This window comes from Sylvia atricapilla, chromosome 7 (genome assembly GCF_009819655.1).
Source record: "Sylvia atricapilla isolate bSylAtr1 chromosome 7, bSylAtr1.pri, whole genome shotgun sequence".
NCBI classification, from domain to species: domain Eukaryota; kingdom Metazoa; phylum Chordata; class Aves; order Passeriformes; family Sylviidae; genus Sylvia; species Sylvia atricapilla.
The window spans coordinates 8,668,868-8,813,046 of NC_089146.1; the positions used below are offsets into that span (position 1 = coordinate 8,668,868).

Consider the following 144,179-nt stretch of genomic DNA (forward strand, 5'->3'; position numbering starts at 1 on the left):
GAAATAAGAGTTGACAAGGGAGAAAAGGGAGGAAAAAAAAAAAAAGAGGCTCAAACACCCAGATATAAATACCTGTGGAGTACCTTTTAAATAGGCTCCAAATGGTTCCTCAGGCCAAGCAGGGAGTATTTAAGCCTTAACATACAAACTTCAAAGCTAGTTGCACTGTATTGTTCACTAGTGTTATAATCTCTAGGAAAAAACTACGTCCAATAAAAACTGAAATCTAATGTACTTTCGTCTATTTCTTCACCACTCTAACAAGCATTTACCAAATTTGCCATTGATATATTTAGACAACAAATGAGGGCTGGGTGCTTGCAAGTGCTTTTTTTGTTTGCATGGGGAAGTGATCAGCAGTTCTAGAATCTCACTTGGAGACCTGCTCGTTTTAACTTCCCCATGAAACGGAGGCATTGTTGTTCAAAAAACACGTCACAGGGGTTCCTCATAAGCAATTTTAAAAATGTCATTTTCTTATCCGTACAAATGTAAGTCAAATAAAATTACTCCGCAGCTGCTGGGTTTCTAGCTTTTCTAATTGTATTTATTCACAGATTCCTTGGCATTTCAAAGTGGAACTAGAAACAAAAGCAAACATTAAAAAAAAAAATAAAAAAACCAACCCAGCAAACACAATGCATACATTGATGAAACCTCCTGAGTGCTTTAACATAATCCAAGGCAATTTTCTCCAAGAAACAAAATGAATGAAATTTGCTTATGGACCCCTAAGCTTTGCAAACCCTTCAACTAGAACAAGAGAAATATGTGGCTGGAAGCCAATCGGCAGCCAAATGTGTTAGATGTGTTCCATTTATTATTAATGTGACAACATTCTATATAGCAGCAACAGGGCAGGCAAGTAAAGCGTTGCCATGGAGATAAGTTACTCAAGATGCAGCTAAAAATACTCCCTTCTTCCCTTACTGTAATAAATATTGCATTATGTGAAGGCTAACAATGATGATATCAAATGCCATCTCACAAAGGCTTCCAGCTGTGAGCGTTCTGGCTAGCTAATGGATTGCCCGGCAGACAGACACGCAGCAATTCTTGCCCGTGGGTGTCAAAGAGCCCATTTCTGCCCTTATTACATGGCTAAATGTTAGATGGCAGCTGTTGACATCATTAGGACAAAATATTGCTCCCCACTCAGGGTAGGTTTCTTACGCCGTTGTGACTTTGGGGGATTACAGGCATGTTCTGGGAGGAGACGCAACTAAAACGGGAAAACAAACACATGGAAATGTCCTCTGAGCAAGATCACAGGAGGTTATTAGGCCTGGTCTCTGAGGACTGTGAAAACATCTCATCTTTTTGCTGCTCATCAAGGTGCCTTAGATTACCAAAGATTCTAATAGCACCTATTAATCAGAGACTAAAAAAAAAAAACCCAAAACACAAAAACAAAAAATACCCAAAAAACACCCCAAAAAACACAAAAAAAAACAACAACAAAAAACCCCTAACCTCAACCCCAAAAAAACAACATCCTCCCCCCAAAAAACCCAAACAAACAAACACAACCCCCCCAAAAAAAACCCCCACCCAACCCAAAAAATTGTTCAGGCTTTTTGGAAGGACTCTTCCCCACCTTCAGATTTCTTGTAGTTTAGGATGTCAAGCAGCAGAGTTTTTGTAGAGCTGGAAAAAGCTATGTTGCAACATTCTTTGCCCTCCATAGGAATCTTTAAAAGCACAAAGCTTCCATTTTTTTAGTTTTATTTTTTCTTCCTCGGGAAAACTTTCCAATGATTCTGATATGAAGTGAGTCTTAAACAATTTAGCTGAGAAATTTATATTTTTAATACCAGAGCAAAATACAATTCAGGTCTTTGGTAATGTCATAATCATTCCTACTTTTTCTCTGTTTATGGTCTTTAAAAGATGAAATTCACATTATTTATTAGTTTATCATCTAATTGAACAAAGGAATTATTTTATAGAATCCCAGATTATGCAGGTGGGAAAAGATCTCATCAATCATCCAAGCTGTGTCCTTGTTAAAGCCTGCTACAGAGTAGTAGATCATGTCTGGCCTTTTTTTCCGTCAGAAACTCACCTTCAGCACTCTAACAGCAGAGCTTCTTGCCAATACACATAATCATATAAAAAAAAAAATCTCGTATTTCCAACTCAGTTTAAATCTTTTTGATTTGCTTAGTGTGATAGTATGCTTATTTTTCAGTAGAACAAGCTGTATCTTAAAAAATAGGATGATAATTACACTTGAAAAGCTCAGGAATTGTTCATAGAGAAGCAGCAGGGTGGAAGTTTTAATTTTGCCTTTGCTCAAAGCACAAGATTGTATCTGCTGCTAACAGGCAGCAAAAAAGCTCACATGGGAAACACGACCAGGGAGTTGAAGAAAATGGGGTAACACTACACAAAACTTCTGCCAGTGTGTCCCAGGAGCACAGAGCTCTCGATCAGAACCATTTCCCCTGCAGTGGCACACTTCATCACTTTGCTGAGAGCAGGAACCTCCCCCTGACAACACACACAGCCACTTCCTTCAGGAACACTGTTTTTAACTATCATTTTTCCTCTTTTTCTGTGTGTACTCTGTTCTTAGCGATGATGGCACAAAAATGAGCTCTCTCACACTATGCCCCCAAGCACACTCAGCTGCTGGCTGAGCCAACACAGGAGCAAGTCTGTCCTGAACAGCAGGTGAGCCCACAGACACAGAACGTCTGGGAACCTCCTCAAAAGAACAAGCACTCTTCAAAATAGGCCTCCCTACCATGAGTAATTCCTGCTTCTCTCCCTTCACCTAAAGAGGTTGCTTCATTTAAATGCTCACCTGGGCTCAACCCACAGAGCCTTTAAGCATGGGCTTTGTGGTTTATTTGTTGGCTCTAAAGGACTTAACACACTTTTGGCACAGTATTAAGTGATATCCCTACTGCCATTTCAGGGATAATAATTGGACTCAGATGTGCCTGTGGCTCTGTAAGCTCACTCTACTAGACTCTGCATCACCTTCCACTACACCAGGTTGCTCAAAGCCCATCCAACCCGTCCTCAAGTACCAACAAGGATGGGGCATCTGCAGATTCTCCAGACAGCCTGCTCCAAAAGGAATTTATCTCCTTAAACAGCCTGTTTCATGATTCTCCCTGAAACAGCACAGAGCAATTTCTCTCTGTTTCAAGAAGCAGGTTGATAATTCTTTGGGAAGGAACTTTTAATTTTTCCACTGCTGTTATGCACATTTACCCTGTGTGCTAGTCTTTTTTTTTCCTGCCCTTCCAAGCGAGATGCTATTGTGCTTTTTACAAGCACCACAGCTCTCCTGTGAGCCTCCAGCCTCCCTCCAAAGGCTCAGCACCAGGCAGCTCCTGTGAGCTTTGCCATGCAGGTGGAATCACAGTGACCTTGGACGATACATTTGCTGGACAAGCCTCCAGAGGACTGCATTACTTCTGAAGCGAGGCTCCCTGTCAGATGTTGTAATACATGGCACAGATGCCTGTTCCTAGCAGACACTTCACTTGGAAAAAGCATTCTCTTGTTTTTCAAATCCATTACATCGAGGAAAATTAAGAAAAACCTGCTTTTAAGCAGAACCTGATTTTATTTGCTCCCACCAAATCTTCCCCTTAAAAAAAAAAAAAAAAAAAAAAAAGTTTGGCAAATCTTATGGTTTATTTATGCCAATTATGATAGCATAGTTATTATAAACAACAAAAAAACCCCAACCCAAATATCAGATATATGGGAACCCTGGGAAATGGTGTTTTTAGGAGAAGACTGATTTGCATGGGACTGTGATTACACTGCATAAATACACTTGGTGTAAGAACACCTCAGAGGCTGAAGATGTCAAACTACAGCAGAAGGGGCTCTCAGAAGAAAAATGTTTATCTTCTGTCTACTTTAGAACTCTTGCTAGCTGAGCAGAGGGACACCAGGACAACACTGACTACATTTTTAAAACATTGAAACCATATCACTGCTTCAATAAAAGCCAAATAATGAAAAGCAAAGTTGCTGAGGGGTTCTGGGTGATTTTTTTGAGGATGTCTTTTTTGGGTTTTTTTGTTGTTTTTGGTATTTCTATCTGTAGGTTGGGATTTTTTTGTTGTTGTTTTAGCTTGGGAGAGGATGTGCACTTAAAAAAAAAAAAAAAAAAAAAAGATTAGTAGGGTTTAGAAGCCAAAACCTCAAGCTGTAAAAAGTCCAGGTAAATAAGATGACAATTTCCTACCAATGAGAGCAATAAATCATCACAACACACTCTTAAGCAAAATGGTTGATAATATACCTCAAAGACTGGATGCCTTTCAGGTAGGAATGCTCTAGCTAACCACAAGACACAAGCTCTGCCTTAAAGAGAAGTTACATAGATATAAAAAGACTTAATCTCATCATACAGGTAGGTACTGGTTTAAAATTAATGATCCCTTCCAAGTTAAATGCAAACTGTAAAATACCTTTCATACAGTTTATATAAATTATGGTAAGGAGCCATTTTCACCTGAAATATTTCTAACTCTAAAGAAAAAACAAAACAAACCATTGTTATACACAGGGCAATATTGCATAGATCAAATTTTAAGGATGACTTCAGAAGTGACATGAAGTAAACCAAAGACAGCACAGAGTCCATACTACAGATTAAGCATATATTTAAGAAGAATTTGAACAGAGAGCCTGAAGGCCCTTTCCACAGTGCCCCGAGGAGTCCCCTGAGAACAGTCTCCTCCAAGAGCAGGAGCACTGAGCTTAGAGGCTTTTGTCAGTTCCAGGTCACTGCTCTCCTGTTCTTGCTCTGCATATGAAATTCTGCATTAGCCCTCCATCATCACACCTCTGATGCCTCTGCAGGAATTTCCACTCAGAAAACATCATGGGCTCCCGTGTCTTAGAGCTGAGGTGTTCTAACTGGTTGCTGCCTCACATGATCCTGCTTTCAAAGGTCACACAGACCCAGGCCAAATACACAGAAATAATTCATTAAAAAATAAGCTGGAGTCAGTCTAGTTATAACTAGCAAGTTATGTCATTTATGTTGAAAGCACATATAAGCAATGACAAATTCCACCTTCGATATCCACTGATATATTTTGGTCTTAGTTTCTCTCTTCCATATTTGAATATTTTCTAAAAACATCCATTACAACTTCAGTAATTAATCAACAAATGTCATTTTCCATTAAAGCCTATTTAATCGTCACAAAAATTAGGAACAACTAACAACCAAAACCAGTATAATTACTTCTAATGCAAATGTGCTAATTTAAATTGTGGAATACTTCTTTAAGAGAAGTCTGTGTTAATTGGGGTCTGCTCATGAAAGCAAGCTGCTAATTGAGCTGGCATGTGCCAGATAGACTAGTCCAACTGAAAGAAAGACAATATTTGCAATGTAACACTGATTTTAAAAAGTTAACATTTTAATGAAAAAAGCTGCTATCAGGCTCATGCCAGTTCAATTAGTCACTCCTTCCCATGAGCAGACCCCAATTAACACACTTTTTCGAAAGAAATATCCCACTGTTCAATTAAAACATGGAAGCATAGATGATTACACAAGTCTATTTTGATAATTAGTCTTACTTGATCTGTCTCAACTCTGTTGTTTTTGAACTGCTGCATCATCAAAACTTATGGATTATTTTCGAGCAAATGCTTTTTATCGGTGTTAAGCAGGCACTGTCTGCACAAGAGAACCAAAACAGCCCAACCATCCAGCAGTGGCAAGGTAACACCACCCAAGGTGTTGGTAACAGCAGAGCTCATGGCACGATCATGATGATCAGATGGAGAAATCAGGTGAACAGGATTTCTGTTGTGAGCGAGCTCTTGTACCATCCTATGACAAACAGGAGTAAATAAAAGCAGGCACAGGTTGATCCAAAGCCTGAGGTCAATGAGAATCTGTCTTGACTTCAGTGAGTGCTGGATTAGGTCCCCACGTTCCATGGGAGAAAAAGAATTATTGCATCAGGCAGTGGGAGCTGGCAACTCAGCAAATATTGATTTGGCATGGTAACTGCTATAATATTGATTTTAAACACAACTTGAATATAGATTTATCAACCATTCTGCAGCACTGTGTCAATGTGCAATAACAACTGCCTTTGATGGCTCAGTAAAGTAACAACAGCAAGGAGGAACGAAGGAAGAGTCATCATCACTGCAAATGTTCCCTCAGAAGTATTATGATACACATCCCTGGGGAGCTTGTCACCTACCTGAGCTATTGAAAGGATTGGGAAGTTGTATCTAATTAGCCAAGAGTGATGTTAATCAATAGTCACACAGATTTTGGGAATTTCCCCTGTATTTGGGACTGCAGCATAAAACACAGTGGTTTCCTGTGGAAGGAATTGATCTTGCCTACTAGTAAGTTAAAACAATGCTTCTTACCATTGATCCCTTCAAATCAATATTAGGCTTTTTGCTTGATATGATGGAACAGGCAATTTTGAATTCACAAGTACAGATGGAGTGAAGGCAGACATGCCATCACTAAAGCAAGCAATGTGTGAACACAGTGCCCCTGCAGCCCACTAGCAGTAATCCCAGCTTCACTGCATGGTGGGGCCAAACTTCTGCTATTACTACTTGTCAAAAGTAGTTATCACTGTGATTCCCCGAGGAGACGTCCTTACTGATCTAAAGTGTCTCTAGAGAGTGCAGCACAAACATCCAGTCTAGAGGAGAACACACAAATCTATCCGCCTTAGGATATTACATGCTTGCTAACTTGTCACTGCTGCATCTAATGCCATTACCTAATGTGGTAAACAGGTATTCCTGTAACCCAGAATTTATACTTAAGGAAAAACCCAAAAAGACTCCCATAACCATGCTTTGGAAAATTATTCTGATCAAACCAGCACAGTTTGTTAGGTATCTACCTCCAAAATACTGGGGGGGGGGGGGGGGGGGGGGGGAGAATTAGGGCAGAAAAAAAAATCAATGGCATATGGTCTTTAATTTACATATTTACTTTCCTTGAGATAGTTGCTGTAAAATACCACCCACATTCCTACTATTCAGAAATAATATGAAATGTGAAATGCAAAACAGGTTTGTTCACTAAAATATTTTCATTTTGAAGGAGAGGCTGCACCTCATGTTGGAACTCCATTTATTTCTGTAACCCCAGTGCACCAGAATAATCCCGAAGGCTTGACTCAAACTAAGTCACTGCAGTGAGACTGGTGGATTTGCTAAAGCAGCCCAGGAGCTTTGCTGCACGAGGACCTCCCCTATGCAAAGGGCTTGAGTAAAGGCTGCAGGAAGGTGGTGCAGGACAAAAGCTGCAGCTGGGAGACTGCAGCCACCCCCTGGTCTGGTAGGTCAGAACCAGCTTCAGATAGGTCAGTGCAAAGGAGACCACACGTGTCTCTTCAATTAATATTTTCTTTTACTTTCCCTGTGGCTAAAGCCTGCCTTCTCCCTTTGGCAGCAATTGCAGCAATTCCTTAAGTCACAAATATGTTTCCTCAGTTTATGGGGTTTTTGATTGTTTGGGGTTTCTTTAAAAAAGCTTGGAGCAGGAGAGACACAAGGTATGGCATCACTTTGATGTCAGTGGAGGTGCATGTCAGTGCAGAATATGGATCATTTTTTTTGTAATCTTTTCAAGTATGCACAGCCACTCTGAAACCTCCCTGCAGAAACTTGGCAAGGAAAAAAATAGTAGGGGTAAGTGCGAAGAAATGAGGAAAACTTGCCTTTCAGGAGATGCTTTGCACTTCTGATGCCTCTCAGAATCCATCACTCTGCTCCCATATACAACAGACTCCTCTATTCCTACTCCCTGTATTGCTACAGTACAAGCTGTGCCCTCTTTTTTCAAGCTATTTTTTTTTCTTGTTGCTTATGTCACATTCACTATCACATAAATTCTCATGCTACCTCAAAGTTTAAGTATTTGGCCTCTAGCAGCACAAAACATTTTTTATTTTATTCAGAATGCCCCTGCTCTCAGTTTGGTCACAAACCATCAGCAACCTCACATTTCAATTCAGGAATTCAAACCCTTGCAATAAACTTCACATTGAACAAGTTAACACAGATGTACAATTTTTTTTTTTTTTCTCAGGCTGGAGATAAAGACCATGTAAAATCAAAACAAAGTATTTCTGTTTCAATCAAGCATTCAAATTTCAAAAATAAATATCCTCAGTTTTAAGTACTAGGAAATCTTTTGAGTGGACTTAAAGTTCCAATTTTTTCAAATCTGGGAAAGGGGGGGGGGGAATGCCCACATTAAAGTACCAATACTTCTTACATTTCAAACCTATTTATTCCCTGAGATAGCAGAAAAAGAATTTCATGTACTTCCACAGAAATTCAGGGCCTACTTGAACCAGTAACTCTTGATGCATATCTTGAATTAAGTCCTCATTTAGCTTATAAAACAGAAAATAAGCTGTTTGTGCTTTTCAAGCACTTCAATGTAAACTGCACTTTCAGGTTGAGAAAGAATACAAAGTCAAACACTCTGCATCACATATAGGAGCAAAGGATGCAAAAAAAAGGCAGCTTGGGACCGCCCTAGCCAAAGGAGAACAAAACATTTGTCAGTAATTTGAGGATACTATGAGAGGGGATTTTTAACGAGAAAAAAAAAAAAAAAAACAACAAAAAAAAAAAAACAAAAAAAAAAAAAAAAAAACAAAAAAAAAAAAAAAAAGGAGATCCCTATGACCCAGCTGCAGAAGTAAAAGCAAAGTGCAGGATGCAGCAATAGCAGATCTAAGAAGACATTGTTTCTGAGAAAACTCAAGAAAGGGAGTCAGCAGGGAAAGGGAAACATTCTCCATTTTGATGCTGGCATCTCTGAAGCTCCTGCCAGAGGCTACAGGCATCCCCTGGGCCCACCCAAAGCCACTCAAGAGACTACTACAGAAAGCTTCAGTTAAGCAATGCAAGCCTCTTCCTGTCCCCACACTCTGTATGAAGTCTTACAGCAACCAGTACACAAGTGCCATTTATTACAGTTCTGTTCCCAAGATAACCCAGGCCTGTTCCTATTAAACTAGACTTGTTAGACGTTAACTTGAAGCTCAGGCAAGTCCCTCGGGTACAGGAGCAAACTTAGGGCAATGGGTGGTGCCAAATAAACAGGTTTTACAAGGCACCACTGGCCCTAAATACAGTTATCAACACCCCAGATATGCTTTAAGACACATGATGCACATGTTTCCATGGTCAGGCTTTACAGAGAACTAGACTTTTTCAGGTATAGTCACTGTTCAATCAGAGGCAGAGAAACTGGGGACATGTTAAGAAGATCAACCCTCTCAAAGACTAGTGTACACGCCCATCTTACGTAACCAGCAATTCTACCATCGCAACACCTCATGTTCCAGAAACCCTGAAACAGCCAGAACAACTCGCGTCATCTCCGCATTTTCCAACCTTTCATCTCCTTAAGCCCCTGACTCAGGAGCGTCAGAGCCTCTTGATCTAATATACATTACAGAAAAAGACACGTAATTCCGTAAGCAGTGACTCACCCTCGCAGCCTCCACCTGGGGGACGTAGCTCCACACAGGATGGCTCCAGCCTCGTGTGGGACACCTCCTCTCTGAGGGCAGCCTGAGCTGGGCAACTCCCGAGTGCCCCCAGCCCTCACCAGCACAGCTTGGGAACAGCTGAGACGGCCCCACCGCTATCCACACAGGTGTGGCTCATTCCATTAACCACACACAGGTGTGGCTCATTCCATTAACCACACACAGCTGTGGCTCATTCCATTAACCACACACAGGTGTGGCTCATTCCATTAACCACACACAGGTGTGGCTCATTCCATTAACCACACACAGGTGTGGCTCATTCCCTGAGCCACACACGGGTACAGCTCATTCCCTGAGCCACACACGGGTACAGCTCATGCCATGAACCACACACGGTACAGCTCATTCCCTGAACCACGCACGGGTACAGCTCATGCCATGAACCACGCACGGGTACAGCTCATTCCCTGAGCCACACACGGGTACAGCTCATTCCCTGAGCCACACACGGGTACAGCTCATGCCATGAACCACACACGGGTACAGCTCATTCCCTGAGCCACACACGGGTACAGCTCATGCCATTAACCACACACGGGTACAGCTCATTCCCTGAGCCACACACGGGTACAGCTCATTCCATTAACCACACACGGGTACAGCTCATTCCCTGAGCCACACACGGGTACAGCTCATGCCATTAACCACACACGGGTACAGCTCATGCCATTAACCACACACGGGTACAGCTCATGCCATGAACCACACACGGTACAGCTCATTCCCTGAACCACGCACGGGTACAGCTCATGCCATTAACCACACACGGGTACAGCTCATGCCATTAACCACACACGGGTACAGCTCATTCCCTGAGCCACACACGGGTACAGCTCATTCCCTGAGCCACACACGGGTACAGCTCATGCCATTAACCACACACGGGTACAGCTCATTCCATTAACCACACACGGGTACAGCTCATTCCCTGAGCCACACACGGGTACAGCTCATTCCCTGAGCCACACACGGGTACAGCTCATGCCCTGAACCACACACGGGTACAGCTCATTCCCTGAGCCACACACGGGTACAGCTCATTCCATTAACCACACACGGGTACAGCTCATTCCCTGAACCACACACGGGTACAGCTCATTCCCTGAACCACACACGGGTACAGCTCATTCCCTAAGCCACACACGGGTACAGCTCATTCCATTAACCACACACGGGTACAGCTCATTCCCTGAGCCACACACGGGTACAGCTCATGCCATTAACCACACACGGGTACAGCTCATTCCCTGAGCCACACACGGGTACAGCTCATTCCCTGAACCACACACGGGTACAGCTCATTCCATTAACCACACACGGGTACAGCTCATTCCCTGAGCCACACACGGGTACAGCTCATTCCCTGAGCCACACACGGGTACAGCTCATGCCATTAACCACACACGGGTACAGCTCATTCCCTGAACCACACACGGGTACAGCTCATTCCCTGAACCACACACGGGTACAGCTCATTCCCTGAGCCACACACGGGTACAGCTCATGCCCTGAACCACACACGGGTACAGCTCATTCCCTGAGCCACACACGGGTACAGCTCATGCCCTGAACCACACACGGGTACAGCTCATTCCCTGAGCCACACACGGGTACAGCTCATTCCATTAACCACACACGGGTACAGCTCATGCCATGAACCACACACAGCTGTGGCTCATTCCATTAACCACACACGGGTACAGCTCATGCCATTAACCACACACGGGTACAGCTCATTCCCTGAACCACACACGGGTACAGCTCATTCCCTGAGCCACACACGGGTACAGCTCATTCGATTAACCACACACGGGTACAGCTCATGCCCTGAACCACACACGGGTACAGCTCATGCCATGAACCACACACGGGTACAGCTCATTCCCTGAACCACACACGGGTACAGCTCATTCCCTGAGCCACACACGGGTACAGCTCATTCCATTAACCACACACGGGTACAGCTCATTCCCTGAGCCACACACGGGTACAGCTCATTCCATTAACCACACACGGGTACAGCTCATTCCCTGAACCACACACGGGTACAGCTCATGCCCTGAGCCACACACGGGTACAGCTCATTCCCTGAGCCACACACGGGTACAGCTCATGCCATGAACCACACACGGTACAGCTCATTCCCTGAGCCACACACGGGTACAGCTCATGCCATGAACCACGCACGGGTACAGCTCATTCCCTGAGCCACACACGGGTACAGCTCATTCCCTGAGCCACACACGGGTACAGCTCATGCCATGAACCACACACGGGTACAGCTCATTCCCTGAGCCACACACGGGTACAGCTCATGCCATTAACCACACACGGGTACAGCTCATTCCCTGAGCCACACACGGGTACAGCTCATTCCATTAACCACACACGGGTACAGCTCATTCCCTGAGCCACACACGGGTACAGCTCATGCCATTAACCACACACGGGTACAGCTCATGCCATTAACCACACACGGGTACAGCTCATTCCCTGAGCCACACACGGGTACAGCTCATTCCCTGAGCCACACACGGGTACAGCTCATTCCCTGAGCCACACACGGGTACAGCTCATGCCCTGAACCACACACGGGTACAGCTCATTCCCTGAGCCACACACGGGTACAGCTCATTCCATTAACCACACACGGGTACAGCTCATTCCCTGAACCACACACGGGTACAGCTCATTCCCTGAACCACACACGGGTACAGCTCATTCCCTAAGCCACACACGGGTACAGCTCATTCCATTAACCACACACGGGTACAGCTCATTCCCTGAGCCACACACGGGTACAGCTCATGCCATTAACCACACACGGGTACAGCTCATGCCCTGAGCCACACACGGGTACAGCTCATTCCCTGAACCACACACGGGTACAGCTCATTCCATTAACCACACACGGGTACAGCTCATTCCCTGAGCCACACACGGGTACAGCTCATTCCCTGAGCCACACACGGGTACAGCTCATGCCATTAACCACACACGGGTACAGCTCATTCCCTGAACCACACACGGGTACAGCTCATTCCCTGAACCACACACGGGTACAGCTCATTCCCTGAGCCACACACGGGTACAGCTCATTCCCTGAGCCACACACGGGTACAGCTCATGCCCTGAACCACACACGGGTACAGCTCATTCCCTGAGCCACACACGGGTACAGCTCATTCCATTAACCACACACGGGTACAGCTCATGCCATGAACCACACACAGCTGTGGCTCATTCCATTAACCACACACGGGTACAGCTCATGCCATTAACCACACACGGGTACAGCTCATTCCCTGAACCACACACGGGTACAGCTCATTCCCTGAGCCACACACGGGTACAGCTCATTCGATTAACCACACACGGGTACAGCTCATGCCCTGAACCACACACGGGTACAGCTCATGCCATGAACCACACACGGGTACAGCTCATTCCCTGAACCACACACGGGTACAGCTCATTCCCTGAGCCACACACGGGTACAGCTCATTCCATTAACCACACACGGGTACAGCTCATTCCCTGAGCCACACACGGGTACAGCTCATTCCCTGAGCCACACACGGGTACAGCTCATGCCATGAACCACACACGGGTACAGCTCATTCCCTGAACCACACACGGGTACAGCTCATTCCCTAAGCCACACACGGGTACAGCTCATTCCCTAAGCCACACACGGGTACAGCTCATTCCCTAAGCCACGCACGGGTACAGCTCATTCCCTGAGCCACACACGGGTACAGCTCATTCCCTGAACCACACACGGGTACAGCTCATTCCCTGAGCCACACACGGGTACAGCTCATTCCCTAAGCCACGCACGGGTACAGCTCATTCCATTAACCACACACGGGTACAGCTCATGCCCTGAGCCACACACGGGTACAGCTCATTCCCTGAGCCACACACGGGTACACCTCATTCCCTAAGCCACACACGGGTACAGCTCACCCCCTCTGCTCTCCCAAGGCCCTGCACTCAGATGCAGCAAATCCCAAGGATTTGGCGGGACAGGTGAGGCCACTTTCCCCTGCCATGCCCGCAGGAAGGGCAGTGACACAGCCTTCCTCACCTTCTCCTTTCCACCCGTGGTTGTAATGAGCTACCCCCTGCCTTCACAAATACAAACCGAGGGCTGGTCATTACAGTCAGTACTGTCCTTTTCACGCTAAGGACAAACAAGAACTTTCAGAGCTTTCATGGGAAATCAAGAGAGCTGCCACACCACAAAGGACAGCGGGACACTTGGAACCTCCCCGGAGACAGAAAACCCACAGTGCCCCACCCCTGCCTTTGATGGCTTGCTAAAAAGCCACCTTGTAAGCACAGGCAGGCAGTCACTGTGTGTGCTGAGACTGTGATCTCTGTCAAAAAGAGAGGAGCCTAAGCCCTGACCCCTTTCCCAAGGTGCTTTCAGGCTGTGCCTCCTGCACTGTCACAACAGATTGGGCTGTGACAGGTTGGTCAGGAAAACCAGAGATGTTTTACATTTTCTGCTTGACTTGCAGTCCTTTTACCAGACTAAGGCTTGGGACAGTTTTTCCACTGGTATTTTTATTATGCTTTGGAGAAAAATAGGTCTGAGGTTGACACTCAGCATTACAATTTCAGTACTATGCACATAAATTTAACTACTTAATTCCACTGAGCATTGGGCAACTGGAGCAGCTAAACCCAGTATATTGCATGGAACATTTATCACTAACTACAGTATACAATTCCCTTTGCCATTTAGGCTTACACATTTTACAGCATTTACAATCATGCTGAATTATGCTGGAATTCCCATTTCAAAGGATTTCATGAGTGTATTGCTTTAATGTTGCCAAACTCACTTTTTGTTGTTGTTCATGCAGACTTTTAAGGGGCAGTGAGGTCCTGTGAGGCTGCTTGTGCACTGCTGGATCACAAGTACGGTTGGGATGTCTGGATTTCACTGAGAAGTTGCTGGAATAAAAGTCAAGTGGGATCTGACTGAAAGCTACAAAGAAAAAGTGATGCAATTTTTAATCCAGTGCACCATATCTATTAGTGAATGCTGATTTCTTACTGTATGAGGGAAAAAGGTACTCATTGGCTTGCAACCAACCTCCCAGGGTTTTCACAGTTTAAACCTGGCTTTCTCTGGGCTGGGAAAACAAAAGCAAAGCCAGAACCTCCTACAACTCTCAGAAGACAAAGCTCCCACTTGTGCAGGGGGGCACACCTGGCCTACAACTCCATTACTTCTACTTACCACTTTGGTAGTGCAAATTTTTGGATATACAAAACACTTTCAACTGTAATCCTGGGTTGTGAGAAGTACAGAAATATAATTCTAGGTCTCCTTAAATAGATGACAAAATGAATGCACACTTCCCTGCCTCTCCTATGCAAATCCTGCCTATGATCTTCCCCATTCCCTTTATGTATCTTAAACCCTGAAGGTTTAAGAGTAATATTTCTGTAAGTCAGATACTATTAGATACTTTTAAATCTCTTCCTTCTCTTCTTGGAAAAAAAATATAGAACCAATTAAAAGAAAAGTCTTCTCACTCTGACTTCAGCTGTACTATAAAACCATAATTAAAACTATCATGGATGTGACAGAAACAAAGGAGGTGATGAGGAGATATTTATGATGCACAAAAAATGTCCAGGGAGTACGTCTAATGATGTGATCAGGATTTTTTAGGCCCTTAATACAGTGATTATTAATGCAAGTCTGCTTCCATGCTTATGCAAATAGGCCTGGGACATTACAAATGATTTCCAGTCATGTTGCTTGAGAAGGCCGGGTGGGGATGCAAGGCTGGCTGAAGCCTGGAGAGACTTTCTTAATGGAGTCCAACAAGATTAGTTGCCTTCCCCCACTACATGACTCTGTAAAAAAAGCAAATAAATCACTAACAGTCTCCTAATAGACTTAGCTCTCTCCTGTCCTGAATGAATATTGCTTGGAATAAGCTCTGCAATGGCCAACTCTGATATTGCCACGGTGACTTGTTTGGTTTTTTTTTTCAAGGCTGAGTGAAAGATTTCCAAGTTTTTGACAATGTTGCCCCTTGTCCCCTGTGCAGGAGTGTAAAAGGCATTCTGCTGGTGGGCTGCAGCCCAGTTACTGGAAGGCTTTTCACCTGATCCTGTTCTCCTGCTGGATCTGTGAGGTGAAAGAGGAAACTGAGCTCTGTCCCTTCCTGTGAGTAACCCAATCCATTCCTGCTCCGAGCCCTCGGTGTAAATGGATTTACTATGGACTGTGTGATATATTGGTGCCTCACCCAGGACTCAGCTGTGTCTAGTGGAGCAGCCTGATCCTGAATAGCCTGGCTGCATCAATGCATGGAGTAGGGATTATCACCCCTTTCTGTGTGATTATCTCATTTTCTTTACCTTTCTTACTTTTTTTTAATTTTACATTTACATTATTGTTTACATATTATATTATCCTCCTAGATTTTTTTTCTTTGCGTAGACTGTTTTTGTCTCTTCTGTGCAAGCTCAACTTTAAGTATGTTGCAAGATGCTGCTCCATTTCTTGGTTATTGATCAGTGATCCCAGCAATTCAGTATGCTTTCTGGGATGGAAGAAGTCCAAATAATCCCATGAAGTGGGAGAATAAAATTGATCAGTGTTTGAAATGGCTGTGCTTCAGAAGCTAGGAATGTAGATTGCAAAGGAGTAGGGCTGAAGCTATGGCACAGACATGTCTCATGTGCGGGTAAGGGAACTGGAACACTTGATGAAACAATGAGGAAAAAACCCACAAACCAAAGGAAGCCATGGGAAAAATGATTCCAGATAAGAAGTCAGCTCAGGACAGCAAGCCCAGCTCACTGAGGCTGGACCTGATAAGCTCCTCTTTTGCAGTAACTGTGTCTGATCTGATTCACTCTCAAATTTTTCTGCAAATCTGGGTGCCTCAGGGCATTTCTGCCATGCAGGTACTGGAATTGGGAAGCCAGTCCCTCTTCCTTGTTGAATTCCCACAAGACACCAGAGCCTGTGTCCGGGTCTGTGTCCACCTCTCACTGAAGGTGTGCAGCCCCACAGCCAAGGATCTCTTCCTGTCCTGCAGAGCAGTCTGCCTGCTGGAAGCCACATCCCTTGGTAGCACATCAGGAATTAACGAAAAGCAAGGCTGACTCGTTCAGGAGAGCAATTTCCTTTCAAAGGGCTCGTTCTGCAGTGAGGGTCAGCCCATTAGACATACCCTGTTTGTTCCCGCTTAGTAACCCATCATACCCTCAATCTGCATTTGTAGCAATCACCTAGAATTTCAGAAGTTTTATTAACTAGCACTTTGACAGACCCTTCCTTGGTATTTTGTAGGCAAGCAACACATTTTTGAAATGGTGGGAACCCTTTTGCATAAATATCTTTATTACAGTAGAGTGATAAAATGCTAATGTAATAGAAATCAAACCTTTGAATTATGATATAGATTGGTCCTTTTTTTTTGCAGGAACTATGGACCTTCATTAATGCAAGTATGAAAGACCAAAATTTGCCCTAGTTTTCCTCAAAGAGTTTTGGAGGGAGGGTGCTTTGGGGCTTACCAAGTTGCTGTTTTGTGTGCATATCCAAAGAAACTACTAAATAAAAAAGATTGTTATTTTGATAGAAGTAACACTGCAATTGACAATCAATGACTGACTTGAGAATTTTTATGCACCACTCAGCTGAATCAGTGCAGATGTTTGTGATATTATTATGTCTCTTTTTTAACAGAAAACAAACTCCTTGCAAGGCGAAAAAAATTAATACAACTGTAGCAGAAATTAAAGCTGGAAAAGTACCACGGATTTGCCACTGACTTTTATTTTGATGAGGAGTATTTTATGTTCAGAATTCAGAACTCCTTACTTCTAAAGTGGCCTGAGACATGCTTTATGCTTCAGGGGAAACTGTTTCAATCAATCCCACAGCTAGAAGGGACTCACTCTAAATTCCCCTGTTAAAATAATGTCAAAGTATTATTTAGCTAAAGCCTTTTTACAACTGGATTAAGAGCACCCTGTTCTCAATCCACATTCCCAAGTTTGACTTAGTTTATTTACAGATGCTTATCCAACAATGCTAAAAAAAAACAACAAAAAAACCACAACAACAAATCAAAGGCTCCTCTTTTCCCCATACAATACTTCACTTCTCAAAAAGTGCTGTTTCCTTTTTCATATGGAAATATAAGATTTTGGTCCTAACTTGTTAACAATAAATAATGATATTGGACAAATAGAATACAAAATAAATTTGGATACTATACAAATGTTTGGAAAATGCAAACATACTCCACAGGGAATATGTGACAATTGGAGCTTCAGCTGGAAACAAAATGTTGCAGATTATTAGAAATATCTATCCTCACTGCAACAGAGCACTCACACAAGTCCACTTCAGTCCAATCAGTAGGAAATTTAGATTGATAGCATGAATTGATAGTAGATAGATTGACCAATCTGTACCCTTAATCTGTCCAACAAATTCAACACAACAAAATGGGGTTCTCACAATTCAGAGGGCTGAATTAAGACACCTCCAGAGACCTGCTCCAGTAGATTAGTTTTAATTTTAGGAGAGTTAATAAAATTTTGGAAGGGTTTCTAACACAAGAGCAAGGGACTACTTTTGTGAAACACCCAGCTGCCTCTGCCTCCTCAGTGCTCAGCAATGCCATAAACCAAATGTGATCACCAGGTTTGGGACGCAGACCCTGAGAGAGCAGACCAGGAGAAAGCAGAGACACCTGCTGAGGATCCATCCCTTCTTAATGAGGTGCTGAAACATTTCTGTTTGGATCTCCCCCTGCAGTGTTTAATACCAGCTGTATGGACACTGCAGGGAATTGAGGACACAATCCACTGAGAGAGGCTGGGGGAAGTGACTGCAGTAAGTATTACCTGCTACTGCTCTGTCTGCCCAGGATGGCTCCTCCCATGGCTGCAGTTACCTTCTAGAAGTGTAATTATCAACTCATTAATTTCCTTAACTCTACCATCTAGAGCGGATATACAACAGCACACAAAAAAACTCCTGCCAAACTTGCAAATCAACATCTCAGTCATGGTTACTAACATTTCCCTTGTCTCCTAAGCATTATGTGGATTATGGCACACTGAACAGAAAAACAATATAGAAAATCTGAAATTCCAGAGTTTGGGTTTGGAAATTATAAGTGTAGATTTTGGGGCCAAATCCCAGGTTTTTGTCCTGAATTCTTCTTTAAGGGAAGCAGAAATTCTTAGAAATTTCTTTAATTAGACCAGATTTTCATTTAGTAAAATAAGAATCAAATAAATCAGCAGCTTTATTCCTAAGCCATAACATGTACATAAAAGTGCCTCTAATACCTTCAAGATTATTACAGTCACAAGTGAATTTGTAAAAATCTGACATTATAATGATTACAGTAGTACTATTAATTACCTCTGCTATCATCAGCATTGAACTTCAGACCCTACATGGTGCATTTAAATGACTGAGCTTTCAGTAATTTCGTGCTGAGAGCCTAGATGGACAAAAAGTGATTTCCTCACTAAAGGGAATGTCAGTTTTGGGACTCCCAGTTCTACCTCATCTCCCATATGGATGGAAACATGAATATTTAAGGGAATAAAAACCAAACAGAAACTGATCTATATAAAATGTATCAGCACTACAATAGCCATTTCTTTTATTTTGTACAGAACAATGACATTTTCTTCCTATCTTCTCAGCCATATCTGTACAATGTAATAGGAAAGATAATTTACTTGGGTGATAATGTTTTGATTCTGGTTTATGTAACAACTTTAGATGAAAATTTAAGCACATCCTCACAATTCTGTAAAGTTAACATCAATGTGGAAGAGTTATATGACAATTTTTATCTTACATATTGGTTTTAGGCTTTATAGTACCAGGAAAAAGAAAGGGAAAAATTATTTGTACATGCGTGGAATATTAAAGACATTTAAAAGTCTGAACATTGCTTGCAATACATTCATTCAAATTCAAGTGTTTTACAGTTCTGACTACAGAACAACAAAATTTATATCAGCTTTCCATAAGGATGGTGTTAGGGTTGTACTAAGGAGAAAAGAGATCTTAATATGCTTGGTTTGTAGTATTCTCAGGAAGCAATTAATGCTAATAGTCCAGCAGACTGGAAGCTGGAACTTTATAAATTCCATGGCTCTAGATTGCAGAGACAAATTTTCAATTGACTTATACTTTTTTAAGTGATTGTTCTTAAAACTGAGATATCCAAGGCAGTCAGTTTAAATACCATCAATATGATCAGTACAATCAGGACAAACTCATGCCCTTCACTGGGAAATATCTGTTGATAAACAAGAGAGGCTTCCTGGGAAAGAGCAGAAGGGTTTTTGTCAGGTTTTTCACTGTATCTTTTACCTTTACTTGGAACATGAGTTGTAATGATCACAGTAGTCCATCACATATTTATAAATAGTGTGTATAGGTGAATTACTACATACATTACTCCATTAATACACTTTCCTGCCAAACCTGGATGTATCATTCAGTTAATCATGGCCTTATACCTGCTATCATGGTGAGCTAAGCAGTCTCTGGCACTGCAGTGACGTGGCTTTTATACCCAAAATCAAGATGCCCAAAGATTCTTTTGGAGCAGGAGTGTATAGACAAGTACCAGCCACAGTGCTAAAACTCTGTGATCACAAAATACAATTGTCAGCAGCAGTTGCTAAGTGACAGCGATTCCTTTGTGATACAAATAATGTCCTAAAAAATTTACAGTGCCTCTTCAGCGCTTTATTTTTTACCTTGAAAGAGATGATCTTACTAACAGCGACATGCCAAGGGCTAAGAACTTGCATCTGAATTGTAGACTGCAGTGCCATGTAATGATGCTGCTGAGTTAGGCTTAAACTGGCTGGGAATATGGTAATGGAGCTGGCATTTGGGGGAGCTCCTGGGTTCTCAACTGTGCAGGGAAGCATTAGTCAAACAAGGGAGAGGTCTAGAAGGCATTTTTGTATCCCTTCAACAAATAGTTGGAAGCAAGTCTGCCATATGAAAATCTCTGATGACAATGATATCCTTTAATGAGGATAAAATTATTAGCGAAGGCAAAAATGAGAAGGTACTTTGGAAGATTAACACTAGGAAGGGAAATAAAAAATGTTTTAGAAAGCCTAAGTTTTGCTTATAGGCTTTAGGCAAGGGCATTTGCTGCCCTATAGCCTCAGAGGTCATGTGCTTGGTTTTTTTTCCACAAAATTATCAGTCATTTTATATTCCCTTGTGCCAACTTGTTATTTTCTGTGATAGTCTCCAGCCCATCAAAAAATCTTATTGTTAGAGCTGCATGAGAAGATCAAATTATATTCAAAAGGTGAGGAACAGCAACAGTCTTTGGCGAGATGCAATGATTTTTAAGCCAAAGGTGAGATCATGCCTGCATGAGTTCACAATGGGGAGATTAGCTTTACAACACAAAAAAAGGGATTTCAGAAATTTTTAAGTGCCACAAAATCTGCATTTGAGACTTACTTTACATCTTCATTACATCATTTGGACATTAAAAGAAGCCTAGGCAAAATTCTGAGAAGCCGATCGCACTTCCAGTTAATAACGACAGGAACCAGTCCAAGGACAAACATCTAAATCACGCTGCAGCAAATTACACAGGGAGCTTCTTGGGTGTCTGAGGTATGCACACACACACACAGAGCTATGGCACATTCCCCTCTTCCCTCTCCTCCTTCCTGCCCCTCCATGGATGTTCACACACACACACAGAGCTATGGCACATTCTCCTCTTCCCTCTCCTCCTTCCTGCCCCTCCATGGATGCTCACACACACAGAGCTATGGCACATTCCCCTCTTCCCTCTCCTCCTTTTGCCACTCCATGGATGTTCACACACACACACACACACACACACTGAGCTATGGCACATTCCCCTCTTCCCTCTCCTCCTTCCTGCCCCTCCATGGATGTTCACACACACACACAGAGCTATGGCACATTCTCCTCTTCCCTCTCCTCCTTCCTGCCCCTCCATGGATGCTCACACACACAGAGCTATGGCACATTCCCCTCTTCCCTCTCCTCCTTTTGCCCCTCCATGGATGTTCACACACACACACACACACACACACACTGAGCTATGGCACATTCCCCTCTTCCCTCTCCTCCTTTTGCCCCTCCATGGATGTTCACACACACAGAGCTATAGCACATTCCCCTCTTCCTCTCCTCCTTTTGCCCCTCCATGGATGCTCACACAGAGTCACTGCCATGCCCCTGGTGATCCCACGTGCCCCCACGGCTGCTGCAGCTCTTCCTCCCTCCCTGTTCTTGAGCTTTGGAGGTACAAAAGGAGAGTCAGCACTGAGGAGACTCTTCCTCACGTGTCACTGGGACCACAAATCCCCAAGGACTGATCAGTGAGTGAGGAGGAGAACTCACGACTCTGATGTACAGACCGAGAGTAATCTGACCTACACCTGCTGCCTTTCTCCCCAAGCCCTTACACACCTCATACAGCTGTTCTGAGAACACCCACATAGCCCCAAAACCTACACAAAGCACTACATTTTGTATTTCAGTACTTTCCTCACTATTTTAGAGAGCATAATCGACGTGAGCAACTTGGATCTAAGACTATGAAAAGCCCTCTCTCCAACATGAATAATATTTTCTCTCTCAGTGGCAGTCCTGTGAAGGCAGACCACAGTGAGATCTCTGTGTCAGGTGTCTCCACCACATATCCAATCCTTGTGTCTCATATCATTTTGCACCAAATGAAAAACATGGATTTAAAAACTCATGATGAGCCCATCATGATGACTTCATGTTGATGATCTTTATTAAGTCACTTTCTGACATTGTCCCTTTCTGGAATGACACTGATCTTTTTTGTGAGAATTTGTGAATTAATATTACGAGTCATCAATCTTAGAAGCAACATGAGTGGCTGTAGGCAAGGCAAGAGAGTTATTTTTGCCCAAAAATAAGACAAACAGGAAAAAAAAATATTATGGATGAAGTTCCTGAAGCTTTCTGGAAGACTGAATGCCACAAGTCTCCTGAGGAATGTTTCCATTTTCTTCTTAGTGAATTGCTTTTTTAATTATGAAAACAAAGCTTTAGTCTTATTTTACACCAGAAGTATTTCAAAGAACCAAAAAGAAAAAAAAAAAAAGATGTCCCTGTGGATAGTGGTGAGGCTGCCACAGGCAAGCCAGGCTATGGAGCACCGACCTTGGCTTTCCACCCATGCCTAGAGACAGGATGACCTGCAAGGGTCCCCCCAGACCTGGAGGAAAGACTCCATTTGCTGGCATACACCAGTCTTGACTTGGGTGGAGGTGAGGGAGTACACAGAACAAAACCATTTTACAGAGAGAAACAATTCAAGGTTCAATACTTAGTATTTTTTAAATATTTTTGGAGAAAAAACATTCAGAGTTGTTCATTTTCTCAAACCATTTAATTTGGATTTATTATGGTTATTCACACTTAGAATTAAGAACACATATATACTCTTCAGTAGGTGATAACCTTCAAGTTATGGAAATAAAAAACACGCCTGCAGAGAACATTTTAATAGTCATTATATGGAATTTTACATTTCAGGTTTGGATCTGTCCAGAAATCCCTAAACATTCTCCTTACAACCACATATTTCCTTTTTTCAAATTGTCAAAACCGAAAAGAGCTGAAAAATCTCCTTATCCTCTTCAATGGAAATATTATGAAAATCAAGTTGCTTCTGTCCTGGCATTCTTTCTAATAACAATGTAAGCTGATTCATCTTTAAGGCTAAAGTATTATTCCTGAGAAGTTTCATCTAGTATGTTCAGGAAGAAAAAAGTAAAAACTGAGAGCTAAGATTCAATATTTTTTGCATAAAAAGCAAGAAGTAATAGTGATGAAACCATGGTGGCTGAAAGATATGAAAAGAAATGAGAATAATTTTTTACAATAAAATCTTAATTTCAGCAATGATGAAGCATTTTGAGGAACTGATATCCATAATCAGCGACAAAATAAAAGCATTGAAGCTGCAGCTGACCTGATTCTGGGAACTCAACACACAGCACAGGGAATTGTCCAGACTGCTGCCCATTTTTCTCTTTTGCCCAGATATATGAGGTGGTTTAGCTGAGTAAAAGGCAAGGAAGGATGTCTCCTTCTAAAAATGGAATTTTCAAAATAATTATTTCCCCTTAATAATGTAGGCAGGCAGAGCACTACATAGAGAGCAGAGAGCTGGTGGCTACTTTCAAAAGCTCTGGGTCTGCTGATCACTACTGTTTTCAGAGGACAACATGTCCCTGCACAGTAATACCCAGCAATTACAGCACCTCCAGTGCTTTTCAAAACGTAAGGCAATTATAGTAATGTCCTGAATTGTCCTTATTTTGTAGCTAGATGACATAATAAAGACAAAACTTGTAGGTACAGATAATATGCCATATAGTATTACTTGGTATAACTAAAAAGTACAGGTGAACTTTCAGCCAACACAGAAAAAACATTATTACAGAAGAGCAAATTAGGAGTAATCACCAATTGCCCAGAAATATTTCTCACACATAGCCTTAAAAATAAACAGTAGGAATTAGAGTTTTTCCAGTAACTCTTCAGAAATTGAAGAAATTTCTCATCATTATTTATGACTGATATGCCCCAGAGAATTCCATCTGTCATCTTTTACCAACTACCAAGAATCTGAACATTACTGATATAAGCCTCTGTTCTTCTCAGCCACATCTGTTGCAGTTTGCATATGAAGTAATATTTTTTTTAAGATTAGACTTTAATGGTGATATTCAACATTATTCCATCAGAAATGAAAACAAAGGGATAAAATATATTTTAAATAATGTATTATATTTCACTAGATTAAAAACTGTGTTTTACTTCAAGCAATATGTGTTCTGCTCATAATAAATATCAAAAATTTATTTCATCTCTGTCAGTTATTTGGATGTTCAGAATGTGTAAGAAGCAGGAAAGGGACAGGGTATTTGTTGGGTTTTTTTCATTAAAAAAGAAAATTACCAGACTTATTGCCCAAAAGAAATACTACAGCAAACTAATAAATACAGCTTTGTGTTTCTGCTAAATATTAAAACTTGTATTTTATTTCTTTGGTAATTTAATAGATTAAATGGAAATAATATTGTAATATGCTACCAAGTAGAAAATTTCAGTGAAAAATAGCATTTCCACTGAAAACAAGAAGAGATTTCCCAGTGTAATGAATGAGGCAAAATAACCTGCTCAGCTACAGGGAGACACTGACAGATTTCTCAGAGTCGCTTTTCTTTCTGGACCACAAGTCCAGTGAAACTATTTTCTTATTCAGTACCTGCCTGCATGTGCTTAGTTTATGCTTGCTCCCCAGTCAGATTTCATTTCCAAGAGTTCAATACGTTTTTAAGGTACGTAGTCAAAAGGCAAAGATTGTGTTGTGAAATTAAGGTGCTTGGAGCTGGCTGTGGGCCTGGCCTTTTGAATACATCATGCATGTATTAAGAGCTTTCACTGTGATTCAGAGTAAATAACAGTGTCAGAAAGAATGAGATGGAATCAGCCACAGTGGGCATAAAGTCTAGAAATAGCTTCAGCTTATTCATTACTCTTTCATATCACATCCCAATCCAGATATACTTCCATTTAGCTTTGGTCAGAGCAGCATTTTTTCACATTCTTGATGGAATCTGGTTTATTACAGCACTTGACCTCTCTTCCTTCTCAGGAGATGCTTAATTCTTGATATAAGGATGGAAATGCTTACCCACTTGGGGCACACAAAACTGACTTCTATTACAAAATGTGATTTATAAAATGAGAACCCTGGCTAAATGGGAGATTTTAGGGGCAGGGGAGTAGGCAGGTGAAGTTTGGATGTGGCAAAGCTATTAAAGCAGTGTTAGCAACAGCATGCCCCACAAAAAACCCCCGACAGATTGGAAGACCGTATGCTGATTGGGATCTTTCATGAATGTATTCAGATGTTCTTCTGCTGAAAGTTCACTATAAAATACATTTAAGCAGCATGTTTTATATGCAATTCTGAATGCTTTTCTAAATTAGGGCATTTTCCCCCCAGTTTCCTAAGATGGTATTTAATTATGTGAAATGTTTCCCATTTATTTACTAAAAGCCTCATAGCTGCAGTGGGATGGTGGGATTTGCTGCTGCTCCCAATCCAATTGTTCATTCAACTCACTGAGAGCCAGGTTCTGCCTGCCACGCACACAGGAGTGGGATGGAGGGTGCAGATGTCAGCAGAGGAAGAAGGGCTGCCCAGTCAGACTGGCTTTGTAGGAAACAAGAAACTTTAACACAGGAAGAAAGTATTTAATCCTGCTCCCCAAACTCTCAGGTCAATGAAATGGGTGATAGCTGAGGAAAGGCCAGATCACCATGGCTGAGCAGCAGCAGGCAAATCAAAAACTTTGAGAAGGAAACTGGGCAAGGTGACCACTACAGATCTCTTCCATCATCAATGCTCAACACTCCTTTATCTTTTCCTGGGAGGGCTCAGTTACAAACTGCCTTTTTTCTTTTCTCATGAAAACACACTAAGTGCTGCAATGCACAACAATGTGGGAGCGACACCTGCTCCTCTCCAGCAGATGTGGCTGCAGACAATTTGCACTGTGTGTTTATCTCCCTCTTTCAGTTACAGGATGTCCAAGGGAAGTCAGGTAGGTAAGCAACCTCCAACACCTACTGCTGGCACCCTGTGGTTGCTTGTGTCCTGCCACTGCTTTAGCTTTGTAGCCACTGTAGCCACTCTATTTAAAATATTCCTTTCTCTTGTAAGAAAATAATACTCGGATCTGGAAAAAAACAAAACACCAAAACCTAAAGAAAAGCACGTTCATTTAATTTGTGCTTCCTTGCATTTGGTGTGGAACAAGTACACTGAAAGATCAATTTCACCTTTAATTTTAGTGATCTTCTGACTGGTTCCTGCACATCCTACATGCACAAAACACTTAGAGAGAATGTTTACACCACTGTGGAACCTGTAGCAAGCTGACACTGCACATACCAACTACTGACACTTCAATAAAACCATTAGTTTGTAAAACAGACAGGATAAAAAGAGCTGCCCCTAACAAGAATTTGCCCCAGCAGAAATATGCATGATTGGAATGAATTAAAAATGAATGATCAGGTCATTTTGATGCCTGTGATCCATGACATGACCTCACACTCTTACATGTCCCGTACCCAAAGCCTAAGGTCTTCAGGTTGCTGCTAGCATTTACAAGCAGCAAATATTAGTGTCTGTGCACTAGATCACTGAAAGCATGGTGTGCCTCAGGGCTGGGTGTGTGAAGCACTCAGGCAGGGCAGGCACTGACACCACCTCCCCTGATTAAGAGGCAGAGAAGTCATTTACCACGTAGGCACATTTAAGGCTCGCTTACTGTCAGCCTTAAGCCTCAAATGATTTTATAAAGCTATCCTCTTTGCAAAAAATATTTTTACTTTCAGGATTAAAGGAGCACTATCTCCTTTACATTATATTCTTACAGCTTTAAGTTGCCCTTCATGTGTCTTTCAATGTGTTCAGCCTCTCACAATAGAGATGCTTGTACACTTGTCCACATCCTGATCTATCCAACATCCAAGTACAACCCAAGGCAGCCCAGGACAGGCTCAGCCCTTCTGTCACAGCTGCACTGGGCTCACCTCTGGGTTCTGCTACACAAAACCCACACCCCTGAAAGAGCTGCTCCTACCCAGGGATTCGAAGATGATCTGGAGCCTATGGACACAATTAAATGCATTGAAATTTGGATTTGCAAATTTCTGCAAGGGGAAAACATTGCCTTTAATTGCTCCCAGTGTGTCTGGCTAAAGAATGATTATCTCTTTTTCTTCCTGTTGGGCATGTGTTTTAGCTGAAGATGGTGAAAGTCATTACAGCAGTTAATTGTTAAGCAAAGGCATAGGCCCTGCACTGGGCTGAGCAGTGCACAATGTTCAGCGCTCCCTGCACTACATCAGGAGCACAGCAGAAAGAAACTGGGGAAAAAAAAATTCATCAGTAGTGAAAAAAAGAGATTACAATTCAGTGAAACCAGAAAATCTGGGGTTTGAAAGAAAATACATAAGACAATATGAAGGCACCTCTGTATCCAATGGCCTGTCTCGTAGCCAAGCTCAAAATTGCATGAGGAAAGAAAGGTAGTGATCTTGAGGGTTATTATTTTCAACACAATACAAAAGAAAGTCACAAATTATACTTAGAGCACTTAGAACTATTCTCAACTTTGGAAAGCAGAGTCTGAATCCATAGGATGAACTGTCTGAACTTTAAAAAAAATCAAACATGAAAGACGAACATAATTTCTTCTCTTATAAATGAAAAAAAAAAAAAAAAAAAAAAAGTCATTGGAATGTCCTCAATATGCTCAAAGAAAACTTTTGCCCAAATCTCTTATCCTAAATAAACTGAGTGTTATTGCCATTATTATTGAGGAATTACTAAAAACAAAAATAAAATCAAATCACATGCTTAAATCTGTAAGATGTGTATATTGCACGCTCCTCTTATCTTTATTTTTCATGAACATTATATATGCTGTTTGTTATTTCATTTCTTCATGTTAATTAACTGACTAAATCTCTCTGTGCTTTGGTCAGGACACATAAAATACTAACGAACTCGAGCTTCACCAAGGGAACTGGGGGCAGAATTCACCAACTCAGCCTTACTTACTGCAATACAGATTAATTTTGGCCATACACATAAAATGTGGCTATTTCAGAGAGACAGACAAACCTCAGTGATAGAAGCCTGCTATGAATATAAATACTTTTCCGTTTAACTGTTTCTTGAGTATTCTCTATTAATTTTATTAATGTATATGGAAAAAAACCCCCAGCGACCATTTACCCTTTAGTTTCTCAGTAACTGTAACACAAAGGAAGAGAACACTGTAAACAAATGGCACCTAAAGCCAAGCTTCTGTGCAGTTTGAGGGTGGTGCATAGCAGGAAAGCCTGGACCATAAAGAAGGACTGAAAACACAACACCTATTAGACAATTTGCAATAATTCAGTGAAGAGATTGAATTTCCCGAAGTTTTAGAAGAGCAGGTCACAAGCAAGAACTATTAATAAAAAAGCACAAAACCTTTTACACTTGTTTGCTGTCCCACCTTCCACATCTGAATAATGTCAGAGATTTCAAACCCCAGTGTTGTGGGTTGTTTGAATTGCTGCCTTGTTCCAGTGCAGACATCACGAAGAGAAAATCCCAATATACCTTTCCAGCTAACACTTCAATTTGGGTCACAGTCAGAAACTTCAAGAAGCGTTTGTGTCTTTGCACCATAAAACCCCATTATAAGGGCTCCCAGGTCACCCACATGCTTTTAAAAATCCCTGGGGTGAAATCTTAGTAACTCTGTTATTGACTGCAACGTGAACAGGATTCTACACCTTGTTTCACGTTGTCAGTTTTATCTTTTCTGTTTTCATCCATAGCTTGACTGAAAAACGTCAATATTCCCAAATTCTGACAGCTTCTTACTGACACTTCTATTGATTCTAAAGCTTTTTGAGTCTGGGCACCTGAACTGCCAAATGAAGGGGAAAAAACCCCAAACCCCAAACCCCAGAAAAGCCCAAACTAGAAAAAAGGGGTTTTATTCAATTGGAGAAAATAGTTGGCTTTGTTCAATATCTGAAGACCACCACAGGTCAGAGGACTCTTGTTTCTCCTGCTTTATCTCATTTTACAATAATATGGTTTCAGATAAAAGATATAGATTGTTTTGCCAGATGTGAAGAGAAAGAAAAGATATCTTTGGAAACAACAAGCTCATTGCATTATTTCGACAGCAGTAAAGAAAGCATATTTTACCTACAACAAAGAGCTGGAACCAAAACATTCCAATATATGGAAGATTTCAGGGCACATTAAGTTCTCAGACTTAAAAGACTGATGATACAGCACTGGAGATAAAACTGAATCAGGAGAAATCCAGCATTTCATCTAAGTTCACTCACACCTGTTTGCACTTGTGGGCCTCTTTTGGTCTCTCATAAATCTCTGAGAGACAGGCATTGAGTGTGATGCTTTTAGAACACAAGCATCTGGAACATTAAACTGACATAGCACAGTCATGAGGAAAAATAAATAAATGACTGGTCAAAAGGAATGATTTCACTTGAACAACAGACACCCTCCTTTCCTAGGCAAGCTCTTGGAGTTGTAGGTCAGAGTCTTAGGGGAAGAACTCTATTTCTCTTCAGTGTTAGGAAAGGAGTGGCTTTTCTTTGTTAAAATATTTCTTCTCATTACATTTAAAAAAAAGAGGAGAACATAAAAAAAAAAAGGAAATAAGGTTGTTGACCTTGGACTTTCCAATTATGTTTTAAGAACTCAAGAAATCTCAGAGATTTGAGGATAACACCTTCTTTTATTCTTCCTTCAGCAGAGACAGATAAAAGCATGTGCACATTTATGAATATTTTGAGAAGAGAATTTGATTTGTAACTTGGTTGCAGTTCTCTAACAAGGCAAATCTTGAATCCCTGCCTGTCCAAAACAGCTCAGAAGGGCATATAATTTTCAACAGTGTAATTGCTTGGATAAAGTGGTCTTCCTGTGAAATAAATCAGGGAGAGACAGTTTGGTCCATAAACAAGTCAGCAATGAGAGTGGCTCTTCCAGAGGATGTGGTGTGGAAGAACCCTTTCCTGGAAGGAGCAGGGTTTATCAGCATTAGCAAAGGAGTTTGCAAGCTTCCATACCTCAGGGTGAGATGAAATTAAAAGTTCCACTCACGATTAAGACAGTCTATTTTACAAGCCTAGTAAAATGTGGTTGGGTACTCAAACAGTTCAAATGTCAGCCATTTATTTTATTTTCCAACAGCCAAGAAAGAAAATTCATCTTTCTCAAAGTAAAGTTATAAAAGACACTGGACATAAAACTGATTCAGAACCATTGTTTCAGAACCTGGGTCAGCTTAATGCCACTACTTGCATTTTTAGCCATGAAAATCACTTGGGTTTTTTTAATGCTTCCTAGGAATTAGTGGGCTAACAATAGGCTTCCTCCCACTTTTATACTAACAATTTACAGAGAGCCAGAAATTAAACAGTGTTTCTTCCATGGACTGTAATAAGAGATAAAACATTTCAATGCCATGTTTTCTCGTGTACTGTACCCTCCACCTCTGATATCCTCTAGTTTCTTTAAAACCCTACTTCATGAAATAGCTCTGAGGGAACACCCACCCTTACACAGCTCACATGCTCAGACAACCTCAGAATCAACAGCAGAGCATGCGAGAGGCACAGCTGAGAACAGAGGAGAACAGAGGAGAAATCCATTGTTGGAATCGGAAAAAAAGTATTGAGAGAATGAAGTATTAGGAAAAGAATTACTGAAGGAGCTCCTGACATGGAGGCTCTTTTTTACAAGTCTCCTTCTCTTGCTTGCACATGTGCGTAACTCATACGGCTGTTATCTCTGAATTATCGCTTTCCAATTCATGAAAACTGAAAAAACCTCTTGTTTTTATGTTCACATTCCTGCTTATAGAAGGAGGTAAGTATTCAGCTGGTTCACTCATTTAGAGCCCCAAAGCAGAAATGCTTAAAATTTTGTTGCTTTCTAGCACAGAGGCTTTTCAGTAAAATGTGTGGATTTTTTTTTTCTTTTAATTTGAGGAAATACATAACGGAGGCTGCTGACCCAGCACCTGTTCTATGCTTTGCTGTGTGTCAGGCAGCCACAAGCATGTTTGAGCTCATAAAAGTCCTCTGTCTACAACCCCTAATTCTTGCCCAGGATCTGAAAAGATGGTACAAGGTTGCAACACGTAAGAGTCATTTTAAACCCTGACTGTAAAGCTAAATCCCATTTCCAGGAGCAGTTTGAACTGAAATCCCAATAAGCAGCGACAGATACAGGTGCTGACAATAACCATCGCTGCGGCAAGCTGCTCATTAAAGATCCCGACTCAAATAAACAGACCCCACTGGGCCCCATGGAAATCACTGTCTTCTGCCTCCATGTGCTCATTAGGCTCATCCTCAGCTTGCTCAGGCTCCTTGTCACTTTGCAGAGCAGCTCCTCTCTCCACGATACTGCAAAGGCTGTTGATCCCCCTTCTGCTCCAAGCACTGCTGCCTGTCTTGAAAGCAGATCTTGGAAGCTCACTTTAAGGAAAGGTGTGTCTCTGTAAATTTTTCATATTCCCCCAGCTGCCCCCAGTGATATTGCAGAAGAGGCACTTTGGAGTGCAAGGACGGGGATTTCCATTTACCTCTCCTCTGCTGATTCTTTTGGCAAGGTTCAGCACAGCAGCAAAATGATAAAAATTCTGCTTCAAAGATAACGAACCAGTACATGAAGCAAAATGTGAAGTGAGGCACTTTCCCTGTTTATTACTCAGGATATGAAATAACCAAGAGCAATAACAAGTTCCCTTGATTTGTATGGCAGGATTGCTGCAAAATTCGGACCAAAATTTCCTGTCTGTGTGAGGAAATGTATTTGTGAGTTTGTTGAAATTTGATCTGAGACCAATGCACTGAGCTTGATCCAGAGCACTCTGAAATCAGTAGAAATGGAAACAATCCTGTGGCACTCACTGGACTTTGGACCAAGTTTTTATGATCCATATTCTCTCTCCTCTGCTGTTCTTCCCCCTGCACAGTCAGAATGACCCCTGTTCCAGGACATGCTTTAAACCCCGTTAAAACTGCAGATTTAATTTGACTGAACAATTCTGAGAGCATAAAAGCATCCACCTTTGCCTGAGCCACCTTTCTAATGTAGGTACCACACTTAGGACCTTGCAAAGCACTTCGTGGAGCTACAATAGCAGATGACAATCCCGGGGCCCTGCACATCATCGAGATAGAGCCGGTGAATAATGCATGAGTATTTTGGGTATTCATTTGTGTGCTTGATGGATATCTCAATTTAGCTGTCAGATATGATAATTTAAGCTACAGTTCTAGCCAAAAGACTGTGTCCATTCTTTTTTTTACATTATTAAACCAGAGATATAAACACATATAGGAGTAAATACTGTAGTAGAGAAAACCTACAGATACAGAAGAGTAACACTCTAGAAAATAAATTTTCATATAGCTTGTATGACAAGTATTTGCAACCAACACTCCATCTGAAGTTCCAAATAAGTCATCTGAAGTGACTTCATGCACTCTGTATTTATTGTACTTTAAAAGTACAATTCATATTGTAGTAATGTGTTTGATACACATGCTTATGGATCTGTTACTGAATGGAAAGTAAATAAAATACAAAATCAAAAAGTCAAAAAAATTAAAAAATGGCTTTTCTTCTGTCAGTTTTCTCAGATACATTTCAAAATGCTTTTTTTGGCCTTTATATGCTTAATTGGCTTAATTTATGCAATTTACAACTTCAAAATCAAATTTACCTTACATATTCACACATCTAAAAAGAAATAATGAAATAAAGTGAGAATCACAGGTAACTTGTTCTGTTTTAATCTTTCTACTCCTGCACTGTCGCACATCCCTACCTCAATAAGGGTTCTCATGGTTGTATTTCTGCCTAGACCCATGCAATCACACTCACAGAGATTGGTCGGCAAGCAGACACAAGAATTCTAATCTCCTAGATTAGAAATACAGTTCTTAAAATTAAGCCCTAAACCTACCACCACGCAGATTTCTCTGCAGTCTTTAGATACAGCTACAGCAATCCAAAGTTCCTGTTCTTCCTAATTCATGCTGACACTATTTTTGTCTTTGATTTTAGCACAGATTACTTCTAAGTTAGTCTAACCAGAATTATTTTTAAAATATATATTATTTTCTAATATTTTATATTTACTCCCCCACCTGCATGTTCTGCCTGTGAAGTTTGGGGTTTTTTTACTTGATCTTTTTGCAGATAAATGTTACAAATGCACAGAATACGTTGCATTTCATGGAAAGGAGAGAAAATAAACACCCCCCCCCCCCATTTTGTTGTTGCAAGCCACCTTAATAGATTTACTGAGAAGGACAAGGCAGTCCATCTTGAAGGCTATAATGCTATTTCACTTTGACATCTGTTCTAAGGTAATGGTATCTATCATTAACAATGTCATTAGTGACCACTCTCAGTCCATTGTTCTCAGTGTCTCAGATGGCTATAAAGATCTCATTTTAGACACTTAGCTCTGTGCATATGCCCTTTCATGACATGGTTCTCTGGGAAAAAAATGCTTTATGACCAGTCATACTATAATAATTCATTTCCATTTAAAAATACACCATGTGGGATTTCAAATGAGGGAGAAGGATAAAAAAATTACAAGTTTTCTGACCATTCATCGATATAATACTCAGCATTTTCTAATTAAGCTGTAGGGGCCAAGCATTAGATGTACAAAACAGGAAATCAAAGGGAATAGCTGAAAAAGTGTAAGCTGTTTTAAGTGAAGCTCTATGTTTATCCTTATGCTTTAACTGTTTTTAAACATGCATAAGGTTTATTCACTAAAAATGAAAATCTTGGGTTATGCACACCACATCCCCCAAACATGCATCATCAGCTCTATACCATCACCCAGATTTTGCAGATGTTACCCTATTATGAGTCTTACATTACTCAATTACCAACTTCTGCTGCATTATCTGCGTGAATATATCCAAATAAGCCTTTGCCATCATTAGCAAAGCTTCCCATCCTCGTCAATATTTAAAGTGGAATCATCTGAGACGATGCTGCTCAGTATTTCACCTCCACCTGGAAACTCTGAGAATAACCTAACTGAACATTCTGGAATTAAACCTATGTACCTTGATTCTTAGTGCTGTGGTTTTGATCTGGAAACATGTATGGAGGTCTCAAATCATTCTATCAGCACCCAAAAATCAAGATGCCGGAGGAACTCCCACCTGTCTCCTGGATGCTGCTACTTTTGCGAGCACAGCACCTCACCTTCCCATTCATTTCATTACAATAATGTTGGGAAATGGTTTCAAAACAGCTTGCCAGAAGTTATTTTTTTGTTCTTCCTATCTCCTGACGAAAGGTGGAGAGCCAAAGGTGGTCAGCCAAATTTGAAAGAGAAGATGAACGACACAGATGATGTGAGATCCCCACAAACAAATGAGGCATCAGCTGGAACACCTTCCACTAGGAGCTGCTGATGACATAGAGCCAAAGTGAACATTTTGTATATTTATATTTTGACAGAGAAAATTTAGAAGGGTAGCAAAGGCTAATGAAAAAAATAAGCTGACTTGGCATGCAAGTCAGCTTCTTTTCCACAGATTACTGGAAATTTTAGAGCATACTTAGTCAAAACAGGAATAGGACCATATATCTTAAAACTAATAAAAAATGACAGCGAGTGTGATGATATTTGTATGCCAATATAGAATAATGTCCTTGATATTCTGAGCTCAAGGGATTTCCATAAAACATAAAAGCCATGAGGAGGAACTCCGGGCTACATCAGTATGAATTTCGCTTGTAGGTTCAATGGGAGTAGATTTTAGCCTGACAATATGAATTTAAAATGACGGAACTAGAAAATCACTGACACAAATCCATACACTTATCCTGGTAGTTACTTGGCCTGTTAGACATTGGTAGCCCAGCGAAGCTGTAATTTTGCTACACCTCCATGCCTGTAAGTATGTCCATTCTGCTGTGGGCCTAAACTGGGACTTATTAAAGCTTAATGGGACCTCTGCACTGGCTTCATTGCACTTCAGACAAGGCACATTAAACAGGAAATCTGAGTCAGCAACCAAATTGGAACAAAACCCATAAAACTGGTTGGTGTTTGGAGATAAAAAATTCTGCTATGTACTGCCTGTATGCAGTTGAAACAGTTGGGCTGATCTTCTCAACATCTCTTATCTTAAATTTCTGATACTTCATTCTTGAAGCCAGCTTGTGTGTGTATACACAAAGGAGCACTTTTTTGTTTTCTTGCGTTAATGTTGCTGCCAATATTTTAAACTAATAATTGATGCAAAAGGGAGCATTGCAGAAATTATTCATGAAAAACAATATCAATCATCCAGTATTCTTTTTTGCTGATTTTGTTACTCTTCCTTCCAAACTTTACTTTCTGAAATTTCCTTCTTTCAAAATATCTGAACTGTCAGTTTGTTGATATCAGTTGCTGCTACAGCAGCAGAGCTCAATCCTGCAGATGGGTTATAAAGGAAGCAAAGAGAGGAAATTCATTATCTGCTGTGGTTTGCAGGTGCTCAGTTTAGAACCAGCACTGAGTTAATTTTGATGGATAAATGGGCCAGACAGCATTGACCAGATGGCTACTCAGAGATTTTGGGTGCATCCTGCTGTATTTTTTCTTTACAGTAAGCACAGCAAGAACACAGCAATGCCTTTAAATTCTGAGAGCCTAAATTTTATGAGAGCACAAATTACAACACAGAAACAGAAAAAAAATGGGGTGAGGTAAATGAAAATAAAAATCCATCTTGAAAAAAATTCTTTTCCCTGATGTGGTATACACGGCACGTCCCCGATACCCAGTTTTTGATTCAGCATCTTAGATTAACCTCCTGGATTGCAACAAGTTCTGCAAAATCCCTTCTGGGTCTTTAAGAGGGGTTTTATTTTTTCTGCCACCTCTGAGGCCAGCTAAATGCCTGTGCCTTGTTTTTCTCAGTGGTCTCCTTGCCATTTTTCACTGTCCTTTAGCTGCTCTTTGTTTTCCTGCTTATTCCTGCAAGCTTCCCAGCTACACAAAATTGCACCTGGCACACGAGTAAACAAGAAGTGTACTCAACATCCCAGGTGTTAACATGATTCTTTCAATATGCAACTCTCTGCAAAGCCTGAAATCTAAGAATTTTGAAAATGGAACTTATCACATGCTTCATTCAGCTGCAATGGATTTGGAAAGGGAAGCTGAAAAATTCGACTGAATTGGGCTGGAGCAGTTGTTTGTCAGCTTGAACTCACACTAAAATAAAAAGAATAGCAAATTTGGAAAGACAGAAAGTATAGCTCATGTTTCCAGACCCTCCTTGCAATCTCACTGCTGGAGACAGACAGGAACGGGAGAAGAATCTGCTCTGGGGTTTCAAGATGAGCACAACCCCAGCAGCAGCTGTGGGCACACCCAGCTGGTCCTGGCCTCCTCCAGGCAGGATGCGCTCCTGGAGCAGCCTTCATCAGGGCAATTAACAGAGCAAAATGTATTCCTTTCCACTCACCAAATCTGTAAACCCCTTATTTTTGGGAATTTCAGAAGAGAGGAGCAGGTGGAATACCCTGATCCTGGCTTCTGACAGCTGATGGTTCATTGATTAGAAATTCAGGACCTGCACACCTAAAGCACCACGAAGTAAGGCAGTCGTGCTAATATGTGCATGTGGCTGAGGAGCTCTGCACCATCATATCAACAGACATATCAACACAAACATGTTAGTGTTTTTCTTCCTCTCGTTTTGATCCGTTTGAGAGCAAGAAATTATCCTAAAAGTACAGGAAAGTTGCGTTTCAGCTGAACAGTTTCAAAGTTTGGATAGACTAGATAATATTGTGGACATGTTCAGTTGCTTGTTCAAACTTTTTGTTGGTTATCCAAGTTTTCCCTCTGAACCAGGGCTGATTGCATACTTCAAAATGGTGTTTGCAAACATTCTTCAGCATTCTGAGCAGCTGCTCCATTCATTCATGTTTTCACTGCTTTTTATTTACTATTCATGAACATCTGGACGATTAAGAGTCTGTTTGCATAAATGGCTGAAGAATTGCTGTTCCCTATATTAATACCTGTATAGTCCTCACAAAGAGTTAAGTGTTCACAGAAAAACAAAATTTATAAGAATTTGGTGTAGTGATAGGGTTTTGTTGTTGTTGTTGTTGTTGAATATTTTACTTGTCCAACAAGGAAGCATAAATAAAAGCGCATGGTTTGAGTGGCAAATAGGAAATAATGAATGTTTCACGGATATCACATAGGTTAAAGTTTATTAGCACAAGCTCTCCATCAAATACTAATTAAGAAAAAATTAACCATTCTAAGAAGTAGCAGAGAAAGAGTTAAATCTTGGGACTGTTCATTCTTGGGAAATATATTTCCTATTTCTGTTCCGATAAACTTTTGAGGTCTGCCTACTGCTAGCTAACTGTGAACTTTGGTGTCTTTGAAGTATTGATAACTTCCCTCTGGGATTTATTTGTGTCTGTTCCAGGGTTTATATCCTGATGGGTGCCAGATGACAGACTCCTCCGCATTCAGTAGGTACTTTGAGAATAAGATGTCTTTTACTACTTCCTTTTCTTTTCTCCCCGACTCATCATTTTCCACCCTGCCTCTAAGCAGCTGTCATATGTTCCTCCCAGCTTTGTAGGCAATAAGGAGGAACGTGGGCGAGTTTACAAGATTTGCACACCCATAACTTTCAGGTTCTTCCACCTAATGTCTTCTGTTTTCCTGGGGTTTTAAAATGATTTTTTCTGTACTTTTTCTTCAATTTTCCCCTACTGTAGCATGAAAGCACACAAAACTTAGAGCTTCTGTATTGCTTTTTGAAACTGGGGACATTTAAACTGTTAACACATGGCGGACACTCCGGTATAATTAGTTATGTCTTACCTATGGTTCATGAAAAGAGGTGAATAATGAAACTGCTTAAGAGGAACATGCCCATAAGCCTAAGGATTTAACCTCAGCTTTCTCCAGCTGAAGCAAACATCTCTATCACTGACCTAATGTCAATGTCCTTTTTCTGATACTATTAACATTTTTAATATTATTATTTACAAAAACCCCCAAAATCTTACCCAGAATACACAACTAAGGCAGAAAGAGACAGAGAAAGGAAGCTCAGCCATCTTCCTTCCATCCAAACAATGTCATGCCTGGAATTGCAATTAAGCCCTTCCCCAGAAAGGCAATGGCCAGTCTGAGGTTGGAGCTCCTCAGGTGAATCTGTCAGACTCATCCCAACAGACAGAGACACCTCAGCAAAGCACAGTTCAGTCTCTGGAGAGGCCAGGACATTTCTCTTCTGGGTCCTGTGGCTGAACTGGTCCCACACAAGCCACCAGTGTTTACACACAGCACATGGAAATCCCTGGAAAATGAGGGTTGTGGGGCCTCTATTAAGTTTTTCCGAAGTTAAATATTTAATAAAGTTACCGTGAGAGTCATTTCCAGCACAGTGCTGTGCTGAGAGGTTTGTTGTGCTGCCCAGAGCCATGGTAACCAGGTACTTTCATGTGCAGCGAGAACTTGCATATGAAATTAAACATTCAAGCTCTCCTTGCACTACTGTGTGCAGGTTTTTTGGCGTCAGACATTCCCATTACTCTTGGGAGGGTGATATTTTCAGAAGAGACCCTCAAGCATAGTTCTGATTGGGAATAGGAGTTAGAATAATATAAAATTTGGAATTACTAAATTTATACCTCTATCTAAATGTGCTGTTGATTCAACTCCTGTTCATTCAGCAATATGCAGCTTAATTTGAAATAATTACTTTCTAACTCTTTGAAAAACGTAATTGAGACAGAAGCAGGAAGCATCCAAGTCTTGCAGATAATAATAACAGTAATAACTAAAATACTAAAGAAATGCTTTGTATATGAGTATTTTTATATCTTAATCTCCCTTTGGCAATCTGTAGGTTTTTGTATTTAGCAAACATTCAGATTCTCAAGATCCTTTGAAACATTTCCTCTGATGGCAAATTTTAACACATTTTATGCTAGGTTATAATATATCTAGTTATTGCATTTTAGAACCTATAGAGCCATAATGCATAGAGTTACAGCCTCTGTAGACAAATTGTATTCACAAATTCAGATAGGCTTAGGTTCAAATTGTCTATGCTTATTACTTGGCTTTGGAAGAAAATGCAACTTAAAAGGAGTAAGTTTTTATACCACAAAAAAACCCCCCAAAACCAACCAACCAACCACAAAAAACCCCCAGCCAAAACAACAACAACAACCAAAGAAACACCAAAGCCAAAACAAACCCAGTGGTAGATAAAAGCTTCTAGTGGTGCTTCACCTTGACAATATTAACCAAAGACATCCTAATGTCATGGCAGCTCTGTATATATTTCTTTAAGATTTATCATATTATCTTCAGTATTTAATAGATGCATTCAAATTAATGACCTGATGTGATGAAGACTACAAAAAAAATATGCATTTTTAAATGCCACGGGTAAAACACTCGAGATGACATGCTTCTATGGCTTTCTCATATTTTACTTGCATCTCCTTGAATGTAAGTATAGCAATTTCAAAATCATACTGAATTTTCCAAAAAGTTCCAGGAAGATATTTTATCTTGTTTTACAATAATAATAATTTGTTACTAGGCAGTGTGAAACAGGCCAAAGATATGGAAACAACCACTACTTTTATTTTCTGCCAATAGGCATTAATTTTTTCTAATTAATTTTTAAATGTTATTTTTAATTATCAGACTTTGGGAGACAAATGTTGACAGCTATTCTGCTGTCTACACAAAGCTAGGGAAATTATTAATCAAACCAGCAGCTAAACATTAACATGCACTGTTAAAATTTGTGATGATGATAATTTTAGGAAGGAGCTTCTCTTTGGAGCCATCAGAATACCTCTGAAACACTAACACAGGCCAGATCAATAGACTTAATAGTTCAGTATAATATTTAATATATTATTGTGTGCACTGAGCTTGCTTACTGCGGTGCTACTCCAGTGCAAAGCAATGTGTTCAGCAGCAATGTGCGGGGAAAACAGAGGAATTTGGAGCGGGAGGAGATGCTGGAGCAGCCCCCCAGGAGCAGGCTCTGGGGAGGGAGTCCTGGGGATGAGTGAAGATGCTCTGAGCTCCCTGTCCCTGGAGCCTCACAGCACCGCCCTGCTGTGCCTGAAGCCAAATTCCTGCTGCACTCAACGGGAGCAGGACACCTCCCCTAATCTCTGTGCGGGGTGAGGACAGCCATTATTAAAGGGTTTATTATTCCTGGGTGTGATTCCATTCAGGCTGCACTCCGATAGGTGAGTGCCTATCAGCGCCATTAGGGTCAGATCTCGGCAGGTACCCCCAGATCCCGTTCAGTTTAATTTCTGAAGTAGTGGTGGAAAGGTGCCGCAGTTCTACCAAAGGGACCGACTTGCTCACTTGCACCTTTGCCCCATTTGTAATATGAGGTTTTTTTCTGAGAGAAATTCCCAGGGTTTTCTGTACAAAAGTGGGGTGTTTTTTTTTAGTCTCTAATTATATATGTTGTCTCATCTAATACAAAGAGCTAAACATTGACAATAAAACAATAACCAGCCTTATTTTAAACCTGTTTTCAATATAACTAAATTTTTCTCTTAAGGCCACTTACTTCCTTGATAATCAGCTTCTGACAATTCATTGTTGTTTGCTTTCACACAAAGAAAGCACAAATGTATAGATGGCAGAGATGGTAAGAAATGCTACATTTGTCTAATCCATTTCTTGAATGTAATTTTCAAGATAATATTTTTTATCAGAAATTTACAGATAAGAGATACAAAAGCCCATCTTCCATTACGGCTTTTGCAGTATTTTTCCATGAGCTAATCACTCACTGCCAAAATTTTTTTCCTGGTGTAAGTGTAAATTATTCTTTTCTTGATTTCATTCTATTATCCTCCACTTTTCAGACTGGTATATCCCTAAAAAAATGATTTTTTCTTTCTGATATTTAAATCCACTTTTCAAATATTACAAAAAATTAGCCTCATTGAAAACAAAACACCCTGGAAAACATACTAATTCTACATATATTTTTAAGGGAAAAAACATCAGGATCTGTATCATTCTTTTTCCACCAGGTAATACTGCCTTGCAAAACCAGAAGTGGTTTTGTTGCTCACTGCTACCTACAGGCTTATTAGAGCTGACAACTCACATATGGGTGACCTGGTGATTCACTTCACTTCTTCTATTAGGTGTAGAAAAGGCAGGGAAGCCGTGCTGAATAGAGTACATGGGAATAATGACACTGAGAAAATGTGCTATTTTACTTGAATGTCAAGTGTTGTATCCTCAAGTATGTTCATATTTTTTAAAGAATTAAGAGTGGATCCTTTAGAGGAATGATGAATGTACATCATAAATTGGACAAAGGAAAAAGAATATAACGTTTGCAATTAATTACTCAAAAGTGAAATTAAAAAATTATCTTTTCACTGGGACTTTGTTATATAAATTTCAGCATAAACACAGCATTCCTTTCTACCCTGCAACAAATGCTTTTCCTTAATAAAACTTGACTTTGGCAAGGATCAGTTGACTAATTTGTTCTCCAGCATCCCTGGCTTGAAATCAGAAGAAGACTAATGATGCAGTCAGTAGATACTTCTCAGTTTGTACAGGTTTACCCAAGGCATTGGACATCTGTTTATGAGAGATCACGCTGAGAAAATGCCTACATAGTGTCATCTTTCATCTTAACAAGTGGTGGAAATAACAATTAACGTCCTTGATTTATGGATTTTTTTTCTCAGATTTTTGTGTAGTCTGTCAGCTATTATTTTCTTTATTAGTCAGAAAGGATACTGTTCACTGTTAATTATCTTTGCTCTTGTGCTTTGAATTTGTACCTTATTCTGACTTGCATGACAGTGTTGTAGTATAGCTAACAAGAAGCACTGCTCAATGAAAAAAACTAAAATGTTTTCATACACAGCTGCTAAAAAGGGACTTGGACAAAAATCTGCAAAATTTTATGGTCTAAATTGTTTTCTGAAATTGGTTTACAGTTTCCTTAGGTCGAAGATTTTGTGGCTTTTGGTTTGTATATTTGACATTTCTTTGACAAATGAAGTTGGCAGAGAACTGAGAAAACAAAACACTGGAAAACCATATGGTTGTTGTGAACTTTGTTGATGCAAAAGTAGCTCAATAAGAAATGAGAACTTGCATTTTGCTTTCCTTTCAGCTCCTAAGAGTTTCTAAAGCACTCATTGATTGTCTGTAAAATATAGCAATGGCCATGTCAGTACTCATCATTATTCTGATAATGATGAGGAGTTTTGTGTGTATTTATGAGGTATTTTGGGAAGGCACATGTGTTTCAGCCCATCAATAGCTATTGTGTGCTTTCTTCTTGCAGAAATAAAAAAAGAATATTCCTATGTGTAGCCTGAATGTCTCAATCTTTCCCTCCTGCTTTCATTAGCACAGATATTTGATATTTCCCACAACAAAGTGCAGTTTGGGTGCCTTTGGCAGGTATGGAGCATACCCTGCTCAGGGTTCCATTGTTTCATTCTTTCAAAATGCATGATCTCAAAATATTTAGCTCACAGTCCATCTGAACTTCTCCGTGGTCTTCTGTTGCCAGATACTAAACCAGACATTAATTGCAGTCTGATAGATTAATAAAAAATTAAATTCTGTTACACAATAAGATTATTTCACTGAAAGAAACAGGATCTAACAATTTACTGACGATCATGAGGAGGAATAACAAAATGATGGATTTATATTTGCATAGTTAAATGTTCATTTACGATGAAAAGAAAAAGAGACCACATGAGTACAGGAAATACAGACTAAGTGAAGGCTTTAATTCTGTGAGTGAACATGAGAACATAAAAATAGCTTGCAGCCTGTAACTGCTTTAGTCCCTACTTCTGTATCTTCATGTGAATATTTCAGAAACTATGTCAACATCTTAGTTTTCCTTCTCTCCTGGAAAAACGTTAAGCAAACTGTTCTGAATATGTTAAAACCAAGGATGACGGATTGCAAGTTGTACAAAATATGGCACAGCTCAACTGTGTCATTTTTCATGAGTTTATTTTTTACCCTCATTGCACAATTTACCTGTTTTCCCTACAGAACTGCACTGCACCACTTGGGTCTTAGAGACACACACCGTTAAATAAATTTTATTTTAAAAAATTTACATTCCAAACCAATAGCTTATGGCGTGAGTAACACTGTCTGTGCTTGTTTCTCAACCAAAATATATTTCCTTCTATTTTTTTTTAAGTCTAAGAGACTAGATTCCTAAATACAGGCTTCAATGCCAAAATTACTGCATATGACTCACTTAATGTACACAGATTTTACCAATGATCTTATATTCATACATTTATGTTGCAGAAGCAACAGATGACATATGCCAAAACAGATAAAACAGAGGCAACATTAAATGTTTGGTTAAAAAATAATGCATTACTATTTCAGCACAATAGCATAAAACAATAGGGAAAAATATACTAATTCAATGAAATTTTGTTTTGTTTTGTTTTGTAACTGCATTCCTAGACAGTTATGCTGTGCAGTGACAGGTATGGTGAAAGGATTGTTTGCCAGCTGTAGAGAAAAGGGGACCTTATCTCTGAGAAACCAGACGGCACAAAAACTCACCAGTATCACAAGAAACTTGCAGATTTAAATAGTAGATAATCTAAACCAGAAAACGATTTCCAAAATATTAGCTTAGTGTGCCTTTCAAGGACAAACATTGCACATAAGTCAGTGGAAAAGATCTTGTTACCAGCAACAATGACTTTGAAGGTCACCCAAGGCTACTCAGATAAGGTACCTGTAGCTCAGAACTGTGAAATGCATGGAGGGAATGAATTCTCCCATATTTTAATTTCTTGTTAAATTCTGGGTTTTTTTCCAGGAAGTCTTTTAATTTCTTAGGAAATAGAACAATCTCTGATTGCACATAATTTCTTCTTAAATTCTCTTTTGTTTCACCATCTTTTAATTTCTTAGGGAAAAAATCAAGCTCTGACTGCAAATCATGTTATCAGCTAACATAAATTCTTGAGTTCTTATGACAATATCGATTATGTTAGCCACACAAAAACCACTACACCAGAAAAGAGCAATAATCTCCACATACACAGGTGGAACAGAAGTCAATGCGACAGCTCCCACAAGGAATTGCTCAAACTCCTGTTATTACTAAGGTTTTTAAAGACCAGTTTTCAGTGGCTAAAAAATCTCTCTGTGCCTGTTTCTAAAGAGAAGACCAGTTTTCAAAGGATGAAAATCTCTCTGCGCCCGAGGTGCTCATGTGTGAAGCCAAACACTCAAAGCCTCAGTCCCACATGTAACTGGCAGCAGATATTTTTCCTCCTGTACTGCACACAGGCCTGAGTGATCTGACTCCTCTGCAGCAGAACCACCACAAATCTTTGGGCTTGCAGAGCTAAAAGGCTCTTATGGTGCCAACAAGATCACAGACAGAGACTGAATAACTAAATTTCCTGGTTAATCCATGTTATCCATCTATTGCAAATACAAAGATTTTTCTCTTCTCATTGAAACCCACATTTTTCTTTTTCTTTTATTGTCTTTTCAGATTCACTAATCTTTCCCTCACAGTATAGCTCATATTCAGACAAAGGACTTTTATAGCCAAGTCCCAGTTTTAATTTAAAAATGTTGCTATTTACAGAAGCTGTAAAAATGATTTTTTCAGTGCCCTGTTCAATTTATGAGATCCCTCAAATCCCCCACATTTTGGCTGTAGCGAAATGTCACAACTCAAGGAGTTCATCTTTCCTTTCTTCCCTCATATCTCCTCAGACACAAGGATTGCATTTTCAGACATGACCACCATGTGTGTAATAACTTCTCACTTCCTTTCCTACAACCACAGAGATTTTTATTTTTTTATAGTCTGTTTCACATTTCTTCTCTTTGGCCACTCTCTGGTAATCTCTAAAAGTATCTACTGGTGTTTGGAGTTTAATCTTCGATCTTGCTTACTTCCGCTCTTATTTTTGTGCTCTGTCCCAGTCAGTATGCTGTTGCTACAAGTTAATCTCCCATCACAGCCCTCTCCAGATTGGCATTATGCTCTAAGTCACAGAAGGCTCCCTGGCACTTAAGCTGGGACATGATTGCAATTGAGTTAAACTTGCTGGAGCTCAGTTAATAGCAAACGCAGCGCCAGAGATGCTGCCTCTCCGCCTGACAGGCCACATGCAAGATCTAACAGGGAGAAGTCACACAAATGACTGTATTTACCTTGGCACGAGGCACTCCTGGGAAAGGGCATTTGGGGAGGATCAATGACAAGATCAAGGTTTAGATCTTGCTTGCTGCAGAGCTGGCTTTGACTTCCCTAGACCCCGGTGACCCGTGCAGGAGAGAGATAATTGATGACAGCCTGTTTCCCAGAGAGGCTATAATACTCCTCTTGTCCACACACAAGGCAGCCTAATCTTCTCCTGTGTCTAGCAAACAGCTCACCTCCAACACCCGGGGTCACAGATTAGTGTTGCATGTGGGCTTTTTGGACACAGTTGTTCGATACTCGTAGCATGTCAATATCAAGGATAAAGGGTATTATTGCTATTATTATTATTACAGTATTGACTGTACAGTTTTGGCAGTGCAGGAAGATTATCTCAATAGTCCCCTTTCTTTAGTTTATTTCTAAGCAATTTTCCAATAATGGAAAATTTCTACCTCTCAGCCAGTTATAAGTTTAGAATATGAAAAATAAATTAGCTTTTTTCCTGATATTATGCCTGACTGAGATCCAGTAATGCTTATACGTTAGCCAGATGTGTAATGATTTAGTTGGGCATGTTTTATCTCATTTCTTTTAGGGATGCCAATACATGTAGTCCTTACTACTTTTAAAAAATCTGTTCTCTAATTTTGCCCTTTCTTTTCCATTTTTCTATTATCTAAGCCAAGTACTTCCCTCTTCTAGAAGTTTCTCATCTCAATTATTTTTATTGTTCTCATCACTCTTATAAGGTTGTCACATTTCTAGAACCAACTGAAGTATAAGTTGCAAAGAACTAGTTGGGAAAAAGGAGCTTGCCTTTCTGTGTTTGCTTGTTTGTGGATAATCTGGCAAAAATTCTGGGAATTCATTCATTACTTTGAAATGTTTAGAAAATAGATCAGTTCAATGTATTTTTGATAACAAGCTACCTGTATTTCTTATGAGTTTACCAAAAGAAGAGATTGTTGCCAAGAGAGGATGTTATAGAACACAGAAGGAAAGCCAGGGATGGACCTTGCTGACTTTGGACATTGAGAGACACCAGTTTCAGCTCTCTAAGGTGTCTGTAAGAGCCTGCAAAGCAAATGCATTCCATGTTGTGTCAGCATGGGACACACACAACCGTTTAGCTGTGGCTGCCCTGCACTCATGCTTCTTTAAACTGTGAAGAACATTTTGGACATACATTCTTATGTAAATGTGCACGTGGGCAACAGAAACAGCTTCAAGAACAGCAGACCCCCAAAAGTTAATAGTTAAAGAACTGAAAATGCGCCAGCAGACAAAAGAATTCCATTTACTAATCTATTAGAGTCCCAAAATTGTGCATTTTACCTAATATCAACATACAGATTTATACTAAAATATTTATTTTAAGTTAGCATTTTACTCCATGCATACTGTCCTGTCTATTTGTCTCAGCTTCTCACTGGAATTAGAAAAGTCTCCTGCTATAGAAAACTCTCCAAACTATATCCTTTGGTAATAGTGTTTATATCCCCCAAATAGCAACAGTGAATTTTTTGCTCATATAGAAACAGGCAAGAGAGGTCTAATAGAAAATATATTAAATAATACACTATCTAATAAACAAATACAACAGGATCCCACGACCCTGTGTCTCTGTGCATGCAAACTGAAATGCTGGCAAGTTCAAGAAGCAAACATAAATCTAATCCCGACTGTGCAATAGAGCTCCCGATTACATGCATTTGTAAGACAGACATTTTTCCCCTTAAGGATCATGATCTGTTGGGGCTGTGGGAGGGAAAGAGTCCACAGAGAAAGAGAGGCTTTACATTGAGTAACAGTGTTTTAGAGAACTAAACTTCATAAACTCCAGTTGCATATGTAATCCTGTCTAAAGATTTCCAGATGCTGTCTGGGAATAATTAGGCTGAACGTGGCATTTAGATAAGTAGACTTGGTTTAATTTATCTGTACACATGATCACCCCCTTTGACAATCTGGGCCATCCTTGTGCATTTCAAGCACATATATAACCAAAGGACAAAGAGCAAAAGATCCTTCACTGATGCCCCCACCCAATTTTCCCAAAAGCTGACAGAAATATCGGGCTTAATTCTGATATCATCTGAACCTTGACACAAAATCCAGCAGAGGTTTCTCCCAGGTCGCTGTACTCAGCACCTTCCACTGATGTGCTCCCATGCAGGTGAGAAAGGTCGAGCAGAACCAGCCCATGGAAACACAACCAGGTGCAGGAGCCCTTTCTCTTTCTCCCTGCTCCACAAGAAGCCCTCAGAGAGGGATGAATGACAATTAGAACTAGCTGAATGTGCTGACTAAAAACTTCAGGGACTTATGGGAAACCCTGGCTTTGTTATTAATGGCAGTGTCAGGAAATCAATGAAGATTGCATGTTTCACCCGGTAATATCCTGGACTACATTCCTCATTGGCAGTTTTACATGTTACTCAATACAACTGGCCTCTACTTGGGTACCATGCCAGCAAAACCCTTCAACACTACAAAAGAACCTATTATCAGATGCATCATGCTCTGCCATAGTCTAGAGGATTAAAAAAACAGCATTCATCTTTATGTGACCCCTTGCCAGCTTCCATAGACACACATGCATGCCCCAGAAAGCAATCCAAGATTTTTTTTTCCTTTTTTTTTTTTTTTTTAATGGATGGATTAGTCACCAATAAATTGGACTAAGACAATCTGCCTTTCTCATTTTTTTTTCACACACACTTGTCACGTCAGATTCAAAAAGGAAACAAGCAATAAAAAGATGTTTATCTGCTGGCTTTATATAATTAATACAGGGAAATTCCCTGACAATGTATCAGCTATAATGAGAAATATCAGAACAGGATTACATGTTGACACTGGTTTTTGAATTCACCACTTTGTGATACTCTTTCTCACCAATATACAGAAGGTTTGACAGAAATGGCTGGCCTATTAACTCACCCTTGGAAGGAAGTATCTTACACTTCCCATCCCGGTTGTCAAGAGGCATTTGCAAGTCTTGCAATGCGTTTAATGAATTCTCTAGTGCTTGCACATTCAATTTCCATCCTTTCTTTTTAATCTTTAGTGATTTTAGCAGCAATGTCCAGGGAACCATTTTGGTACAAAAACTCTAATAAGGAAAAAAGCAGGGTGACATTTAATTAACAAAATTAATTAGTGCTAAATAGTGAAAGAGCATTCTCTAGCCATTTACGAGACAACAGCTGAGAATGGAGGAATGCTGGGGATGACAGCTGGAAATTGCACTCAATTAAAAATTAAAGCACATTCTGAGACTATGAGGGGAAAAAATAATTTCCACACTCAAATTTTTCATGATCTAAAACTTCTGTGATTCTGGTATCATAATGGAGATTATCAACTGTTTTTTGAGGTGCCACCCTGACATTTTTTCACTAGGCAGACATGATGGCCTATATAGGGAATTCAAGGTTGCTAATAATAATTCTGCTTTTATTTTGTGGCCCTGTAGAGAGTATCTGCAGGACCTCCCCTCCACCAAGGATTTTTTGGAATGGAGCTTGATATTCTCATCATGCAACCAAATATGAAGTTCAATGAAAGTAAGAGCCAAAAAGAGTCAGTTACATCCTCCATTCCCACTAATTAGATATTGTATAGTTCTTGACCACTTTAGTTTTATGAACCAACCAAAAAGATGTTCTTAAATTGTAAAAATCAGCAAATATGTTTTATGGTAGAGATTTTTTTATTATTATCTTTAACTCACTTCTGTTTATTGCTCTAAACTCTCTGTGACATAAAATCAGGGAATAAATCCTGCTATTTAATCTTAGCTTATTTTTTTTCCTTATTTCTTTTAGCTCTGATGTTTAGTACTAAACAATCTAAAGCCAATGTATTGTAAATTAAGATAAAACTGCAGTCAAACAATATATTGCCTGTAGGAAGTGGTGATAAATGATCCTAACACACACACTGGGTTCTTCAAAGGCAAAGGGCTGCAAAGCTGTAGGTGGAATCTCTGCTCATGCCAAATTGTATTTTCATGTTTCTGGAAACCAGGCAAGGCAGGTTACCCAGCTGCCCTTGAGCATTCATACAGGCTTATCTCTTTCAAGACAGACTCTCATTTTCTCCAAAAGAATTTCTCTTTCACGGGAAGGGATGTCCTGCCTGGCTGCATCTTTATCCCTCTGAAACAGAGGTCTCTGAGCCCTTGTCCTTGGAAGGTAAAGCTGCACACAGCCCAGACAGTCAGTCTGTTCCTAAGGACTGACATATTCTGGGTGTGCCCCACCAATGATTACATAACTTAAACCCCAATTTTTGTCAGTTTGCTTTGCCTGTTTCTGTTCAGGAAAGTCCATAGCAACATGGAGCTCCTTCTCAATATACTTGGATCCAAAATTGCCATGCAAGTTCTTGAGGATGCCTTTTATTTTTTTCTACAAGCAAGATGGAAAATTATTTTTAAACTCATAATCTAATTATTTTGAATTTTTTAAGCTCTGTCCTACAGAAAGTCTTTTTTAAAAACACTGATTTTAGTTGAAGTCTGAAAGAATTATGAAGATACTCTCTAAAGAGGGGGCACACAGTAGAATGTCTAAACAAAACCCCAGCGTGTTAGTAGTTGGCAAAAATATTTACAGAAGGATTACTGAATTTATAAACCAAGGGAAAAAACACAGAGACGGGGAGTTGAGGATTTTAGATAGCCACATGAAATATGCATGCAATACCCAAGTGTGAGCTCTCACACGTTGATGATGTGCTTTCCACAAGACAAATATAGAATCAGGGATGGGGTACACTCCAGTTAATGGAGAGTAACATTCTAAAAGGAAAATAGATGTAGTTTATGATCCAGATGACATAGAAATATCATTGTCCGGACTAAAAGAAATGTAATCTGAAGACTCTGACCCAATAGTTTAAATCACATCACACTTGCTCCTTTAAAATTTATTCATTCCCTTTTTTTTTATTCTTCTCTAAGGCAGGATTTAGAGATATGTTCAGGACTTATGACTAAAATGCTGTACTTGACCTTGCACAAATTTATAAACCTGCAAAATTATATATGTTTAGTATAGTTATTTTACTGTTTGCAGGACAGGCTCGACATGTATATTTAGATACTTAGGTAGAGAGTTCTTGTGACTTTCTTTGTCTTCAGTGGGAAGTATTCCAAACTGAAAATAATGGTCCAGCTTAAAAATTTTTTGAAGTCAATAAAATTATATTGTGCAAGTACATATGTTTTATATCTATACTCTTCTACAACTCTGAGTTGATCACATCCCCTAAGGGCATATAAAGTCAAAATCAAATAAGCACTGAAATCAGTTGGGGGGGTCTTTCCACTGCCCTCAGGATTGGACACAAAATTCAGAACTCCAGAACAGTTCTTTGGATTTGTCTGTAGATCAACAGCCTTTAGGAATGTTAATAGTACACTACTTGGATTTCTTCACAGATACTCTCTCCTTTCAAATGTCTTCTCTTCTGATACTCAGAAATGACGTAAAAGCATTTTTCCAGCACAAAGAAAATAATGTGGGTAGCTGTTAGTTCAGTTATCTACTAGACACTGCATCTCAGTATTGTTACACATTCTCTTGAGAGCATTTCTTCAAAAAACAGAAGGGAACTTTTATTAGTAAATGCCCATTTATTATTAAGTGCACACTGGAAGATTCATTAATTAATATTTGAGAAATGTTAATAATGTATCTTCTATACCTCTTTTATCTGAAAAAGAAATGTTTCCTGATTAGCTACATGAGCCACCATATATTCTCCAAAGCGCTATCAAAATAATTTGGGATTTACTCTATTTTCAAAGACATATCATTACTGTTTATTACCAAAAAAAAACCCAAAACAAAAGCAACAACAAAACCCCAAAACCAAAACAAACTAAAAAACCCTGTGTTAAGGATGTTCTCATGTGTGCCTTGAGCACTGTTCTAAGAGAGGGATTTGTTCACCATCGAGGGGTGGTTTATGAGTGCAACTCAGCCAATTTCTTATGGGCACCTGAAAACTCTCATGGAGTGGAAGAATCCCACTGGGAATGCAGCAGCAGAGTATAAAAGCATCTTCATCCTTTGAACTGTAGACCTTGATTCTACAAGTTTAAGGCTGATAAGGAAGACTGCCATCAAACAGTACATGGACATGTTTAGTTTGTGAACATTCCTAGGAGTGGTATCACACTTGAACAATGGGTACAAAACCACAATTTAAGCACTTGTGTTTGAATTTTACCATACTGTAAACTATCCTCATAAAAATGACAGAAATAATTAAGTCCTGTCTCAGACGTGGATCAAATAGCTAAATTCTTACAAATCGTAATGAACATGTAGTTTGACTGAGAAACGCTGAAATTTAAAGTCACCAAAATAACATATGTAACCATCAGTCTTTGCTTGTGAAATGGTAAAATCCTGTTGTGGCAACTGTTGATTAAAAATTATATATAATTCAGCTTGGCTTCCCCACCAGACATGTGAGATGGAGAAATGTGACATAAAATAAGGTCCTGTACTTCCTTTTTTTCAAACATAAGAAACAAAAATTTTTGTGGGATACCCTCTGAACATCCTGACATGTATTTAGTCTGACGTTTTATGATAAAAATGAATTGGTGTCCATTGCTGAAAAGAAAATTGCAATGGGACTTACACTCCAACATGCCTTTTCTTCCTCTCCACAGTAACCAAAGTGCTCTAAAGTCTGACTCCAGCAGACTGCCTTTTTAATGAATCCTAAGTCAGCCATCTCTAATTCAGAGTTATTAGAGCTGGAAGTATTAACCTGATTCTCCTGAATTACCAATCAGTAAGTGACTGAATACCCATTTAGCAGTTGTGTCTCTTGGCACCCATCAAAGGGTTCAAAGTGGCTTTGATGGTGTCATCTCTGCAGCCTGCACCTTTATCAGACAGGTTTGCAGTGGGCACAGAGTCTGCCACCAAAATGTATTAACCCTACCTTCTTAACCAATCAATTACATTGGCTTAAGCCTACCTCTTGATTCTTTAGTCAAAGCTAAATTTAGCAAGATTTGGGATGTGAACATACTTTACTTTTGTTCTGTTTATCTGAGTAACTCTGACTGCTCCCTCAGAGACTTATCTGAGAAGCTTTCCATCCTTCTCTGCCTTTGATCAAAGGCTGTCAGAATTTGCTTCATTTACATTTCAGACCCCCTGATTAAACCATGTCCTTTGGGTTACAAAGTATTGTTGGATGACAGAACTAAGACAAACTGTTCTAACTTCCTCATTGCATTGTCTTACTTCAAGATTTTTATCACCTTGTTATTATGCCTCTCCTGTATCTGCATGCCTGTCTGGCAAAGGAGTTTTCTTGCTGCAGAAGTACTGATAATCTCTGGGGTTTAGGACAATAAATGACTCTGGATGTCCTATGGATATCATTACTGTTAAGAATATTAGTGTAAAGATAACCTCCTGACTACTGGGAGCATAATTCTTTTCCCAATGTCCTTCTTTGTGCACAGTATCCTATGAACAGCACACACCACCAATGACAGGTTTAATTTAGAAGGGATCAGCTCTTTGCAATTGGTAGCTACAAAGCCATTCAAGCAAAATAAAATCAGTAACAAGAAGGCTTTTCTTTGGTTGGTCCTACAGCATGTTCTTTGTTTCATGCTGTTAACAATGAGCAAGGTTCATGACATGACATTTCATCAACTAAATCTGTGTCCCTTGATAACCTCTTAAAATCCTGGGCTTTCAACAGAATTCCCTTTCCCTGAGAAGGATTCAGTTAAGCTCTTATTAAACTCATACAGTGTCACAGACCACTGACAGAATAAACCTCCAAAGCCTAATTTGGCTTTGTTCTTTCCCTTCCTCTCTCTCCTGGAGCAAGTGTCTTCCACTAAGAGCCTTACAGTTTTGCTGGCTTTGACAACTGATAGCTTGGTACAAGATAAGCACAAAGGTGGGAAAAGACATGTAAGTGCAGTTGCTTCTACAACACTGGGCACACCAATTGGACAGTCGAGTGCTTGGCCAGTGTTCCATGGAATTGCCCAGAAAAAAACCCCAGACATAAGATTTTGCTGCCATTACTTCTGGTGCTATGCACTGTAACTTGGTTTTCAAGACTGACTTTTTTAGAGGTCACTTAGGCACTTGATTCCTTTATTCTTCCTTCTGCCTCTGCAGGAAGTTTAAGGTTATTGTAGCCAAAAAACTGCCCCGCTTCTTTTCTTGCCTATTGTCAAAATCTGCTTGAGGATAAATATTTACTAAATGGAATGAAACTCAGATCTCTCTAATACTACGATGTTCCATATTTTTCTGGCTCTTTTTTCTTTTTTTAAATTTTGTGTGTGTGTGTGTGTGAATTTTTTCCTTTCTAGGTTTTTGTATCTTCCTGCTAGTAGTCATTCTTGATAGTCATGATGAAATTTTAGAATGGTTTACTTTACATATGGAAAGTGAATTCTGAAACTGTCTTTTAAGTTATGAGAAAAGAATCCTTTCAATCACATGTCAAGAGACAGATGATTGATTGTCAGATTTTGGTTGATTTTTCAAGACTTTTTAATGCTTTCAGCTCTTAAATAATGCTTATAAAAGTCATTAGGGGTCTCAATAATGCATGCTGCAGGTGCAGACATAAGCAACTGAATACAACTTTTGAATTTGCTTTTCTTGGTACTTACAAAAAGGAGAAAATGTGAAAATGCTTTTGCTACCTTTTTTGTTTGGTTTGTTGATTTTTGGGAAGAGTTCTGTACTTTGGAGCCATTGAAAGGCCACCTTGTTGCATTCCTTCTTTGCTTATAATTTGTGTTTCTATATTAGATACAGGCAAAAGAAGCACATAAATAAATATATAATTATAATAAATATATAATTATAATAACTATGGATAGATCATTCCAGGCTAATATTTTCATAATGATTTAAGACCTTTGAAGGAGGAAAACTACACAAACTATACTATGAGGTTAAGGCATTGTCTCTAACAAAATATGAACAATTGTATACATAACTAGTTACATCATTAGCATCCTCTGATTCTTACAAGGACAGGGGGTTGTTAACAATGAATGCAAATGAGGAATGCAAATAATTATATAATCATTGCACTGTGGGCTCAGGACAGATTAGTTTGGCTTAAATTTATTGAGCAATAAAGTAGAATGCACTATTAAAGTTGGACTAAAGATGTAATCCAGCCACATCACGTTAACAGTATGCACGTATTTGTCTCAGAACCCTACGGCAGAAATCACTGTTCAGCTTCCAGAAATGAGGAAAGCTTTCCTCTCAAGTTCAGAGGCAAAGACTGTGGTTCTGTTCAGAGATCAATGTGTGTACTCTCTGGGCTCTAGAGAGGTATGGACCCTTTCATTTGAGAGACCAGTTCATAATTCATGCCCCTTCCATTTCCCTTCCATATTCACCTGGAATATTTCACCCTAATATACAGATACATTATCATGGTTCCTAAAAGAAATGATAAAAGAGGGCTCTCCACAAAACCATCAGTACACGTGCATGAACACTAATGATAACACCTCATCCTTCCTTCATAGGCAGGGGAACAATGTGAAAAAAAAATACCCAAGAGTAAGAAATAACAGCAGCTCACAAAATGGATAAAACCTCAGTTAACTGAGAACATTTGAGCGGCAATGGATGCTGTCACAGAACTCTACAAGGTTACTATGCTTAAAAGTGGCACCCAAATTGCAGGCAGGATGCAGAGGATCCTGTCAGAAGTGACCCGGATTTGGTGAGAAAGCCTTTCTGCTTTTCCTCCTGAATGGGTCAGGTGATATGTCAAGTACAAGCAGCAGGGTATGCGGATACCTGACTGCACATTTTGATCATAGACAGTCAACTGTTAATAATTTTTTCATTATTTTCAACTAAATTCATTTGAAAAATGAGCACTGGAGTATGTCCACAGTACAGAACAACACACAGAAATTGACTATAATAAAGCAGAGAAAAGATAGATTCACTCTAATTTATAGATTAGACCACTAAATAAGTGAGATAAATATTTACACAGCATGAACTGGCCTTCTGTCTCAGTGCATGCAAGTATAAAGTAAAAGGATGTCACTACAGGAATACAGCCAGATAATTTCATTTATTGTAGTCTCACAGCTTCACTGACCAATCAAAATTAAAATGATACTTAACAGCCAACAATGCACAGTGACAATGACATGTGAAAATTACGTTTCTCACTTTCACTTCAGATCTTTTTTTTTATTTTTCTTGCTATTATATTGAAAAGGAATTTAGTTAAAATGAAATCTCTGAGAACACAAAGAATGCTCACTGTCTTATCAGTTGGAAAGGGTGAGGGTCTCTTGTGACTGAGTAAAGAAATGGCATTTTTTGCCTACTTCCTCACCCTGAGAATAAATTCTTATTGTTCTTAAATGTTACAGACTTTGTCTACTTTAAAATAGCTGCTTTAGGCAGGTGATGTGTGTCAGTTCAAGAAGGAGCAAGTGAACCAAAAATCCCTGGGCACTGCAGACATTCAAGAACATGAGTAACAAACTCCAGCCACATAAGCTGTGCCAAACAGAAGGAAAGGTTCCTTGAGTTTAAAATTGTTTTCCAAAACTTTTGCTTGCATTTTTCATAAAATGATCCACTTCTCCTTTTTAATATGGTAACTTAAAGCGTAATTTTGTTAATTTTGTCATTTTGTTTAGCTTATTAAAACTGCCCTTGAGTGCCAGTACAGCTCAGGCAGATACCAGAACATTCCAAAGAACTCCAAAAACTCCCAAGAGCCTTGCTCAATTTTCTCCTAGTAAGCCTTAAGGTACAACAAAGAGTAGGGAGAGTTCAAGAACCACATTCCTGCTATCCTGCAGATCTAGGCTCTGTTCCCTCTGTTTGAGGACCAGGTTGAGACTCACATGCACATGTGCATCCTTGAGGAGCAGACAGACTCCTTTTGGGTGAAGACAGTGATACTGGCCATGAGAAGGAGGGAAAATGCCATTTGCCCCTCTGGAACTAAGACGGTCTGCTTTGTGAGTACCAAAGTTGGCACAAATCAAAAGATTTCTCCTGATAGTTTTCCCTGGAGAGAGCTGAACAGTTCCTTTTCTTCATAAAATGGATTGAGTGAAGAAAAGGTGCTCCTACACCTGAAGTTCTGTGATGGTTAAGGATTACTTCTCAGTAGTAATTAACATATTCCTTTAAGTTTTGGAAACAAGGAGAGACACCTGCATCTACCATCCACTTACGGATCTTTGTTCCTGATTAGACTGATGGCTTTTGGCATCCCCAGCTATAAACTGCATGGCAAGAGTTTTGTACCTGTGCATTCAACACGGTGTATGCTCCAGAAACTACTTGGGAAAACAAAGTTCTGGCTTGCAAACCTGTCACTGTTTCACATATTGCTGGAATAAAATAAATGACTTCTCCTGGGGTTTCCCTAATTTGCTTTAAACTCCTTCCTGCAAAGAAGTTTCCAAAACAACTTTTAATGGCAACTTCTGAAAATTATTTTTAATACTAACACTAGAAAAAAAGTAGGCCATCTTTTATTCTGTAAATAAATTAGGAATGTAACTCAAGTGCAAATACACCTGGTTACATGATTTAATTTCTAGCAATATCTCCTTCAGTCTCGCTTGTTCAAGAACAAACACACTATTTATAATTGAGCTGTAATGGTGAAGGGATGTGCCCACTATACCCTCCAATGTACAAACACAAATTATAAAAATCCAATTCTTACCTTAAGCAATTTTCTTTAAAAAGGAGTGAATAAAAACAACGCAGTGAACATAGATAAAAGAATCAGAAATAACTACATTTGCCTCTATTATAGATTACTTTTCTTCATGATGTTTGAAAAGTGCTCTCCATTAAATCCCTCTATTAGAGAATTTATTCACATTTTCATTTTGTTTGCAATGCACCCTGTCAGACTGGACATTTGGCTTTTCTTTTCCAGGGAAAGGCATCTGGAACATTGCCTCAGCTCTTAACAAAGATGCTCCAAGAATCCAGTGAGGCAAAGGAATGTTCTCCTTGTTAGCAGGTCTTTGCTTACAGCACTTTTTGTCTGTGAGGAGAGGTTTGAGTAGAATGAAAGAAAATTTGGAAAATTGGCTTGTTCAGTCTTGAAAAGAAAAACGAACACATGTATATAATCACACCCATAAAAGGTTACTCTGACAAAGCTGGTAATAAATTACCTCCTATATCCACTGGGGAATAAGGTGAAAGTGATGTACATAAAATACAGCAGTGGAGGTGTAACCTAGATGTAATGAGAGACTCAGCACTGAGAGAATAAAAGAGGAATTAATAAAGTGAAGAAATCCAGATTTTTAAGGCTAAGATTTTTAGGTTAATATCAGCCAGAAATTGTTCAGCTGTAAGTGCTCTTGTTGTTGAGGGAAATACATTAAAAACAAGATAGGGTGCTTTTCAGCCTTATTCTCTCTTTTACAGTCTTCCTAAAATCAAAATATTTTTATTTGAACATTTGTTAGGTTCAATGTGTTAGAAAAATATGAAATAAAACTTTATTTTTTTTAGACAGATTTCAAAATAATCAGTCAGATAGCCACATAAAAGAACCCTAACCAAGCTTTCAGCAAAGGGTTTTGGTGTGGGTGAACCTTCATTTTTCACACAAACAATTTTGTTCAGCTAGATCTGAAACCAAGTTAACTGCTCATTAATTCTTTCCCAGACAGTTTCTAAAGTCTGTATGACAAGTTTCCTTGGTAACAGCAGCCAGCATATTCCATGACACCTAGCCATTAAACCAGACAAAAGCACGGATCCTGAACCTCCTGACTCCAGCCTGGAGAAGAAGGAGAGGCTAGAGGCAAACACAATCCCTGGCCCGCACTTGATCCCAGACCAAGCACACAGCCCACGCAGCTGATGTGTCCTACGACACCCTGGACACGTGTACAGCAGCTCTCGGGTCACCTAACATTTGCCACTGCCTTTTCTCCCTGCTGTGAGTTTGTAGGAAACTGTGTTGGAACGCTGGCAAACAGCTGTAACTTCTGAAGTAAAAAGTTTGCCCCAACTGCTTTTCACTCCTGCAAACTCTTAATTGGCTAGCCAATATTTATAAGAGAAAAATGCTTTCTTGTTTTTATTTTTAAACTTGATGATTCCCATTGTTATTTTCGACTAAGGAATAACTCAAATATTTCAGTCATTAGCAACTGCATTGTGCTAAATGCTGTTTAATAGAGACCCAAGAACAGAGACCATCTAGCTGTATTAACTTCAATGCCAGATCTGGTTCTCTATTTGCTTCATCCACTCACAGTGACAACTGACTTATTTCTTACTCAACTAAACCATTGTAACAGGTATTCATGACCTGACAGTAGAGACCACAGCAAGAAGAAGATGGAAATCTGTTTCCTGAAAGGGAAGGAATTCAATACCCACCACGCTGGGAAATTTTCTGAGTGTGCTGAACCAGCAAACTCGTACAGCTGAAGGTGATTCTCAGGTGATGGGTGAGGACAATGCCCTCATCAATTTTAGGTGAGAACATCAGGGTGATGGAGCACAGCCAGAACAAAGGAAGCTGAACTCTGCTCAACAATAAGGGCAGTCTTTATTATTGATAAACAGCTACATCAGCTGAGAGAACCAACTGGCTCTGTAACTGTCCCAGAGTTAATCAAAGGAATGCAAATACTCTCCTGCTGAGGTAGCTGGACCAATACTGGGAAGTATCTCAGCTCAGTGTAAGAGTAAGAAAACTGAAAAAGGAAAGAATTTTGCATTATACATTTAATGGTTCTCATGGAAAATATCTAAAAGAGCATGTTCAGAGGGCATCGGACTCAGGATGAGAGAAGGTAATCTTACCATGAAAGCATGGTGACCTGAAAATTAAAAAAACTTATTCAGTTTGTTCTTCCTGCCCTGCTTATGGAGCTGTGGAAGTATTCAATATCAGATATCAACTCCTCTACTACATGGCTAAACAGTTCCTGTTAAATGTTGTTTAAAACTGAAATCTTGCTGGTTTTTCTACAGAAATGTTAATTCTTAGGCAAATCTGCTCCTTTAAGACTCTTCTTTTTTTTATGAAGCAGAACATCCCGGGATATGAAGAATGGTGTCTCTTTACTCTCATTCTTTCTGCCCTACTGATTTCAACAGCGATATGCATGTCATTTCAACACTATTCTTGGCAAGGAAGTTAAGAAAGATTAGAAGGAATCTTCCTGATCTCCAATTACGTATATTTAAACATATACTTGACACAGTGTATTAATAGGCAAAAACCTGGAATTGTCAACAGCTGAAAAGCCTGATCATCAGAAAAAATGCATTCCAAATTTCTTTTATGCATTTTCTGTGGGCAAAATCAGACTTCAAAGAGCAAATAAGAACTGATGCTGGATTTTATCACTTTTTTTTTCTCAGATTCTTTTCCCAGATATGGTTTCTTTCATATTCAAGTTTGCAAAATGAATAGCAATTTTGACTCATTACTGTCTCAATTGCTAGGGCCCGTATTATTCTTCAACTTCAAAATTATGTTACCTTCTTTTCAATGCCATTCCTAACCATGGAGACTGAATATGTCAAACTGATTAATGCCTGGACACTTACCTCAAGAGTGAGTTATTTTCCCAAGCAAATATGCCAATATAACATGCAATCTTTTAAAATGTGGAAGCAAAAAAAAAATTATTTAACTGAAATTTTTTAGGGTGTAAATAACATAAGTTTCATATCCACCTATATACCCTAACTATGTGATCTTCACCAATACCCACAAAGATGAAAGAGCATTAAAGAAATGCAAAAGTCGGGTGTTATTTTTTTTACTTTTTGAGTATATGCAGATCACATCTCAGTAAATTGCATCAAACTAATAATAGAGACAAACATAACTCAAATTACACCAGTAATCCTGTACAAGAATGGGTTTATTCACTGTGCTTAATTGACAAGAGATCCATGGAGAGGAATTACTGATGAGAAATCAAAACAAAAATCATAGGAGAGAAGAACTAAGGAAGACTGGAGACACAACGTGTTCCCGGAAGAGGTGAATTAGGAGTGGATGCAGTGAAAGAAAGAGACCTTTCCCTTTCTTGTCTTATCTGGTGACATTCTTGTCACATTCTCAGATTGAAGGCAGGGAAGGATCACTGTGCTCATGAGAATACAGGGAAGAAATCCATTCCTCAATTTCCTTGGTCAGCAGAAGGAGGTGGCAGGCTCCAGGAACATGCTAAACTCTTCTCTCTACTTCCCCAGGAGGAAAACAAGCCCCCAGTCACACAGGTCACCCCTCCTGCCCTTGCTTTGCACCTTCACCAGTAGCTATCCAGAAACTAATAAAAATACAGCTGCCGCAGGATACTCCACAGTGTTTTCTGGACCAGTCTTGTCAAGCTTAGGGTTAAGACCTGAGAGGAAGCCTAGCACAAATGCTAGCCCTGGAGCAATCAACACTTTGGGCTAATGCCTACCAGCTTTGTTACTAACGTAGCATTTTGTTTTGTTGCAAAGTGTGTTTAAGGTGCAGTTTTCATAAATAATTCCTATTAACAGGGATTTTAAAATGCTGGTGAGTAGGTGAGACATTCTGGGAGGGTGATGGTGGCTGTCAGATGTGACAGAACAAGGAAGGTCTGGGCTTCTATTTGCAGGTGTGGAAATAGAGGTACTTCTGTTTAAACAATCAATTATGGTGGCCTTTTTTGATGCCTTCAAAATTAATGTACTACAGCTGGCAGGAGACAGCTCCATGCACTCTGAAAATGGCAGATGTGAAGTTTTCAGAAGAAGCAACGTCCTTGACATTGAATTACTCTGAAGTTGTCCAAGCTGTGAAAAGGCCTAGGAGGAATGAACAAAAATCTCAGCTAGCTGACAAAACTGTCTAAAATTCTTTTCTCTTTGTGAAGAACTAGGAGGTGGGAACACAGCAACTGTCTAACCATGTATTTTATTTTTGCTTCAACAGCAAAATGGTACTAACTAGGTTAGACCTTAAGGAAAGCTTAACCTCCTGTAGTGACAGAGAGAGTCTATGCAAGAAGTGGAATTTATTGCCTGCTTCTATTCCATCACGAGGATCCTGAGGAAGTCTATGAGTGCTAGAAAATTGCTGCCTTTGTGGCAGCATTTCATTGTGTATTATGGATATATTAGCTAATGTCTGGAATTGTTTCTGACATTTAAACAGATAGGTAACTAGTTCAACAGGCAGATAATGCACAGACTGTGCTTTATCCTGTAGTTATTATTTTATGTAAGCCCCTCATTATATGATCTTCCATATTTGCTGACAGGAAGTGTGCAATGACTGGAGGAAGATGATGGGCAAAACAAACCCGAGTGTTCTCGTGTGACTGTGAGACGCACAGGATACAGCAGCATCCAGTAGCAGTGATTGAAGGCAGCAATGCTGTGATTTGAAATAATTATGGAAGTAAATGAAAGGGAACTCCTGAACCACCTGGAAAGGAAGGGACTGAGGGGCTTGGGAAGTACAAGGCAGCACTGCTCACAGTGGGGGAAGAGAGTTACTGTCCACCCAGGGCACCCTGTCAGAACTTTCCAGAAGAGATGAAGTGGTGTGTTCAGCGTGGAATGACAGCACTAGTTAAAGAACCATCCATAAAAGATAAATTGGAAAGAAAGCATGCAAGCAACTGATGGGAGTTTGTGGCATTGTAAGCAAGCCAGTTTCAGTCATGTGTCCAACACAGATAAAAGCAGTAAAGAAGAACAAAGTTCTTGGATAAACCACTGGAGTTATGGGGTCTATAGAAGGTAGTAATTGCATTAGGGGAGACTTGTGATTCAATTTACATAACATTTCGCCTATTTAGTATTTATGTGAAACAGGTAAGTATGGAATTCCATTACTCTGCATTCATAGAAGTACTGTTTAGAGCATTTACTACATTTTAGCGTCTCTTAGGCTTATCTCTGTGTCCTGAAAAAGTTACAACAGGAAGACTGGTAACATATGCATGGTTTGTTAATGAAGCTGAAGGTGTTATTATGTTTTATGATCTCCACCCTTTCATCATTAGCAGCTGTGCTTTCTACAGCTAGATTATGTTCCTCGCTACGCTGCAATGCTAATCATACAACACACCTTTTCATACAATTTCTTACCATAAAAGTTTTCATTTTCATTTGTTTCCATCTGCTCATCCACTTTCCCTGAAACTCCCTAGAAACCCAAAGCTCAAAATATCATTCAGGTGAATTCTTCCTGCCCTCCAGCTGGCAGTGCTACTATTACTATTTATATTAAAGTACATTGAGTAGATAGAGGTTCTGCCCAGATATTTTCTGCTTTTGTAACTCACATCTGCTGTCTCGCTTGCTTACTCACGACAATAAAATCGCAATGCAATTCTTCACTGAATTTACACTGTGTTCAAGCCATCTCCTCTTCTCCCAATGAAGAAGTTTCTAAATAAAAATGTCTCCTTTAAATTAAAGCTTATTGATGCTCATCTATCTTTGGGCACAAATATGTAACAATATCTAAACTAAACGCTTTTATTTTGACCGGTTAAAACTTCACAGCAATCTCTTTTGTCTCTGCAGTTTCTCTCCTACAGCAATCTCTCTTTGTCCTATAGTTTGTACAAAGCAAAAGGGCACCTAGACACAGATTTGAACTAAGTGACTACAGGCATAGTAGTTAATGACTAATATTCCTACTTGTTATAGATATACTGGATGACTATTACCCTTCCTTTCACTCCAGTATTAATGGCCTTATTAGGGATGCAAATCAATGTCCACTATGTAAAATGGAAAACACAAAAATCAATTCATGTCCTGTTGAGTATGGTTTAGATGCAGACTTTTTCTTCATAGTGTCACAGGTTCAAACCAAACCTTGAATACTAAATTAACTTTAGATGTTTAGTTTCCTTTCAATATATGTTTCTCCTGTGTATCTTCTATAGTCACTTCTAATATATTTTTATTTTAAAAATACAGACCAGAACAAAAAGAATAGCTCTGTAAAAGGGCTAAATGTTATTTGCAAATACAGAGCAAACCATTCACAAGCAAATCGAGGGTTAGGTTGGAGAAAAAACATGATGATCCTGGTTTTCAATTTATTATTTCAGTCAAAATTATAAAGCCCATATCCAAAATTCTAAAGCTACTTTGTTTGCTCCTATTGCTAAATCAGGATCAAAGTCACTGTTGTGTCCACTGACACTTTTCTGTCACTGGAGAACTGCTTTTATTTCTCACAAACAGTCCTGAGACCTTTGCAGTTCCAAGTGATACAGCACAGGTCCCTTTCATTTTCTTTGATACAATTTTTTAATCACTGGGAACCACCTGAGATTAGAACCCCTTTGTAAATGACCCATAATCAAAGGGAGTGAAAATAGTATTTCAGATCCTCAACTGAATTAATGGTCAAGACAGAGAGCTCATATCTTCCTCCAGAATTCTTTCAGAGAATGATATTTTTCATATTTTACCAGCTTTCCCTTTATTTTTTTTTCCAAATAAAATTCCTTGGATTTTTATATAACCATAAAATCCTTGCTGAAAATTAACTGCTGTATAAATGGCATATAAATCTATAAATACATGTAAATATCTGCAAGTGTGTTTTGCTTCCATTTATTTTGCTCCTTAATAGTATAGAGAACTCTTAAAGCCTAAATAATGCCTTATCCATGAGTAAAATGTGTTGGCAGCTGAAATGTGGAAGTGCAACTATCACAACATTGATCTTTTTATTTCATTTCTTACTGATAGTGTAAAGGAGAAAAAGACAGAAGAGACACAAGGAACAGACAAAGAGAGAAAAAGGGCTGAAACTACAAAGTCTCTGTGAATTACCCTGTTATCCTGTGCAATCATTTATGGCAATAAAATCACAGAGGAAGTCTAAGCCACAGCTATGGAATATATCCTGTCTACCTAATGCATCCATTGTTTATCCAGAGCAGTATCATTTAACAACATATAAAATAAGAGGCTTAAATTATGGATTTCTAGATAAAAGTATTCAATTCCCTTTTGCCCTAGTTTTAATAAAATCGTCAGTATTACCAGTCAAAAGAGCCAAATCACTGGTAGATCACTGTGGATATTTTATGAAGATCTGAATAAAGGATCAATCACCAAATCCAGTAGGAAAGAAATTTCATAACTGCTCTTTACTGAATAGTTAAACAAAGTAAGTGTAATATTTAAACATGGCAAGGATTGAATGATAGCAGTGTTCACATGAACATGGGAGTTGTTTTCTCACACTTGAGGATTGGCAGGAGCTGCTCCTTTGGATCATTTTTTGGAGATGGCAGCTGGATCACGTTTTTCTCTTTTTCTCATTCTTCCCTTCATGTACCATTTTTCATTTCCCTTTTGCTTACTTTTCTGATAGCTGAGTGTGTATTGATACAATCACTACTTCACATATTAGTATTTCAGTTGTGGGAAAAGTGTTGTACATTACTGTTTATTTTGCTTGAATAGCCTGTGCCTGGCAGTCTCACAGTCAACAAAAAAAGATAAACAGAATTCCTTCCTAACTACTTGGAGATCAGGGGAAATTCCACTGGGAGCCATACTGTATTTAGGAACAAACAGAATTTGCAAAGGCTTTTTACTAGCCTAGCTTCCTGGAGGGGCTGGAAGTAGTGTCATTCCTGGCTCCCCACCACAAGAGGCAAATGATGTCACTGGTCTAAGTCCTAAAAATTAGCATTCAGGTTCTCTGTATGAGCTGTTGAATGTGCTGCAACACAACCCCTTTATTTCATGGGCTATAAAACCTAGGAAATACAGACATCCACAAGCTATGAAGCAAAGGCTCATAAAAATGCCATGAAATGTGCAATTATCCACTAGGATGAGTCTTCAAACTGGAATGAACTGAACTGGGGGATTTAGTTGAAAAGCCAAGCTCTTCACAGATCACATTGACAGTAGACAAAAACGAAAAGATACATGAAAATCAGAGTCAGCAGAACTCTCTGAATTTAGTAAAGTAACCATACAAACTCATATAATTCCATGCAACTGCCTATGAAAAAAGTTGTTATCTTGAAACTTCCTGCTAGCTGAGTGCCAATGACTCCATAAGAAATGCATTTAATTAATGAAAATTACCCCTACCAAACATGTGAAAATGGATGCTTGTCATTTCTAGCACTGCCTAATTTCCTCCTTAAAGCTAACCAAGAGTATTGTTTGGAGGATGTGAATGCAGTACACAATGAATTGTAGGATGGTTTTTTGGTGTGTCAGAGTAGGTATATTGTCACTGTATTTTCAAAGAGTAGAAGTTATTCACTAAACTTTAAACTTTTCCCAGCACTAAGACATGTAGTTTTAGTATTTTTTATTACTATTCAATAAGAGATTTGACAAAACTAGTGAAACTTGCTTTTAAGGATTTCAATCCCCAGTAGAATTTCTGTCTCTTCTACTCCACTCACCTAAATATTCTCCCTCTGTACTGTTAACTAAATAAATCCCAAAGACATGATTGTCTAGAAATTTATCCTCTTTTATCTACTCTGGATAGACCTGTCAGGATTGATCTCCACACTATTACCTGTTTCTAAATTTCTCTTGAAAACAGTGACTAGACAGCCTTCTCTGACATCACATTATTCTGTCAATATGTCCCTTTATGTCTCACACCTTCAAAACCTTCTGTTCAACTGGAAGTAGTACATTAATGTCTCACAGAATTTCTGACATAAAGTTTTCATGTCCTCTTCATGTTTTCAAGGCTGTTCCTGAAGGCTCATCTAATTAGAGGCATATAAAGCACAATTGATAAAAGCTCTATCATGCAACTCTGCATCCAACTGATAACAATGAACAGACTTTTCAGCCTTTAACAAGTGATAACATTTTGAGAGCTGAGCAGCAGGTAGTGGGTGCCCTGTTTTCTTTTATTATAGCAATTAGGAACTCCAGAATACGTATCTAAAGCACAAAATTCAGAATTACTTTTGAATGTAACATAGTGAAATGTCCTAGGAAACACCAGCTGGCTAAATGAGGTAAACTTTACTCCCTCTCTGACCTACATGAGTTATCCCATCAGAAAATCTAATACTACAGAAGCTATAGTCCAGAATGTACTTTACAGTACAAAGTGGCAGTTTTTCTATGCACGTATTTGTTTGAGTAGAGCCTTAGAAATAAATATGGAATTCTGTATCCATCCAAGTCTTTGTGCAGTTTGGTCTGCAACACAAGATTCACCATGCATTAGAAATTTATATTAATTAGACTGTTCTGATAAATATTCCCACCTGCATATTGTACCAGAGACTCTCCCAATGACAGAAATTATGTACTGAAGTAACTGATTAATGCAGCCCAGTGCCAACCTCGCTGCCTTACCTCCACGTTCTTACCTTACTAACAGAAAGCACTGCCAGCTGTTAAAGACATGTGAGGTTTATAGTACAGAAGATAATGGTGAGAGAGAACAGGACCAATCTAAACTTCACAGGAATCAGAAAACACAAATGCACAGTTCTAGTTAACCTAAATCACATCGTGTAGGAACTCAGAAGAGCAGCCAGTGCTGCATAAAACTCAGCTACCAGCGTCTGACTGTGGCTTCAGCTCGAGGAGAATGACAAAACCTGAGCAGGTCTTTCTGTGGGAACACACAGGACCACATCCATGCATAGGGACAGCCAGTTCCAGCCTAAGTGCCTTTCCCTCAAAAGAAAGTGGATGCATCTCCTGGATTAAAGGCAATCACAGATGCAAAATAAGATAACCCAGCACATCATGTCACTCCAATTCCTGTCCAATGGAGCATAATCTGATTTGCAGTATTTTAAACTACATCCTGATTGGATTACTAATGAAGGCTGGCAATTCTGAGGAGTTTACCAATTGCTGACAGTTTCTGTGAAGCAGCTGGGCAACTACTTTTAAATTGAGAAAGACTGTAAAATATATTTACAGCTAAATGCCTTTCTACAAAGATGGGCCAGATGGTCCCATAGAAATTGGAAAATGAAGGAAGCATTAATGAATCATCCAAGAAACCAGAAATCTTTTCGTGGGTGGTACAGTCCATTAAAAAGAAAAATCACCCCAAACCCAACACTACCCAACTCTTCATAAAGTGCTATTTTGCTTACCGTAATTTAAATGCACTTATAGGCATATTGCATTTCTAAATAATTGCAGTGAAGCATAATTTTATAACAAATAAAGTTTGCTTTTGTCATGTTAATAACATATTCCATTACCAGATGAGATTTAAAGTTGAATATTTTTCTTAAAGCCAGGGAAGTCTGAAAGGGAGAGAGATTCCCAAATAGAGAAACATTTCTGGAAGAGTTCTAGACTTAGTAGAAACCCTTTCTGATAACAACTAGAACACTTCTTAGTTGCCACTGAGATAAGACCAAACCAAGATTCAAAGTTCTTTTAAACTGAACAGCAGAGAGAAATCTCTTGTGATTTCCTAGTTCATGCAGCTCAATAATGCATATTTGCTTTCTTAAAGGATCTTATTCTCCAGGACATTTTTCAAGAACTGATCCTTGTAGTGCAAAGTGCAATCTATGTAATACTTCACTATTGCACAACTAATTGCAGCTTGTTATTCATTTCTCCATTCTTAATTGTTTTCCGTCCTTTTGTTTTTCCTTTCTCTCCAGGGAAAAGAATGAAATGCCTCTTTTAATTTGTTAAGCTATCAATAAACTAGCTTGACAAAAGCAGTATCCTATTGAATAAGAATTGTACAAATTTGAAAACAAGCTAATGAAATGAGCAGTTACCCTTGATAACACACTTGCCATTACTGAAGCTCTTGATGCCTCCTTAAATTAAGTGCTAATGATCAAGCCCTATGGTGCTGTAAGATTTGGTAAAAATCAAGCACAAACAATTCCTACACTTGCAGATTACAGGAGTGAAGGGATCACTTGTAGAGTCATAACTGGAGGTCACATGTTGTTTGGATGATACAATTTTCCTGCCCTTTTGGGACAGCCTTAGTTTAGCCCTAGTTGTCTTGAACTATTGAAAACAAGTTGAGCTGTTGCTTCATGTCTAAGGGAAAAGATGAAGGGGTTTTATTGTTCAGTTTTTCCATTTGTGGGCTTTGATTATGTGTCAAATTAGTTTTTAGCTGAATCCAGCCCTCAGGTACAGCTCAGCACAACTATTCCTGGACATCTGTACAATACCTTCAGAGGAAACCTCTAAGTAGCCCCAGCTGAGACAAGGAGTGTGTGACCCTTCCTAGCTCTGTGCCATTTTGTGCCACAACTGCCCTTTCCATCCACCCAGAACACTTGTTCTTTGCTCTAACTCTTACGCCCCATGTAAGACCAAAATAGCTCAAGGCTCATTTCAAATAACCACTAAGCCATTGTTGGATGCTCCTTCCACTGGCAGCTGTTTGTAGCCAAATGGAAATAATATTTTTTAAATGTGTGTTAGATCAACAGCTGATTGTAGGAGCAGAATAAGCTCTGAATACCACATTGGTTTCACTGTTTTTATTCCAATTACAGGTATGTGTTTTGGAATGTGTAATGCATAGTCTTAGTAGAAAGATACCCGCTTTGGTGTCCTTAAGAGTTCGCTTGTTGTGATATATAAGATGATACTTTCTTACAGAGTTCATTATGCCCTTTAAATTTTAACATCTGTATAAGATTATTTATGTTTTTAGGGTTTTTTTCCTTCAGTAATGCTTAAGAATCTGATATTAATTTCTAAACCAAGGAATATTGTTTTAGAAGAAGTGGAAAAAAAACATAACGGGTGTTGTTTTTTTTAAGGAACTGAGTTGATGAGAAACCATTTTCAGGCTCTGTTAGTGAAAAAGGCAACCTTTCTAACCATGGAAGGATTATTTTCAGGATTGATAGAAGTGCATGATGGATCCCTCACAAGATGATTGCAAAAGCTGGTCTTTATTGATAAGATGAGCTTAATCTGTAATCAATATTCTGAATGCATTGATTCCATCTGTATTATGGAAAACTAATGCTCACACTCAATATTTTGAACATATTTCTGAGTTGACTTACCCTTGGAATATTTTCAAGAGTAGTTTTATTATATTCATTTTTTTCCTCCTAGTTGTTTATGTTTTTCTTTCTCTCAAGTTGCCAGCCATCATCTCAAGAGTCTGGATTTTCTACTTGAAATATGCAGCGTATGAAATGTGAAAACAGGACATGTCATATTGCATCCTAATTAGAAATGGTGAGTCCTGGAGAAAAACAACCTAAGCACGAGCCTTTATTTGAATTTTGAAATTAATTTAGACTGATTTTACTCCTTGTGCTCCCTTCCTATTAATATTCCAGCAAAGGAATGTAGTGGCAGGTATAAGTGCTTAAACAGCTAAGTTTAAGAGAACATTGAGGTTTACACAAAGAAAATTTGAAACTTATAATGACAGCCTCTGATTTTTATTTTTTTTTTTCCCTGGTGATGGGTGTGGAGCATCATGGTAGAGCCTTGGTGTCTGCAGGTGACACCCACATTATCAAGAAGCGAGATCTCACACCAGGGTCAAAGCAAGGAGCTGCCTTTTACAGTAGTGTGGAGTTTCTAGCCCTGTATATTCTGTTCTGCAGAAGTTTTAGGGTAAAAAAACTGCTACTGCCATAAAATGAAGAATGAATACAGGCCACATTTAGGTCAAGAGAAGCTTTACCTCTGACACTTCAGGAAAATTGGGTCAGATGAAATTCTGACTAACTTGATCTTCTTTAGTAGGAATGGAAGAAATTTATAATTAGTTGATTATCACATGTTATATGATTCAAGCCTGTTTCTGAGACCCAGTGACAAGTGTAGTCATTCAGATTTCAATAAAAATATATTACCTGTAATTAGTCTACTTTATCATTGTTGGATGCATTAAAAATGTCTCCTGTTTTAAAGAAAATTATTATTCATTGAATTTCAAAGGAAATTGAGCAGCAAACAGTATCTAGTGTGATTTGTCTCATAATTAATACACTTATTCACTGTGAAATACAGCCATATTGCCCATTATTTTTAAATAAAGCATAACACACTGAATTTTAAAGGCATTGGGCTATTACCCAGAACAAAATACTTCTAGCAGATCAGAGTGACATTTAGCTTTAGCACTGTAAGTACCTGCCCTGGGTAAATAAAGAAAACAATTTTTGAACAAAATTGAACATTTATTTGGCAGCAGAAAATCATAAATACATTTCATAGCCAACAAGCCTCAAACTATTCCTACTGCACTTAGGTAAAGGGTATGGATGCATAAAGAAAATTCATCTTAACAATATGCTTTCAGGCATAGAGAAATCTTGCCTCTTGTCTCAACCCAGTGCTTGCCCTCCTTTCCCGGTGGGTTTTTTATTCTGTAATACCAGTGCAAAAAAATTTCTGAGTTTATGCCGTATGCTGTTAGTGCTTTGCTTTTAGTTTGCTTGCCCTCCATTTTTCATCCTCTTGCTTTTTTTCCCCCATGTTTCTGTTTCATACGCTTTTACTAGACCACATCTCTTTCTCTGTCACTTTCCCTCCCTGTCAAATCTTTCCTCACCATCACTCTGCAGGATTTGGTGGGGGCTCGGAGTCCCTGTGCCAGCACCTCACCTGGTACCGTGGCGCTGGGATGGGGCTGAGGAGACGGGCAGGGGCAGTTCCCAGGCACTGTCACCTGTGTCACGAGCCCCTGTGCTCCTCCACCTCTGCCTTTTACCACCTCTGCTTTCTTTGCCATTAACGCCTGACCTTGTTTGCCTCCCCCAAAAAGCTGGGCTCACACACCCTCCAAAATCCCTCAGGCAGGGGCAGCCTGGCAGTGCAGAGCTGGAGCTGCTCCTGCCACGGGCCTGACCTCAGGAGAGCACAGGCCCTCCAGGTTGGCAACCAGCCCCCGCAGCTCCTTCTGTCGGGCATAATTATACCTGGGAGGAACAAATTTGCCTGAGGAATTTTCTGCAAGGAATTTGTGATGATTACTGGCACAAAAGTATGCAGAAGAAAACTTTTTTTTCTTTTTTTTTTGTAACTGTAGTACCTTTCCGTGCATTTTAAGTGTCTGAAAGTCCACCAGCTTACACTTTCTATCACAACAAATTCCTGTTGCCCTCCATTTTTTTCATGTACACAGGGTAATGTCATTTTATGCGAAGAACTCCTCCAGTAACTTTAGAGCTTGAAAATGTGCATTTGGAATAAAGTAGAAGTTGCCATTCTGTATCACATTTAATAGGTCGAGAAAAGGAAAATGCAGAACTAGGATTAAATTCTGCATTAGTAGTTGAAAGCTGTGAGCTGCACTTATCAGAGGCTGAAAAAAACAGGCATTTGGGCTTTCCTTCCCTTTGAATCACATGGCTTCTCTCTCTTGCATTCTCTATCATAAAACCATAAAATACAAGCTTTTTTTAAAAAATTACTAAAAAATAATAAATTAAACTTATTCCTTGCCCAGGCAGTACAATATACACCGATATCACCAGCTCAAACATTTACAAATGCAATAGTCTTGCAGCCAGTGCTGTAATGTGGTTGCCACTTGTGGAATAAAGCAGAATACACAATATGAAAGATTTCCTGCCACAATATATCTCAGGCACTTTCCCACACTTCTTGAAACGGCAAGCCTGCATGTTTTGCAATTTTAACTAATTTGAGAAGAAAGAACCACGACTGACTCTCGCATTTTCAAACTGATAAAAATTAAGGCGCTTCCCATGCATTCTCTGGTCACTACAACTTCATTTGAATAATTGACCTTACCTGCTTTGGGCACAGGTAGAAAGATGCAGCTCTCCAAGCAACTGAGTCCCTTAGGATCTATAAATAAAAAGAATAAATACATTAAAATCCTCAGGGCCAGACAGCTTCCAGAAAAAAATATTATATTCAGGTGTTTGCATTTGCATGAGGCTGTCATTCACATTTGTCCCAGGCCGATGGGACTGGAATTTCTTGCAATTGCTTGGTCACTTATTGACTGAGGTGATGTCAGGGCAGTTCTCAACAGAGAGATGACCCTAAAAAAGACCCCTGGCACCTCTGTCACATACTGACACAATCAAGCTGAAGGGGAAAGTCACGGCCACTGACTGTCCTGCAGCAGTCTGCAGAGAGAGGGCTGGTCACTTCAGAGGTACTGATTCAGCTCCGTGGAGGAGAAACAGCTACAAAACCTCTGCGGCCCTGGATTAATTTTTGACTGAAATGAGCACTATCAGCCTCCTTTAATCCACCACCTGGGCAAGGCAGGCTCAGCAGGGCAAAATGCACCGTCCCTCTCGATTAGCAGCAAACAGCCATTCCACTTTGCTCTGCCCACTGCCAACACAGGTATTTTCAATCTGCAATTTATTTCTGTCTGTCAAAGGTGAAAAGCATTAAGCAATTAATTATTTGAAGTGATTTAAGAGACAGCTGGAAGCCAGGGGGACTACAAAAAGTAGCCGATTGTTATTAATTCATGTGGTATTCATTAGTGTGTCATTAATGATGCTGCTTTCATTGATATTTGATATAGAATGCAACACTAGTGGAATTTCTCTGCAATTTAACAACTGCTAAAGAATATTTCCTGAAATCTGAGAGTAGTACAGATGATTTCAAGCTAATATTTAATGCTTTATGCAATGTCAGAGGTATTCTGCACCAGAATACTCTTTCTCAGCTCACATGGAAAAATCCAGTCTGCAGCTATGACCTGGCAAAAAGCTTCCCTACCCTGTCCAACCAAGTATCAAATGCTACATCACTAACCAAAGACCTTGCCTATAAAATTTAGTTCAGGAAAGATGGAAGTTAGATCACCCTTCTGTTCCAGCCCATAAAACCTGTGGATGCTGCCATCCAGCATGTCAACAAATTCCCAGGGCAAGCAAATGGTGATCCCAAGAGGATCCTTCAGCTGCAGATGTCTACAATAAAGGTACTGTTACCTTCCTGCACTTTTCCCTGTCAGCATTAACTTTGCATCTCAGGCTTTTGTAATATATTTATGCACCCACTACATGTTGGAGCCTTTTAACAATTCACTCTTCACAGTCCCACAGGCATATATTTACTGTATAACCTGCTTTCCCCTTCCCACCAATATATTCTGTTCAATGAAGTTGAAGTTCATATACTCACTAATAGAAACCAGATTTTTTAATCTAAAGACCATGAATATGTAGTACAATTCCTGGCAGAACCTTAAAACATTAAAGAAACACAGCTCTATTTTAAAATGAAAAGAGCTCCAAAGACAATTTCCTGCCCTTGGGTCTGATCCTGAGGAAGGCACCACACTCCCACAAGCATGACCCGAGGGCTCTCAGTGCCTCCCAGTATCAGGTTATTACTGACTTGCTCAGAGAGCTCTGCAGGCAGCACCCACACTGGATGCCCATGGAGAGAAGCTGTTGTCCACAAATCCTGCCTGGCCACAGGCCTTCCCAGCACACTTGACTCCCCAGCTGACCTTTCAAGCTTTTCCACCATTCCACAAAGGCTCTGTGGTTGGGCTACACCAGGCTTGCCTATTTTAATCCTTGATTCTTCATGTTAGCTCCAAAGGAGAGTATTAGGCACTGATAAACACCTCTCTGTGGCCCTGTCACAGACCAGCCTCAGCCGGACCCCTGACGACAGATTATCAGACCAAACAATGGATAAAGAGCTCCGGCATGACAAAGCACACACTGTTACACATTGTGGTGGAGTTCACAGTTTGAGATGCACAGGAGCTTTATTTTTTCCGGAAAGGAGACTAAAGTTGAATAAAAAACACCGTCTAAGAGACAAGTGCTGCATTATGGCAGAGGGGGATTTGAAAATAAATCTATTAATTTAAAAATAATAAGTCTCTTAATTTTCAAAGACCTTAAATAAACTCCAAAATGCTCCCCTAATGTAACTTGGACCTATCCTTTTCAAAGAAATTACAAAGATGCCTGCATACATCTCCCACACATCCTCACCAAAGTGAAAAAGCCTCTGCAGTCTTTCCTCATTTCACAATTGATCGTGGAGAACAGAAGCATCCAAGTTCAGAGACCCTGTTCCTGATGTGTTTTCTAGCTCATCAAAAACCCGGAGTTCCTGGGAATCACACAAGTACAATACCTTCCACTGTAAAATATTTAGACCAATTGAAAAGTTCCCATTCCATATCTGCCTTTCTTTTGTCTGCAGCCCAAAGAGGAACTGGTTTAAATGCATGGTAAGATACACCTTTGTGAACACCACCACATTTCTTCTGGAATGCATTAATATCCTCAGCAGTCCTACTGTGTGAAAGGCTTTCAGGATTTTTTTTCTTTTTTGGAGGTGGGGGAGAAAGAGCTGATTGATGACTAGTGAAATGACAGGATCAACAAAATATTTAACGAAATACATTTCAGGTCCAAAGTGGAGTTTCTGAGTTGGGAGTCTTTTAGAAAGAGACCTACCAAGCCCATATATACATCTCACAATAGAATTGGGATGAGCAAAAATGCTTTAAAGAAGTAAAATAAGTCTCTTTTTTGAATCTATTGTGTCTTTCAGGATACAAGTGTCTTTCATTTGAAAACCTGCTGGATGAACTTAGAAATCTGAAGATCAAACATGTTTTTCTTCTTCATGTTCCAAATAATTTTTGAGAGAAAATAATTTTTCCACTTCCAATCATTAAGTGAAGCATAAAACAAGAGGATACAGGTGCACAAAATTATCAGTAGTACCATTCTTATTTAAACTTATTTTCCCTGGCTTCCTCACAGATCACAGAACTGTATCAATGCAGGTCCCTGATTCTTCTCCCAAAGGTCTTGCTATTGAATTTCAACTAGAACAAAACTAAGCAGTGGGGGGGAAGAAAGCAGTGAAATGGGAGCAGAAAGAAGATAGACAGCAACTGTAGTAGAGATAAGAATAGATGGTCACAGGCTAACATGGTGCATAATTTAATGGCTTTCTTGAAATGCTGAATTCCTTTTGGGGGCAGATCAAGTACCTGCATAATAACTTTCTGTGATGTTGGAAGTGACAAGCACCTTAAAATATGTATGGAATATTGGAAGAATGAAGAAAAAGTGAAAAAAAAAAAAGCGAGTCTGCTTATTATGCCCCAGTAGTTTTTCTTTTATTTCAAGCAGACTGTATCTGACTGAATTCTTACTGTCTGAAGGCAAAAAGAATAGTCCCACCCTGACCACATTTCACTTTTAGTACCACTAGATCTGGGTAGCCTAAATCTTAAGGCTTCACAAACATTTCAGATTGTACATATTACCTGTGGTACAGTTCATAAAGCACAAAAATCACTGGCGGTGTGCTAAAGTACGCCAGATTTTTTTTCCATGACACAAATATGGTGCACTACTTAACTAAGATTAAGGAGCATGTAGTTAAGTGTTCACTCATCAGGCCTGCTGTTCCAAATGCTTGCCTTACTTACACAAAGAGGGAGGTTTGCCTCTTTGAAATGGTTAATATTTGATAGTTTCTTCCCATGAATAAATCACTCAGCTCTAGTTATAAAATGGTATGCTACAAAATCTAACTGAAGGCAGATGAAGACCTACAAAATTCTGCTCTGCAGATTGTAAGCCTTTAAAATATAAAGCATCAATCGAATCTGGATCAGTTCTCCAGACCTAGTTTAAACCATGTCTGCTGCCCTCTTAAACCACCTTGCACAACGAAAGGGCACACAGTCTGGCAAGTGTGCAGAAACAGCGTGGTAAGTCCTCTAGGAATGGCCACAGGAAATTTTTTAGGGTATAGCCCAAATTGTGAAGTGGGACTTCAGTCCGATGAAAGACCTGAGAGTAGGTCTATGTGCAGGTTTGTATTTGTTTTTTGGACAAGAGAGAGTCACGTGCATCAAAATACTGGAACACATGCTTAAGTGATGCAGTATAGAAACCTCAATAGTTACATACTTATATTGTCTCCATATGAACTGGCACTGCTTTTGAAAACCATCTCTCACTCCTCTGTACTGCACTGTCATGGTCTGGTCTTTCATCTTCATTACTCTTCTGTTTTATTTGGGATATCTTTTTGAGATCCTCATATAGCCCCAAAGCATATTAATGTGATATAAAGTTGCCTATAATAACTTCAGACCATCCTACTTTATTCCCAGAACGGTAAAACAGAAGGAAGCCAAACTTGTATCACAGGTTAATAGACTGGAAGTTGGAGAAAATAAAATGCTTGTAGTTTTATCTCATGGAATTATCTTTCTAGGAATACTTTTTGGCAGTTTAAGTACTCTTAAGTTCATTATTATTTACCATTGTATCACAAATTAGTGCAGTGGGATGCCCTACAGATACCTGCACAGAGAGGTAGTTGGGATTTCATATAACTAGACAAAGTTTATTAAATAAAGAACTAAAATATGGGCATCCACATGCTCCAGCATGAGGTCCTCTATGGGCTGCAGGGGCACACCTGCCCCGCCGTGGCCTGCACCATGGGCTGTGTGCTGCACCAGTGCCCGTGCAAATTCCACCCAGAGCATTTCTGCCTTCCAAATATGCCAAATGTTTAATAGCAGAAACTCTTAATTAGGAGACAAATGTTTACTTTACTCTCTGAAGTGGATTTGCTCCTCTGTGACCTAGCAAGTCCTTCTTTAATGTGTGAAGAACAAGAGGGATTATTTTGTGAACTGCATGCACTGAGCTTTCTTTTCTCTTCAACCCCACTACGACCCCACTTTCCCCTAACAGTGGAATATATTCCTTTGTTCAAATTCAAGATTAAGAACTGGATTTCACACCAGTACAGTAACAAATAAGCTCAGAGTATCAATAGAGTTATGTTGGAGTGCAGAGGTAAAATCAAAATCTGTCCTATTTTCTGAACCTGTATAGTATTATCATTTATCTTGTCTTTGCATAGAGTAATCAGGTTGTCAGCGGGTACATTATTGTAAAGCAGATGGGTAATAAAACTGTCCACAGCGTCCCTCTGGAATTTCATATTTGTGTTTGGAAAAGGAAATTCTTTAGCCTGCCACTTCAAGATTGGGAGAAAAGCTCTTTCTCAGTTTCAAGTATACAGGATCATATTTAACACCTGGGACTTTTCAGTTCCAATGCTGTCACAGAATTACGGGTGGGAGGAATGCTAGTGGTGGAGTTTCATATAAAAGAAATGGACCTTACTGCGTTGATGGATGAATTTTAAACTTTTAACTTTCAGTTCTGGTTTTATATTGCCTGAGAGGGAATACTGTTTTGAAGACAATACAAATCTTCCAGCCCTTAGTCCTTTAGGATCCTATCCTTCATACTCATAGCCATGCATGCTGCAGCATTTCACTCTTATGAAAGAAGTACTAATGGAAAATTTTCCCACTTCCCTGTTTATTGTAATTTTAACAAGAAAAATAACCAACATCGAGAAACAAGTGAAGGGATGAGAAGAAAAGGCCTCAAGCGGTGCCATGGGAGGTTTACATTGGGTATTCAGAGAAATCGCCTTGCTGAAGGGGTTGTCACTGAGACAGGCTTCCCAGGGCAGTGGTGGAGTCACTGTGCCTGGAGGTATTTGAAAGATGTGGATGTGGCACTCAGGGACAGGTTTAGTGGTGGACTTGGCAGAACAGTATGGACTCAAAAATCTTAAGGGTCTTCTCCAACCAAAATGATTCTCTACTTCTATGATCAAGATCTGCATTTATTTCCTGAGATAATTTTCCCCCCTGCATGGTATTGAGGCTCTTCATTTTTGCAAAGCAGGCCTCAGGCTCCTTGCCTCAGCTCGTTGGTTAATGGCAAGCCTGGAGATGAATTAGCCACCACTGAGGAGCCAGTGCCAGGATCCTTCAGGTACAAGGAGGGGAACGGGCCCCGGCAAACCAAACCAAACACCTGCAGTAAGAAATGCCTCTTGACAAAATCATTCCCTCTCTTAAGGAGAGAGAAGAAATATATTTTTAGCTTTGAGTTTGGCAGAAGTAAGTAACCACTCCTAGAGGGCAAGTGGCCCTGGGGAGCTGCTCCAGTATCCTGGGAGGACGATGATACTGGCATGGAGTTTAGGTTGTTTGCCATAGCATTTATAAAATCTCCTGGCAAATGTTAGTGGAGTGCTGACTTTGCTGAAATGCCCTTGGCTGCTTGGTCTCAAAAACAGCCAAAATGGTCTGGGGTTTATTACAAGACACATATTTCTAAAACAAACAGGATAAAATGTGTGTGTTTCCTTTCATTTGAATCACTAGCAATTTCCATTAAAATATTTCTGGTTTAGTGTTTGTCTTCTGTTTAGCAGTTCTTAGCGACACTGTAAATGTGTGTTATAAATAGGTCTGCATAACATGGTAGAAATACACCTTTTGAGCATTCTTTCAACACTTTCTGCCACTATGTATTTTCAGAATATTTCCAATGCATTCTAAACAAAAAAACACCTACTCCTTAACTGAGTAGTATCCCAAATTTATTGTATTATGGAAAAATCCTTAGCCACAACCACTGACTATTCTCATCCACAAAAATGGAATAATGATAACTTACAACAGCCTAAGATGAGACAAAGAATTTTAGATCTAGGCCGGAATTTTATGTGTAGATAATAGGAGTAGTTTTACAATAAATTTTGAATGTCATTTGTATGTAGGATTCTCAAAATATACGTGAAGCTTTGGAATGGGATGAACACTTAAGAATAATTGTATTTGAGATCTACTGATTGAGAAACTGGCTGTTATTTGCCTGGCTATTTATACAGAGCTTGAAGGGGAAGTGAATTTACTTTTGGATAGCTAAAACATCTCTGCAAACACTTCCCCTGAAAAATACTGGTTTAATTTTGTCAGAAAAGTAATTCCACCTTTTTCATTACCCAAGCCTGTATAGATGGGTTAGGGATACTCAAAGTACAAAGTCACCACCCCAATCTTCCCTAGACAAGGCAAATTAGAACAGATTGGTGTCACCTACTGGAACAGATGTTTACAGCAACTGAGCCTGGAGATACAGACAGGCCAGCTCTACTCCAAGATTTTGTATGGCAGTCAAAGGTACTGCTGTTGCTTTGAGACCTCTTTGGTTCTTTTATAATCTCTGAGCTGTTTCAGCAGTCAAACTTTATCAAATCAAATAATTCCTTGATTTCAAAGCATTCCTGGCTACCTCGGAAGGAATTTTTTATGATTTTAACCCTATTCTTTGGTGCCTTTTGCAGTATATTTCCTGGGAGCATGTTCCAGACAGCTGACAGACGTGCCAGATAGGATTCTGGTGAATTTGATAATTTGCACTGACTTGTACCAAGAATTCTGAAGTTCAAAGAGGCGATGTAATTTTCTCTGCTACTACTGCATCTGTGCATACTAACAGCATCTTTTCTAGGACACAAACAGATGAACAGGTCAGGCAGATTTAGGCTACTGAAAACCAAATTGTTCTAGTAAGTGCCCTATCTTTGCCAAAAAGATTATCTCTTGGGAAAAAAAATTCAGACTTTCAGTGGTTCTCATGATTCTGTGTGAGATACTTTTTTTGGTTATTTGGGATAAGTTTGGAATAAGTTTTAGTTTCTTTATTTTGATTTTGATTACATTGTTTAAAAGTCAATCCCTTACTAACTACTGTCTAGAATAATTGAATGTTTCTTAAATAAATCTCTTTCTTAATTCCATCGGTATGAAAACTATTTGTTTCCATTTGGCCCTTCCCAAGGCAGAAAACCTCGTAAGCCCAGATAACCAATCCCTGACAAACAGCAAATATTAAATAAATACTTACTCAGTTGCCTTATCACAGTGATTCCTTAATAGTGATGATATTTCTTATTGCTTTAGTGGATCATAAAATTGTTTAATGACATGGGATTTATCGCTCGTCCATTATCCCTTATTTATTTACTATGAATTCTGTACTACTCTAGAAAATGCTTTCACTGAAAACTGATGAGACTGTCTGGGACAGAAAGGATATGAATATACGATTTCCTGAGCCCCAGACAAACACAGCTGATGGAGTGGCTGCAGGGGAACAAAGCCAAGAGGAAGAGGGGATAGCCCACACCGCAGAAGAAAGTGGAGCAGTCCAAAGGTGATGAGCTACATGGAACTAATGAGGATTAGCTCAGGAGCATGAATCAAAGTCATCAGAATGGCAATAGCACTGCTTGAAGGGAGGTCTGGAGCAAAGGGAGATGGCTTAGGAAAGAGAGAAAAACCTGGGGTGCAAATGATAAAAAGTGTGTTTTAGACCTGTGATGGGAGGAGATGGAAAAGACAGACCTGGCTGTGGGCCTGATCACAGGCTGAGGGCAGGGTGTAGAGAAATGCCTTTAAGACAGGTGACAGAGTCGCTCTTGGGACAAATGAATATGTCAAAAGTAGCTATGAACACCTACCATGACCTGTTTCCTGTCTGTTCCTTCTTGACAGAAATTTAAACATGGGCCAAGAGGCACCCAGAGATCCAGAAATGGAAGAAATGTCTATTTTTTCAAACAATTCTTTGCTTGTTTTGTATGGATTTCTTAGTATATTATTAATAATAAACTTTTTTTTGAGATAGAAGTGACTTAAAACTTCAGAAAAGTCCAGAAACCTGCAAGGCTCCAAATTTACACAGGAGAATACTTTTTTCAGATTAAGAAAAAGCCTCAAAAATTTTTTTCAGATAGTTTGAAGGATGATGAGGAATAGGTACAGAAATACAGGATTCGCATAATTCTTCAGAGCAATTTTGCTGCTTTCCTTGGCACTGGCAAGAGGAGGGTCTTCACTCCTGACTGAAGCATTTTAAAATGGATTTCAGCCAAGGGGGAGAGTAAGAAAAGCTCCCTGGCGTGTACTCAGCAGATAACATTTAAATGGCTCACATGGGTCTGAGCCTTCGAGTCCTGTAAGCAATTCTCATCCTTTTGACTTTTCACAGCCTTAAATTCCCAATTTTAGCTTGCTGCCTGGGGGCTCCAGACTAGGAAATCTTGGAGGGAATTGTGATCTGGTTTGCACTATCCCACTTTGTCTTTTGTGATCAGATGTGACTATCATTCAGAAGACAATACATCAGGATTTCTCTTTATTCAACCACAGTAAATCCTGTTCCTGAGAGCCTGCATAACCGTAGCACAGAATTATCCACTATGGTTTCTATTACCTGACTTCAAGTACAAAAAGAAAACATTTTTCCCAGATTTTTTTATTCTCAGTTTACAGTCATTTGCAGCTGAGTTATTCATGCTAGGCTAGACTGAATTATTTACTTTTTTTTCCAGGAGTTCCTCTCTTTTTTTCTTTTTTATTAGTCTCACCTGAAATAATTAGAAAATAGCACAGGAGAATTGTAAAAACAGTATTAAAAATTAGATGAATTGAATTTGTGCCTTGTTTTAGAATAGTGTGTGTTATTGTAACGTGCAATTATATTGGTTAAAAAAGACCTCAACTCCCCCCAGGTTACAGATTGATTTCATGGTTGTTTTGTAAGCTATTGCTCTGCTTCCTGGGGTATCTCTCAGGCTCTGTTCAGAACGGAATCCATTATAAACTACACATTCAGGTAGATGAAAGGTATTATAGCAAGCTTAACTTTGCTGCAATTGAGTGAATAACGATTTATAATTATTCCTTTTATGATGGTGAAGTTAGCTGGGCATGTGCCTACCAACCCATTTCCTTTTGCTCCTGGAGGTGTTGCTTTTTAGCAGCGGTGGTTCCAGACATCTCTCAGACAGCAAATTTAAATGAGAGCTGCAAGCACACCCTTGCTGCTCACAGCTCTCATCCACAGATTTTTACATGTGATTTTCAGTCTGTTGTACCCTATTTATTGCCTGAGTTAAAGTGAAATCATCAACACAAAGTGACAGTCACAAGTTACTCTCTATTCCTTGTTGGGGCACTCAAATGAGAATGAAGAACAAAGAAAAGGAAAGTGCAAAGGTGAGGAATGCTTAGAAATAAACTAAAAAGGTATAGCCATACAAGTTACTCATTATCTTCCTTTTTTTAAAACATTACTGAATCACTTCACTGTTTTAAAGACAGGTCCCCAGCAGATGTGAAGCAGCATTGCCTTTTATCTCCAGAAGATCACCTGGTCGATTGTAACTGATGGGAAGTAAAAGGTAAATGAGCACAAAAAAATATGCAGACACAAGCAGAACTTTGGTGAGTTTTAGCAAAGGCTTCTCCCTGATCTCTGGTTTTTCTTGTTTCACCTCTTCCCTACCTTCTGTGAATCATAGTCAGATTTCTCTCTGAAGTATTTTAATCTCCTGTCAGTAGTAATTTCTTCAATTGTCAGAGACTCGCTACTCTTCTCTTCCTTCTGTTCTTGGTGTTCCTCAAAATGGGTCTCCACTTGTTTGCTTTTCTGCTGGATGTACCTCAGTTGTGGTCCCTGCAGAAGGAAGGTTTTGCCATAGGACACATGGTCCTGGCCTTACTAAGAAGTCATCTATTCTACCCTTTTTCTTGCTTCCACTAACAAAGAGTGGAGAAAAATGAACAAACAGCCATAGATGGGCAAGATTATATTTTCAGGAAAATGCTAATATAATTACACAGAGATTTCACACTGAAAACACTGACTTTGTGCAGCTTTCCACTGCTACTTATACAAAGCCAAACTGCTTTCTTTGGGAGACAAAGGTCATAACTTCATCAAGCAAAAGCAGAGTTTAATGGTAAATTCAGGATTATTAGTTCTTGCTCTGGGATCCTGGCTCCATCTAGTCTGAGTTCAGTTGCTTCTTCCTGAAAGCCTTTTGAAGGATGAGAAGATATCTAAGAATAGATGCCCTCATGAGAGACAATACCCTAAAATTATGCTGAGTTTTCAAGGTATACTCCTCAATGTGGAAATAATCGGGAAAAAAGAGTGATGAAAAGATAGGAAGAGCATTCCTAAAAACCTTTAATTCAAAAAACTAATATTATTGCACAGGGGAGGAAAGTATTGTCACTTATGAAGAAATGAGGCAGAGAGGTGAGCACCTCTCTTCACACAACCCAAGACCATAAGAGATCTCTGGAGTGTGAAAGGCAGAGTGTGCTGCTGGAGCCAGGACTGCATTTCCATGCTGGGAGCAGCAAACCCCTCCGTGAAGCGAGGGTGAGCTAATAGTGTGTGAGGAGGAAAAGCCCTGGTGACTCTGAGTGGATGTGACTGCTCCTCTGTGCATTCCTGTTAAAGCGCCCGTTGTTTGTTTTGACTGCGCTTTCTTATTTCAAACAAAGGATATCAACAGCTTTAGATTCCAAAGCTGTGCCCTGCTCTGTGAACAAATAAATTGTACCACACTTAGCACATTGAAAATTCATAGAATTTGTGAAGGCATAGGCTTAAGGCATGCTTGCCATTGCTCACTGCATATTTATACAAATTCTCTAAGCCTGGTTACAGCCGCTGGCTGCACTCAGGTCAACAGCATCACATAATAATGTTGAACTGTATTAACTACATAAATAAGAGATTTTAACAGTGGGCTCCATTTGAAGAAGGGGTCAGCAGCGTTAAGCTAAGGACAAAATTATTCTCAGACCTTCAGAGTACATCTACATTTCTATAATCCAGCTTCCTAATGTACTAAGAGAAAAACAGAAGTGTTGTGCTGATATGAGACAAGTAATGAACAAATCTACCTTGAAAACAGATCTGATTTTTTTCCTTCCCAGAGAAAGCAACGTCTTTTCGTTTTGAGAAAAACTGGATTTCAACTCATGTTTTTTGTTCTAAATCAGTTCTTCTGTGCTGATAATATTTTATGCATTATTAATTCTGAGTGAGATACTCCAGGCAGTCTAGAATGACATGAAATAACAGCTGTGAAGCTATAACTGAATTATAGCTGTTCTAAGACAAATGTCCAACTATTTTTATTCATCCCACCAAGAATGCTGATTTAGAAGTAAGGCCCTTTTAAGGCCCTTGAAATGCCTTTAAGCACAACTCTTTCAAGCCATTTTTCCTGTACTGAGAAACCTTCTGATTTCAAAGTGGAAGGTGGCACATCTTCTCTATTCCTTGTCCAGTGGTTTCAAGAAAGAAGTAATAATTGATAATATTACCTCAAATATTGTGTGCATAGTCAGCCTGAGAATTTCTATCCAAATAATTCATGGAGATGATGGAAAGAAATGCTTCTAAAATCAGAATCCCTGAGATTAATGGCATGATTCTGACTAAGCTGAAATAAATTGACTCCCCTGACTTCCCCTCAAAGCCTTCTTCAAAAGACAAGTTAAAAAAAAGAAAAAGATGAGAGATATAAAAAGTGACACAACTAGAAATCTGATGAGCTTCTTCAATTCAATACGGGCTCTGATTACAATCAGTCTTTTGATTGCAGAACTCAACTTCTTACTCTAAGGTGACATACAAGAATAGCAAGGAACACTTCATGGTCCATATCCTATTTGTCGACAATTATTTTAACAATAAATTATGGTGCTTGGATATAAAATACAGGGAAAACAGTCCCAGTTCTCTCTCATTCTTCTTTGTCAGTGTTTAGCCTCTCTGAAACCAAAACTAGTGTGTCAGTGAACTACATAGAAAAGATCCTTCCCTTGATTTTGCTCTCTGGAGACAGAGCAACATGTTCCTTACATTTTTTGAAAGTACTTCTTCAGCAGGGTGAGCAGGGTCTGAGGAATCACTCGACTGAGCAAGGCTGACTCACATGTCCCAGGAGACCCCTTCAGAGGGAAGGAAAGAGACAGGTGTTTTCCATCTTCAGTGAGTGTTAGCTTAAGGCTTTCCCATTCACAGGCTGCAAGCCGTAGCCCTCCCTTGCCTCCCTGTGTTCTGGGTAGGAATTTTAGCAGGCAGATGTAGCAGCCTGTTAGTTTGCATTAATGTACTTCAGCTCTGTGACCTTTCTGCACCCTGCCGTCCTGGGCTCTGAGCTGTGCTCCTGGCACGTGATGGATTCTTCCTTCATGAGAGATGAGCTGGGTGAGGGAGAAATATGTCTGGCTTTGCCAAAGCCACACATCATCCGTGGCTGTGAGACAAGAACGGATGTAAAGTTTCATTTATAAGTGCTGCCGAAACTGAGAAACAGCAAGATATTTTACCCTTGTATTAAGGGATTGCATGGAAAAAAAGTACAAAGCATGCAAGTAATTCCCTTTCCTTCGGGGCTGGGAGGTCATTAACAGCTATTTCCAAGGCTGTAATAAAGCTGTTTATGTTCATCCTCTGGCTAGCACTGTTCTGGAGCTGCCCCCAATCCCTCATCATTAGACATTATCCAATGCTTTAATCAATGATGCTCTCACACCTAGGAAGGTAAGGTATCATAGGCAAGGCACAGGTTGACACAGTTCATACCAAATTGAGTTAAAAGAGACCTGTGAAAACGTATTTTATCTTTACAACTGAGCACAATCTGCTGAAGCAAGGGATAGCCTTTAAACAGGTATTAATGTGATAATCTGCTATTGAAATTACATCCACAGTCTCTTCAGAAATTATGACCTCTTACTTGTATTAGAATACATTCCTGCTGACAATATAAAACATATGTTTAGTGATGGGGTATAAAAATCTCTTGATTTTCAAACTGTATAAACAGGTTATTACACTTTCAGATTATTTACACTTTCACAGGCATAATTTTGTGCTGGAGTTAATAGCAGGTTAAAATGGCATTAGTTAACTACCTATTTCTCTAATTTGCTCACACAGAAAAACACATGGTGAAATTTTATAAATATACAATGGTCAATATTAGATAAGAACTCTTTGAAAAATTCTGGTCCAAACCCATGTTCTACTAGTAGTAATTTAGTAATTCACAAAGCTATACACTTTCCAACCACTAATTCATTTTATAGATCAAGCATAAATAAGGTTCCCCTAGCAGGCCTTTAAATACCAGACTGGAGACACACTTTAAAAGGTCAGAAAATAATTCTCCTAACAGCACTGATCCTATTTGGAAAGGCAGGTTATTTCCCCTCTCCAATGACCAAGTAGTAGTTTCATGGTAATTTACAGTGTTTCAGGAAGATAGAAAGTAAGGGGAACCCAAAGGAAAGATTACATCCCTGTGCCCTGCTGGTCATCAGCTCCATAAAGAAGGGACACTGGCTAAAAAGAAGAGAGCTGAATGTGTGGCAGGTACTTAAGGGTGAAGGATGAACTTGGCAATTCCTTGCTGTCCCTTTCCATGGCACTAATCACTTGCTTTTGTGGGAATACAATCCCTGGGATTGCTGAGGGTAAGGACATTAGGCACGATCTGATAACCCAAAAGATACTTTTGGACTAAATTCTGAAAATATTTCCACGTCCCCTAATGATTTTTTGCATTTGGAACAGTACCCTCAAATTCAGACTTTTTAGGTATTTTTGCAGAATTTGGAGGAATATAACTGCTTAAGTAAAAACTGAATACAGAACTTATTTCCTGTATAGTTGAGTTTATTCAGATTACAGAAGTTTGGGGGTTTTTTTATGAAGTTGAACCATATCATGAATCTTAACTAGGTTTTGCTGTTGTATTACAGGCTTAGCTAATAACTACTAAAGTTCTCCAGAACGGGAGAAGAAGAGAAAAACCCAGGCTGAGACTTCTGTGCAAACAACTCATAATTACAGCTCAAATCAACCAAAATCAGAAAAGAAGAGTGGGAAACAGTACAAAAAATTCAGGCAGACTAATCAGTGACATAACAGGAAAATTAGAGAGCAGGGAAATGTATGCTTATATTTCTTTGCAAAAAATAATAAAGAAATTGAAAATTATTTTTAAACTAAGTTTAACTATAAATAAAGTGTGATTATTTACAAACAGTGCTAAGTCACCTTTTAATATTTTTTTCTGGAGATTATCTGTAAGATTGTTCAAGTGCATGGGAGTTTTCAGATTTGGATATAGATTTAGACTTTAGGCAGCCCAGAGACATTGAAAAGTCCATGTAGAGGAGGTAAAAATGTATCTTCTCTGGAAGATGGAAAACTGAGTTTTGAAAACTGCTTTAGTCTCATGCAGTCTCTGTTCCCTGCCAACACCCCCTTGCCATGTCCTCATGCCCCCAAAATCCACACGGCAAATAAAATACTCTGCAAGAGGATAACCCTGTCTAAGCTTTATCTCCAGGGCTGGACTTGTGCAGCTTGGGGCTCTCACTGCCATGTAGTAGTGATGATTTTGGCCTGGAGTGCGGATCCTGAGCCTCCAGTTTTCCTGACAGACATCAGATTCCCAAGCTCAGCAAACTCCGTATCAAGGCGAGTTCCAACACAAAATTCTTTAAATTGCCTCTTGGTTACTGTAGTTATGCTAAGAATAGAGAGGAGCAGCAAAACATCATTGCTAATGAAAAGTCACTGAACTAGCAAGACAGATAGATGCTTTTAATTCAACGACTTGAGATGCCAGAAGATTTTCTCATCTAGGCATCTGGGAATTAAAACCTTACCGAGCATAATTAAAGTGTTTGTCTGCCCTAACCTATAAAAGGTTTATCCACAATGCCAGTTACCATCTAATGAGAAAGGATATCTGCCAAAGAGAACAGTAGTCTATTTTTCTCCTGTATCTCTGCGAAGATGATCATCACAAGTAGTTGGAACAAATGCAAATAATCAACCTCCTATTATTATAATTGTTTGTGTAAAAGGGTTGCAGTTAAAGACTCATTATATAAATCAGCAGTCTATTTATGCTGTTAGTTATCAGGTGTGCAATTACGCACATTTATTCCCTTGAGTAATTGACCTTAGCCTTAAGTGGATGCCCTCTCCATCATGTTTACTCTGCTATTCTTTCCCATCCTCTAAACAAAATAACAGATCTATAAATCAGAGACATTAAAATAGCTCCAGAAAGACGCCAGGCTATTTTTCAGCCTTTCTGCTCTCCGGGCTGCCCAGTTACAGACTGCAGGGTGACGCCTCAAGGGCTATTTATTTTACTCCCTTTTGACTTTGCTGTGCCACCTTTTTTAATTGTTGTGGATGGGTGATTTTTAGGATTACCTGGCCAAGTCTGAGGTGCAGTTTCTGCAACAGGAGACGTAATAGCCCTGCTGTGGTTATCTAAACCAAGAGAACTCTGTGCTATACAGGCAGGTCAGCTTTAATACATCTTAAGTGTCAGCACAGACTTGCAGTCAATTTACCAGCCATTTAAATGTGAAGGACAGGATTTGGGTAAGGAAGAGAGAATTCAAGCTGCTTCTTTAACATAACTTTCAGGAGAAATTGAAACTAGAATCCTGTTATAATAACTCTATTTTCCTCATTTATGTAATATTTATATAAACCTTTATTTGTGATGTCAGTTTGGGAATCCTATTTTCTGGTATTCTCTACACACCAGACAACTTATTTTACAAACTCCTGCTTCCTATCAGGGCTAAAACGCTACCTTTTTGGTTTCTAGTGCATCTGTTGAAAAACTCTTTTAAGAAAAGCCACATAAGAAAGAATAAAGCAGAAGAAGGAAGCATATTCAGCAGATGTGAGATGAGGCTATCCAGGTTGAAAGGATTCACTTCAAAGCCTTAAAAAAAATAAAATCTCCCCCACAAGCTAGCGAAGCCTGACCTTAGAAAGTTGATCTTAGCTTAGGAAACATTAAAAAAGGAAAGGAGAGAAAAGAAAAGAAAACGAAAATACCAGAACTTTCAAGACTTCATTTCCCACCCTAGGCCTAAGCCCCCAAATGAAACAGATTTATAGGTTTTCCAGTCTGACAAAAGTTACCCTTCCTAAACCAAAGGTTTCTTTTGTACTCAGTGCTGTTCTTCCTGAGCACCTAAATGACAAGAGCCACTAAATTTCTGCAATTCACTTTCTTGGGCAAGGCTCTTTCAGTCTTTATAGCAATTAGGTACATCCCAAGCAGTCCCTTGATGTATTTTCTGCTGGGGCTCATAATCTCATCTATCAACACCAACCACCTGCACTTGGAACCCTCGCTTCAGCAGTGGCCTGGCCAGTCCTTGCTCTCCTCTACTGCAACCAGGAAAAGGGTAATAGCAGCAGGGCTGCCAAAGACCTGTCGATAATAAACACTCATGTCCTTCCCACAGGGAGTTCATATGCTTTTGATATGCCTGGGATGAAGCAGCCCTGTGATTCTCCTGCAGTTATTTCACTGTTTGAGAGTACTCTGATTGTAAGAACACCTGTCAAATGAAGTCATGACATGTGTTTTATAGCTAATGTCTTCAGGAACAAGCAAACAGACCCGGCTGAAACTGAGCTCCACATCTAAATGTTCAATTATTACACATCAAGATTAAAACATTAAAAACCCACCCAAATGAAATACCAAACTTAGGAGTCAAGTCCAAGGCTGTAAACCACACCTCACCCTCAGTGTTCAGCATTAACAGTACCCGTGTGCACATCACCCTGTTTCTGAGGAGAAGCTCCTCCATCCTGAAAGGTCACAGAGGAGCTCAGATCCATCTCGGGTTTCACCTCATCCAATCTGGATAGATGCTGTTCTTTAAGGCTAAACCCTCCCAGGGGTCAGATCTCAAGGAACATTCCTGTAGAAAGTTCTCATACGAAATTCTGCCAAGCTAATTTTACAGAAAATATAAGCTTGTTTGGTTTTGTGTCATGAGGAGACAACTGGAAATTGCTGCTGTCATTTTGTTCTTGCAGTGCATCTAATAGGGTGCCTGTGGGACGTACATGTAATGATTTTATGGCATCAAACCAGATAGACTGTCTCTTAGTTACCTTGCAACTCCCCCTGAATGTCTATTTTTATGTTATCTTGTGTATTTTACATCTGTTATTAGTTATAGCATATATGTGATACTCCTGTTTTATTATTCCTTAGTCCATGTAAAGATTCGATAAATAACTTCCTCAACAGCTATAGTGACTACACCTGCCATCTGATTTACTGGGTACTCCAGTCAATCTTCCCATCATATATCTAGACATAACTTTAGCTTTTATATAATTTTCCTAGGCTGAAGAACATTTAATTTACTCCTTCAAACTCCTTCTAAACCTGATCTTCTCAAGTCACTCCTTCTACTTTGCATCACTTCCCAACTTAATACATTCAAATGCCTTGATTATTATAAAAGTTTTGTCCTTCAGAAAGTCAGATGGGTTTGGTAATGTTGTTTTACAAAGTGATGCCAAATCCCCAGGGTTCAAGCTTGACTTCTTCAAGGGACAAGGTAATGATGTTGAAAATGATTCCATTGTGCCATTTAAGTATTACCCTTATTAATCAATCCTCAAAGCATGTTAGGAATGCTAAAATCTGCTAATACTTATTCTTTAATTAACATTACTGAATTCATGCATTGCTTTCAAACGAAAATAAATCCAAAGCTACTCCAATATGGTGCGATTATTTCTGTTCAAAAAAAGTCAGAGAAAAGTAATATTTGCAAACGCACATATTGCTTAATCAAAAGTGTTATTAATGTATTTTAAAAGTAAGAATGATACATGACCTCTGTGTGTGCCCTGCTTGATGTAAGCATTTCCAGTGACATCTGTGGGCACCAGGTAAATCTCTGGCCATTCTGTAAATGTTCATTAAGCAAAAATTAGCACAACTGTTATGTTCCAAAGAGGAGACATTGATGCCACCTAAACGAGGCAAAAGTCCAGCACTCACAGCACAGGCTGAGTGTCCTTCCCAAGAAAACAACAACCATATTTTCATCACATCAGAAGTGAAGGCCTTTCCTATGTCATTTTCAGAAGCTGATAGATCATTTTGATTGGAGGGGAAAATAAATACAAAAGAAACGTCCTCAAATAGATATTGGGAATATAAAATTTCAGCACAAACGATTAATATTTCACAAAATAATTAGCAAGTGACTCATCATCTTATCATCAGGTGTGTCAGGCAGGCTTAATAGTAACCTGTCAAAACAGCAGTAGGAAATAACTGAAAAATGAGATCATATTTAAGTTGTTCAGAGAGGGAGGACACATTACAAAGTCATTATAGTCATCCTAGGAGCAGGTGCTCACAACTCCAAGATTTCAATATTCAGTTAAAAGAAGAGACTACATATGGAAAGAGTAATTCCCTGTATCATATGATGTCCACAAAAGGACAAATATTTTAATCACACACACAAGTAACAGCAGATTTATGCTGGTTGAAGTACACTTTAAGAGATCTTGAAATTTTCTCCACGCATCATAGCCAGATATGATAGATATACCTTGGAACTGAATATTTGAAGGCGTTCCTCTCCATTTCTCCTCACTATTGAGGCTGAAAAAAGTCTCTTAGTGCCTTGCAACTTCAAGAAAACAAGATTTCTGATACCACTATGGAAAGTACTCCCAGGACGTCAGTTTTTTCAGGAAATTTAGGGATCTGAGAATCACAGACTGAAATGCTTCATGCAAAAGCCTTTAGCCTCACCAATACAACAACGCCCCTAAGTCAAAGTTCATCAGTGGTCATTTTCTGTGGCTTTAGCTCTTGTAGAGTTGAATTCAATACTGGAATGGAAGTGGAAGGTATTTTTATTAAAAGGTCAGTCTGGAGTTAACATGTTTGCTTGTGTACATGTGAACAGCTGTAATTAAGACTACTTTATTATGTAGATATAGAACTGTACCCACGTATGAGACATCTCATCATCCCAGAGACAATAACTGCATCCATAGGTATATGCAGCTCCAACTCTACAGTCAAATTGTGGCCTGCCTAAAATCCATCCCTGGTCAAAATGCAGCAGGCAGCTGCCTTCCCTGCTGTGAAAATATTCCACACCAAAAAGATTTTGTCAGAAAGAAATTATTGTTATGTAAGAATTACTGAAGTCTTTGAGCAGCATCCTGGGGAGGCCACAGGACACGGTGCTGCATTTAAAGCAATTCCTACATAAATACATCATCTATCATAAACAATTAGAAACCTGTCATTAGTCACACCAGAGGTGTTCTTGCTTCCTGGCTATTGGTTAATGGCTTCAAAGTAGAGCACCTTCAACAGCTCCAGAGAGATTATTCCATACTATATTGATACACCTTAAAATAGACCAGTTCCTGTAAAGACGGGTGCATGAAAAAGAACTTTGTGGGCTTTTGTACTTTTAGAGGCCAGGAAAAACTTATATAAGTCTTTAATGTGCTAATACAAGCCTTCTACAAACTCTGCTACCAGGTTTCCTGTCCTCTTCTTAAAAGGACAATTTCTGCCAGCCAAAATAAATGATAAAAAACACAACATGTATTTGGACGTCTGAATATTATTACCCAGAATATACAACTGAATAAGACCTAATGAGTTTCTGAGTTTTTCTACCGTTTCCACAGTGCTTTATGCTGATTATCAAAGTATACATATCCATGAACAAGGATGCTAAGGATGCTTGTTGTCATTTCCAGGTCTTCCACTTGTTTGACAGGTGGATTGTGCAGGGAACAAGGAAAGTTTTGTTACATCTGTGCCACCATTCAGGGCTTAACAATATGAATGCAACAGCATTCTGAGTCTTCAGGACTAAAACTAATGTTCCTTTTTTTTTTTTCCCTCTCTCTGGAATCTAAAATACACCTTTTACACAAAAAAAGTCATCAGCCCACAGTGAAACGTGGTAAGCAATTGCTGATCTGGAAAACAGCCACTCAAAATGACTCTGCTGCTACCCACTGGCTGAGTCACTGAGGTGGGTGACTCAATGTAATTCTGAAAACATGGATTCTGTTGTGGGCTAACCATGAACATTTTTTATTTTCTTGCTTTTATGGAATTAGGGCACATTTCAGGGACAAAATATCTCATCAGGTCTAGGAGAGAGAAGAGAAAGTGAGAGAAATACACAAGTTTTGTAAGAAGATCTGTGACAAGAAACAATTGGAATCTGAAAAAAGAGAGCATCCCTTTAGATAATAACAAAATAATAATGTTTATGGTATGCCACTACAGATGAAGCAATATTTCCTGAAACAACTGAATAGGAAGGAAAAACAAAAGGTGATTGTGAAAGGTATAGGGAAAGTAGTAACAGTACCTGCTTATTTATATAATTCTGGTGCAATTTTTGAAAAGAATTTGAAATGGAGAGAAGATCCATCTCCATCTTTTATCTGAGTGTTCCTATGCAAGTGCTCATGCACTTTCCATAGAGATATTCAGTACATTTCCAAATTTAAAGAAAAATAATAAGTCTGATTGAAAATATCTGCAGGAAAGGGGAAAAAAAAGTATTTTTGGTTGGATTTCTGATTTAATAGAATACAAAAATGCTCTTTTATCTTTTTTCAGAAATTGTGGGGTTTTCCACCAACAGAATTTGGTTCCAAACCTGTACAACAGATCAAAGATCAACTGTACAAATATGTAAGCAATGGTAATGTAAAATATTTTTTTCTGATTTCCTTTCCAAGTATCTGATATCTTTGATCAGAATGTTGCCTTCATGCAGCCTATATTTCTTGACTACAAATTTGTTGTATCTAGTAGGTGATAATTTGCCCAAGCTTCTGAAGAATAAAAGAAACAAATGTTCTTTCAGCAAAATTCTTAGATAAACATGTAATGATGAAACTGATTCCCTAAAGAATTCACTGCTGTCCTTGACATTATGATCCAGGTTACCTCAGACTAGCCACATTCAGAGCAAAGCAAATTTATGACCCCTTTGTGACATGCTGTAATAATTACTGATACAATGGTATTTCATCATTGTGAGACTCAATTTGAACCTCAATCTTTCTGGATAGTAGACACCACAAACTCAGGAAACATACACAAGATTTTTCTCAACAAATAATGGGATGTATCACTTGCTTCTGTGAAAAAAAACCAAAAAAAAAAACCAAAAAAAAACCCCTGAAAATAAAAACACTGCCAGCTATATGCTGGATAGTATCCAAGGAAACTATACCAAGCTCTCTGTGTGAGTAAGGAAAAAGTCATGCATTAAGGGTCTTGTTTCTTTCATCCTTCTCCACTATTACCCCTCTAGAAACAGATCCACACACAAGCAGCACCTGGCTCACAATTAGGAGACAACACAGTTGTGTTTGGAATGGGGTTGAGAATGGTCACTAGCAGAGGTCACAACTATGTAAAAACTACTGAGACCTAGCTTATTTATCAGACTGTATGTCTCAAAGCTGATTTATCAAGCATTTCAGACAATAAAAATAGAGAATTGATTTTGTACACTCTTCACTACCTGGGAATTTAAGGCAAGAGATTATACAGATGATGGAGGTGTCAAAGCTGGGGTCTCTCACTTCACAGACATTGGATGATATCAAAGCGAAGGAGTTATTTATTTAATCTGGAGGTGTTGGGTTAGGTTTTCTTAATGTGTTTTCCTGCAGCTACACATCACCTGAAAAAATCTGGAGTTCCAAAGCCTGTCAGTTTTATACTAGTGCTGTATTTTGTCACATTGTCAATCTGCAAGTACATTGTAATTGTCAAAATGACATAGTTGAACCTGCCATGTGACACAATAACCTTGGGTTTTGCATATGCTGCTGTCGCTTCAGGAGTGAAGCAGCTGAGCTGATCTGGCTTTCATAAACTTCCTTAGTTCCCACATTTTGCTGTTACTCAGCAGTCAGTGCTGTAGGAAGTAATAATCCAGTGACTGAACCCATTTATCTATGAACCTTCCCCTGACAGACCTCATCATTTATATCCATAAGGTGTCCCTCAAAATGGATAAAGACTGATGGTTGAACAAGACCCATGCTTTAACAGCCTTTGTATTAAAGGGTCTCTCTTTAGGCAATTCCAGGCTCTGATCCTAGGCAAAGGGTATCCAGATCCCCTCAGCACAAGCACTGCATGGATGCAGGAGCTGGGACACTGAATTGCCATGGCCAGGCTGGGTTAGATTCACAGGGGAGGCTGAGAGCAGCTCCTGCACTGCGTATCCTTGGGGACAGCCAAACTGCACAGGCTGTTACACAGAAGGATCCCTTGTTTTCCCGAAGTTATGACTTCTACAGGATTTTAAAATACGGTTTTGAACCTACCAACTTAACTTTGGTGAATGATAAAAGCTATTAATTTCTCCAAGATAAGCATCATTTAGGACAAAAATGCTCTTACTCTACCAATGGTTGCCCAGAGCTGACTGCTTTGGAGGAATTTATTTTACATCATTGATTAGGAACTAAGACCATATACTGGTAGTTAAAAAAGGGTAAACATTTGTTCAATTTTCCATTTCTTTCCTAGTTTCCCAACAATTCTTTGCTACACTTACAAAATGGCATATGCCTCAATGCAATTATTTTGAGGGCCTGAATCACTCAAACAATGAAATGATCATTAATTTAGTCTGAAAATGCAGTGTAGAGAGCAATTCAGACTAAATTGTCTGTCAAAACATCTTTCCATTGAGTACATAGGACAACTGTGGAGGTTGTTGTCTTATTTTAGACCCTTTCAAATTAAGGAGTGAGAATAATTGTAATAATTTTCAATTTGCCAATGGGACAATAAAACACAAAGATCAAGTCATTTCCTTGGGCTCATTTCTGACCCATCACCATAAGTACTAGGAATTCAACTTTCAATTCTTGATGAACTAGGCTGTAGCCTATAAAACTTGATCATGGATCATGACAGGCAATTACTTCTTATTCTGGAGAGCATTTTCTTATCTGCATTGACAATTTTTTATGTTCAATCTCTTACAAGAATGTTGGGAAAAATGCATTTTCCCAAATCACAGGTGCCTGAGGATTAGTAACTTTTCTCTCAGAATGTTATTCAAAACTTCAGAATATCTTCAGACTGAGAACTGAAAAATGCTCCTTTTGGAGCTATCCTGGAACATTCAACTGAGAGCTGAGAAGCTGTAAAATCATCTGATGACAATATCACCAAAACCATGAAAAACTATTTTTGCACTTACTTTGTTGATTCCCTGTTAATTTAAAAAAAAAAAAAAAAAAAAAATCAATGCAGAAGGGCATACTTGCAGAGGTGCATATGTTTCAGCCTTCACTTTCTTGTCTTGATCCTCCTCTCTACCTTAAAAATTTTAGATGTATGTGAAAACAGATAAGAATAAAACTAGAAGCCCTGGTAGAATTTTCAGGCCTTGGAGTATAAAGGATGATGGTCAGTTCTTGATTCCTCAGTGCAAATGCTTTTCTGCTCACACAAACCTTGAGCTGGTGAAGTTTCAGAGCGACTCAAGTCCCCTTTTTCTCCATGGGATTCCATTAAATGGGTAAAAACATGACTGAAAAATGTAAGTGCCATTAAGCAAGATTCATGGAACTGTTCTTTGTATGTAGACTCTGGTATCTGGGCACAGTGGCATTTCAGGTAAGCTACTAAAAGAACTGTAATTCTGTGTATGCACCACAGTGGGCTCTGAAAAACATCTACAATGCACAGTATCCTTACTCCCTCTTTGCTGTGTCAGCTGACATCTAAACAGGTCTCACAGGGAAAGAGGATAACTGATGGCTCCACTGGTTTCAGAAAGAACTGTCCTACCAGAAGCACACTTCACTGAGATGCACTCACTTCCATGGTCATCTGCAGGGAGGTAAATTGAAAGTTAACGTGGCTGATTATAGTCCACGCTTCACTTAAAAAATGGGGCCAAGTCTCAGTTGGGAGAATTTAATTAAAGCAGCCTTCCAGCAAGAAAATTATACACCTTTTTCTTTTTTTTTTCCACTGGGCCTTTCTAGTCCTTAAACTTCAGGTAATAATAGCACAATAAACAAAGACTTCTCTATTTTTGGTGAACTAGCAGCATGGTGAACCTGAGGAGTATCTGGATGGCTTTTCTGACTACTGAATCTCTCAAAACCTGAAACCAAGCTCAAGTTTACTGTTATATTCATTCCTCATACTGAAAATGAGTTCTACTCCTAGCTGAACTATTACACTACCACCAGTACAATAACTGCTTGCTCTTCTGATGCTTTCACTCACAGGCCTGATTATTTAGGATGTAAGTAGAATTCCTGTAATTTACCAAGGAAATAACAACCATATGACAGAAAGAAGAAGGAAGACTAGTCTTTAGTAGGAACAGGTATATTTGGGGTTTTCCACTGTCATTCAATATTCTAGGCTGTATATTACTTATCCATGAATTTTGGATATGTAACCTGAAAGGTTTTGACTTAATGAGCGTTCAAAGTTGGTGGGATATGTTTACATGTAAAATATTAGGGTTGCTCACTCTCATACTTGGTAGAGGTTTTCATTACCCACCTATAAAATTCAGATGTGCCAACATCTCATTTAGACATGAAAATTTCACTAGAGATTTTTTTTTTTCAATTAGGACAAACAAACAGAAAATTATATCTGTATTATTAATAGGGCAATAATTAGTATTTCTTCTTTGTGCATCAGATACCTTATGGAATCAATTCCTAATTCATGAAGATGGTTTTGGGAAGGCATAACTAGTCCAGATGCCACAGAGAGATATATATCTAATCTAATTTCACAGATGTGAATTCCAAAATATGTCTTAAGAGAATAAATTTCATGATGCCCTTGAGCACAAGATGGTTATTGTCAGAATTATCTCCTAATACTAGAAGAAGAGCAATAATGACAGAGTGGTTTAAGACTTGCCTTTATCAGACATGAAGATATACAAATTAGGATTGGCTGGATCTCTAATAAATAAACTATTGCTTGGGGCAATCAACCTTCAATCATCCATACAATCATGAGCATTTCATTTATACTAAAAAACAACATCGAAACTCCTCAGGGAAAAGATTGCTTTTCTGTGTGCCTGGGCTGCAAACTGTAATGACACCACAGATGAAACTCACAATTTTCTTTAATACAGTCATTCCTTGCTATTTGAGGGAGAAAACCCCACAATGTGTCTGTCCTGTCATCTCCCTGGACTGCTTGGATTCCCGTTTTTCTGCTGCTTTGTTTAAGTGGACTTCTTATCAACAACAACAACCATCACAGACCTCACCTTGTGACCTATACCCTACTTCAACTTTTCATGGATGTTTGTGGGCCTAGTGACATTTGAAGATAACTAAGGGCCACCACACAGTCGAGAGGAAAAAGTAAAAAATAAGACAAGTTAGACTACAGCACTAATGCAGAACTACTTGCAAAAGCACAGAAATAACAGCAGGGTGTGGACCCAACTTTGTGCACCCTGCATTCAACAGCCTGCATTCAACAGCCTGCTTCTTGCTCTTTTCAATCAGATATCACGTCTGCATCGGGAAATGCTGCTGAAATAACTTTCAGATATTTTATGTGTCACAATGCAATGCTTCTCTTGAAAAGCACAATTTCCTTATCCAAAAAAAAAACACCAAAAAACAAATCCTCACTGGTTTTCAGGAAGTATATTATAAAATCTTATTTGATATGTATTTTTCTATAAACTAGAAATGACTGTTGCTTAAATGATTTTAAAAATATCAAAAAGATTGTAGTACCTGTTAGCCTTACATAAATAGTATTTCTGTTCTTCATGACACATGAAGGCAACAAAAGAAAAAAAATGATTCTGTTTCTAGGCATTCTCAGTTTTCTTCCTACCATAATAAACCACAGCGCATACTTTTGCTAATAGGGGACACAGCGTGTTTCTTAACAAAGCTGTTAGGTTTGGAACCCATTATTCTGATTTTTCTGTGCTGGCTAATAAAAATTTAGCTGTCACTAACCTGGGAACATGCAGCAAATATGTCAACGAAGTTTAGCATGTTGCCAGGCAGCTCAGGACTCCACAGGGTCTTTTACCACAAATCACAGCAGACACAAAGGACTAGAAATACTGGAAATTGCTTTTCTTATTATTTAAAATTTTAAATGAATTTTCATTGCCTTTAAATTTGTAGATGCTCTAAGTTAGCATCATGGGGTTCAGGACCTTTCATGCTTACAGTGGCATCTACAATTTAATAGGCATTACCACTCAGGAACACAAAGGATAAATTTATATGTGTAACTCCATGAGGTTTACAGGTAGATTTCTAAATCCTATTCTTTGAGTCTTTGACTTTAGATAAAATTTTTGCCCTCGTAAACTGTACCTCCAAATTGCAGGTAAAAGAGTCAGAGATGAGTGTGACCTTACAAGAGGACACTTACAATGGGCTGCCCATATTCTAAGTGGAACTATTAACACTTTAGTAAGGGCAAACAATCACCATCAATGCTTTGCCTGGGGACTGGTTTAATAGTGTTACTATTAACATTAAAGCAGACCATTTTTAAGAACATTTTTTAAAAAATTATGTGAACACCAAAGCAGCGCTTGTGGATATACATGCCTCTTGTAAAATTGAATCAATAATAATCATGATAAAAATACAGCTTTATAAAATATGTAGTAACAGTTAAAATAGCCTGCAAAAGTAAATTTTATTGACAGTCAGTAAAAATTACTGGTCAATCTGGTAAAAAATTTTCCATCCCTGCAATAAGTAAAGGACAGATTATACATTTCCTGAGGAGATTTTCCTCTCAGGCCAAAAATAGAGGAATGAGAATTTGGGATTCACTATTCTGAAACACACACTCCAGAACAGAAAGAGTTTCATGAAAGGCAAATGAAATATTAAAATAATCTAAAAGCATACCAGATTAGAACAGCAAAAAACCTCAGAGCTGGTTAGGACCACACAGTTGGGGCTTGTAAAAACAATTTTGTTCTTGTAGAGGAAACATGAGTATAGATATTCTTTCAACATGATTACATAATTGCCATCATTGTTTTTTTTTACTGTGGCCATTTTTCTTGTTCTTTGACAGAAGTTAGACCTTAGTACTTCACAAACTCAAATGTATTTATCTTTGCTGTGCCACTTCTACCGTAGATCATTTTATTTAAACAATGAGCTACACTTTAAATCTGATGTGTTTCTGCATTGCCTATGAGTCAGCCTTTCTGATTTAGACATTTCTCCCAGCATTTTCATAGCTATCTCAGTCTCTTCTTCCAGAGGGACACACACTGCCCACAGCAACCTTGTCTTCTGATCTTGACAACCACACAGCACACTTCTCTAACTTGTTCACACCTTCCTCGTTCCAGTGAAAGTCGTTCCCTGTTGCACCAGCCTCTCCCAACCCAGCTAGAAATTCAATAAAGGAGGTCTCCTCCTGCAGGTTTTGAAGCCTGAGTGACCACAGAATAATTTACATGGGAAGAAGCCCCTGAAGGAAATCTTGCTCAGCCCCTCACTTAAGGCAGGGCAGCAAACAAGAAAAGAAACCCTGCAGGGACAGCAGGCGAGTTTGAACATACACAGAAAAGTCATATACCTCCTGCAAAGTAATAAATCCAGTTAAACAGAAGTGTCCATGTACTGCTCTTTACCCCAAGAAATGTGCCAGGAGATGCACTGAGAGTACTTAGGAGCCATGCATCTGTCTGCCCTTGCAATAAATATTCTCTCTTGACAGACATTATAAGCTCAGTTTGTTGCTATCTGCAGCCTCCATGGCTCCTGCTCATCAAAGCCCAGAGATACCCAAATCCTATTCCTTTTTTTTTTTTTTTTTTTTTCTCTAAACACTGTGTTAAAGAAAAAAAGGTGGGGGAAATGCTAATAAAGACATTTAATGTATGCTATGTGTTGGCAATCCTGAAGGCAAGGGTTTATTTGCATCTCCTAAGCTACCTCTTACCATAGCACTTTAGGAAAAGTCTCACAGAAGGGCTCCTGCACAACACTCTCCTGTTCCCATCCAAACCCCAGCCCCGTTGATCATGGCTGCATGTCTCAAACATGGACCATCTTCCCTTCCCCTTGGAGCACGTTTGCATAGACATCCCTCAGCCCTTGGAGCCCCACAGCCTCTTCAAAAATGACTCCCCCATGGCTTTCATGTGTGCCATTAGAGGAGCAACAAAATCCCCATGCTACAAAAGTTTGAAGGCTTTGCTTAAAACCTTTCAAGGTGACTAATACACAGGCTTCACTACCCACAGAGAAAGTCTTCGCTCGGAAATTGCAGCTGAATTAAGCACACCCAGTTTAGAAGCAATTTAAAAAAAATCTCAGAAGTCATATGAGAAATATCTCACGGGCTGTACTTCACAAACTATTTCTTCTCACAGGGTGGATCAGACTGGAAAAATCGCTGGTTTGTTTGCATTTTCCTGCTGGCTGCTTTTCCCACCCAACATGCTCCTCAGGCCCCTGTTCCCTGCTCCCTCACTCTTCCATCTCATTGTGCCCACAGACCTGCTCACTCCATCCTCTTCCCAGGACCCTCTGATTTCCCAGATTGTCTTCCCAACCATTTCTAAGGATGGGAGCAGAGAGTGCTGTCCTGTGGCCAGCCCCTGCCCCCTGGCACTCCCACACCTGCCCTCCATTTGCTGCAAATAAATAGGGAAATTAAGTCTTTTCTCATCCCTTCTTGCTGTTTAAGACACAGAACAGACAATAAGATCCTCCAAACAGAAAATCATATATTACTCATGATTTCCTGAATTTGCCAAAGGCTGGGTTTTTTATAACTCCATCGTCCAACATTAAAACTCCTTTAAATTTCTTGCTTATTATTTCAATTATGTAAAAGTCTTTCTTAGAGAAGTATGGGTTTTATTGCATTATTGCCATACAAGCAATAAAAACATTCATCTATTACCTGTTCTGGACAATCACACTTGGTATAAAATTTGCTTTATTAGGTACATTATGAGGTAAATTGTTTCCTTTTCCTTATTTTCTTTTTTCCCCTTTTATGAACTACTTTTCCATCTACAGGTTCCAGAGGTTTAAGAATGATAAATTCCATGTACCTACCAATCCAATAATCTGCAATGTAATCTATTTCAATTAAAAAAAGGTCTAAAATCTAAACAATCTCCTCCAATCCAGATAAGCTAACATTACTTAGATCCTTTATTCAGATTCCTGTTATTCCAACAATGAGAAGAAAATCTCTGTAAGAACAGAATGAGTTATCCAGGCAGCTATGAGAGAGGGTTTTATTTTGCTTTCACTGCCAACTTCGGTGCTTTATGCTAAAGTTAAAATTTTATTTTAAGATTGCATTTGCTTGTGTGAAAAGCAAAAAAAATTTCTTGCTATGACTTTAAGAAAAAAGAGCTAGTATTTTGGGAAAACATAGCTATGCCCATTAGACCTGAGCATTCCCTTTAAATGTCTGACAATTTACTGGTAACCAGATCTACTCGTACATCCAGATTTACATCTTACATGACTGTACTTACTTGCTAAATGATAAACATTGAAAATGTAATAAAAATTATGAATGTGGAACATAATTTTAAGTAATGCAAATGAAATAAATGCATAAATTTACTACAATTATACTTCTTTCCTTTTTATACGTATTTTTAAGCATATTTTTCCCAGTTGGAATCAAAACAATATACTACAACTGAATAAACTTTTAAGTAAAATTGGGGGGAAAAGTCAAGCCTGGGAAGTCGAATATTCCACATAATAGCATTATACTTTCTCTCTGAATCAACCTCTCTGGTGCTGCAACATTTTTAACCCTTCCCAAGGCACTGGAGGGATAGGAAAGTTTGCCTGCACTGCTATTAAGGCCATACTGCCATGGATATCTATATTTAGCACTGATCAAAAACAAAGAGCTCATTAAAAGGTTTTTAATTAAGTTAGAAATCTATTAGAATTTCCAGGTAAATCCTTGATTAGATATTGTCTTCCTTTGTCTTTATTACTCTCAAAGACGACCAACATTCTGTCTAGAGCCCTTTAGTCCCAGGAGGAATGTACCCACACCTCTTGCTTGTGTCAGCACATGACATATATTGGAAAGGTATTGTTGAGGAGAAAATTAAAGAGTAAGGTTGTAAAAACGGTTTTATCTCTTGCTAATGAGTTCATTCATTTTTTTTTGCAATGACAGCAGATTAAGACTAGTGTGTTTAAATAACATTAAAACATCTGTAACTTTTACAGGTTTGAATAGCAAAGACATCAGCAGGTATAAAAAAGTGAACATTTCAGAGGATGACTTGAAGGCTGTTCCTTTTCAAGTCATCTGTCACAGGCTTATTTCATGTCAATCAAAACTTACAAGACTTGTTTGAATTAGTTATTAGCCACAGGTAGGTACTGGAGGGTGTGCTGTTCTGTCAGAGGTAAACAAGAGTCTTTTGTTGGCTTTGCAGAACTGAGATTAAATTCTAACTAATGCCTTGTTAACAGTTATCTCCAGTTTCCTTAATCCTTCATGAAGATTTGAACCTACACTCGAATCTATCCTTACTTGCATCATCTGCACATAAACATTTACCTCTCTGTTGCTTTTCCCTTCCATTCAGTCTCACCAATTTATTTTTTTTAATTGCTTCCTGATGGAATGCAAGTAGAGGAAATACCATTTTCGATTTAAATCTCTGTAAGTAGATAAATTTATACTGAATACTTCATGTTGCTTTGTGGCAGCCATCACATGTACTGGTAGAAATGAAAGCGAACTACTTGGAAAAAAGTTAGTTCTTCAGAATAATGAACAACTGAAACATTTTCAAAGTCTGTGTGAAACCTTGAGTCAAACAAAATTTTCCCATCTGCTAACAGTCCCAGTAAGAGCTTCAGTACACCTAATGATTAGACATAAGCAGAGAGTGGATGTTGGGATTAAATGTACCTGAGATGCTGCTGCCAGAAAGACAAAAGGATTTTTACTGAATTCTTATCAATAAAAGACTTCTTGATACGACACTGTCAAAACATGGAAGCTCTGATTTTTCCCAGCTCCACCCTGAGGGAGGAAGAAAATTACTATCGCTTATGAGAATAATGAGAAAAGAAGATTAGTATCTCTGAGACACCTCAAGGAAGATTTTTCCTTCACACAGGACATCTTCATAAATGAAGAAAGCACACGGAGATCTGGACAAAGACAGCATGACACTTCTTCCCCTCCCTCCCATCAGTCAACAAAGCTAATGAAATTAGAAACTGCATTTCCAAGTGCCTTTCTCTCTCCTTTGTCCTTTTCCGTGTGGCTTTCTTCACTGATGGATCTACAAGGGCTGCCCTTGGCTGAGAAAGCCTGATGGTTTGGGCTATAGGCAAAGTGTATGAGAAACACTGGTTTCAGCATGTCAGAGTGGGAATGTGGGAAAACATTTGGGGCCTTCTGATGAAACCATTGACTGGGGAATAGGGCTTTAGCTTTGGAGCATTGAGCTACCAGGGTAAATCAGACTTTCGCCTCTGTTTGAAAACCTGTGAAGAAAATTCTCCCTTTTTCTTTCCCATGCAGCCTTGATACACAACCTTTCCCCCAGAATATAAATTATTAGGTTTTATGCACTTGTAGAGAACTAGTTTCTTCTTACAGGAAATAAACAGAAATGCACATTGAGTGGCTTCGTATGTTTTTTAAACAGCACTGCCCTTGCTGGAAATCACAAAAATTCAATTTGTGTGGCACCTACTGGAACAGCTGAACATTTGGAGGCTGTCCAGTCATTAGAAAGCTCTGGGAATTACATGTCAAAACTGGACAGTCATTCACAGAGGCACAAGGGCACCATTTTACTGTGCATTACTACAGGCTGTGGCAGCTCCAGGAGACACTCAGCTGGTGAAAGAAATGCTGTACAGAAAGATTTTACTTCCTAATGCCATGCAAACACCTGGCATGCCAGGAAAGCCTCAAGTTGCAATTTATATTTGGCCAGCTGTCATAAATAATGTGTAGGTATATATACACCTTTCTCCCAGAGAGTTGAAGCAAGTGTCCAAAAGGCACTTAATATTCTGTGCTGACAAAATAAAAACTCTATACATCCATAACACAAAGTTACTCATTCCCTTAGACGCCAATTCAAAAACATTAAAATGTTACTTTAGAAAAAAAGAAAAAATTACAAGTGGCACCTCTCCCAAGATTCAAAACTTAAAGGCAGTGTTAGCAAGAGGGATAGTATTCAAATTTACAGCAGATGTTTCACCATTAATTAATGACATTAAAAATTACCCTAGAACAGCACAACATGATACTTATGCACCCTTTCCACTCATCAAAAAATACAAAAACAATTTCCAAGTATTTGTAACATATGCAAAACCTAGATTGCTAGGATTAGGTTCTCTAATCAAAACAACCCCAAAACTCCCCTGAGCAGGGACACGCAGCTCATATTAAGTTTATATAATTGCCTCCCCTCCAAAAGACTTGTGCCTTATTATGAAAATAACAGCTTGATAAAAAGTCTTTCAAACCTTGCTCCTCTCAAAAGAAATGGAAAGACACTTGGAGAAATCACAGAGAATGATTCTCCTGCCCTACACTGCAGGACCAACTAAACAGATCATCACACAACGAAACATGAATACTTGTCTAGCAACGCTACCCAGAGAGGCTGTCACAGCATCCCCAGCCAGCAAAGAGCTAACTGAAACCTAGAAACCTTGTTCTCTTGGATACATAGAACACTCAAAACATATATAACTTCTATTTTTATAGACATTTTTAATCCTCTGTAAGCCTCAAAATCACAAATCAGTCTTGCGAACTAAAGAAAATTACCCTGATCCTGTTATGAGCTAGAACAGTATGCCAGAGGAATTAAACTGAAATTCTGAAAGCAAGTTTCTAAAGGTACTTGCACTCCTTTTCCATGAACAGTGGTTCTTCCCATGGAGATTCAAAGAAGCAAAGCAAATCCAAGTCACTTCCAAGGAAAAGCCTCACAGGTGCTGTCTCAGATGCCATCCCACAGGAAGTGACTGCCCAGATTCTTGGTCACAAATAGGAAAAAATCAAATGAGACAAAGGCAGGATGTGATCACCTTTTGTAAAAAAATCAGATATGCCATGCAGACAAAGTTTCTCTCAATAAACGAAAAATACACGGCCTTTCTCTTTCTCAGTATAAAATGAAATATGATTTAAGACAACTGGGTCCTAACACATACTTTTTTTACCTTGGCTGCCCAGCAGCAGAGGACTCAGGCTGATCCAGCTATAAATAAGAGTCCCTGTAGAAATAATAATAATTTCTACTGCTTTTTTGACTTTTGAGAGAGCAAACACACATTTTGTTTCCATTTGTTCTACTCAAATTAAACAAATCAGCAAAATTTGAATTTATACATAATGAATGCATCATCTAGGTAGGAATTAAAAGTAAAAATACATAAAAGCTCTATGACTGTTGCATAAATTAAATTTTGTTTTAGTGATGTAAGTAATATTTTTAAATGGAAATTTCATTTAAATACTGATTGTTAGAAAATCCCAGGGAAAAGAGAATACTTTGTTTGTGAATGACTATGAGAGACTAATAATGTCAGCTTAATCTACCCATTATTATTGAATCTTTATTAATTTCATCAAAACATATATTTTCAAATAGTTTTCTGTTATTTTCAGGATGAAAAGGAAGAGGGAGCATTTTCAGAGCATTGAGGCTGTATAAAATAAATAAAATTGGATTCTTCCATTCTTCTGAAGAAGAATGTATAAACATATAGTGATAAACAAACACAGCTAGGGACAAATTTGTAATAAAGCTCCTTTCCTAACAGATTGCACTGAGAGTTCAGGCTGCATACCTCCTCATACCCACTAGCATGTAGTGAATCTGTCTGTGAAGAGGACAGCAGGGAATATGATCCCAGGATTTGAGCATGAATAGAAAACTTGCGATTTGCAGTGTGATACATTTCAGGCACTCAGAGAGAATAAATTGTTATGGAGTCACCTGTGTGAGCATAATGAATAGGTCATTGCTGTCCACTGATGAACAGTGAACTGTTCAGTGATGAACACACAAAGGGCAGCAGATAGATTAAAAAAAAAAAAAAAAAAAAAAAGCCACAACAACAAAACCAAACACAACCAACCAAAGAGCAAAACCAAAAAACCTCCCAACACAAAACCCAAATCAACCCAAACCCACCACCAACTGCAAAAACTCCATACATATGTTTACATCCCATTATTATAAGAAATGTGCTATACTTGACAATCATGCTACAGTAAATAAAAGTAGGGATTAATTTCAATTCATCTTCTCCCTCCTGGTAACTGTACATAGTTTTTCTATGGTCATTTGCCCCATTCTGTAAGGGGAAAATGCAGACGTCTGCATGAATTGTCAACAGTTAGAGAGGAAGATAACTATGGCACAAACTCCTGAAACAGGCTTTCCATCCAGAACACAGGAGGTGACACGCCATATCTGTTCTTAGTTTGTCTTTTTTACTCTACATGAAGATTCTCCAGTCGTTGCAGTATTTAAAAACTTCAATTTTTTTAAAAAAAAATATTGTAATGGTAAATACAGTACCTCAAAGAGAATCACATAATATTTGTGTGAACAATTAATAAAACAAAGACCAATGAAACTATCTGAGTTCAGAAAGCGTTTCTAGAGCAGTTCATAAATTATAAGAGCTGCTGTGGAAGGCGCAGCATGCAGTGTGGGGTGCCAACCCACATTTAGCAATCCCTCTGACACTCCCAAACAGCAAAAGATAGCCTTTGGCTTGGTGGATCCAGAAAATGCTCTTAAACCTGTTTTAAAGCCATGATCTGAAGACAAAAAAGGTGGCTTGGGTCTTGGGATGTGGTTTTGAGGGGCTTTTTTTGTTTGGCACTGCCTTCAGCCTAATGCTCACTGACTGACACTCTCCTACAGCGTGTTAACATAGTCTCTGGCACCAGCGTCTCAGCTTGCTAATTCTGAGAAATGTATTGCTTTAAAAATTGCTGGGATTACAATGAAATGTGCAATAAAATTACAAAATCTGCAAGGAAGTGAGTGGTTTGCTATCATAATTCATTACTGTATTTTCCCAGAGTTCCTCTGAAAATGTGTTTGTTGTCAAACATGTAAAGGGATGTGTTGTTGACAAGCGCCAGTCAAAAATTTACATCATCGATCTCGGATTTTACTGGATCAATACAGTTTGTCTTTGTTGTGTGCTACAAGCAATTCTGTGTCAAGCTACGTTTTTGGAGCTCTTAAAATTGGCAGAGAATATGCCTTGGGAAGAAGAAAGAAAGGGACAAATGGTAAAAATACACACACACGTATACATTTACACACATAGGAGTGATTCATACTGCCTACATTTGTCAAGATCAAATACATTTTTGAAAACATGTCTGATTGAAAACAGAGCATTGATCCACATTTTTAAATTATACTCTGTGCTGCAGTGAAGTTGATTCTAGTTTACAACCCAAGGATAGAATAATGTTACCTACTGCATTTAACATTTGCAGTTCTGGGCTTTGGATATAGAAACGCTGCTCCATAATAAGCAGAGGGAAATGCGTACTGTAACCCACAGATATTTATAAAATACTTAAATCAGGAGATCCACGTGCTCATTATCTAAAATCCTAATCAAACCCAAACTACTAATTTTCAAAGGCTCAGGCAGATTGATTGACTTTCCCACAAAACAATATTTTTCACGTGTGTGCCCTTAACCTCACAGTCTTCCCAACAAGCATCTGGGGAAGTCCTCACGTAGCAGGGTTCAGCACTTGTTCTCACAGCCTTGCTAACCTTGCAGAAAATACTGTGCACCATGCAGCAGCAAAGACAACTTCCAATTCTAATAAAGCAAAGGTTCAAACATTTGCAAATTTTATACAAATGATCTGCAACCAGATTTACATCTTCGGCCAGGATGGATTTAATTTGCACAAATGACAGGAGGTCACTCAATATCAGGACACCAGGATGTATTGCACTGAACCCACTGCTGAATATTTTTTTATTCTGTTCTGTTTACTTGGCTGGACCTCCAGAGTACGAGATGTGTGATGTCTCCTCTCAAAGAGGGACAGCATGAGCCTGATCTGGACATGCAGGATGACCAGGATGACCAGGAGGACAAAGCCACTGCCTCTGTACCTTTTTAGCTGCAGCTAGAGGTAACTCTCATGAGAACTGTGACTTCAGTCATGCCCTCTTCTCAAAGGCTCTTGAGTGCTACACTCTCCCAGAGATAGGGTTCTCTCTTGCACCCACCTATCCTTAAACCCTAATTTTCTGAGAAACCACTGAACTGCAACCGCATGGAGTCTTAATACAGCTGTTTTTTCTCTTGTAGTTTCCTTCCATTTTGCAGATTCAAATCTTGCAAATGCAAGTAGATTGTGAATCTCACACATTAACAAGGCATCTCAGAAGCTAATTAAAACCATCTATGTTTTAAGAATACCTTTTTAATGTGTCAAATGTGCTGTCACTTCATGCAAAGATGTGCAAAGATGTTTTCCTGATGGTAAATCTGACTCACTGTCGTGATAAGTAAGCACCACTGTGAGTATATGTGATAGGCATATGCTGCATAAACACTTCTCACAGAGATTTCAGCCCCCTTTAAATATGCTGAAAATGACAGCTCATCCGTTCTTTTCCCCACCTCCAGGCACATTGAATTGTAGTTCCCTCACAAAGCAAGAGACAAATTTATAAACTTCCAATTTGGGGCAAAGACCAAGCCGCCGTTTCATGTTAGAATTGAGTTCCAATTTAGAAATAAAAAGCTCTGAGAGGTGACATTCTCCTTCATGAACAGTTTACTGTTGCAGAAAACACTCACAATCTTATATTTATGTTTATAATTCATTCAAAACCAAAGTAAAATAGTGACCTATTTTTGGTCACTAGGCCAGCAATGCTTATAAAATTGTCTTTTTTGCTGCTTGCCTTCTACTTAATTTCAAAAATTATTACATAGCTTCATATTGATTAACAGATTTATCCTTCCATTAGCATATTAAACCTGTTTTGTCTCTTGGCGATTTTATCCCAACTTGCCTTTGATGCTTTCAAATTAATGATTTGTGATTTATAAAGATCTTTGTGAGGGTAGAATCCCACCTCTGAAGAAAAAATGAGCAAGACATGAATTTTACTGCATATCCCAATGATCAGCAAGAAGTCAGGTGCATATATCTGTCAAAACAAATGACTTGCTGAAGAAGACAGGCAAAAGTATGTATTTTTCTTCCTATTTCCTGTCAACCACACCTTTCAAAAAAGTGATGACAGTCACTTTCTCTGACGCAATGGACAGTTTGACATATATTTCTCTAGTCCTTATTTTATCTGAGACCATTACTTCTTGTTCTAGAAAACAACCTCTGATTTCAGGAAGGACATTTTGATTACTCCTTAATAAAGAAAAAAAATCTTTGAAGCTGTTTAACAGTAATGTCTGCAACAGAACTTTGGAGAGTTATTTTTCTTTTTCATTTGAACAACCCTGATTATTTGACTGGCTGGTGTTGTTAGTTCAGTGGTGACTCAGAATAATGAGAATATGACAAAGGTTAGGTACAAGCCTGGCCTCTAGGGTCCTGCCATGAGGTCAAAAGGTAATGACAGCCATGAAAAGTTACCACTATCCCTTCCTTATTTAATTAAGCCAGAGATCTCAACCTCCTTACCTGGGCTTAAAGTTAAACCCATAATTTTCTCCCCCATTATCAGCTTTGTACTGCAGAGTTTTCTGTAGGCAGAAATCCTGCATTGGCTGCAGGATGCTTGTGAGGTCGACAGAGAACGTCTCTGCTCCTCAAGGCAGACAGCACCAAGTGTAACTAACATCTCCTGGAGACTTAGAGTTAATTAACTGTACTGATGGGAAGTCCCAAATGCAGGATGTGGAAAGGGCTTACAAGAATTTACAATTACAGAACATGGTCCACCTACTGGGATAGTTTGAGGATTACTGGGGTTTGGAACTGTGTACTGGTTGAGCTGCTAAGCCCAGCTACAAGGAAAATTCAAAGGAAGGAGAAGCAGCAGTTGCATAAAATGTTTTCATACTGAAGGGAGTACACAGATAAAACAATGTCTGAAGATGGGGGCCACGCTCAACAGAGCTGCTTGTGAGGGTCAGACAAATGATCAACATACTCCACCTGCCCCAAACACTGGAAGACTCCCCCAGTGGAACCCTTGTCTTTTAGCTTACTGGTTTATAGGTTTAGCATATTACTTCTTTGTTGTTGTTTTATTTGTTTTCTTTATTGTGTTTCTTTCCCCTGCCCCAGTAGAGATACCCTGATCACCCTTACTAGCTCATAACCTTATTGTCCAGTGGCTGCAAGTCCTGAAAGGCACGACTCGACTGCCAAGACAGACAGGCAGGAAAGAGCAACCCAAAAATGCAGCATTTCAATAGACATGGAAAAAAATGGGCACATCTAGGGACAGGAATTTGCCTAAGGAAATATGAGGATGAAAAGGCGAAGGTGCCTAAGAAAGGATGGCAACCAGCCACCAAACAGGGATATCACCTCTGAAAAATCTTTAACATTTAGAACACGTTCTCCAGAACAGATGTTAGGATGGAGATAGCTCTGAATGATACAATCAATGAGTAAGTGATAAAATACTTCTCGTTTGTGGCAGTGATCTGAAATAATAACAAAGAGATAGCTGTTTTAGTCTGAGATTTGCTTATGTCATTAAAATTTAAACATGATTAAAATGAGCCAGTCTGGTTTTATAACCTGTCAGTATGACAAAGGGACTTTGACACATTTGTCTTCTGGCATATTATGGGGATTTACATTTTGCACCATACAATTATATCTGTATTAAAATGACTGAGCACACGGAACATGAAAAGAGTGATTCATAATAATGGCATTAAAAGCAATAAAGAGTTAAGGACACTGGGAAGGAAATTAAGCAGGAAGGTAAAAGAGGTTTTATATAAAGCAGAGTAAAAAGGCAAGACATATCTCTTCAGTCTTGCCTCTTTATTATTAGTCTAAATAAAGAAGAATGTAAATGGAAAGAGTTTCTGCCTAAAGAATCAATACAGATATAAAAAAGCCACCTAGAAATATTTTCAAATCCCCTGATCTCATTTTTGCACTGAACATTGCATCCTGGGGTACACGGACATTGAAGTTTGAATTACGCATATGCCCATAATTTCTCCTGTGGGTTTGGCCTTCTGATGGGACTTTGATCTTGAAGTCAATAGAGGAAAGAGAAATGTATAAGAAATTATTTTCATCTTCTGTAAATGTTTTTCATCTTATTAGGGCAATTTTGACTCCAAACAAGATTTTAAAAAAAGAAATCTTGGAAGAATATAATGAACTGAATTTAAATATAAATTATAAGCTTAATCCAAACAAGTGGTAGTTAATAATGATGACCTTTTTTATTTATTTCATTCATTATGTTACTGGGTTTTTGTTTTGCTACAGGCAAACTACTAGGATAACTACTAGGCAAAATACTGCTTTTAACATCAGAATATCACATCTCTAAAATCAACTTTTCTTTTTAAAATCTCAAAGCTTTGTTTTTTGGGGTGGGTTTTTTTCAGACTTTGGAAAATTTAATAATCCCCAAAAACTGAACGTTTTTACTTGTTTACATAACATATAATAATTTCCTGCAAAAATGTATTGATTGTGTGGAAGTTTTTTGTTTTCTTTTGTTAATACAAATTATTTCTATTTTAATGAAGAATAGTTTGGTTTTTAAAACAACAGAATGGAGAAAAAACTCTACTGGGAGCTGAGCCTGTCCCTACATGATGCTGTTCTTCAGTCAAATACTAAGAAAAACAGAACTTCGGTTCCCACTTTGGCAAAGCAGTAGAGGTGCAACAACCAATACCTGCTGTGAATCTGTCCACCTAATCTCCAACCTCAGCAAACAATTAATGCTATCAGATTTTGCCCATTAAAACCTGTAGTGCTATTAAATCTTCCATTTTGTCATGTCTCTGTAAGACAGCAACATAAATGTTTGTGTTTGTGTTGACATCGAGCTTACTCCTAAAACAACTATACATTTTATTAAGAAGTAAAATCAAAACCAACATAGCTAGAAGTTAAATAAAGTTATAATTGCTTCTAATCATATTTGCGAGTCATTTAAAATTTAAAGTCAATAGTTTATGACTTTTCTTCTTATAAACTCAGTACTTGACGATAACTAACTGGACGTAATCTGAAGACGAGCCCAATGGTCAGGAAATCACAGAGCCAGCACACTCTCAGAGACACATGTTTCATAAAACATAACAAAGTGAAGGGAGCTATAAATAAGAAAATAAAGCCATAGTCTGCAGTTAAAATCCTTGCTGCTTGCAGTACATCATTCTGTTCCTAAGTGTCTGTTGCTGGGCTGGAGTTTCTAAAATTAGCATTGCAATAGCCTACATAGGCCCCAAAACACACACAAGAAAACACTGCTGAACCGGTTATTATAAGTGCTAACATATGTTTGTTATTTTCCCGACGTGTTTCTCTCCCTTGAAAATATTTATCAGGATAAAATTTTGAATTGGCTCTTTGAACAGTCAATGTGCAAATGTGAAGACAGAAGTGTGTGTAGTTTTTAGTGAAAACTGAAGAACTGATGAATTTTAACAGTTTCACAGTATTTATAGGCATCATTTTTACACTTGCTAGGGTCAGCACCACTTAAAAATTAAAGGAGATTAATGCACATGCATCTAATAAGAATATTAGGAAAGCTTAACTGGTCGATAACCCTATGAATTTAGAATTGAAAAAATTAAATCCAATTTTTTACTTATTACAGAAATTTTAAAGAATTGTCGATACAATATATATATAAAGCCTCAGTGTTATATATATAGATATATATATATACAAATATATATATAAAGCTTCAGTGTTATATCTATATAAATATATAGACAAAGCTTCAGTGTTTGATGTACTCACAGCTGTCCACTAAATGCTACCTTTGTATATTGCAACTCTATATCCTTAGAAATGTGGAGGAAGGCAAGGTTTGATCCCTGGCTGATTAGGAAAGGATAAGTAGCGTCCATTAGAAATAAATCATGGACTAGCAGGCAATATGACCAAGAAACAGGGCAACCAGCTCTCAGAGCACAAAAAGTGTCAGCAAGATCCATGATCCTCCCTGGTACCTGCCATTAGAAGCCTTTCATGGAGCTGTCTCCACTACCATGTCACACCACACCAGACATCTCAGGGACACAGAGAATTTCAACAAGCATAGCTAAAACTCCTTGGGAAGGACAAAAACAGAACGCAGCCTGACTCTGCTGACTCTGATCTGTACAGCAGGTTTTGGAAACCACGCCACGCTCAGCCGTTACAATGGAAAAGATGAAATTGGCTGGGTACAAAGTGGTGCTGAACTTTCATTTCCATGGCACTCCACACAGACTATTCTCCTTCCCTGTGAAGTCCATGTGCAGTCCTCTCAAATGACAGCTGAACCAACAGATAGGGAAATACTTGGCTGAGGTATTCCTGTGGCTTTAGACTGCTTTCTTCAGCACCTTTTTATGCTAGCTTTTAAACAAGAGATTGCACCCACAGTAGAGTATTTGGGAATGTACACACTTGTTTCACAAACGTAGCAAAAAGGCCAGTTAAGCCAGAGTTCAGCCATTCTATAGATACACAGAAACAAAAGAATGCTTTTCACCTGATCACCCGAGCATATTCAGACTCATCTACATCCTGAAGAACATAAAAAAATTAAACAGCCAACACACTCAACTGAGTGTGTAAATAAACAAAACAAAAACTTGTAAGTAGGAATTGCTGAATTTCCCATAAAAACACATTGCAACGAAGGGAGTTCGTGACCCAGGAAAAATACAGTATGTGAACAAATCAACAATTATTACTGTATCTTAAACAAATTTGTCACCTTATCACAGAAATGAAATTTCATAGCTCAAAGTAATCACCCATACTTCTTGCTTTTGGTAGAAATGGTAAAAATATATTTCTGTCAAAAGTACTCAGTTAAGACAATGGCATACTTCCAGCACTTTGTTATTCATATGTTCATTATTATGTTGAAGTGCTACACCTTAACTGGATTTTTAAGTTATTTTTTTAATGGAGATGTTTGGGCTGACTATGGCTCTAATGTTCCAAGAGAGATGTAACCTCGGCCGCATAATACAACTCTTCTGGGTTGCATCTGGTAGAATCCAGCCACACCATGGGGATTCTGATGCAAAGACCAGACCAGACACAGTTTGGCTCATTCACCACCCTCTGCATTCCAGAAGACTCAAAAGAGTAAAAGCAGATGTAAGAGCACCTTAAGGAAACAGGAAAATGTGATAGCTGCGTCTAAAGCAAGTTCTATATATTTCACTTTACATACAAGGCAAGAGCAGCTGGCAAGCCACAGTCTGGAATCGAAGCTATTTGCTTGTAGTTTGCTCATTATTTATTGGGCAGTTCTCAGTGCCTGCATCCTGGCATGCATTAGGACATCTTATTTTATCCAGTATCTGAGATTCTGCTCTTTCAGAGATAACATTTGAATTATTCTGACCTTCCCAAAGCATAATATCACCTTTTTTATTCTCTCGTTTGAAGTTTCAGGTTGAATGTTAGATTACAACTGCATACCTCGTGGCCGCCCAGTAACTATAAAACCCCTTGTATTTGTTCTGTACAATGTCTTCTATCACAGCCTCCTGGCTCTTCCTGGGCTACGACTGATCTTACTCTGCCTTTTAACAAGCTCCTCTCTTTACATGATTTTCGGAATATTTAGAAACCTCTTCAACCAGGAGATGTTATAGCCTCCAGGAAAAGAGTGTAGCTCTTTTAGACCTGTCTCTGGGTGCATTCCAGAGCTTGAAGGCAGATATGCTGCCATCCCTGACACTTCAGGGCTGAGTTCTGTTCCATTCAGTCAGCAGATGTAACGTGTCTTCATACTATTTCCAAACCCCTCCCACTTCCCAAGCCTCAAACCGTGTTCACTGCTGAATGAAATCAAATCCTGACACCTCATAATTTTCACATTACTTCATGGACGTATTTATGAGGAAGATGCAGCTAAGAAGCCATAGAGAACATCAGCATTTGAGCACTACTGAATTAATTTGAGTCTTCCCATTTTTCCAGAAACCTGACAAATTCAGCTGAAAAATCATAAGCTGTTACCCAGCCAATAGGAAATGGTGTAGTTGCTGGGAGATGAACTTTCTGGAAGCCAGAAAAGGCATCATTATTATGAGGAAAATGGGCACTTATCCTCCCCACAGGAGTTCTAACTGTGGCTATGGTCCAGTTTTATAAGAGTCATGCTGTGCATGATAAAAACGTGTAAATGAAAGGATGGAAAACAGCTCTCGGGTTTTATTACTACAAAATCGAGGATCATAAAGAGACCTCTCAAACTGGAAACTTCAGACTGCAAGGTACTTTTTTGTCTATGGAACCTGCCTTATAAGGGAATTAGCAAAAACATCCCTCCTTTGTACAATATTTTTTGTGTAATCTACTTCATATGGAAAAGCACGAGGCTGCAGATCACTTTTGACCTTGTTGAATACATAATAAATTAATAACTCTATGGTAACTTTGCTATTTCATAGTTTACAAATATTCACAAGTCTGGGAAGACTAAGCTTTTTGCTCTCCTATATTTATTTTCACACATAATACAGAAACACCCGGAGGCTCTCTATAAAAGCTGTATATATACATAATAAAGCCCTGATCCTGAAAAACTCACAGTTTAATATGAACAGGCTAGATAAACACCATGAGAAGACAGACAATACCATGCTGCAGATGGGAGAAATGAAGGGTGGAAGCACAGAGTCATTTCCTTTGCAGCCCATCTGTGTCATCCCAGTTCTGGTCAAGCCATAACCACAAACAGCATCCTGGGACACTTGGGTATGCCAGAAGATGGGACTGCTGGCATTTCAGATCAGCACTGCTGGCACGGAGCTCCCTGCAGAGAGACAAATTGAAACCCAGCACTTTCCTTGGCCAGACAGTGGCTAATGCCCTGGCTGCTCCTGGGAGTCTGATGGACTTTCTTGGGAGAAACTAAAACCTACGAACACCTGGAGGAAGTGGTTACTCACAGCTGCTGCTCCACTCCTGTTTTCAAGAATGAGGTGATTGATTATGCTCCCCTCAGAAAATGATGCCTGGGAGCCAAACCCTCCCCCCTCTTCTGCAAGTACAGGTTTTCTGCACAAGCAGCTAACTGAACCCAGAGACCACAGCCTGCAGCTGGGGAAAAGGGGGACTGATTTCCATCACCCCAGTGAAGGGACTTAATTGTAGACAAAACATTCTGACCAGTGAAAGAGATCATAAGGGCAAATACAAATCTGAAATTCAAGGTTTAGTCTCGCATTTGGGAGGATCTTGGTTTTTTTATTCAATGTCGTTCTGTGAGTGTTTCATGTGAAAAGCAAAGGCAGAAGCCGGGGATCTGTGCCTCCAGCTTTGTCCCAGCTGTACAACACAGCACTCAAACCAGGCCACTCTATCGTGGCTTTGAAAGTCATCAGATCAAATCTCTCAGGACCTGACAGGTTTATACAAAGAGTGTTTGCCAAGGTATTCAGGCAGGGGAAGATCTAGGCTCAGGCAGATATATACAGTACAAAATATAATAAATTCCTAAATCTGAGAAGCTTACCAATATCTGCTACTTGTAAAAGCCCTGACACTTCCCTGTCAGGCAATGGCTGAATGAAAGTTTTCAGAGCTGCAATTCAGTGCCTCCTCCCAAGTGACATGGCCAAGGTCCCCCAAGACACAACCTTCTGCCTAAATCCTGCCTTTTCACTAATTCTCATTCCTCAAAAAGCTGGGAATCAGCTTAGTGATTTAAAACAAATACCAGAAAGCCTCCATCAGGTAAGTGTAAAGTGATGGGTTAATTTTCAAACAGCCACAGTAACCACAGTTTTCCACGACTGGCTCAAACTCCTTTCAGGCTGATTCTGCTTAGGAAGGTGTTGGTGTGACTGGAGCAGGATTTGAGGGCTGTGACCCTCTGTGCATGTACACTGCCCCTTTCCCTGGAGGAAGATCTCAGGACATCCAAGGGGGCAGGGAAAGTGCAGGAGGGCCTGGCCCTTGCTGCCAGGCAGTCACTCCCCAGGGAGCCACTGGGTGTCAGGGCTTGGGGGTCCCTGCCACAAGAGTGTCCCTGACCCCCAGCAATGGGGACATGAAAGAGGACTCACCACAGGAGACACAAGGCCATGGCAGCTGCGTGAGAGAGAGGCTCAGGGCACAGGACAGGCTGCACATCTGCACACCCTGTGCAGATTACAGCATTCACGGCACCAAACTCTGCGGGTTTGGGAACAGAGACAAACCAAGTACCAAGTCTGTTGACTTGAGAGCGCAGTAGGAAAATTCATTTCTGATCTCTGCAACCCACAGGATATGCTTAAAAAAAAAAAAAAAAAAAAAAAAGTCATCTTCTACCAGATTACAGTTCTTCGAAACACTGAATTAAACTTGTCCAAGCAGGGACCCTGAATTTCACAGCCCTTGATTTTTCTAAATGACATACGCTGTTAAAAGAAAAACCTAATGAGCAAGTGCAAAATGCCTGACATTATTCAGTACATTGTAGGTATTTTCTAGCATATGCTTCTGTTGTTACACTGAGCCTTGTTATGCCAGACATCAACCAGGTCACAGCATGGAAGGAGAGAAGTCTGAGAAGAGCCTGTTCTCAGAGTCCTTAGGGGCATAGTTGAACCCAAACTTTCCAAGCAGCAGGGAACACCCATAATCTTTGGGCTAAACCAGGCTGGAAAGCACATTTTTTTTTCTAATTTTGTGCAAAGGCTGTGCAAAGTATCATGTGACCCTGGAGCTGAGAGAGCAGGGCTTATAGAAGTTCATATCACTTCAGAGACTAACGTGTTCTCCAGACATTATTCTTACATTTGAACAGCTCTTACCTTAACTTTAAAATTCCCTTCTTTGAAAATGATTGCCAACTTACACAGAAATCATACTAATCATAAGGAAAGAAAAAATATTTTTAAAACCTTCAAGAATATTGCACTTACGTTAGATGGAAAACAAGGCTTTCTGTCATTTTCTCCCCTTTTTTGACAACTGGAAGCTTATTTGTCTATCTTTAAAGACTGTTGTACGCTCTGATAAATATTTCACTATCAGGCATCAAATGAAACCTAATTTTCTCCTCTATTAAATGTACTTAGTATAAATGCAGATTCAATATTTTTCTGTGTGTGTAAAATTTTAATTGCTCTAATATTTATTCAAGGTCAAACTCAAGTGGCATATGTTGAAAAACGTTATGGATTAATATGACAGCCTGTAACAACAGAAATGGAACTGGTTTAACTTTTTTTTTTTTTTTTTTTACTGCCACTGCTTCAGCTAGAGTAGCTAATTATTCTTCAAGTATGTGCATTTATCCTAATTCCCCTCTACCACAGATCAGCACCAATGAGGACTTGCCAAAGAACTGCTGGAGTGTTCGTGCCAATTTTCATCTACAACAGCCTCACACGGAGAGCAGCACCCAACAGCGGTCAAGTGATTAGCTAGATATAAGGAGATATTATTTCTCTGCTATTGCCATTGCTACAATAAACCAAATTGCTAGAATGGTTTAAATTCTAACAGCCATACTTCTAAAAATAGTGCCAAACAGGTAAGAAATAGAGATAAGGTAAGAAATTGTGCAGGAACCACACCTTCAAATGTGCAGAAGAGGCATGTGATAGTATTTGGCAATTGCCTTACAGCCTGCTTGTATTAATGGCCATTTACAAATTACCTCATCATTTTTCTTACATACCAAGGAGGGTTGGTTGTTGCAGGTTTTCCTAAACAGGAGAATAAGCACCCCTTTAGCTTTACAAGAAATGAAAATCGACACTCACAATCCTTCCTTGACGTTTTTGGAAAACACTTTTTGTTAGGCACCTTCTGATAGAAACCCCTATCACACACTTGAGTAATTATATCTCATGAGGATGAGATAAACGGATTTTTTGAAAGAGTTAGTTATTTCTGAACCAGTCTCCTAAACAATTCAGTGAAATAGATTTTTAAGAGGCAAATCAAACTAAGAGAAAGAAATTAATATAAAAATCTGAGATTTTGTATTTTTTTCCTAAAAGGACAGGGAAAAAAAAAAAAAAACAAACACAAAAAAACCCCCAAAACCAAGGGAAAAAACAAAACAAACAAACAGCAAAAAAACCCAACCCACAGACTCATTTATAAGTAGAAAGAGCTGCATTTTTAATGTTTTTATTTTGTGTGATGCATCTGTTTGTCAGGTTGCCTGCTTGCCAGAAAGATATCTAGGTGTGCTCACATTGTCTCATTTCTTCCCCATACATGATTGCCTTCCATTGCCTCCCACTTTCTACAGCTTTCCACATACTCAGCTGAAGAATCTGAAACAAACAACTGAGGCTGAGCTTGCTTTCTTTCACCCTTCTCTATAAGGCAAGAATAAAAGCAGGATATTCAAGCTTTGAGGATTTGAAATGAGGAAGAAATCATTGCTTACATCCTAAGGTGCTAGCTGAGAAGATGGAATTGACAGCAAACACCATATGAAATGTATGTGTGCCCACTCCTATAGTAGGGGGGGAAAAAAAAAAAAAAAGGCAAGATAGATTACAACAGTTTATTTCTGTCATAACATACAAGCTGTTAGCAAATTCAGACAATTCTTCCTGTTCAGTATCTCCAAGTCCAACGGTTTTCCTCACCACCCCTAGTGCTAAACCCTGTCATCTCACACACCAAATGTGGTACCCTGCTGGTCCCTTGGCTTCTCACAGCTACACCTTCCTCTCCTTCTGGTTTGCTGACATATGAAATGTCTTGCTGTCAGAATAACTTTCCTCACTTCTTGTTGATTTTACTCCCTTTTCCAAACCCTTTCGCTTCATACCCCAGTGCCTTCCACGTCAAAGGTTTTAATTTTAGCAACTGCATTGTTTTACAGATTGGGCTGCACACACCTGAAATAGTAACTCTGCCACTGGCACCAGCCAAACACCATCCTTGTGAACACCAATAGCAGCTACCCGTAATAAACAAGGGCTGTGCAGACTGTGGAGGCAGAGACACAGATGGCAGGAACTGAGAATCCTAAGGAGGCACCACGAAGACAACTGCATGCAAAAGGCTGCAAAAAGATACACGTGTGCAGAGGCAGCTCCCTGAAACCAGAGCTGCTGCATTTGCCAAAACCGGCACTCCTCTTGTGCTAGCACTCTGCATGTGATCCATGAAGCAAATACTTAAAGACAGATAGTCTGAAATCAAATTACTCATTTGGGAGGAAGAGAGGTTTTCTCCAAAAGAAGACTGTGCTTGATTACAATATATTTATGAAGAACACAATACTATCTTGTTTTAACAAATTCGGCTTGCTTAGAAACATGTATATTTTTATTAGACAAAGATAAAAATAATGATTGCAAATACGTGACAGCATCTTTCATCTTCTGTAATGGATGTCCTACACCTTTTGGCAAATATTGGTGACATTGGTAAAAGAAGACCGAGTAGCTTAAATCCTATTTCTCAAAGGTTAAAAGGTGGATCTATCAGAAATTTTTATACTCAGAACTTATCTGTGCTATAAAGTAGAAAGTGATGCAGTGAATTTGTGCTGAGAAAAGTAACTCCTCTGAGAAATCCTATAAGCCTATTGCTATTTACTAGTATTATTTGATGATCCTTTAAACACACTTGTGATTTATTCCAAAAACATGAAGGAATTATGCATGCATTTTTTAACCACTGTAATGAGGTATATGGGACTCAGGGCATTGTGGGGAAAAGCAAGAGAAACTATGAGTTTTGCTGGCATCTCATAAGGAGAGGAGAACACTTCACACACACAAGGGGCTTTTGATTTGGCCTAAACTGGATGTCAAGTATTTCCCTCAAAACACATCACATCTACTTTCCGTCATGAGGAGGAGGAATTTAGGGTAAAGAGCATTATTACTCTAAGACCTTTCCATGTGTCTTTGAAATACCACTGCTGATTTCTAAAGCTGAATTAAAAATACCTTTTCAATGTATAAAGAACACTGGGACTGAAAATATAGAGACTAGTATGCAGAAAGACCTTGTCAGCTTCCTTCCTTCCTTCCCCCTTCCCCCTTGCAGGCCTGGATTTGGTTGCTTATTTTTGGACATTTTGGAGACAGTATTGGAGGTGTGCTTTCTGTTTTGTACACCTGAGCACAGCTCTAATGACTGGAGATCATTCCCAAGCTGTGTGTGGGAAGGCCACACGTGATTCCCAAGCAGCTGAACACAGCTCCAGCACTTTGCACACTGCATCCTTACAGTCTAGGGGATGCTTTCCTTCAGGGGGAGTTGAGGAGTCGAATTTTTCATTTACTGAGCATGAAGAAAAAAAGAAAGAAGCCAGATCATCCAATAATATGTGGTGTGAGGCTGCAGTTTCAGACCTGGAACTGGCTCTGCTCACTCTCACCACCACCATCTGCTCTTCCAGCCTCCCCATCTGCTTCCCCTGCCACTGATGAACACTCTCTTGACTTTCTGCAAATACTCAGCATCCCTACTCTACACTTCCCTCACCTCTCCACTAAGGCAGAGTTTTCCAAGATTTCTTCCAAGGTCTCTTGGTCTTCGTTGTTGAACTGGACTTCTCCAAACTCCTTCCATTGTCCCTGGGAACACTGGAACTCCAGCTGTCCTGCCACAAACCCTCAGCTCTTCCTCAAGCCAGAACTTCTCATGTTCTGTAAAATCTCAGCATGCGTGTCATTGTTATCCAGTCTGGGTTATCTTCTAGCCTCCTCTTGACTTACTTCATATATTTCATATACTTTTGGTATCTAATCCTCCCTTTAATTTTCAGCCTTGAGAAGTGTCACTCTCTGACCCTTATCACCTGCTAGTTAGAACAGGTTTGCCTACACAACGTAGACAACACTGTAAGATTTCATTTTTAATTTTTCAATTCAAATTAGGCCACAACTCTTCTTTCCAAAAACATTTTCCCCCCATTTTAAAATCAAGTTTAAGTATTATTTTTAAACCAACGGGGATACTGCAACTACCTTATGCATGCTATCACTTGAAAAACAAATAGAACAATTTTGGTTGGAAAATACCTTTAAGATTAATATGTCCAACAGTGGAATAATCAATAACATTACACTACTAGTAGTGTTTTCTGTGAGCTGCAAAACTGTGAATGCTGCAGCACCACAAATGTGAATGGGTCTCTGTAATATCACAAGGAGAGATATTAAATTAAAATTTATGCCATATTTTAACTTTCCTCATATCAGTACATTGTTCACAAGACTTTCGCTGGATAAAATACACACAGAGAAAGCTGTCATTGTCAACCATTTATCTTGAAGCCTTTTAGTTTTCTCCCCAAAATGCCTTATTTTCTTAAGAATAAGCTGCTGATTTACATTTTTGTGAATAGCTTATTTCAAGGTCTCTTTAAGTGCTATTTGTGTTACTGGGATGCACCAGCTTCGATTTTACTATTAAATTACAGACAGAGTAACTCAGTTATGGGGGTGTAAGAAGAAAGGGCACTTAGAGAATACAGCAAGTGAGAAACAGCAAAGGCTGGCTTCTCTTAGCATAATTCACGTTGGCCACTGCGTGTTATGGGACAGAATTGGCCTGAAGACCACAGGGCAGCTCCTGTGTAAGTGCTCCTGGATGCAAGTACAGTTGGGAAGGCAGCCCACAATACCTTCCACTTCTGCATTAATGTCAGAACCAAAACTCTACAGCTCAGAAACAACGAGATGCTGTGATATTTGTTGCAAGTTTTCATTTGGGATTTAAACTGTCCTGGAAACCCAGAACAGAGACACTTGAAACTGTAAACAAGGATTGCAACTAAGGGAGTCAGAGAGGTCATGAGGTATTCAGTGGCAGGGACATGATTTCATTATGAGCTCAAACATCTCTGTAATTGATTTGAGGATTCATATTAATTTATAAAATTACGAAGTACAGACTACTTAAAGGCTGCATCCTTTCACTTCTAAATTTCTTCTCATCACCATTAACATCTGATCCCTAGGCCTAAAACTGATCTATTGGAGCAATTTCTCTCCAAGCTCCTAACAGCTGAAATTTATCTCTGTGAGGTGAGGCGGCAAGAGGCTTAGTCAGCTCTTGGATTTCATTAAGGGATTGTCTCCACCACAGTAAACAGGGTACTGCAGTTACTGAGGTCTCAATCCTGCCTTCAAAGAGTTGGTTTGGAACCAACAGAATCGAGCCACGACAGTAAAACAGCTTGAAACAAGTGGGGTCCTTTGCGTTTTGTAGTTTGTACACTGCAGCAGCGGAATTCTGAGTGACCAAGGCAGCTGGTCAGTGCCTAACAGCGACACACATCCACAGACTGCTGCTCAGTGGCTCCTTGGAGCACTGTTCTGATGGATTCACTCACCTTCTGTTTCCTCTCCCTACACCGAGGTGATTTTTCTCACGTTTGGCTCTTAACATATTCAGGACAATAACTGCCTTCCAGTAAAATGAGAGCTGAAGTAAAGCTTTGGTGCTGTGTGTTGGCAGTAATAATCAGTGTTTTGACTGATGGATTTAGCAAAAAAAAAAAAAAAAAAAAAAAAGGCATAAAAAACAATACAACTATGAAAGAGACCTGATTTCTTATTCATGAAATTTAGGTTATTTTTGTATGGCTAGAATGCTTAAAGCTTCCTAGAAACCAGAGGAAGTGGTTTAAGAACTTTGAATATCAACAAATTGTTTATTCCCTTGCAAGTCAGACTGCTGGAGAACGTATTTAACTTACGTCATTCCCACAGTTATCCTTTGCATCAAAGAGATGATTATTTATGCAACAAAATGTAACTGGGGAAACAGTTTTTCTGAGATAATCACACCCCCGGGACATTGCATGGCTCAGGGTTCATTACCATTGAGAGGAAAAGCATGTTTTGTTCTGGAGTTTTTAATTCCAGACTGCAGTTTCAGCCAGGCAGCCTGTTTCAGGTGGATTAATATGTCCCTTTAGGAAGCTCACCTCTCCTGTCAATCACATTATCTCACCCAGCCTAAATAAAATTCTTAACCCCTCTTTTACCACAGTGCCAAAAGGTAATACCTTTTGAAAAGGAGTTTGTTGTTTTAATTTTAATGACAGGAGATGAGCAGAAGATACCCAAAGGGTATGCTGGTATTATACAAAAAGATTCACCTACAGGAAGTGCAAAACCAATCCTGAATTAACAATATGACAAGTTTGCATATGTAACTCAATTGTTTAATAAAATGAACACTGATAAGTACCAGTACTTAAAGCCAATCACCAAAATTACAAGAAGAATTATGCATATTTTCTTTGGAACAAAGCACTTTTGTAACTTGAAGGTACCTCATCACCACCCAGTGTGGAACAGCAATTTCCAGCACACAGTGTCCTCCAAGCTGCAAGCAGAGGATGCCACTTAATTCTAAATGGAAAAGGAATCCAAGGAGAAGCTCACAAGGAAAACTTTTAATGTCCCACTGTGTGGTCTTAGAAGTAAGATGATAGAAGCCTGTTCAGCTAACTCTGTTGAGAAACAACTCTCCTGACTGATGGTTTTGATAAGCTGGATCTCAAACAGAAGCATTTGCAGCCTCTTGCAATGTGAAGCATGCATCAGAATCAACAAAGAAAACAAATGTTAAGATCCTAATGCAATACTTCAGACAGAAAGAAAATGTAACTTTCTCCCCTATTTGTTGAAATAGAAAGTGAAATAAATCTTACCAGCTGTCTACATGGATGCTTGTTCTGCCCAGAGGTAACAGATGAGAGTTCTCTATGGAAGTGACACCTAATGACTATGCACACACTTATCTTTCTCCCAGTGGGAAAATTGTTTCTACTCCAGACTCTCCATACTTTCTCCTTTTTGTATTTTACAGACATGGCTTCCATCTGCTCCATAATCCAAAATTCATTTTGAGCATACAGAGCAATTAGGAAAATCACTTTTCTTCCTGAAGAAAACATTTGAAACCATCACCCCTCTGGTCTGGCACTATGCTTGGCCATTGGCCTGGGGCAACATTCTGCTTTTATAAATATGCTCATTCTTTAGATATGCAGAGCTTCTTTTAGTTCACTGCAGTGGTTTGGGTTTTTTTGTTTGTTTGTTTGTTTTGGTGGTGTTTTTGTGAAGTTTTTTGTGCAGGTTTTTTGTTGTTGTTGTTGTTTTGTTGTGTTGTGTGTTTGGTTTTGGTTTTTTTGTTCTAAGTTAGCTACTCATTCAATAACTTTATGCTTTCATTTCCCTCTTCTTCTCTTAAATGCTTCCAGCTCTACCAATTTAGCTATATAAGAGGATTTTTTTTTTCACCCGTGCCACAAGCAATTATCATCTCTCAAATACAAAATTTGAAGGCATCTTGTAACACCCACTATGACGAATTTTATCCAAAAGTAAGTTATTACAGAGGAGATATAATTTCTGAATGTTACATCTCTGACTTAGTCAGTTTTAAGCCTCTGTATTCTTTTGCTACAATAATTAACATAATACCACAAAGACACAAAAGAAAAAATGACCATGGAGGCCAGCACTAGGCATGAGAATTCCGGTAAGATATTTTATCTCTTGGAGTCCAAGGGTTTTAAATCTAATACTAAAGAAACTGTCTGTTCTCATAGTAATTGCCAAAGATAGAACAAAAGAATTAATATCCTTAACAGCAACATGCTGTGCTCTCCATGCCTCTAGAAGCAGATTCATTTATTGCATCAATTAATGTATTTGTTGCCTTTGAAATATGTTGAGGTCTATGGGACAAGTTATGCACCTTGCACTAATCCACTACCAAACTACCTCCTCAGATTATTAAAATACTTAATACCCTTTAACCACCACTACTTTAAAAATAATTTTCCTGCAGGTTATCAGGGCAACAGGAACAGAAGAAACATCTGGTAGAAATAAGGAAAAATGTTGGTCTTCTGTCACAAAAGATGTCAGTTTGTCCACATCCTCTTTATGAAAAGCCAAACAAATTATTGATCTATAGTCTTTCCTGGAGTCAAAATAAGAATACTCAGCTTCTACATCCCAGCCCCTCAAATGGCTGGTAGCTGGACTTCACATCCAATCCAAATGCTTTCAAATTGGTCTTACACAGCTACAATTTTTCACAATACAAGGAAATATAAAGGCAATACAGAGGAATTGTTCCAAATAAATTATTCACCAACCTATTTCCAAAGGAGTTAGAGCCTTGAGGATAGCTGGCCCTTCTCGCTGGAGAAAAAAACCCCAACACATACACAGTACGTCCAAAGGGAAGACAATCTTATTGCTATTAGCATTAGACTTCAAGCTCTTCTTGAACAGGAAGAACCTATTTAATTTTATGGGTTTATAAAGTAGAGCACAGAGGGGTCCAGTGTAGTAATCTTGCCTCTGTCCCTCTTTCCAATGATAGTTGTGCATGCATTGTGTCTCTTTTCACTGAGTACTATAACCAAGTTGTTTATAATTAAGATACTACCGGCAATTTATATGAAGACATGAAAACGTGGAAAAATCCCATCAATAATTGATTAGGAGAATGCTTCCAGATAGAAATAAAATCAGGAGAATCAACATTGAGTGCATCTCTCTAGGCCTTTGAATGAGCGATATAAAAACATGTCTGGTTTAGCAGCCTGTACTGCTTGCTGTCATCTGATTTTAAACATATTCTCCCTGTTGCCCTACTGAGTAATCAATAAATTCATTTTCTTCATCAGTGGTTGGTTTTCTCTTTTTCCCCAGCTGTCATAGCACAAGAACTCCTCTAAGCAGGACTACTTTGTCATTAGATTTCACCCAACTGAGCCACATAATGCTTCTTCACAGAAAGGCAATCAAGGAAATTCTCTTTAGATGCAGATCATTTCAAACAGATAAAGTTGACAGAGATCAGGTATTTGTTGTGCTTCTAATTTTTTTCTCTCATCTTAAAAAGAAATAATATGTACTAAGGTAATCTATTACTTCAAGGGTTCTAAAATTTAGCTGATCTGATGGTGTAACAGTTAACAGCAGCATTAACTATTACAATTACTTTAAGCCCTGTCTCCACAGCAAAGCATAACAAAAGGTTTTGGTGATTGATAACACTTTTAAAAGGAGGAGCTTAAAACTGCAGAAGCCAAGCCACAGAAACAGGGATTGTTCTTCACAGTTCCTGTCAACTCCACATGGGAGTTACCTCAGATGGTCACTACTTACAGGATGGGCAGATTTTATTATGAAGGAAGGAAGATCCAAGAAGTTTCTCCTTTCAAACAGCAGAAATGCAATCTCACCAGATTTTTGAGCCTAACCAAACAACTTCACAGAGCTCCTGGTATTGGCATGAGAGTAAAAAAGATCTGGTTGCAAAGCAGGAGAAAGTGCACCACTGACTTGCATATATTAACGTGGTGGTCACCAAGGTGACGGGGTCCACGACAGGCTTAAAAACATGTAAATTATCTCCAAATGATACACACACACACAAAAATTCATATTTCTGCCTCCCAGAAGGAAAAATCTTTTAGTCTCATGCCTAATTCTTGGGGCAAAATTAATTGTAGCAAACCAAAATCTTTTTCTAGGTCAACAAACCTACTTCTAGCCTTATGAAATTCTTAACCTGAGTTTGGGTTGTTGGGCTTTTTTCTATTTTTTTGAATGATGTTTTTGATATGGTAGTAATAAAAAAAACCCCATTACAACTCATTTTCAAGGATAAGTCAGACACTAGAGGAACTACATACTCTTCTGGGATTTGTGGTTTTAATTAGGCTTATAACTTCTGAAATTAAATTTTCACTTACTTCCTTTTTGAGGAATGTTTATCATATAGAAACATAGATATTAGACATAGATATGCTTCCAAGAGATGTAGAAGCCCTGCTGTTTCTGTAAGTTATAGGCTGTCACAGCCACATACAGCCAAGCCCTGAAATGTTCACTTCTTGTTTTCTGTGCAGGAAAGCTCTTTCTGAAATAAATGAGAAATGGTTTCTATGTGTTTACTAGAAAATACCACCTGTTCATATTTGATATTGCTTTCTGCTTTCATATTAAGAGGAATAAACAAATAACTTCAGATTAATCTTTCCTGTACAACTTTTAGCTAGTAAATTGAAGATACTCATTGTTTCTGTTGATGGGTGCAGGAATAAACAGATTTTGTAACATTTCAACAGCATATTTAAGTAATTGGCTGCAATGAATCCTTTCAATAATACTCTAAAAATACGAGATCTAAGTAGTAGAAATGTGCTGTATTAAGCTGGGCTGTTTTCAGCAAACACGTATTTAACAGAAGAGAACATATTGATTTGATATGCCGCTCAAGTTACGACAGATAAGACCAACAGTTTGTTTAATTGCTAAATGAAGAGAAAAGCGCGTGGTGTGTGGATCAACTGCCTGGTCATCTGGGAGTCATTGCTCTGTGTCATTTGGCTGGAGACTGACAGGCCTCTACCTGCTTGTTTTACAGCACAGCAAGTGAGTCTCACATCCAAGGAAAGACGCTGAAGGAAGAGCTGCTTTGATACTGAAAATACCTCCAGTTTTCTTAAGGCTGCTATCAAGGCAAATCACAAAAATACAAAACACTCCAATGGGGTGGTTTATCTGAAAACAGACTGGGCATTCAAACAATAATAATATAATGAAAGGTGTGCAGGGGTTTTTTCTTAGTTGAAAGCAGAAAGGTAAGGCTCTGCATCTGATAACATTTATATAACAAGGCAATAAAAAATTAAACGAATTTAAGATATTTTGAGCATTAGAAACAACAAAACTGTCTTCGAAACTATCAGCTGAATACATGGCAGAACCTCATCCTCCAGTGATGGCTGGAGGAAATAAATATAAAGATTTAAGTGAAAGACTCTTGAAAAGTCTAAATATGTTTTGGTACTCAGTGGAAAAAAAACGTACAGTAGATTTAGGTGGAATGACTCATATAGTATAGTAAAAAAAAAGCCAAAAACTGGCAGTTAAAGGTATTCAGAAGATGAATGTATCACCAACACAGAGAACCAGGTGAAACTGAAAGACTCTCAAACTTCAGGGTCACTCCAATAATTTTGTCAGTGGGCTTTAGATTCAACATTTCTGTATCTATATTCTGCCAATACAGAGAACTGCATGTGGCTCATTTTCTCTAGACTGCTGTGCCTGAGAAATGCTTTTCATTTTATTTCATAGTCTATGATATAGTTCATAACTATTCTACCTTAATCAGTGGATATAGCTGTCAAATTACTGCTGAAATAGAGCTAGGAAAAAAGAATAATGTTATTTATATCCTCGGGTGTGGCTCATTTATATCCCCAGGAATTGCTGGGCATTCTCTGGGCAGATTCTGTAACTTTCTGTTTGGTTTCACTGTTGTTAGTCACAGTATAGTAAAAGTTTCTGGCAAGGCACAAAGAGCAGAATCCAGTCATTTTCTTTCTGCTAAAGACTGCTTTGCTCAAGTAGCAAGGAAGAAGCAGGGTATAAAAAAAAAATAATCTGTAGATTGTGAAAATGATTGATGACAAGTGTGTGAGCACAGAAACACCTTTATTCAGCAGGGTGCCACACTCAGAAATCCCCTTGCTGTTGAATAACAGCTCATGGCTGCTACAAAAAAGCCCCTCCCTGCTGGGAAATTTTGAAGCCAGGCGGAAAAGTTCTGTGTCTCTCTACAGAGAAAATTTATATCTGAAATGACAGCTATGACTACACCTTTGAGATAGCTTTCAGGGAAGGAAATAGAGTGCACCTGGGTGTCAGTGCATGAAATAGCATGAGAAATGGAAAGTTATTAATACAAGGTCCTAAATACTTTAATGGGAAGAAAAAAATTACCATCCGTGGATGCTTGTTTCACTTTATTAGAAGCTTTATTGCTTCAAGGACGGAGGGAAACTGCCATTACTGTGTGTTTCAGAGGTGGTTCTCATTGTTCAGCAAGCCCATACCCAAGCAGAAAGGAAACTGCCTGCTGCTTAGTTAGACAGTTGTCATTTTCATCTTCTTCTAAATCTACAAGTAAGTCCAGGGCAGGAACTACAGGAGCAGCTCCTTGCCTGCAGCACGGCCTTTTGATCATGTTTCACTCTAAAAAGACATTTCCTACATGAGGTGTTAACTGACACAACAATAATTTTGGCTAAACTATAGGTGAAACATTCATTCAACAAGGAACTCTCATTTTAGCCCATCTCAGAACTTCCACAGAGAGGAAAAAGAACACAGTGCTGGAGAAAAAGACCTTTATAAATGTGTGTGGATAATAAAATCCGTGGCTAGCTTAAAGGAAAAGATGTAAGTAAAGGAAGACAGAGATGCTAAACTGGATCATATGGAACACTTCAAAAGGTACATTCTGAGGAATGTGTTCTGCCACATAAGTTCGAGAATGCACTAAATTCATCAAACAGCTATAAAAATCTTCAGTGAATTATAAAAATCTACCAGATGGAAAAAGGCTAAATAAGAAAGGTCTGAGCTGCTCAAGAGCATAAAGACTTCAAAGGAAGGAATGGTAGAATTTAAGTTAAAATTTTAAAATAAAACACTTTCTGAAGACAAGAAGATGGACTTTCATTCAGAATGAGACAAAAAAATAAAGGAAAGGCATTACCACGCTTATAACTTCAGAGACAAACTAAAATAAACCACCATTTTTGCAGACATGAAGGAAGGAAATTATTCTCCCTGCCAGATGGCCAATAAAAGGTCTGTGTCTCTTTACATCCTAGAGATGAGATAAAATGTGTGTAGGCCTTGCAACACCTATCACGAGCCAAGTCAGCCAGAGCAGAGCCTGCTGCCTTGCAGTGACTCAGAATGCCGTGGCACAGCCCTGAACAGAAGTGGGATTTTTAGCAAATCTCCTTGACCCAGCCTAAATTCTCCTGGCAAACAGCAGAGGGGTGGGAGTGGCCAGGTGTGGGCACAGCTCTGAACACACCCTTCACACTTGAGGCTGCTGTTCATTAATGACATTTTCCACAGAGGGATTCACTCCGAGTGTATCACTAACATCACTTTCACTCCTGTTTTTGGGGCGGGGAAAGTTCCTCTGGAGCCCTGCTGGAGCAGTGCTAGGGCTCTGGGAGGCACTGGATCCCACCTGGCAGTTTACTGAGCACATTCGCAGAAAGCCACACATGAAAAGCTGAGCCCCAGCACCAGCGGCTTCGCGGCGCTTTGTTTTAGACATCCACTGGAAAGCAGTGGGGGATGGATGGGGCTCAAGAGGAAACTCCAGCATTTCCCCCTGTGCATCTCTCAGGATCAAGAGCTTTCTTACTTTACAGCAGCATGAGAGATGGCTTTTTCCCAAATGCACATCAGATAAAAGTATAAAGGTCACCCTTTGATGCGACTTCACAACAGCAGTAGAAAAGAGGATAACGCTGAGGGCACGTACCTTCCTTCTAGTTATTGCCAACAGCAGACCTGCACTTTGCCAAAAAAGCCCATTTTCCTTAACCATAAGAACACCCATATTTGTCTCTTAGTTATACACTTTGCATAGAAAAAAAAAAATAAAAAAACCTGTAACAATCATGTGGATTTCAAACCACACAACGTAGAGAAAGTACAAAATAACATGAAGGTAAGCATCCAGTGCTTGAAAATTTTTGTCTAAAAAGAAAATCCCATACAGTGCCCTACATGAGAAACATGGATGAATTAGACTGTTTACATTCAAACAACAGTCTATTTTGAATTGAGTATATTAGGATTTTCAAATATTACAGGCAATACTAAAGTGGTTATTTACCTCTATTTGTCACGTAAGATATCTTACATTGTAAACGCTTTGAGATTGAAGCTTATGGATGGAAAACAGCTCTTAAGACACTGCTCTGAAGATAACAGCAATAATTTTCCCACATAATGACAGCAGTGTTAAATGTCTGCACACTTTTGCAGTCCCTTTCACCATCTCATTATCAATCTCCCATCCCTCAGGGCTGTTGAATGCAGTTGCTCTCACAGCCCTGTACACATGACTCTGAAATCCTTCCGAAAGGGACAATCCAATCTCTGCCTTGCTCTGTGGTTTGGTTGCCTGTCTGCAGCCTCGAGCGCCCTGCAGGGTCATTCTTCTGCTCCACTTACTAGGGAAAAGTTTGCAGAAAAGGTGAGTCTTGCACATTAACCTGACTGTGGCAAGGCTTTTACTTTTTTTTTCCCCTCTATCTTCTTTGGGAGGTGGGATCCTGCACTTGAACATTATTGGTATCACCAGATGGCTCTACCAGAGTTATTTTTTGTAACAAAATTTCCTCTATGTCTGGTAGCTCCATTAAGAACTGAAAAGCAATTTTTAATTTATATTTTGTCTTCCATTAAGCTCCATTTCTTTCTCAAGTGACATGTTCCAAGTCATCTGAGATCTCGCAGATCTCCTAAGTGTGAATGAGGACATAATCTGGCCTCTTCTTTTCAATACAATATCTCTGTAACTACAGAAAGCTCAGCTTTCAGACTACAAGCCTCAACATCACAACCTGATTTAAATTTATGCACAGGCCAGTATGCTCCGGTCAGAGTGAAATTACAATGCATGGCACTGTGCTAGTGAAAAGGCAATGCCTAGGCAGAAATATATTTCAACTTCATGTATTTAGAAAAAGTGAAACTCCAAACCCAATTATTTTCTTACAGATTACTACAGAGTCCATTCTTTGAAGCATCAAGAGCAGAATCTTACAGAAATGGCAAGTACATTAGGTCAAGGTAAATAAATTGTTTGAATGAAAGTGAGAAGAACTGAGAGAAGCTTCAAGGCAAACAAGTTTGCTTTAGAAACAATTTCTACAAGCTTAGTGATGGATTTGAACTATTAAAAACAACACAAATTTTGAAGAGACAAAAATGAAAACAGTGAGCTTTTGGTGACTATTTTAAAACTGGAATCATAAAACATGCACTACAATCCTCAGCCAGAGAAACCAACAGCAAAAATTCTCAAGAAATTAAGGACAATTCTTTAGTTTGGATAATTCACTGAAAGTCAATTTAAAAGAATGGAAAGTGTAGGTACTAAGAAACTCACAGGAAAAGTAATTTATGCAGTACTACTGAATATTTCCATCTCTCTTCTTACATACAATGGGAGTTTATTGATAGCTTTTTATAGTGTCAAATTCCAGTACTTACAAATCTACTTTGTTCTTCTATTTTAAGTTTAAGCCTGTTAAGATCTTGAGTCTTTCATGCAGTTTTTCTGCAAGATTTTGGTGTCTTTCAAATGCAAATCTGATTCAAATTAATCACAAGTCAGCATCATTTATTTTGTCAATTGATACCCACTACTCAATGTATTGCTGAAGAGAAAGAAACAGCTGCAGGGATGAGAATCAAGACACTATCAACCCCTCAATTGTTGTCAAGTTAGGATTGTGCATGCATTTTTTTCTTATAGATCTTTTTCATCTGGCGTTGGGGGGTATTATTTTTTTCCCATTTAGACATTTAAGGAGCTACATTATACATTAAAAATGGCTAATTACTGTCAGCCATCTTGTGTTGCATGCAAGAGAAAATATGAGAAATCTTGTCTCAGTGCTCCCATATTTCATAATGTGTAATCAATACATCAGGATGTTTGACAGTGCACAAACCTGACAACACAAACACTGTGGCACCTGATGTTAGAAGTTCTCCTTGACTTGCATGTTACTTAGCACCAGTAACACAGGAGATTCAGGGTACACATTGCCCATAACACTGTCATATTTCCATCTTCCATTAAAAGACTAATATGGTACAGCTACAAATTTGCAAATAAATAGCTGTGTGGAATTAGAAGGAAAAAGGGTTTGACGCAGTTTCAACACATAGAAGCAAGGAAAAATCTCAAACACAACATCATCTCTGCAGCCTTGTTCACAGTGTTTTGAAAGCTCATGATCTCTGTAGGCTCACTGAAAAAAATTGGGCTTTGTCTGCTTGCTCTAAGCCCTCGCCCTTCATCCCTCAGCTGCCTTCCTGAGAGAGCCCACCTCCTCCTCTCTGATTTCTTTCCAGGGAGGAGAGATGGCTTGGTCTCAGGAAGACAAATTCACCTGCTTCCTTATTTTTTGTTTTCACAGACATCAGTTAAGGCTCCCAAATGTACAATAGACTTCGCTCACACTTATGTCACTTTTCTTTCCCTCCCTTCAAATACACTATTCTCACAGCTCTATGCAAATGGCAGTAAAAGACATTTCTGTCTGCAGCCTGAGCAGCCAGACTTGTAAGCAAACAGATAATCAGAAACTGAAGTGGTCTCTCTCTGTAATGAAAATTCAAGACACTGAACATGGATGGAAATGCTCCAGCTTGCTCGAGAGAGCAGAGCCCCTGAGCTTCCCAAGACCTTCACGGAACACCAAATGCAGGCAGGAACCGGTGGGGAAGCAACGGAGCACAGACGTATGAAGCAGCCCATGTGTCACATCAGACATTCTCCTTGCTGAAAAATAAAACAGGGAGCGTGCTACAGGCAGGGATCCTGCAAGACAGATTAATCATTCTGTCTGGAACAACCATTCACACCATTCCTGAGCAGAGGCTTTCCATGATGCGGCCCAGCAGGGAGGAAAGCAGCGACCCTGATGGCAGTGAGCTGCAGAGGAACCTCAAAGAGTGTCCTTGCAATTACAGGCTGGCAACAGAGGGGCTGCTGCATGTGAAAACATCACCAGCACAGGTACCCTAAATGCAGCTGGCCCACGGAAGAAATCTGCTTGTTATTCAGCTCCATTATCACTCACAGAGTAATAAGTAAAATCAAATCCCATTCCCATTCATTTGGCACTCATTCCTGTCTGGGTTTGAATAGCTTAAGTGGTCTCTACACTGTTCTGTTATCTCCATCACTGCAATTTCAGACTGTTCAAACATGCCCAGAAATTTTGGTACCATGAAGTTGTCTGCCTTAAGCCAAATTGCTGAAAGCCCTGAGCAGCTGGCAACCACTAGAAAGGCTTCCAGATGCTGAAGATATTATAAAATCACCATGGCCTCTCTTTGGAAATGTAGGCTTACTTAGAACAGTCTCCAATTTATATACCTCACCTGAATGATGCAGTGTTAGGAGGGATTATACGTTTAATTAGTGGAAAGAACACATACAGATCTAAAAGGCTGGTCACCGAGCTGTGCTCTGAATAAGTACACATTAGAAATTTTTACTGGATATAAATTGGTTTTGATTTTTTTTTTAATGTATTACTACAAATTTATATGGTACTGAATACACTGGTTTTTGAGGTACAAATCAGAAAGTCTACAGTGAAAGATATAAATTGGTGAGAACAGTGAATTCCACTTCAATGTATAATCAAATAGATAGGGACTAGCAGAAGTTCAATAAAGTAATTTTAAACCTTCCACGTAAGTTCAATGGTTTTATTTTATAGCCATTTAGTATATGATGTTTAACTTTCAGCCTTTAATAAAATGGGTGAAAAATTATTTCAGAAATTACATGGGCAAAATGCAGTTAAATATGTGAGGAAAATTATATTTGGTTAAAGATGACTGCAGTCCCCACAAAAGTTGAGTGCAATAAATTACTGGTGAGGATGGAACTGTGAGTAAGGCAAAGGCTGTCCCTGACCAAATGGGAGCTGCTCCCAGCCTCGTAATTCATCTGTTTGTCTGTGAGAAAACTCCAGCCTGGCATCACAGGACTGAGCATGCAAAGGCCAGTGCCACAGCAATGTACTAAAGCCTCAGTGGGTGAATCCTCCTGAAAATCCATATACATCACTAGCTCTGCTATCGCTGGCAGAGACTTCAGCCATGGGCTTGAAACATCCCACCTTTATGAACAGCAGTCAATATGGATTTAAAGTTGAACTTCTGAATTCAACAAAGCATAATTGAAGCATTTACAGTAAATACAGTCTTTATTTCTAAAGAAGGCTTCAGAGCTGGCCTGTCTCTGGTCTTCTGTTCATGCCCTCTTCTAACTGCTACATCCTAAATCCTGGTACTAATCTCCTTAAATCACCTCAGGATGAAGACTCCTAATCCCAGAGGTTATGTACCACGGATGTGGTTTTTCCACTTGGGGGATTTGTTGGATATGTGGGTTTCTGCAGAAAACATGTCACCCAGTGAAACAAGGCAGAGAAGAAAACTGAACTTTGAAGAATGCTTTTCAAAATCAAAGCTTTATAAAAATGTTGTACTGCATATAAACTAATCATCATCCTTTCTCTTTTCTCCCTTGCCAAGTGAAAAGCCATCCTTCCATAAACTGTCTCCTGCTCACACTGGTCACAGGATCGTAGCCATGTCAACGAGGCTGCAGGCTTACACCTCTGGAAACAAAGATTCCTCCACTGAAAATGTTTGCATTCATCCATCCATAAAAAGTCACACACACACTTTTCAGTTTAAAGCACAATACTGCAGATAAAGTAATGCTCCATAAAATAGCAGGAAAAGCACAACCCTACAAATGAGACCCACCAGCTCCTGAGAAATGGCCTAAACAGCTTCAGAGAAACCAACAGTGTGTTTGCTCGTGTGTTTGCACAACACAGACTCCTTTCTTGCTTAATTTGTATACAGCATCCTGAGGAGAAAGCTTGATCTTCATTCATTACTGCTCAGCACCTGTCACTTACACGAGTATCAACTTCAAGCAGTAAAATAACAAACAACAAAGGAGATTTTTTTTCACAAATACATTAGGCAGTATTACATTTTTAATTTCCATTACCCTACTTAAGTTCTTAAACATTAAAGCAGAAGGATATCAAAACTTTTATCAACACACAGACATTTGTGATGTATATGCAAACAACTGAAAAAAAAAGGTCCTAAGCAAAAGTTGAACACTATAGTAACTGAAAGACAGCTTGTTGCATTTGATTTTTTTGAAGGTGGGGAAGCACAGTGAGGAGGCAAGGTGATATTTTAGATTAGAAATACGTTTTTTGCAAAAGCCTTGATTTTAAACTTGCACAGTAACTGACATTGCAGGGAACTTGAAGTTCAATAAAGGAAAATGCATGCACATGGGAGCATTTTCTTAATTGGACTCTTGAGCTGAAAACTCGGATGTATTTCTAGTAGATGAAATGCTTCATATTAAATGTCAAGATGTATTGAAGAAGTGACACTTACAATGAACTGAAGAAAGAAATAAAATGGAAGAAATTTAAGACAGTGTTTATTAGCTGAAGATATTGTATGCACAGAGAAACTCACATTTTAAAACTAATTTCTGTCTATCTGGGATAATGATTGCGTGCCAGGAGTCAGGAGTACAATGCAAAACCAGTATCAGAGAGGAGAAAGAAGCTTCAATGGAAATAATTTGAAAACACATAACCCAGCTCAGAGGAAAACTACTGCGTTCAGCAGGTCTAATTAACACCAACTGTACTCCATTTCTGGTCTATAAATACACCCTAAAGAATTAATTTTTTTTTTTTTTGAAAGTAGATCTCTAGAGCCTTATTCAAGTTGCAGTCACAGTCTGGTCCAAGCAGACAACCTCCAAAGCCACCGTTGCCTTTCCCCTCCTGCCCCATGCTCCCAGCTCTCTGCCTCCTGTCACTGTAGGACCTTTGGGTCCAGTTTGGAGTCCAGCTTTAGGCCCCCTCAGTCCTCGGCCTCTCCTCTTGGTTCCCCTCCATTCTTCCATACCACTTGATGGCTTCTAGCTCGTCTCACCCTTTGCAGAACTCAGCACTTTCAGTCTTACTGAGAGCCTTTATTTTTTACAGTGACCCCGGGAGGTCAGGTATTCTGACCTCACTTTTACAACCCTTTTAAAAATTTCTTCCAAAATTTCCATCCATTCAGGGCATCATTACTCTTTTGCGCCAAATCTCTTTCACTCGTCAATTATTTCCCTTTTGCTCATCACCTATTTCAATTCAGCTTCACCAGCTTTCTCTTTTCACCCTGTCAGACACTGTTCACATCCATCTTGCCCAAGCCTCCCTCCCTTTGTGAAATGATAGAGTTTGTCCTATCACCTCTGACAAGCTGTCCTTTCAGTCACTGACATCATGGCACCATGGCAGCCCGAGATCCAATCTCCTCCTGCTCCTGTTCTCATGCTGCTGAAGCAGGCGTGAGAAAAGAGCTCAGATTTTGCTGGCTTCCTGTGCCTCACATTGATCCTCCTCTTTCTCATCTCTGCCCTTTCTCTTTTGGAATACCCCAGATTGATCCTTCTGCTGTCAGCGCTCGTTACCACCACAGCTGCCTCTTACCTGCTACCACACACATGCTTTGCTGTTCAGACTCTTACTGACGTTTCATCTCAAAAACCAGCAACCTTCTCAACACGCCTTTCTTGATCAGTGAACTCCCCGGTGAATCCAGAACTGCCTTTTAAAACCTTACCAATGCAAATTCGAAAAAAAATCCTCAAATTTATAATTTGCTCACATAGCCTAAATCTCTTTGTCTTTAATGTTTTTCTTGTATCTAGTCATCAGCACTAATGCAGGTAAATAGATACAGGTCCTTTCTTCCAGTCCCTGATTTATTTTTTTTTCTTCCCATTTTGCATATCTTTAGCATCTGAGGAGTGAAATTTATCTTTTTTCTTCTTCTCAACTAAGCAGTACTCAGGAAGTCAAGGAAAGTCAAAACTAGAACTCCTACTTTTTACTTAGTGTAAGACTTAATATTACTACAGCTTTACACTTCTCCTGCTGGAAATGACAAAGTGCAGGAAAAAAGAGTAAGGATAAAGTAAGCAAGGAAATACAAGCCAGACTGCAGGCTGCACCAAGACCAAGGGTGGCTTTGGAGATTGGGAACCTGCAATTCCCCTGCCTCCCCTGGCAGTCTTTCAGTCTTTTTATTGAGGTTGCAAAGTGCCCTTATGGTTTTACCTATCACTGGGTTCTGGGGACAGCATGTCCCAAATAGCCCTCTCCCGTTTTCCTTCTCCATTCCAGAATATCACACTTCAAAGAAGACTAAAACAGGCTCAGTAGCAGAAACATCACACCTGAACTTCCAAACAGATTACTTTTATATTGAAATATGAAGCCACAAGTTATGCTGATTTATTGTAATAGTGTCCATCCAAAGCAGAGGAAGTAAAACCATTGGCATGTTGAGGTTAGCAATGTGCAGATCAATGCTCCATGAGGATATTTGGCACTATTTGTACCTAACGTAGATGTATATTAATTATGTATTTGCTTCAAGGAAGCCAACTATCAGATTTCCAGGGAAGGATTTATACAATACTCTTACATACAAAGATTCAGAACAAAAAAATAAATTTAAAAAACTCAATTCTCTCTCCTGTTCACATTAATTCTCCAGCTCCACGCTGGAAGAACAACTGGAAATCTGGATGCTCACAGGAACTCTCTGCAGGATTCATGATCGGACCTAGCACAAGAAGATCTACAACAGGATTTTCAGGCTCAGTGTTTTATCTTCAAGCCAAATTGAAATTCTTTTGCTAGAGGTGAAACAGGTTGGTACACAGGAAGACACCACAACTTCTAGCAAATGTCAGTTGCCACATACCAATACATAATTGTAACAAGAACAGTGAATCTGCTTGGCATTGACTTCACAGTCACTTCTGGGTCAGTTTTGCTGTAAATTTGAGATTTCAAAAGGAATTTGCTCTCAACAGGAACATTTACTCCCTTGCAAAACTCTCCCTTGACTACAAGCTTAAAAAAAAAAAGGTTAAAGAATTTAGAAAAGACTGGGGAAAAGTGCTGGGTTTGTAAAAGCAAGAGACTGACACTGACAAGAAAATAGGAGACTTCTTATTTCTCAGGACAGAAGTATCAAAGTAAATCTGAAAATGGAAAAAAAAAATCTCTCAAATACTAATCAGCCAGGATCATGTAGCACCTTAGTGAAATTATTTAATTTTGTGTTTAACATTTTTATCAGTGCCAGAGCACTCTGGGAGTACAAAACAACTTGGCTTTTGGGAGAATTCCCCACAGCTGGCTACTGTGAGGTTGCCCGCACAGTCCACACGGAATCCAGCCCATCCACAGGCAAGACCTGAGGTGGGACACAGCTCTGAACCTGGGTGTGGGGACAATCAAACTCTGCTGTAGAAAGCACCCCTATTTCTCTGACTTTATATAAATATCCTGGTTCAAAACTCCTCTTTTTTTTTTTTTTTCTTTTAAAGACAATATAGTTTATAGTTATTTCAGATTTTTTTCCTGACCTGCAGTAAATACTGGCCTGCAATAAATAAGTTTATTCTAAACTTGACAATGTTTAAATCAGAAAAAATTAAAAATCTGATACATGAAGTTACTATTGTAATTGTAATCAAAATTTACTTCTAAGCAGAATATTTCCCAAAAGTCACTTGTGTAAGAAAAAATGTACGCATACTCCATAATGCTAAAAAAAAGAATCATTTTTTAAATGTGTACTTTAAGTGGAAAGCTAAGCAAAATCAGTCTATACCCATGGCAAGCCAGTGTGCTTTGCCCATAATGTTGTGTGTCCTATGAAAAGACATGTGATGGGAGGAAGATTTTTTTTCCAGCTCCATCAGCAGCCGTGCTGATGCCATTTGTGTGTGTAGGTGGCATGGGAGCTGTCATTACAATTGCATTTTTCAGGAGAGCCACCGTGATTACTTGCATTTTTACTTGCAAGACAATACAGGTAGGGAAGTCTGCTTCTGGGGAGTGCACAGGAGGAGAGTCTGATCCTCCCTGGCAGAGAGAGCAGAAGGAAGGACAGATGTGTCTCTGTGAACCTCGGTGCCAGTCTAAAGATGCCACCTGAAGCAGCCAGAGGGACCAACAAGGGGGACCCTGAGCTCTGCTGCCTGGCTGAGATTCAGAGGTGTGAGATAAATGCTGCCTTCAGCCAGTAAAACACTGGAAATGTCAGAGGCTGAGGATTCCTCCTATACCATTGGCATCATAGGGATTTCTGAACTTTGATGCAGAGACCTTGTTTGGCTGTTTCTTCAAAAGCAAAAAGCTCAGAGTCCTTTTCCTCATCCCTTGCACATGGCTCAGAGCCTTCTGTGAGAGAAAAACCTAATTAGTTCCTTCTGCAACACTTTATAATTGAGATCTTTTCTGAGATGATCCTTGAGACTGCCCAATCATATTTCATTCCTATTTATCAGTAACATGTTTGCTAATGCATTACATGGCACCATTAGCATCTATATACTCTGAGATTAGTCAGTGTTTCCATTAGGGAATTATAACTCATCCTTAGAATTTGATTCCAGACAGAATTGTAGCTTTCAGCATCAGAGCCCAGAGTGATTTAAATAATGGAATTGGGCTATAAAATCGGTTTCGTTTCCAACGTATATTCCATATTTGAAACGAAATGCAAAAATATTGAAAGATTTAAAATTGGGCTATTGCAAAGCACATTTAGGATGCAGTTTTACTGATATCAAAGATTGCTGCCTTTGTGCATTTATCTTTTTTTTAAATAACGGTATTCTTATGTTGAGCATTCTACAAATACTTTTCTCAAAATGAAATTTCACAAGAATATTTACAATATAGGCGGGCACATCCATCTATCACTATACAGATAACTAATGCCATTACATGGGTGGTTCATAAAAGAGTATTTTGAACATTTAATGGCTGTGAAATTCTGAAGAATCTATAGGGAAATCTGATATTTTTCAGTCAACAGAACTAAACCATCACATTATATCAAAGACAGCATTTTACATTCAGGAAACAGCTTTTTACAGAAGAAAGATGGGAGTGCCAGGTAACCAATTTAATAAATAAACAGCAATCTTTGACTGAGATTTTCCAAATTGTATGCTTCAATACAGGTTTTAAGTGCCCAGATATACATGATTCTTTCTACACGTGATGGGAAGACATGACGTTCGGAGTCCCAGGGAGAATCCCAGATGTTTCTGCTGCTCTTTTCAGCAAATGTTGGTATCCATGGATGAATTCTCCTTTGATTTATTAGTAACTCTGCTTCTATGACCTACTTAAAACAATGTACATAACACAGCCCTTCCCAACTGGGTTTATTCCTTTTACTCTAGCTTCAATCAAGTTTTCTAAAATGATTGTTTCATTGCATCATCAAACTCGTCAAATTTCATGTATGTATCACAGCAGCACAGAGTCTGGAAGGGCCTCCCGAAGACGTTTAATCCAACTTCATGTTCCAAGCAGGGCCACTTAGATGAGGTTGCTCTGGGATGCATCCAAGAAATTGAACCCTCAAGAGTCCAACTCGCCACCATCACCTCTGTGAGAAGCATCTTCCAGTACATGGTCCCTCTCATACTGACAATATATTTTTTAAAATCTCATCAGAATTTCCTATCTCCATTGCCTTTTTCTCCATACCATTGAGCCCTTCTGGGAGAAGCCCGTGTTCTCTGTGTTCTCTAGACTGTCCTGTCAGGGAGTTGAAAACACAAGTGTGTCCTTCCTTATGTTCTTAAAGCTGACCAAGGCTCTTCTCAAGCACTGCATATTTCAGCTCCCTTACTGCACTGATAACCTCAGTTACATCAAAGCCCTACTTGTACTTGGCAGTCCAAAACTGGACACAGGCCAATGGGACTCGCAATGGGAGTCATGGCCTGTGTGTGGGAAAAAACACTACAGTTAATCCACTTTTCTTTTTACAGATCTACACTATTGTATTTGTAATGTACTATTTTAAATTTACGCTTGCATTTACAATGTTTATAGTAAGCATTTTTTTTTTAAACAGAACTTGTGTTATGATGTGCTAAATGCAGCACTTGATCAAAACAGTTAAATATTTGCTATCCACCCCCAAGAACACTGGCAAGCAAAATGATTTAAGTGTCTTATGAGGGGAAGTAAATGTGGCATTCTTACTACTAAACAACTTTAGCATTAAAACCCCTTACATTTTAACTTTAGAAAGCAGCACGAAAGAACAAATGTCCACTGAACTAGTTAAGACCAAAAAAAATTAAATAGACAAAAGAGAGTTGCTAATATTACAGCTTAGAAAG

The 144,179-nt window shown here is 39.1% G+C and overlaps 1 long non-coding RNA gene across 1 annotated transcript; it reads right to left on the reverse strand.

Annotated features, from left to right (window-relative positions):
- Nucleotides 1-14,117: 14,117 nt before the first annotated feature.
- LOC136363820 (uncharacterized) lies at nt 14,118-96,952 on the reverse strand. The gene is made up of 4 exons (XR_010744058.1): nt 96,822-96,952; nt 72,288-72,344; nt 18,450-18,502; nt 14,118-14,516 (listed from the first exon to the last, which is right to left on the reverse strand). It is a non-coding gene; the product is annotated as an uncharacterized lncRNA (long non-coding RNA).
- Nucleotides 96,953-144,179: the final 47,227 nt, after the last annotated feature.